Source organism: Populus nigra, chromosome 7 (assembly GCF_951802175.1).
Source record: "Populus nigra chromosome 7, ddPopNigr1.1, whole genome shotgun sequence".
Classification (NCBI taxonomy): Eukaryota; Viridiplantae; Streptophyta; class Magnoliopsida; order Malpighiales; family Salicaceae; genus Populus; species Populus nigra.
This window is the reverse complement of record NC_084858.1, coordinates 20,159,909-20,260,848: the sequence shown is the minus strand read 5'-3', so window position 1 is coordinate 20,260,848 and position 100,940 is coordinate 20,159,909. Positions and strand designations below refer to the sequence as shown.

The window sequence follows — 100,940 nt, the reverse complement described above, 5'->3', positions numbered from 1 at the left end:
AAAAAGAAAGAATTAAGAAAATATATTCTTAAATCTTGATAAAACTATTCCTATCACTTTTACTTTTACTGGGTTTAGAATAATTTTCTGTATGCTTCTTCTATTCGTTCCTGTCTTCATTAATTATACATTGATAATTAACATTGATATTATAGAATTTAAATGACTTCAAATAGTAGTATTATTGTATGTTTGATAACGTCAGTCATGTATGATACTTTTTAAAAAATATTTTTTTAATTTAAAATATATTAAAGTAATATATATTTTAGAATTATTTTTTTTATTTTTAACATTAACATTTCAAAAACATAAAAAAAAACACTCTAAAAAAATAAAAGCAAAAAAAATTTAAAAATATTTTAAAAAGTAGATGATACTACAATATCAAACAGGCACTTAGAGTTAACGTTTGACATTACAGGCCAAATGTCATTTGCTCAAAATTTAATTATTATTTTTTGGTTTAAAATATTTTTTTAGTTTTTTAAAATTGTTTTAGTATAATAGTATTAAATATAAATTTTAAAACATAAAAATAAAATATTATTTTAATATATTTCAAATTAAAAATACTTAAAAAAAACTATTACCTAGCTGCACACGAAAACTCACACAACATTTTGAGGAATGCGATTTAAAAGGGATGAAGCAGTAAATTTATCATGGGTAAGTCAAATCTCACCCCACTATAATTAGTTAAATAATAGATAGGAGTCATTTTCCAAATAATAATGTTTATACAGTGAATCATAAAAATGTTACAATCCATATATAGTGTTATTGCCGGCTATGACATAATTGATAGTTAATGTGCCTTGATGACAATAATTACAAGTTAATCACAAACGTAATCAAAATTTCTTTGACTCAAATAGTTTTAGATGTGGCATCTCGATCTTGACATGAGAGGTGCTAAACACTATCATTATGAACTTTGTTTTCTAAATAAAATTAGCATCACTAACCTTACATGTCATGTTACAAATTGTCATTTACCGCAATTAATTTCAGCTAATTATCTTGAAATCAACTATATATTATTAAACTTGGAACTCGAATATTATATGAACAAATTACTTAAATAATTAATTAATTCATGCTGACTATATATGGAATTTTAGACTTTGTTGGATAAGCTATGTAACATATCAAATTAACAAGAAAAGGTAAACAAATTATGACACCCTCAAAGTTTACCATCTTTTATCCTAAGCTTGACACGTGGATAAATTAAGGTTACAATTCAGCTTCTTGCCTGCTTTTCGACCCCACAGCCCAACAAAGCAAACACCTGCTGTTTCTATTCCAGCAAAAAACAAATTGACTCTAACCCACAATTTCTAACCTGGAAATTAACTTTCTAATCTGAAGAATTCTCGAAAAGAAAGACAAATCTAGGTCAACAAGGCCATGAGTTCTACGATAAATCTATTTATGATCATATTGAGGCCCCCCTTTTCCCATTTTCACATACATTTTATTTAGTGAAAGCTTCATCCTCAAAGCATTGAAACACATGCAAAACAAAGAAAATAAAACCACTGGCAAAGACATCAAAACACTTTCAAGAGTCTACTTTATTCAAAACCATTAAGGAGGGCTTTTTCTTTGGACGGTCGATCAAGAAAGTGAAATCTGTCTCTCCTAAGGTCGGTTTATAGTCAGATACATACAAGCAAAAAGTGTCATAAATTGTCCTGTATATATTTTCTTGACACGTCGAGACCTAAACTCTACACAAAATCAAGCATTTTGATGTATAAATGATGCAGAGCTTACGTACATACATGGGAGTTTGGGAGCTTTGACTTAGGGAGTCGGTAACTAGATGTGGATTGAGCTTCTAATCGTACGAGTAGTCGACTCTTGTATGATGTTGCTTGGCAATCAATATGGTGATCTTTTGACATTATGGTTTCCTGTGGTCCTAAGTGCTCTAAATATTCAGGGATTGACCATGCATGTATAGCTGAACAGAACTTTTCATCCATGTTTGAGGCTGCATTTGATCCAAAAAATTTGCTCTAAACCCTCCTTAATAAATTTCCCTCTATATACTTTCATTGTTTTAAACAACTACTGCTTGTAAATGATATAACACTTCAATTCCTACACAAAACATGAATTGGATTCAATTGATGTTGTTTTGGCTAGCTCATTGTGAGATCAACAAGTCTAAGAGCATAATGGTACTACTTTCAATGCTTAAAGTTTCACACTCTCTCCTAAGATTTGATCTTAGAATTCTCATTCTCTCTGAAATGTTTCCATGAATTAAACAAGTAAAGAAAAAGCGAAATGTTTTCTGTAATTTCTTGCACGTACAATTGAGTCTCAAGTTCAATTATGCAATTTGAGAAATAATCTCCCAGCTAATTTTTAATGTGGATGTGTAATGAATACGATGTTATCGTTTGTGGACACCCATGTAAATAAAAAAGGAAATCATTATCTGGGACCAGGACGCCAAGTTCTTCAATTTGGGGAAAATAATTATAAAAGTCAAATAAAGAAAAAGGTTCTGTCTCTCGTAAAGAAGGGAGCATGATCAATTTTCATTTAGGGTGGCCAATGTAAAATATTAAGAAAGAAATGGAAAATAATAATAATTAATATTTGGATCTTTGGGGTCAAGATTCCCAGCTGTCTCCTTTGACCCGTTCTCCTCGTAGAAAATCCTATAGGCTTCCTAGCAACTAGGTCGATTTATTTGAAACTCCACTTTCTTTTCATTTACGCGTAAGGAAGACCAAATATACTAATTAAACCTATGCCTCTACTTGATTTAATTTTCTATGTAAAATTATTAATTCAATTCAAAAAATTTAAATTGTTAAATGAGATTCTAAAATATAATTTATATTATTTTTTAAAGTACTTTTTTAAATGAAAATTTTTGACTTAAAACTTGTATTTACTTACATTACATTATGCTTATTTTTTATCAAATAAATAAGAATGGTGAGATTTGAATTTGTGATCATTTGGTCATTAAAATTTTAATACCATATTAAAAAATGAATTCAACTCAATAACTTAAATTATTAAATAAAATCTCAAGATATAATTTATATTATTTTGTAATAGTTTAAATATCTAAAAAAGTAGTAATTTGCTAGAGGTTTCATGTTCTCAATGATATAAAATATCACTTAACATGAACAACACCTACCTCAGGATGACACTTGGTTAGTGTTTAGTTAGAAAATCAAAATAAAAAATATGGAGTTCAAGTTTCCATGTTTTTCTTGTCTTAAAATAATAAAAAGTGTATTATAAAACTTTTCTAAAGATATATTTATTTATATATCTCTATTTTCATTCCTTTAACTAATACTTTTATAAATGTACTTTCTATATAAAAAATTAACAAATTAAACAAACTTTTATAAATAATGATAATGATAAATTAACAAATTAACAAACTTTTCACTTGAATTGTTGATAGAGGCAAGAAGGGAAGGAGACACCTTTTGCTCACTTCAAGAAACTATTCAAAGGTTATTCACTTGAGGTTAGAAATTGCCTTTCTGCCCTGCTGGCCTGCATCCTTGCCCTAAAGCTTGAACTGTTCCAACCTAATTGACCATGGATTTTAGGCATGTGCACGGAAAGACAAGAAAATACAATCCAGCTAGCCTGAGATTGTATTTTGTTTTCTAGTGATTGATTGCTTGACTTTATCATTAGGTGTCGTGAAAGAGGTTGCAATCAGAGAATGGTTTGAAAGAAATCTGATTAATCTTCCAAGCAATATACCGAACTTTGAACCAACCTGCACGCAGGAGTACTTTCGTTTACAGTCTGGGCAAGTGAGCATCGTAGTATGCTGCAAGCTTTACATGTAACAGATTATGTATAAATTATCTTTCTGTCAAGTTTTATGTTTTGATGTGAGATTCATCTCCTATAACCTATAATTTTGTAAATCAAGGTGTAGGTAAGAAATATGTTAGAGAATAATAATCTTAAGACCTTATAATTCATCAGAATTTTAATAATTAAATAGCCACGAGTTTGAATTTTATAATTTATTTTTATTTGATAAAAATTAAATATAAAGTAGTATAGGCTTATACAAGTTTTAAACGCAAAAATTTTTCACCTAAAGAGATGTGTTAGAAAATCATATAAATTATATCTTAAATTTCACCTAATAACTTAAATTTTTTAGTTGAATTAAATTTTTAACAAAATATAACTTTATGGTTTGAATTCTATTGTTTCTACGAATACATTTTCTCATGTCGTGATGAGATGTCTCCAATATTATTATAAAGTTTTGATATATAGTATTATTTTTCTTAAAGTTCTCAGTTTGTATATTTTTCTTGGTTTTTAATATCACAATTATGATGATTTTGATATATATCTACTGATATCTTTTATTTTATTTCTTCTGCTTATAAAAAAAAGTTGTATAACCCTCTAATTTTTGCTATTGAAAACAATAAAAGGCACGTTTTACTTTACATGACTCTTGACTCTTGAGACTTCACAATAGCTAGCTAGGCCTAGGCTTAACCATATTGAAGTTTTCTTCTTCAAAGTCAAAGAAACTAATATTGGAATTGGACGATATCTTGTTGTTGTCGGTTGGTCGAAAATTAAATTGCTCTAAACGGCCATGGAAACTTTGGAGGATCCTCGCTGATAGTTCTGCTCTTCTCTCCTTGGTGTCATATATATATTATTCTTGTTACTTTGGGTTTATCAATTAAAGTGTAGCCATATTGTTGATTAATAATTTATAAATTAAATTCACTTTTCAATAAACAGGGAGATAAAAATAAAAAATAATATTTTAACAAGAAAATTCTGACCGTATATAATTCTCTTTTTTAGTGTGTGTGTGTGTACATATGAAATCCTATATATATATATAAAGAAAAGCCTTAACCTTAGAAAAACGATAAAACCCTAATAGTTATTACCAGGTCAACCAGTAACTAAAACCAAGACCTAAATCAGTGGGACCCATTTCTCCTATAATTGAGTCCACATGTAAATGACGTCATTATAACAGCTCTGGTTTGAAGATAATAAAGAGACAAAAGCAGCACAAGAGGCAAGAGCCACGCCATGGTTTTCAATAAAGCAAGCCGTGGTCCCCACTTTCAAAAAACATAAGTCACCGCTAAAGCATTGACACGTGCACACTTTTATTCGTCAAAGCTTATATAATCCCCATGCATTTATGTAAATTACTACTTTAATAGTACGTGAAAGGGCAGTTAATCCTACAGGTGGCAGGGACACTTGTACACTTTACATGCTCCGGCTGTTACTCGCCGGAAAGTTCGCCGGATTTTGACTATTTTCGGGATCTTAGGAGCAGTATCTTACTTCCCTATGATTGCTTGATTGTACAATTTTGTGATCCTTCCTTTTGTTTTTAGTGGTCAGATTATTTTTTGGTTAATTTTACTCACACAAAACTTGTTTTTCTCGAGCTTGAGATAAGGCCATTTTTATTTTCGATTTATAGTGTATTAATTCACAAAAGAAATCTTACTACACAATCTCTGTTTGAATTTAATTCTGAAGTAATATTAATATGGAAACAAATTATTAACTTCAACTTGAAAACCAAAATCTCAAAAATGGTGTTTTCCTTTTTCATGTTCGATAAGACACAAGTATTAATTTAAAAATATAAATCTTTTTTTGTCGAATATCAAATATAAGTCTTATGTGTATAGAAATTCAATTATTAAAATTGTTATATTAATTAAGTAATGGGTACGTACGTACGTGCGTGATAGGAAGAGAGACAATATTTTCTTTTTATGATCATTAATAGAAGTAATTAAATCCAAGAAATGGTAATGTGATTGTAATAAGATGGCATGTTGATTAATGGGATAAAAGAAGTGAATGGAGTGATCAGCAATGGAAACTTCTACTTAATATGATCAGGAAAGAAAACATGGGTAGCTCGCTTAAATTAGTACTTAATTATTATTTGGATGGGAAAATTAAAAAAGAAAACTATTCTGATCAATTTCATTGATTTCCAATACATTACATTAGATTACATGAAGTTAATAGCATCCAAAATATCTGGGATTTCGAATTTCAAGATGTTGCTGCAGTAGCTTTCCCTCTCATCTTCAGCGCTGCTGCTATTGATGTAAGTTGAATTGGAGTTCAATGGCGTAGGACTTGAAGAAGGAGTTGATAAAACTGAAGCAAAACCAAAGTTCTGGTTGCTGCTGTTGGAGATAAAAGTCGAGGTCTCGGAAGAAGGGTCCATAAGGTCAGACCCATAGTAGCCGTTGCTGTTGTAACTTGATACAGCAGGCACATAATAATCTTCAGCTAAATTGGAGCCCATTCCATTGCTTTGCCACTGATCATGAGTACTGAACTGAGAATTTGGAGAGCTAAAGTTGGTAATGGTACTTGACTGGTATTGGTCCACATTAGGGTCCATAATTCGTGCTTCGTTAGAAAATGTAACACAAGGGCTGGTAGTCAATGTGGTGCAAGTAGGCATTTCTTGACCTGGGGTTTGAAACTGGATATTAGCTTGATGAATCATCGATTCGTATTGGCTTTGTTGGACTTGTGGATTGAGAAGATGGTTTTCTTCTTGACCATTTTGGATGACGAAGTTTTGGGTTTGGTCACGTTGAGAAGATAAGAGAGATGTGGCTAGCCTTAGAAGTCCTGGGTTCACTAAAGGTTGGACACCAAGCATTCTTGACATGTTCATATGATCAGAGGAGTTGTAAAGAGATGAGCTCAGGATTGAGGAGAGGTCAAGAAGATCAAGTCTTGGACTATGAGTCACCGGATCAATTCCCATTCTTAGAAGCCTCTTCCTAATGTGTGTGTTCCAGTAGTTCTTGATCTCGTTGTCTGTTCTTCCAGGTAATCGAGCAGCAATGGCAGACCACCTATAATCAATACACAAACAAAAAAAAAAGTAAGTTAGAATCAAAGTATCAAACTATGGAAAAACCAACCATGCATGTATGCTTGTGAATATATACAAGACTTACTTGTTTCCCAATATACTATGCAGCTGAATTATTGTCTCCTCTTCTTCGAAAGAAAACCGACCTCTCTTGATATCAGGCCTCAGATAGTTAGTCCAACGAAGACGACAACTCTTTCCACACCTTTGCAACCCTAAACAGAACAAGAAAAACCCATCAACACCAACTCCACAAAATCTGACAGTATCAAACCGATATACAAATAATTAACCAGTAATTAACATACCAGCATTCTTTGGAAGTGTCCTCCAGTTGCCATAGCCATGTTTTTGTATGTAATCAACCAGCTTCTGATCCTCTTCCGGGGTCCATGGCCCTTTCTTTAGCCCATTTTTGTCACAACAAGGTGCTCTACCCATGCTGCAGTAGTCTCAACGGCTAGGTATAGTAAGTAATTATAGAGAGCAACTACACGGAGGTAGAGAAGGAGAGATTTATCCTTTAGTTTTCGAACAAGGAAATCGAAGTAGCGTCCGTATGGGAATCATATACTTGAGTGTGTATACTATAAATAGTAATCCAAGCGAAGGGTAGGAAACAAAATGAAGTCAACAGGATTTGGTGCCGTCCTCTGCTTATCAATAATGCCACTTGTCCCTTCTCTTTGAAAACTAAAATAAAATATAAAGTCCAATCTTTCTCTCTACGTACGTACATAATAGTAATAATAATAAAATAATAATAATTTTGGTATGCAAGATCTTACTATATATATTAATAATGGGTCTCAAGTCTTATTCATAATAATATATATATCATTTTCAGGCTGAAAGTGCAATCCACGCTTTCTAGATTCATATTAGCTGTCACCAACGTGAAAAAGGCCACGTACTCCAATTTCTTCAACATTACCTTTGCTACAGGGTTTCTTCTCGATCTTCTTAATTCAATTCATGCATGGCTTCATTTTACAACTTAAGATGGCTGGCTTGAGCTTGTTCTATATATGTCCAGGAGCGCGCAGTCCAAGAATTTTAGCACATTTATGAATCATTTTTCTAGCATTTTTTTAGTTTGCTCAGGGACTGCCCTGATCAGGGGAACATACTTTCTCAAGGAAGAACTAGGAAAAAACATTATTGGGTTAATTATTCTTATTAAAATAATATTTTTTTTACAATAATTTTAATATGATTAAGTTTGAATTGGGTTAACTGGTCAATATAATTTCTCCAATTTAACTAAAAACATGGTTGAGATCATGCTTGAATTTCAAATTTTTTGGATTAACCCAGCTAGCTAGCATGACTGAATTTGGGCGTAATAAACGAAGGGAAGTGTATTTAATTCACTACGGCAATAATACAGTTAGGTTTTAATTTTCGCCGAAATACAGGAACATATATATATATAAAGGAGTTCTCCTCCATTCATTTTGCAGATAAGATTTTTATTTGAGTTTATATTTTTTTTTCTCTTTATCTGATGTTGATGAGAAAAACAAGTTTTATATACACGTGGCCTCCTTCACGTCAACGATATGCTTTTTTTCATTAAAAAAAAATGTCGTAACTTTTGTAAGGTCATTTCTAATACGTGAATTTGGCATACACATTACGGATTAATTCATGAAAGAAAATCTTTCTTTAGAGCTTGGAAAAGAGGGCTTAAAACCTGGACATTTCAAAGAGTTTTAGGCTTTTATAGCTCATTTATGGGTACATGGAATATTAATTTAATGACATAAGAAATGATTTTTAAATTTTCTATTATAAGATTGGAATGAAAGTAGATTTTTGTTCTTTTATAAAATTGTGAAATTTGTCAAAAAGGCTCAAGCTTGAAAAGCTTTATTCAGCATCACAGTTATGACACTCAATTCCGATCAAAATCTAGATCAAGGGTTGACCTGTATATATGAGATAATGAGTCAATCAAAAGCATAATTTTTTTAAAAAAATAAATAATATTTTTTATATATATTCATGTCTAGCAAAAAAAAAAAAAAAAGACCAACGAAAACAGGTTTGATTAGTGTGAATACAAAGGACTATAACAACTACGTAGCCTGACTGGCTTGGACGTAGGAATTATACTTAGTCCGCCCAACCTTTGATTTTTCGTGTTCATGTTTCAGCATTAATGCAAACGCACAAGAGCCAACTAATCAAAAGGAAGGATTTATCTAATTTTCATGCACTCATCGTCATCGTCGGCATCTTCTTCTTCTTCTCTTTCTTTTATGGAATAGATTTTTCCATTGCATGCCGATGGTTTTACACTAGTAGTGCTTATAATTTTGAAATGTGATTTTTTTTTTTATATATATATATATATATATATATATATATATAATCATTGAAAGTATATTGAAAAAATCATAAAACCAAAGACAAAAAAACAAAACAAAAAATATTTTAAATTGATTTTATTATGTGTTACTGAAAGAAATATTTAATTATCAACGTTATCACAACTTCCATTACTCTCTTTCTTCCTTACCCACAAGTACTAGAGTGTTTTCTGTCAAGCAAAAATGTCAAGAACTCAACTCCATTGACTTTCGACAAATTGATTGAGCAATTATTTTCAGGGATCATAGCTTCTCTTCATGAGTAGACTAAGAACAGCTAGCACCTCAGCAAATTAAATTAAAGAATTATAGACCTAGCTAGGAACACTTCCAATAAATTTTCTGGTTTCGTTTATGCACTACTTTCCAACAGTAGTTCATAAATCTGCTGTCTAGATTTATTATAACCATATATTTCATGATCGGTTCTTGCATGTGTGTGTGTATTTCTAGATTATCTCCACTTAAATTATATGGTATAATATGATAATAGCATGATTTGTTTATGTCACCAAAGGGATATATAAATTTCATGACTAACCCAATTATGAATATATATAAGAAGGTTCATCAAAAGTGTAATATAGCTTATCTTGAAGAGTGTAGCTTAATTGATTAGACCCAGAGTTTACTTTTTAGATGTTACCAGTTCGAGTATCATAAATCTTAGGATCACTAGAAGTTTATATAATCGTTAACTTCAGGGTCTCAGAAAATTAGCCAAGGCACGTGTAAACTGATAAAAAAAAAAAGATAATATTAACCTCCTCCTTTTTTGTTGCAGAATTCGAAACGAATATGAACACAGATTAGAATGGCATCTAACTGTAAGTAATTAACATCTTTAAAAAACAAAGTGAAAAAAACTGCAAAAAGATCATGTTAAAGGAAGCCGAAAAGAAAGAAAAGTTTGAAAAAGAAAAGTGTTTATTTGGGACTTATTAGCAGCTGGTCTAAGCTAAGACTAATGATGCCCAGCTTTTTAATATGGTCCTGCAACTTTCCACACTCAAATAGTGGTAAAACCTTTTTTATTCCTTTCTTTCTTTTCTCATCTCCCCACCTTTTTGTTCTTCTCAATAAAGTTATGAAAATAGTTGAGATTTATAGCACTAAATATATGGATTGATTTGAAATTGTGTCGACTTTTATGTGATCTGTCTCTCATTTTTCAATTTTTATGGCCATATATAATGTAATAATTGAAATTAAGAAAAAAGGTACTTCATTTAAAGCTTTCTTTAATCTGAAGTACTTGCCTCCAATTTTCATATGGTAGATGACAAAACTTGAAGTAAGAAAATATTTTTTTATTTATTTCATAGTCGAGGGATTTCTTTGGTTAGGTTTTTCGCATTTAGTTCGACCATAGACAAATCCTCTATAGTATAATTAAAAAATTCATTAAGAAAATTTCTCCGCACAAACAATGTAATTAGAGATTAGACACTTCATGACTAACAAAGAAGAAAGCATGTCTCTCGTTTATCATTATTTCACCAAGTCCCTGCGTGGAAATTAAATTATAAACAAAATGATTATCCAATATTCATCATATAAGCTATTGTTAATTTGGTATTGTGTTCCAAACATAAATTAGTTAAATCTTAAATTTTTTTATTTAAAATTAATTTTTATATATTTTTAAATCGTTTTGATGTGCTGATATTAAAAATAATTTTTTAAAAATAAAAAAAATATTTGTTTTAATATATTTCCAAATAAAATACATGCAAATTTAGTAAAAGCACTTTTTCCTTATTATATATATCCTAAAATCAAAAACTATAAAACATGGGGATAATCATCCAAATTAATATAATATTTGCATGAATGACGACGTCTTTGCATATAATATTATTAGTAGCCAGTAGTTTCTATAAATAGCTTTTGCATAATACTTTGTTCTAATAAAAAAAAATCTGCCGATTGATTAGCCTTAAACGTGTAATCATACAAGAAGCTTAATCACTCTCCAATGTTGAGGACCACGCACTGGAAACATAGGTTTCCAAGATCTAACCATCAATAGGCTGCCACGTTTTTATTTCCTGACGACTCATGTCTGGCGCCCTCGACAGCAACAAGTCTTTGCATCTTTTTTTTCCCTTGACATCAACGAATTATCTATGGATGCAATATTATATTTGGTTGATTATTGTAGCCAGTAGCCACCAACCATGCCATATCCTCTAGTGGGATAATCAAGCAGTGTATATATCTATATATATTCTATATATACAACAATACAAGGGTACTTTTGTGATTGTGAAGTATTTTGAATTAATAATTTAAGTAAAGTTTATTGTATGAACCGAGCATATATATTGGATAAAAACAGGATTAATTCCTCCCTCTTGAGTTCAATTTTCAACACCATATTGTACAATTATCATATATATATATATATATATATATATATATATATATATATATATATATATGATAAGTGTACGATAGCTAGCTTTCATGTGGAATTACTATTCTTCACCATTTGAAAATCGTGAAAAAGTGTCTTATTCACCTCCAGCTAGCCATCAATGTAAATTGATATGTAAATGGTCAAATATTATTATATCCATCGATCCTATATTATTGTTATATTTCTACCAAATTTTCTCTATAAAGCTTGACCCTATCCCTCATCCTCATTGGCTTGCTTGTTTGCCCTTCTAACCTTGATGTATCAATTATTAATCTCTATTCATTTGTTTAGAATTAACCCCTTCGCTTAGCTTCCCATAAAAAAACTCAAGCTAGGACAATAAAAATAATATTCATCTTCATAGAATGAAGGCACCACTATATATATATATATATAGTGAAGCTTTTAATTAACTAAAATATACTGATTAATTAAATTGATGAAGATTAACACGTCCGTCATCTCAGGCTTGCTCGATGTCTCCGTGCTTGTTGTCATGGAGACACCCCGTGTCAAAAAAACTAATTAAAATGGCCTAATCAGCATATTTGTGGATTAACAAGTAGAGATTAATGCTTAATCATTTAAAGCAACGTGATTACATCTCCTATACTTGATATGGTAATTACTTGTCCAATTTTCAGGGTTTGCTTTGTGCACGGGTTACCCAAAGAAGTTGCATACGTGTTACGCTGAGCTCCATCGTGATCGATCGATGTCCATAGCTGATTTATGTAGTTGTGAGCTGTTCAATCTCTCCAGCTATCGCTTAATATATGTATTCTCAACGACCATATAATTTATTTAGAGCTATTTTTAGATACGAGATCCAAAACATTTGTGGATCCTGTGCCACCTTGTTGCTATTTTAAGCTTAGCCATGAACTTAATTAAATATTTAGCACGTAGCTAGTCCCTATCTGGGTGGCTGAGCCTGAGCTTATTTTTAATTCTAATTATCTATCATATTCCTGGCGATGATCGAAGGTTTAGTGTTTTGTTAACAGAGAGAAGAACACATCTGGCCCTAGAGAAGTATCGAGAAATTTCCCGTGATTTTTGTGCTTTAATTGTCCGTCCAGCCCTGGTGTACGTACGTGGGGCAAATTAGCAGTGAACCATGATAATTTCTTGGAACGGTGATTGAGATTAGCCATGATTTCTGAGCTGAAATTAACGTGGCCAAAGACGATTGGTTTGAAACCAAAAGGTTCTTATGTACAACTTCACATGTTTGACTTTACATTTATTGGTACAACGAAACAACGATGTACGAGACACGCTTAGACATTTTAGTCGCGATATGTTATAGGCCGAGTTAAATTCTTTTAATATAAAAAATATTTAAATATTATTAATTTTTTTAATCAAAATAAATTTAAATCATGTAAGAATTGATTTGATGTAAGTACTAGGGATGATCATTTCCGGTTCGGTTCCCATTTTTATTTAAAAAAAGTAACGAAAATAAAATTATTTAAAAAAAAACCAAAACCGAATCGAAACAAGTTCAAATCAACCGGTTTTGGTTCGGTTCGGTTTTTTAGGACAAGAACCGGTTCAAACCGATTTGGCTTGGTTTTTTCCGGTTTGGCTTGGTTTGGTTCGGTTTTTTCAATTTCAGGTTTATAAAACCGAAACCAAATCAAATCGGTTGGTTTTTTCAAAATTTTAATTGGTTTAATCCGTTTTTTTCACGGTTCGGTTATTTTTTTTTCCGGTTTTCTCGGTTTAATCAGTTTTTTTATTTTTTTGTTCACCCCTAGATGTAACCCAGTTAATTTTACGGGTCTAAAAACAACTCATACAATTCAAAAAAACATAGTTTGACTAAAAAAAATTCAATATGACATCTTTTTTTAATATTAAGATAACAATATGTTAGATTGGCTTGGATTGACCCGAGTTAACATATCACATTCGTATTTCAGGTTATGAGATTATGATAACTCCATAGAAAGTAAATCAAAATAAATTATAAAGCATAATTCTTAAGCAATTCAATGTTGAAGGATGAAATTGAAAAAAAAACTAAAAAATACCTATAAAAGCAACCAAAGTTAACCTTTCAAACCCGTAACCCATGTTAGAAAACCAAGATAACCTCATAGAAAGCAAATCAAAACAAATTATAAATTTCAATCCCCAATCAGTCCAATATCGAAGAATAAAATTAAAAAAAAAGACTAATTAAACAAGAATATAAAAAATAAACCAAGTCAATCCGCCAAACCCATAATAACCTCATAAAAAGAAAATAAAAAAATAATCTAATTTAACTCGGGTTAACCTGCCAAATTCGTTACTTTGATTATGAAACTAAAATAACCTCATAGAGAGCAAATCAAAACAAATTATAAAACTCAATTCTCTATCACCCTTGTAGGATCTAATGTTGAACGGTAAAATTTGTAAAATATTTAATTAAAAAAATGACACAAAAATAAGCAAAATCAACTCGATTTAACCCATTAAGCATTATCATTCGGTCATGAGACCGTGATAACCTAATAAAAAGCAAATCAAAACAAACTATGAAGTTTAATTTTCAATCAAACACAATATTAAATGATGAATTTGGGGGGGGGGGGAATCAATTAAAAATAAGAAAAATATTGAGTCAATTGGATTAACCTAACAAACTCGAACCCCAAGTTATGAGATGAGGATAACCTAATAAAAAGCAAATCCATTGTTGAAGGACTAGTGACATGGATCATGAAATCAAGATAACATCTTAGAAATAAAAAATGACTCGATTTAACCGCGGTTAAAATATCAAAACTTGTGACCTTAATTGTGATATCAAAATATCCCCATAGAAAGTAAATCAAATCAGATTATAAAAGCTTAATTCTCAACCAATCTAACGTTGAATGATGAAATTGAAAAAAAAATCAATTAAAAAAAGACACAAAAAACAATTCAAGCCAACTCGGGTTAACTCATTAAGCATTATTTTCGAGTCATGAGACTGGAATAACATAACTAAAAGTAAATAAAATAAATTATGAAATCTAATTCTCAACCAACCTAATATTAAAGAATGAATTAGAAAAAAAAATTTAATTAAGAAAAAAAACCTTAGTTAACTGAGTTAACCCTCTAAACCTATGATTCGTGTTATGAAAGTGTGATAACTCAATAAAAAAAATAAATCTAATATTAAATGATAAAATTTTTAAAAAAAATGATCAAAAACAAAACGGGAAAAAAAGAAGAAAATAAAAGCACTATTCAAATGAATAACACTTTGTGAATAGGGTTACAATAAAGCCCCTCCTATTTTAGTTCATAGTTAACTAGTTATGTACCGGTGTTTTGCCATTAGCGGTTTTTTTTCAATAAAAAAATAAATATATAGGCTTTTTTGATGTATTTTTAGATATAAAAAACTTTTTATTCACAAATTGAAATATTTATATATACACACATCTAATTAATAAAATTGATATTTAACAAAGAGATAATTAGGATTAAAATATTTGATCTTGCAATGTCAAAAACCATGTACTTAGTTGCGTTTAACAACTATGCTTCTTATAATATTATTTTCATTGGTGAAACAATCATTTGCGGTAATAAAAGACAAAAAAAATCATAATTCAATGTTGAATGGTGAAATTGAAAAAAAATATTAATTAAAAAAAACTTGGATCAACCTGTATAGCAGCGCTAACCCCGCAACCATAAGTACATGATTGGGATAACCACAGAGAAAGAAAAGTGAGAAAAGAAATTGCCAAGACCAATTCTAAAAAAAATTAAATGTTAAGGATGAAATTAAAAAAAAAAAGATATTTGATCTCGCTACACGAGTGTTGTACTAAGTTGTGTTTAACAACTATGTTTCTTATAATGTTATTTTATATATATAATCAAATGATTATATGGGCAAATAAAAGGTAAAAAAAAATCACAGATGAAAGCGAACTGAAGTGAATTGAATCAAATCATGAAGTTTAACTATGAAACAACCTAATATTGAATATAAAAATTGAAAAAAAAACTAGGTCAACCATGTTAACTCGTGACTATAGACACATAATTGAGATACCTCCATAAAAAGAAAAGTAAAAAAAAAGCATAAAGATCAATTCATAAAAAATTAAATGTTGAAGGATGAAAAAAGAAAAAAGAAAAACTAAAAAGGACCAATGTCAATCCATGTTTATCTTTGAAACACCTAGTCATGATCATGAGACCAGGACTGAATGCGTAGAAGGAAAATAAAAAGAAATAACAAAAATAAATTCTCAATAAAAAAAAGTCGAGGCATGAAACTGTTTTAAAAATCATTCTAAAAAAACCAAGGAAAAAAAAGTTCTGAGTCAACCACGGTTAACTCGCTAACCTTGTGATCATGAGAACAAAATTGGAATAACTCCATAGAAAAAAAGTGAGAAAAAAAACAAACACCACCTCTTATATATATATTGGATGATGAAATTGAAAAAATAATTAAAAATGACGTAAAAAAAAAGTTAACAGTTTTAACTTCCAAGACTCGTGATCGTGGTCATAAGACTCGGTTTGACTATGTAGAAGACAAATCCAAAAAAACAACAAAGTAAAATTCTCAATAAAAAAAATGTTAAAGGCATGAAACTAAAAAATTAAAAAAAAAAGCAACAACAAAAAAATAAGTGAACTCGGGTTAACTCACCAACCACGTGATCATGAGCATTGGATTTGAATAATCCTATAGAAAGGATAGCAAAAAAAAAACACGATAAATATAAAATATTAAAGAATAAAATTGAAAAAAAAATATTAATTTTATAAAATGATCTAAAAAAAGACCAAAGTCAGTTCATGTTAACTTACGAAACTTGTGGCTCGATAAAAAAATCAAGGGATGAAATCTAAAAAAAAAATACAATTAAAAAGATTCAAAACAAAATAATCATTAGTAAAAAAAATGGAAGGACAAATTTGACATGAGAAAAAATTGAAATCAAATTATGAAGAATGAAATTGGAAAAGAAAATAATTAGTGGAAGGATTTAAAAATATCAAAACAATGAGGATTAAATTTGATATAAAAATCAAATAAAACCTAATGATTAGGGATGAAATCAAAGAAAAAAATCAATCAAAAGAAAATAAAAAAAATAATAATCAAAATATTAAGAACTACATTGGATATGAAATGTAAATGGTAGGATACTTTCATGCTTTGACCAACAACTTTTTTTTTTTATGAATATTTTGTATTTATGAAAGACTAAATTGTTACTAAGTCAACTTAATTATAAAAAAAAAACAAAAAGAGAAAAAAGCCCTTTTAAAAAGCTTTATTTTTGTCTCTTTTTGAGGCAAATAAATAATTTAAATATGCTTAGAAAGTTAAAATGTCTTTGGATGCAAGTTAATGTTGTTATTTTTATTTTTTTTGTTTATGAAACTAATTAAATCATTTAATTATTCATAATAGATGGGTAATATATTCAGGTGAAAAGATTGATTTACCTCTCATTTACTAGGTTAGTGTATATTTTTTAAGAGATTAAAGTGGAAAAAGAATTGTTCATTGCTACACTACATGGCTGAGTTTTTATTTAATTTAATTTAGTGGACCAACATATTTTGGACATTGTGCCATATGCATGGCATATGATAGCGAAAGCTAAGGTAGAGCTTAGAGGTTACTGGACCACGAAGGTACGAAATGAATGTAATCTCGAGATGTGTTAGCGTTACAGAAGTGCTTAACCCTATCATTTGAGATAAATTAGGCCGGTGTTTTTCTTTCAAAAAAAAGACGATTGTATGCGATTTAAAGCTTTAAGTCGGTAAGCCCTAAAAAATTCACTGCTAGCCCACCCTGGTTATTAAACCCAAGTCAGTCTAGTAAATCGATTGGAGAATCCAAAGCCTAACCTTATTCGAACCCCACCCTAAATCATGGGTTATTAAACCCAAAAATTAATTGGATAATCCAAAACCTAACCTTACTTGGATTTATTATTTATTTTGAACTGTATTTTATATTGAAAAAACCAAATTTGACATGGTAAATTGACCTCCAACTAAGTTATAACTCTGATGAAATTAAAACCAATAAGATTTTTTTTATAAAAAAATCAAAATAATAACATTTTAAATAAAATAATTAATTAAGTAAACCGAAGATTTGGTGGACAGTTTGTCCTATGATCGGAGATGAATGAGGCCGGTGTTTTGTCTTTAAAAAAAAAAAAAGACAACTGCATGCAATTGAGGGCTCTAAGGCGGTAAAAAAAAACCACTCCTGTCTATCAAGGCATGGCCCTCCCCATCCTTCAGAGACAATTGTCAGCGTGTGAAACTGTTGTAGCTGCCAATACAGAAGGAACTACAAAAACGAAATTCAACATTGGACAGAGAGAAGTAGCAGCCATCGCTAGAACGAGTTTTCACTTTCCAACCGGAAACAATAACTTCGTATTTTGCATGTGGTGACAATTAATATGAATTGACAATACTGTAGCCAAAAAAATAAAGTCTTTTTTGGATTTTGATGGAGATTATGATAGTGATAGATATTGTGATTTAAAATATTTTTTATTTAAAAATATATTAAAATAATTTTTTTATTTTTAAAAAATTATTTTTATATCAATACATCAAAATGATATGAAAACATTTAAAAAAAATTAATTTTAAACAATAAAAAACAAAATTTAAAAGAATACGATTTACACCGCATTCCTAAACAAGACCTTCATCCCTCAGCATATTGACCAAGAACAAAACATGTAGATGATGGGTTCAGTTCTGGCAAGTGTCTGAAGAATATCTTGTCAAATTTTAAAAATCAGCAATCCATAGTACCATGAACATTTGAAAGCTTGTGCAAGATTCAAACCAGTCACATGCATCCACAGATTATTCATCTTGGAACACTCTAGTATTAGCATGATGAATACAGTGACTCACACAACATTAATTAATGAATAGTAAAATGGGTTCCTTCCTCTTTTCCTAACCCTACAAATTAACACTCAATCATCACTTCACGAGACGTCATGCATTGCGTTGCTAGTTTAGAGAGAAGAAAAGACCAAAATCGACCACGACATGCTACCCACTGGACCACCGCGTACATGAAAACCACTAGTTCCTTAGACGTGCATTAATTTAGGTCTCCCTTTCACATGTACGTCAAGATGTCATGCTGCGTTACCAATCCTATAGGTCATTCACATATAAAAAATGACAAGGATTCATCCGCCTGGAAAAAATAGGAAATACAGCAGTGACTTCTGGTTCTCCATTTCATAATTTCTTGGAGTTTACTTCTAATGGCTGATAAACTCAGCCTAAGAAACTTTGAAGAAAATGCACTTTGAATGGTCTAGCATGATAATTCACATGTGCACTTTTGTGAACTGAGATTAAGATCATCTAAAGAATTGCAGGTTTGCAGAATGAACTGAAGTTCTAACCAGAATGATGGTATTCACCGTTAAAAAATCATGAAGTAGAAGAAATCATCTCCAGGATCCGGTTGTGTATAGTGCCATTACTCACAAGAACGCCCATTGAAGGGAATAAGATTCTTCTTTCAACTTGATCTGCAGCAAGATCAATATCACTGCCTTTCCAGTCAGTCACCTAATCAAACATAAGCATGTTGTTAGAATCAAGAAAAGTTATTATATAATAAATCACCAAAATTTTGTTCCAGCTCATTTATGCGAGATTTTGATTAATTTTTTTTTTATGAAATCAAACTAAAAATAAAAAAGATAAGACCAAGCTTGAACATGATCAGCAAATGGAGTCTTTTAGCTTATTGAGTCTACAAAGTGAACAGCCAGGCGTGGAAAAACTGAAGGTGAAAAGAAAGCAGATCCTCAATAAACAAGGATCAACATAGCAGTCTTTGATTGATCTGTGAAGAAAAAAGGACGGAAGAGGAAAATTTTCGGTTTGACAGATTTAGGAAACTTTAGGAATTAGTGTATCCAGCAGCTTGTTTATCTTTCAAAATAACAACCTAAATTAACTCATCAACAGACCAACAATACCAATAATTCAATCCAAAGATAAAGTCGCATGCACACAGACAAAAATCATGCAACTTCACAAGAGTTCAGTGAAGATGCTTTTACCTTCCCCCCTGCTTCATGGACACATATTATGCCAACAGCATGATCCCAAGCCTATAGCATAAATTTGTTGAAGAATTAGGTAATGCTACAGCAATTTTGGTATTCATTTCTCTTCAGATTAAGCAGCATTATACCTTGATAATTGTCTGAGCTCTTGCTCGAAGAATGAAGACTGATGCTCTACCTGAAGCCACCATCAAGTACTTGCACAAACTGCATAGAACATAACTTTTATCATGAAAATGACATGGAAAACGATCCGAAATTGATGTGATGGGCCTGAAAAATAACTTGAAAAATAAAAGGAAGGAGTTGGAAAGCAGAAATGTAGAGCTGAAGCACAAACAAAGGGTAAAGTATTGAAGCACAGATGCCTAAGTTAAAAATTAAATGCACAAAAGTAGGGGGCTGAAACACAAAGGTTGGGAGATGAAGAACTAAAGCATGAACTTAAACATCACATTGCTTTTTTTTAAAAAAAAAATCTCACCTACTATTCTAAAGGTGTTTTGACAGATGCTTCACAGTTAGTATTTCAAGAGCCAAAGTTGAGGACTGAATTGTATTAAATAAACAGAGAAAAGCTTCATTCATCACTAGAGATTATGTGATGAAAAAGTTTTTAAACAACTTTTCATGAAATGGAAAATATCTATAAAAGCGCAGAAAACTCATTGCCAAGAATTTTTAGCTTTGGAAAATATAGAATTGAAGAATGCTACGTATTATTCTATATGCTGGTTAAAGAGTAAAATTGAAGGATGCTGCCTATTATTCTAGATACTTTCACAACTAGATTTAAACCAAATACTTGATTTTGGAGATCTACTTTAGTAATTTGCATGGTTAACAATAAGAAACTTTGAGACTAGTGAGAGAAAGAGATAAAGGAGTTGAGGGATTGACCAGAACAAAAACAAGATTAAAATCTGAAACAAACTTGCCATGGAAAGAGGGATATGTAAATGGATGGAACGGAGCATAAGTGCAATATGATAGAGGTGCAAGAGTTTGTACAGAACACAACACATAAAAAGATGTGACCACTGATAAAATATAAGACATGCTCCAAACAGATAATAAAAAATAGAAGAACTCTTAAAATCAGTGAACTCTATATCACAACAACATGGCAATTAAACTAGGCATATATAAGTAGCATGATTGAGTTAACCAGCAGGTGAATAAGACCAAACCTTCCACAACATGTCGGCAAAAGGAGAATCTCTTTATCGCTCACACCGTCAGCATCACTTGTTGCGCTGAAAAATGCTGATAGTGGCACTGACTCCCATGTCTGACTATCTGAAATGCAAAAACGTGCTTTGGGTACTAAATGGCATCCATCAACAAAGCACCTAGTCCAACCATTAGGCACTTTGGCAGAAACACCCATCAGATCTGATAGCTGCCTTGCCCATGTTCCGCAGCCAATATGGGCCACCATTAAAATCCCTGATCTAGTGGGCACACTTTCAGATCCTTGAACATCAATGGTGGAATTGTAGGAACTAGCCTCCTTCCAGTTAGGGCAGCCCATGACACCTAATACAATGTCTCCTTCAACTACAAGAGCCAAACCTACCTGAAAAAATTGCAGTTTTCATTAGCCAAAGGAGACAGCTAAGGGGATAGCTCAAACAACAAAAGTGAATGTAGGGGAAAGAAATTTTATTTCAAGGAATATACCAAAGAAGCCGGAGAAGACACGTACATGCAACTTAAATTGTTTCCTTGGAAACCAGGGACTTGGCTTCAATTTTTTTGTTTCTGTTAAAGGCTCAATCCAGAAACTACAAATTACAATAGAATATACACATAGCACTTGGCGTTGTTCAATATAACAGGCCATATAAAGGGTAGTCACTTAGTGTAACTGGTTTTCCTTGAACAGAAAGCTTTATCTAGGAACTTTGAGGGTGGGCAATCATGTGAGGCTCATTTCATACAAGGATGGCAGCATCTAGATATTAAAATTATGAATTTGGATGACAGAAAAAGCCTACATACAGAACAATCATTGGAAGCTGTAAAACAATGTATCTTCCTACCCAATAAGATAATTCGTCCACAAGAGTAACAGCTCCAGCAACAGTAAAAGATTATGTGTGCATGCAGGAAACCTTCCAACAGGTTATGTGTGTCGCTTTAAGATGGAACTATAAATGTGTATTCCAATCAGCATGCCTTAATTCAAAATAAAGCATCATTCAGGTGTTTTAAATTACGTTTACTATAATTAGTCTCGACAATATATGATAGACCCCTCCATTGTCAACTGTATGCAGCCTACAACTGTAAGTTCCAACTAAATTATATCTTCCTTAGGAGATCAAATGCTTGGATGAACAGATATTCATCAGGAACCAGCTCTATCAGTATCTGAAGCCTTTACATTAACACCAGTCATTACTTTAAACATAGTGATAATAGGACCAAGATATTCCAGACTGTCAAATGTAGCAGCTAGAAACAAGCCTGTCTAATTTGTTAACAAGAAGGCACTTTTTGTAGTAGACATAAAATTATTATCATTGTCACACCTTCTGAATTTAACAATTGTTATCATACTGTGCTAAGCAATCCTTTCTAATTTCATAAAAGTTCAAAAAAAAAGACAGCAAACATAATGCTTACCACATACAAGGCCTCACTTCCTTTCAAAAACCCTTTGGTTCCATCAATTGGATCCAGTACCTGCATTGAGTTTAGATTAAGTGATAATCAAAGTGGTAAAGACCAGCTGCAAGCCTTGATGCAAACACAAGAGAAAACATATGATACTAAACACCAAGTAATAAGATGCTAGCAGCAGACCACTCCCACAACTATATTGTCGAAAAAGAGATATGCTCAACTTACTACATCTACTCTGTCCAAAAAATTACTAAAGACGTGCAAATAATTTGAATGATTAGATCCCACTATACAAATAATAAATAGCTTGACTGAAAATTTTCACTTTAGTAACTGGGCGCTTGCTTAGACTTACCCAGTATGTGGCTGGCCTGGTTCCATAGACAATAGCATTCTTTCCTCTATCAATTGCTTCCAAAACATCAACATTTGTCAAAGGCTTATCATTGGAGCTTGCTTTATCAGTAACCACACTCACAACAGAATCCACCAGATTATTAGAACGGACAAAATCAGAATCCTCTTCAGCCACCAATGGAATAGAAGGGAACACTTTACTCAATTCTTTCAACAAAAACACAAACCAAAAGTTCCAGTTAGCAAAAACAAAAATTATAAAGCATATCCATTGAGAATAACTACAATATGGCAATGGTTCTTTTCAGAAAGAAATTTTCTATCTAGGACTAGCCTCAAATTACTAGAAAACAATGTCAATCACCGAACCCCATGGAGAAACATAGCAAAATTACAAAGAGGTGCTACTTACACATGAAAATCCAACACGAAATGAAACACACACATGAATCACAGCCATTAAGTGATGCTACTGTCATGAGGCAACCCCCTAATTCAATGCCACCGATTTTTTATGTGATGCATTCATTCTTTTATTTTCAAGCAAAAAAGTCATTACCCTACTCAACATAAACCTGATGTTTTTACTGATGTTCAGTCAACTCAAACCAATTCTAGCTCTGCGTGACGTGACTGAATATCCAATCAGTCAAACCAGCATTGCACAATGCAAGAGCAAATGTTGGCAATACATTGAACCTACAGACATTTGATCAGTAATTATGAATAACTATTCCAGCACGACCTAATGTCAGCCCAATTTTGATGGAACGAGAGGAGACAGCAAATTTGCCGAATGTAATGAAAATAATACGAGAAATTATTTCTTAAACTTACAAAAATAAATTCTGCCAAAAAGGCATCATACTATTCCAACACTAAAGAAATCTAATCGAAAAATGATCCATAAGTAAGCGAATTTTAGTTAGTTTCTAACATAATTAACTAGCACGGTGCCTGCAATTTCATCATATAACATCAAATTGGATACAATTTAATCGAAATGAAATTTAAAATATAGTAAAATTACCCAAACTGACTAAAGCCTGCACTCCAAAATCAGCAACTGTAACAGGAGTGTTATCATTCTTCTCAACAATACGTCCTTCACTAGAATACAAAGACTTTTTCACCTGCATTATAAAATAATAAACATCAAATTTTCTTCTCCTCACTCTCACATTTTCTCGGAAACCAAACAGAATTTTTTTTAAAAAAAAAAGCAATTACGTCAACGCAGATACGACACGCTCTCTCTACAACATCCACTGCAGCTTCGAGTTCTCTATGGTACTTGGCGTTTTGATTTGTGAATGGAAGAAGACTCGACCTGAAGAAAAATAATTATTAACAATTAATTACGAATTTTTAAATTGGAAAGGGAATTTTGATTGGATGGAGTGGGAGGAGAGACCTCACAGGGAGGAATCGTGTGCGGAGAGGTGTGGGGGAAGAAGGATGGAGGTGAAGGAATCGGACGGTGGAAAACTGGGAGGATGATTGAAGGAGATTCATTGATGATAGATAGAGCTCAGCTACTGGAGCTCCAGTGGTTCATGTGGGTGGAAGCCGAAACTCCCGAGTTTGTGGAGATAATTCAGTTGCACTATCAAGCATAATTGTCAGAATCGAAACCGGGACTGACTCGGAAAAAAAAAATTTGGGTTCTTGGATCACTTATTGGATAAACCAATTTTATTACAATAACGTTTTTTGTTTTAGGTTTTATTTTTTATTTTTTTTCTTGATATTGGCCCGGTAAACGAGCTTGGCAAAATCAATCATCAAAAAAAGTTAAAAACTCATTGGGTTTAACGGGGTTTCAATTAGAAATGTCTTAGGTATGTTTGTTTTTATGCTTAAAAACAAAATTTGAAATTAATTTTTATAAATTAATTTTTTAATGATTTTTAAATTATTTTAATATGCTAATTTTTAAATTAAATTTTAAAAATAAAAATATTATTTTAATATATTTTCAAGTAAAAACATTTTAAAAAAACAATCGTTGCTATAATCTCAAGCATTGTTTGAGAGTATGGTATCAGTTGTCTTTCAAAGTGTTTTTTGCTCGGAAATACATCAAAATAATATTTTTTTAATTTTTTTAAAATTATTTTCGATATCAACACATTAAATTAATCGTCATGAAAACTCAATTGGGTTTAACTTGGTTTCAACTAGAAATGTGACTTAGAGTGTGTTTGTTTTTACGTTTAGAAAATATTTTTCGAATTTTTTTCTACAAATTAATTTTTTTAATGATATTAGATTGTTTTGGTATATCAATTTCAAAATTAAATTTTAAACATAAAAAATATTTTAATATTTTAATATATTTTCAAGCAAAAAACATTTTAAAAAGCAATCGCTACTATAATCTCAAGCATTGTCTGGGAGTGTGGTATCGGTTGATTTTTAAAGTGTTTTTCGCTCGAAAATGTATCAAAATAATATATATTTTTTAATTTTTTTTGATATCAACACATTAAAATAATTCAAACATATAAAAAATAGCTTTAAATTTTAAAAAAAAATTATAAAACACAGATTACACTCCAACCCCGACAGCTTCCAAGATACAAACATTTACATCTGGGGTTTGGAAGACAAAACATGTTCCATCTACCCGTCTTATCCCATTGGAACAAGGAACCGTTTGTTCACGGTTAACTTGTGTTTCCCTCGGGTAACAGGACTCCCTCCAATCTTTCAAGTTTAATTATAAAACTTAATGTGTATTTTTAATTATTCTTTTCTTTATTGGTTCTTTCCTTATTTTTTTCTCATAATGTAATAAATAGTGTTTCTCTTAAACAATGCTGTAAAAAAAAAATAAGAACTGAAATGATTTTTTATAAAGCTGAAAAAACTTTATCAAGAAATTTCAACTTTTCATATGGGCAAAGGTGTTAGGTGATGTATTTGAAAAGTGTTTTTGAAAAAATTTAAATTTTATTTTGTTTTTATTTTAAATTAATATATTTTTAATATTTTTAAATTATTCTAATTTGCTGTTCTTAAAAATAATTTTTTTAAAAAAAAAATTATTGATATATTTTTTGAATGAAAAATACTTTAAAAAATAATCATAACTATATTTTTAAATATTTTAAGAGATTTGAAGTTGGTATTTGAGCTCAACGTTTATGGATCCTTCAATATTTAATATTTAAGTGAGTAGAGAAACAATATGTAAGAAAATTAATAGAAAATGCTGGTTAAACAAAATAGTTATTCTTAATTTACCCGTTGACCAAGATATTTACAGGTCTTTTTCACATTGCTTGCCTTCGTTTGTACTTGTAGAGAGAATTTTCAAGGAGACGCGTGCATGCTGCATAAAGGTTCGTACTCGCCAAGAGGATCTATCAATAAAGCATCAGTCTGTGTGCAATGGGGCGACCGATGTGTGCGCCAATAGGAGCATGTGCTACTTGGTATCAATGAACGATTATTCAGAAACGTTCAATTGTATTTTTTTTCCAATAGTAATTGTTTTTTTAAAATAATATTTAATACATTAAAATAATATTTTTTTATTTTAAAAAAATTATTTTTAATATCACCTATTAAAATGATTGAAAAACACTAAAAATTATTATTTTAAAATAAAAATAAAAAAATCTTAATTTTCAAAAAATACTTTTAAAATAAAAAACAGAAAGTTTAAAAATACTAGAAATTTCCATGTACAGTGATGAAAGTTTCTACACATTATCATTGGCTTGGTGACAAAAACAGAAAAGATGAGCATGCAAACAAATAAGATCCACTTCCACTACAAAACGAATGAGGTTATTTTTCTAATAAACTCTAATTTTCTTTTCACATCATCTCCTGAAAGAAAATATCTTAATCGAATTAGATGAGAATTTTTTTTTTAACAAAAATTAAAAGATATATTTTTTTTGTATTTTTAGATTTGAATATTATAATTATTAATATAATAGTAATTAAAAATTTATATAATCATTAATTTTATGATTCATAAAATTAATTAAGATACATGCTAATAAAATACATTTTAATAAAAATAAATATCTTAATCGGAATCTGAATATCATAATCATAAATAAGATTTAATCAGCGAAAATAAAATATCCAAGCAACATAAGCTTTCGACATCCCGCGTGGACATTGCCGTGTCCTTATCTGCTTATCCAAATGTCCCTCTCGTAATACCGACACGTGTCTCCAGCCCACAGGTTCAGACCCCACGCCCGCAGTTTCCTTAGCAATCTCCGCTGAAATGTACCCGTCACAGCCGGTTGTTTTCCAGATTCTCGGTCTTAACCGCCCTTCTCTATAAAATACGTGACAAATCAAGAGCCTTGCATCTCTTTCACAGATCTCCATATTTATTAGCCTGAGCAAGCCTTAATTGTTTTTATTTATTCTGGGTATTCAAGAATTTGAGGTCTTGTTTCGTTATATACATGAGCTTGAGGTACGCGAGCAGGGTGTTGTTCCAATCAGGGGTGAGAGTGGTTCAAGGGATGAAAGACCAAGCATCAAAGTGTGATTCTAGTGCTATCAAGTCCTTGAGGGATTCTGCTTGCTCTTCTTCTTCAAAGCAGGCAAGGCGTTTCTCTGGTTCTGTTGATTCAAGCGCTTACATGAACGCCAAGAACGAGAAGTTCAAGCAGGCTGAGGAGTCTCTAAGGACAGTCATGTTCTTGAGCTGCTGGGGTCCTAATTGACCATCGTCAAGAAGCAGCCACCTCTAGATGTTTGTCGTCTTAGCTGTTAGGAAAATAGTTTAGTACTACCTGGAAGTCTAAGTGATTGATCAACTTTTGTACATGTGTAAACACAATATATGTGCACTCTTCGATGAATATTATGCTACTCTCTTCTGAATGGACAAATGGTCTGGTCACTGGTGTATATTCAATCGCGAAGTAATAATTTTGTATGGGTTACTCGGTGATTTTGATGTAGTATTTCGTCTTCCTTGCCATTAATCTCTTCTATTTTTTCTTGCTATGGTAACTTATTAAACCCCGCCTGATAATTCTATCTTATCCGATGCTTTGCAGATCCCGAGTTTAGTCGGGCTAGGTTTTATTTTCAACGGTTTAAAAAATTGATTTAGGGGGGTTTTCAAGATTTTAAATTAATTTGTTTTAGGATTATCTTAATATAAAAATAGTTGTTTAATCAATCTCAGAGGCTCGCCATCTCGAGACTCAAATCTTTGAGTTGGATTACGATGGATACTGGCTCTCATATTCTCACACTTACCTAGATGGGCAAGTTCACTTGGACTTGAACAGTTTCATGGAAGCCCAAAATCAAATTTGAATATGCACTTCTAGATTCCAAAATGGCCCAATTATGGGAGGAAGCAGGATGATTTTTTTTTCTAGGCAATAATCTAAGTTCCAATAATCCAATGTCTTTCTCCACCACATAAAAGAGAAGAGAACTGATAAGCTAGCTTGTTCTGTTTTCTTCTGCCTTTAGCTCCAAATTCTATTAGCCATCGCTCGGGAACTCTCAACTGAAAACTGAAAAACTATGAGTTCACTTAAACTTTATAGGAGTTATCATCAATCACCGTTTCTCCCAAACGTCCACAAAAAGATGGTAAAGCAAACCACTTTTGCTCCAAATAAGTTGGTTCGTAGAAGAAAGCTAGCAGTGAGAGGATGCAGTGGTCAAGAATCTGAGAAGAAGACAGGAAGCAGAAGTTTCTTGAGTCTTGAAGAAGCTGGTCTAGTTGAAATTTCCGGCTTAAGCACCCATGAAAGGTTCCTGTGCCGTTTAACGGTATTTCCTTCTCTCTAGACTTCGTTCAATATATACCACCATGCATGTGTTGAGATATTAATGAATAGTTTGCTCTTATTTTGTGTGTGCTTTCAGATATCATCATTAAACCTTTTAAGAGTTGTATCAGAGCAAGAAGGGTGTACAGTTGAGGAGCTGAACGCTGGGAGGGTATGCGACTGGTTTTTGAAGGATAAGCTGAAAAGAGAGCAGAATATAGAGTCTGCAGTGCTTCAATGGGATGATTCTGAACTCCAATTTTGAGATTTTGATCCTTCTCTCTTTATTTGATTAACAAAAGGCACGTTCAGGCCTATCTTGGGATTTAGTTACAGTATTGTTTAGGATCATACATGCTTCTTGCCTAATTATCTTCTCTGATAATGAGCATGCACCATGTTGGCCCACAAATCCTGTTTCTATTAGTGATTTCACATAAAAAATTGGAAGCAATTTAGACTAGCAATCCCAGAACCCCACATCATCCAACTAAAATCAAATCATAATTGTAATAGTGCCTTGCTTTGAACCCCCCCTCCTCTCGTAAAGTTAGGACTCAAGACACTAAAAAATTCCTAAAAAGGATAAAATTATGCGATATTATTCCTACTTTTTTGATTCATTTCATCAAAAATTCGTTCGGCACATAACCTTCCTGATCACAACGATCGACTCTCATGGGTATCCACTGATATATTCTCGAAAACCTTAGCATTCTTGACCAAATGTACTGGTGAGTTTATGAGCTCCCCAGAGTTACCAGGCACAGTGATCTTAACAGTCTTGAAATGTGACGCTGACCGAACACTGAAAATTTCTCAACGGAGGATTCCAATATTGCTTCTCATCTGGTGGGTGTTTCATCATCCATGTCTCTTGGAAAAGATAACATTAAATTTTCATGAAAGCAGTTTCTCCTCCCAAAACAATAAATTAATCAACAATTGTAGTAGATCTTTCATCATGCCCCTCAGGAGTTCATAAATGTCTTTCTGGTCAGGCGAGTTCCCCACTTTCTTTTTCTTTTTTTCGCCTCCGAAGCCTCTCCCAAAATAATTAGTCCCCATGGTCACTGGGCTGGGCCAGCGACCATGCAGACCTGGTCTGATCTATACCAAAACAAAAGCAGCCTACGTATGCTGGGCGGGCCAGCCCATATAATTTATAATATATTTAATTATAATAATATAATATTATATATTAAAAAAACAAAATGAAAAATGAATAATCCTTTAAAAAATAGTTGTGATTTTCTCACATGTTTTTCTACTAATTTTGTATAATATCATATTATATATTTACACTTTAAGATATAGATTCAATATTAAAATACTAAGTTTTCTCTAAAATATTTCTAAAACAAATTCAAAACTTAAATTAATTTCCCCATTCAAACAAAAAAACAAAACAATATTATGTCTTCGGTCAAATTCAAAAAAGTTGTACAAGCATATTTTCATTAAATAAAAAAAAGTATCATTCTCATGTTTTTGAAAAGTAAAAAATAAATATAGTAATCATTTTATGATTATTTATTAGGATTTGATTAAAATGTCAAAAAAATTTTACCAATTATTTTTTTAATTTCATATTAGGGTTTAGAAGTAGTCTTTAATACATGTGGAATGTAAAACTACATAATAGAGTACACCCTCATGTACTAAAAATACAAAGTGTAAAATAAATGCGATGCTAAAATTCAGATTTTAGAATGGTTAGGATTTAACTCGATAAAGTAGAGATTTTCTCGTGAAAAAAGATTTACTTTGAACCATAAATGGGACCAACGAAAAGAAACTTGACCTTAAAAAACAATCAAATAACAATGCAGCTTTTCTTAGGCAGGATGTTCTATGGACGATGCGTCTTTTCCTTATACAACCAATCAATTGCCTAAACTCTCACATACTATAGATTACTAGTAACCATAATATTAGATAACAACTTCTAAACCTTAACCATAATTTTATGATTACATCAAATACTTTTTTCTTCCCAACAATAATACCTCCTCAAGAGGCATAATAACTCATCGGCACCCAACATCGCCCCCGCAACAAGAGGCATATTCCACTTATTTTATCTAGCTAAAAGATGGAGAAATGACTAGCCATGATAAATTTAAGCCCACCCGAGGTCGGTTCTGGTTAGTATTAGACCTAACATCCTTTTATTGAGACTTGTTTGGTGCTGACGCGTGCCAGTCCAGCGCACCCGAGAATTTTAAAAATTTTATACCCATACATTTTTTTTATCTAATATTTATTGATAAAGATATGCCACTAAAATCATGTTTCATCAGCACTAAAATCATGTTTCATCAGATTTGCTTCCAAAACGTGAAATTTCTTCTTCCACACAAGCTCCGTAATCCACAAAGATTGGAGATTAGGTGCTGAAATTTCAAATTTTCTCTGCCTTAGTCCGGATAAGCATGCACGACCATTTTTTTTCCTTTCAAATTCCCATTAGCAAAATTCAACACACTGATTTGGAGAAGATTACAGAGTTTTGAAAATTCCAACAAAGGGCATCCCTCTATCATATCACCATCCAACCGAGTGCTCGCAATGAAAATCGAACCGATTGACAGACTTGACCACACGGAATTCCAAATTCAAGTTTTCTTAAGAGATTTTTGACTGGGATGCGCATCGACTAGTCTAAGAAAAAATAAGTAAGAGCTTCGACACGTTAAATGATTTTTTTAACAAAAAAAAAAAACAGTTTTTTAGATAACTGTTAGATGACAAAGCAATGAGCATATACAGTTGGAAGCAGGATTCAGGATGGCCGTGAATGGAAGCTAAAATCAGCAGCAGAGTTCAGGATGGCCCCGAGGGTGCAAGAATTCCTATTATTCAATGATTTTCAAAGCCCTGGATTTATTGTAATTCATAGCTTCATGATTTAGTTGATTCTCTTCCTCCCTAATAATAATAATAATAATAATAATACCAGTCACCAATTTTGCCTTGACCTGAGCCGTGATTGACTGGTCATATGAAAGGGAAAGAAACACTGATTCAATTATTCCAAGGAGACTCCAGGTCTCCACAATCCAATTATTGTTTCATCAACTTATGGGTAAAACAAACCATAACTATGGTTTCATTTCCAACTAGTTTTGATGTTCATCTAGTTAAAACAGAACTGACCAGGTTAAATTTTACCGATTTAATGGGTCAATTCCAATGGGTTTTATTTTTTTCCTGTTTAAAATAAAATAATGCTGCTTCAATTTTCTATCCAACATGACTTTGATTTAACTTGAGCCTTGTATTAATAATAATTATAATAAAAACCCATTTAAAAATAATTTTTTGTGATTATCTTAAGCTTATTAATTAATAATAAAATCAAATTGAAAATTTCAAACAAGATTCATCTGGTTAAATCCATATTAATCCAGTCAAATTCAATGATTTGTTTAGTTAACTATAAAAAATAAGTTTTTTTAATCTAAAATGATATTGTTTCAAAATCATAGCTAATAAATCTGTGGCTCGGAACTGTATCATATCGGATAAAGAGCGTGTTTGTCTACGTTGTTGCGTCTGCGTTTTGCTTAGAACGCAGATGCAACAACGTTTGGTTAAAAAAAAACACAAGTTTCTATTCATGGGTCCCACCAAGTTATGCGTTTGAAACGCATGGAAATCGAAAGCAGGTCCTACCTGCTTCTCGCGGCTGCACCATGCAGCATCCCTCCAACAGTGCGAGTGAATTTTAATTCACTCGCACTGTTCACTTAAACAGTTTTTTTTTTTTTTAAAAAAACCAGTGCAGTTAATTGATTTCACTAGCATTGTTCACGTGAATGTGATAGTAATTTTTATTTTTTTAAAAAAAAAATTAGTTTAAGTTGAATTAAATTTATTCGTACTGTCATCTCAATTTTATTCTTGATAATATTTTATCTAATTTTATTGCACGCTCTAAAATTTATCGAAACTGTAATTCTTGTCGGATGAATTTTATATGTAATAAAATTGTAAATAGTTTAATAGAACAATAAATTTTTTTTATATAAAGTATAATTTATTTCACGATGTAATAGCAATAGTTAAATCTACAATATTTAAATTAAAAACCATATATATATATATATATTTTAAATTATTTTATAACCTCAATTTGAAAAGTATTTTTTTAACAAAACACATTAAAACTATTTTTTCTTCAACCTCAATTTCAACCACAGTTTTAACCAAACACCTATTTTTTCAAACCAACCTCAACTAAAAGTACTTTTTATAAAACAACTTTTTTCAAACGACAACCATAACAGTTACCGCAATATCTAACACACTCAAAATCAGGGTAAGAACAGTGAAACCACTTGGGCACTTGAAAACAAAATCTCCCGCGTCCATCACCGATTAATAATAAAATCAAAGTTGAAAAGCATGGTGTTTAATCAACTATTCCCACCATCTAAAGTGAAAGAAAATTCCAAAGAAGCCAGAAAACACTCCGAAGATCCAACAACCTCACTTTTTCCAAAGTCAACATACAACGTCAACGCGAAGTTTACCGAAAAGCCAAGTTGTTCCCATCATCAATCAGTGAGTGGGCCAGGAAAATCGAAGTTACAGGGAAAGGAGTAAATAGAAAACACTCCATCAAGGAAGAGAGCTCCCATTCTTCGTGAATTTGCACTATTTTTCTTTTCTATCATTATTATTTTAATACACAAGCAATAGAAGTGGCGATCATGAAGAGATAGTTTTTTTAAAAATAAATAAATAAATTGTACTCCTATATTAACATTAGATTAATTTTCTTTGTTTTTGTTCTTTAATCGCAAGATTATTTAGTGTCTATTTATAAGTGTAGTTGTGGTTATTTTCTAAAGTGTTTTTTATTTATAAATATATCAAAATAATATTTTTTTATTTTAAAAAATTATTTTTGAATTCTGCGCGTCAAAATAATCTAAAAATACTAAAAAAATATTAATTTTAAAAACGTTTTTGAAATATAAAAACAAGCCAGAACTAAAAGGAAAAAATTAGACAGAATTGGTTTTATAAAAATCAAAAATTTGCTCACGAATAATAATTAGGATTCAGGATTTTTATTTTTCATAAAAGAATGTTGTACAAATCAATTATCAAGATCATGTTTATCAAAGGAATTGATGGGAGAAATAATTGATGGGATAAATGAAAGGATGAAAAAGAAATAATTATTAAATAATTTATTAAATAATTAAAATTATAAATATTCATGTTTACCAATATACATATAAGTTTAAGTAAAAACAATTTATTAAATAATTAAAATTATAAAAATACCTTTTTAAGGTATTGATTTGGACATGAACCCAAATAATAAAACCCGATTAAAGCCCCCCTCTAAATCCATTCCCCCATCCACCACCTTCCTCCACCTCTGTCTCTCTCTCTCTTCCCCCCATCCCACTTTACTCCCTTCACCACAGCTCTCCCTCCCTCCCTCCATTTTCCTTGGGAGAAACCACCAGCAAAACGACACCGTTCCACATGCTGTGATATGGCCATAGCGGACCAGAGATCACCAGCCGATAATACTCCCAGCAACAACAACAGTAAAGTGTGGGGATTCTTAAAGCTGCCGTTTTTAGGAGGAAGCAACACTAATACGACACCCTCTTCTTCTACTACTAACACTCCTACTTCAACGATGATGATGATGCAGCAGCAACAGCAGCAGCAGCACCACCACCATAATCACCAGGCCAACTCCCTAATCGAAGGATCCAATCCTCCTCTTGCTTCCAATTCTGTCTCTTCTGTAGCTAGATCGCTGTTGCCGACACGTCGTCGTCTTAAGCTCGATCCTTCTTCCAAGCTTTACTTTCCTTGTAAGTCTTAGTGTTTTCTTTTTTATGTGATCTGTTTGATTTTTTAGCTGGATTTTTTTTAATTTTAAATTTTTGGTGGAAAGTTGATTTCTGTAATTTTAGGATGATTTTTTGGATTAAGTTGTGTTTTTGTTGCTAATATTTTTGGTAATTTTGAAGAAAAATTAAAGATTTGAGATCATTAATGCTTATAATTTCTCCTTAAAGAGGAATTTGAAAATTCAAGTTCTTTTTATTTATTTGTATTGGTGGCTAGAAAATTGAAAATTTAAGTGTTAATAATTTGATAATGTTTAAGAAAAGAGAGATAAAGTGAATTGCATTAGCTAATCTGGGTAGCATCATCCTATTTACTTTTAAAAATCATCCAATCAAGTAATCAATGTCAAGAATCAATCAGCCTTTGGGATTAGTGATGATTACGATTAATTTGGTTATGGGGACTATTTTATTTTCGTAATTTCGTGCTTGGTACTGATTATGGATTTTGTTACTGATTTCTAATGGAATTAATTGATGTATTTATGTTCTGTATGCTATTTTTAGATGAACCTGGCAAGCAGGTTCGCAGTGCCATCAGGATTAAAAACACTTGCAAGTCACATGTAGCTTTTAAGGTACATTTCAATTTCTTCTTCATTGTTCTTTCTGTGGTTTCATAGAGTCCAGCCATGTAACCTATATACTCATTTTGGGTCACCCCATTTCTTGTTGTAATTGATATTTTTGTTTTTGTATCAAGTACATGACTGGATTTTTTTTTAAGTTGGTTGCCTTTTCTTTGTTTTTCTTGATTTAGTTTCAAACAACTGCACCGAAAAGCTGTTTCATGCGTCCTCCAGGGGCTATTCTTGCACCTGGGGAAAGTATCATAGCTACAGGTAATTAATTACTGTTGCATTTTCTGTTCATATTACTGTGCTTTTAGAAGGATTTAACTTAGCTATTTTATGTGTTTTTTTGACCCAATTAATACGAAATTATTTTCTTGATTTTGGACGTCAGTCTTCAAGTTTGTTGAACACCCAGAAAATAACGAGAAACCAATGGAGCAGAAGAGCAGGGTTAAATTTAAAATCATGAGCCTGAAGGTGAAAGGGGTCATGGACTATGTACCTGAGCTGGTGTGTAAAATGGTTCCTTTAACCTTTTCTTTTCATTAGTTTTAGTGTTTTAGTGTGAGCCTATGTTGGCCAACAACAGTCTGATAATAAATGATCTTGGTGCTATGCTTTTATTTTGATTTATTTGGGTCCGATACATATTCTACTTGGAATGAGCATCATGTCATATTTCGAATTCTTCAAATACAACAGACAAATATCTTGGTTAATGAGGAGGTCGATAGACACTATGAGACAGATATCCATCTTAGGCGTCCATATTACCATTAGTTTTGTTGTTTCTAAAGAATGCACAATCATTTCATTTAGTTTCATCTTTGTTAGGGGCTTTTTCTGGTATAATAGATGTTATTTTGCTATTGCCAGGCTGCTCACTGTAATGTAAAGCTAGCAAGCATAGGGGTGTTGTTTTATGATGTCAAAGTCTCTAGTGCACCGACACTTCTCACCCTTAATGCTGGATGCCAATGGTCATCTTACACTAGTTGGTTCTGGAGAATCTGTGCCTGTTTTTTTAATTTTTTTTGGCAGAATAATTATGATAGATTTTGGATTCAATTACATCTTGTGTTGGCTGGGTGCTTTTGTTTGATGGACGCTCCAGAATATCTTTACAAACTGCTTTGGTCTATTTGGGACTTTATTTCGGTGTTTTGAGTCTTCTGTTGCAACTTCATGAAGTGACTTTGTATGCTTTGTCCGTGCAGTTTGATGAGCAGAAAGATCAAGTAGCAGTAGAGCAAATATTGCGGGTTGTTTTTCTAGATCCAGAGCGTCCTAGTCCTGTAAGTATCAATAATGTCAATAATCATGGAATCAAATTTATATGTGCTTAGGATCGATCATTGTCTGTCTTCGCATATGGTACATGCATTTTCTTTTGTTTCACACGTATGCCATACAAGCTCATAGAGCTACGTGTGATGCTATTTTTACAGGCTATGGAAAAGTTGAAGCGCCAGTTGGCTGATGCTGATGCAGCTCTTGAGGCACGCAAGAAACCTCCAGAAGATGCAGGTCCGAGGATTATTGGTGAAGGACTAGTGATAGATGAATGGGTGAGTTATCAAGTGTTGCACTGCCCAACTTCTCCCTGTGAATATCTCTGTACGATGCCTAATCTTTGTGTATTCATTTTGTACAGAAAGAGCGAAGGGAAAGATACCTTGCTCGGCAGCAGGTTGAAGGAGTAGACTCGGTATAGAGGGGCAGTTGTCTTCAAGGTGCCTTTCTATGATGAATGGATACAATCTTCCATTCAGTAAATTCCTTCAACCTTTTCATGTAATGCAAAGGTTATTTTGTGTTCTGTGAATCATGTAGGAAACTTCAGCATGGTGTGTAAAAAGGAAAAAAATGTGAGATGAATTCTGTGATTTGAGGAATTGAAACTTTTTCGTTCAACAGCTTTCTGTAGATAATTGTGATTTTGTTTTCCCATTTCTGAAATAAACTGATCTTTACTCAAATGTAATGCGCATAATTTCAAGCTTAATGGGTGTTCTTATGAGGGAAAAACTTTCTTCAAGGCAGAAATCAGATCTCGATGCTTAATTTTCTCTCTGTTATTTCTCATGGCAGTCTTCCATGGTTGATCCATTGAGATACCATGGAATCTTCACTGCTGTTAGTCTGTGATGTGCATGATTAATCCTCATTGCCTGGAATTAGGTGGTCTCCCATTGATCACCATAGTTGAAACACACCCTGGCCCATGAACAGCCTGTGGTACCCACACCCTGGGCAGGACCCCGGAAGGACAGGAAAATCTTGTGGCCCGCAACTGGGTTTCTCTAAACTCTGAGCTGATTCCAAGCATTCTTCGCTTTTTGTGAATTTCCCCTTCCTTTCTCGGTGGTGATAGGGGACGCCGCACCCCTTGTATAAAAATAACCACGGTAAAAATTGACTTATTTCTCATAGTTTCTTTGTTCTTTTTCCAAAAGTGGGTGACAACAGGAAAGAAATTGCAAAACTGAAGTCTAGATCGTGAGGGTATTATAAAGGTATTGTACGTAGAGTTTCGAGTTAAAGACAGGTTTATCCACGCAACAAACTGTGTAGACAAGCCATAGTTTTTAAGCTTGTTCTGGCGATCCACCCGCAGAATGCCCGGATCATGGGTTTTAATTAGATAATTCAGGGTTGACCTTTAATTTTTTGTTATATAAAAATGATGTTTTTATAAAAATTAAATACAAAAAATAATTAATTAATAAGTTACAATCAAGTTTTTAAATAGATCATCGGGTTAATCTATGTTTTTGAACTGGTTATCTAGATTTTCATTTTTTTTTAAACCGGATGTAATTCCAAAAATCTTTGATTGATCTGTTGCTGAGTTTTAAAATTACGAGACGAACCACAATAGACAGTGTTTGGCAATGTGGTTGTGGGTGCTTTTCAAATAACTTTTCGTGCCAAAATATATGCCAATGATGTTTTTTTTTATTTTTTAAAAATTATTTTTGATATCAACACATCAAAACGATCTAAAATATACAAATTATATTAAATTTTTTAAAAAAAAATTTAAAATTTTTAAAAACACGGGTTAAACTGTGTTTTCAAACATTTTTAAAGAGTTGAGGGGGATGGTTGCTTCAATTTACTTGCGCTACTGGAATCTGTCGACTTTAGGCTGGAGGGTTGGCCCATGATTTAAGGAGAAATCCTTCCTACTCTCATAGCCTCCCAGTTCAGCTTCTTTTTCTTGTTTTTCTTTTTCTTTTTCTTTTTCTAATAAAAATGTGTTCTAATCTATAGTTATTTTTTTAAGGAGATAACTAATCTCATCCGACACTGATGTTGTTTGCATGCTTAAAGTACCTTACCTGGATTCATGGGCCCTATTACTTTCTGTTGGGCCCGTCTCACTACCTACATATAAGTTTTCGAGAAAGAGGTCCCATTCTGTACATTACATACGCAATTGGGCCAGAAACAAAGTCTTTGGATACTGAATTAGCTCGGATAGTTTTATTTTATTCCAAGAAAATATTAGAGATCCGTACGAGTTGAAAACAGAAGTCAAATATCTTATTATGTTTATTATTTTTATAAAATAAAAATTTACTTTAAATTTGTTCTTAAAACAAATTTATTTCATGTCTGCCTTTGTTTTTCCAACTAAATACGTTTTTGTCCCTTTATATTTATTTATTTTTATCTAGAAATATTAACTAAATGATAATTTTATCTGCGTACATTGCTCCAATATAAATGGTCAATCTTACATTATAATATTTGTCTCGACAGATCAAATCCCAGTTGATCTCTACGACACCATGAGTGCTGTAACTATACGACCAAAATGCTTGTCCTTGGCAGCAGCAGCTCATGGAAATGGCATGGAAGAGGTGGGTTACCCTCGTGAATGTCTCAAGAAGACATCCCAGCGAATTTGAAGATTGCTTGTAAATCTTGAGCTCAGTTCTTTTCAGATGATGAGTGGAATGGATATAACAGTTTAAATACGTAATGGGAAGTTCCAAAACTTGCTATAGAAGTCCTCTAATGGCTAATGGCTATCGAATTTTATGCAATTTCTCATCATTATTTTGAGTACTGAATAGGAATGGAAGCTAAGCACAGTAGATCGATAAGACACCAAAGCTTTGTTCCCCTTGTAATAAAATCAATAAAACAAGCACATATGGATCGCATCCAATGCCAAACACAGGTGTTCGTGGGGGACATATCCTTGGCAACTTGATCCTAGGCATAAATTTTTTGTTCTCGTGTTTCTTTTTTTAATTCAAAGTATCTGTATATCAAAACTAAATCTTGGGATAATACTAAATAGATATTCACATTAAGATTAACCATTGATGAGAAAATTTATCCCAATGATTTTTTCTTAAACTCGAATATGGAATACAATATAAAAAACAAATGTATTTATAAATATTGATCGGTAAACAAATCAATATAGTATATTTTGAATTGAAATCTAATTAATAAATGAAGTAAGGATTTTGAATAATTAGAGATTAATTAAAATTTCAATTCTATAATTGTTAATCAATTGTACTTTTATCTATTTCTTAATTAATTGTAATCATATATGTCATCGATAAACTTATCCAACACATGTAATAAGAACCAACATTGAGAAAAAGGAGGAGTATCATATGATTCCCAATTTCTTTATCTCTCTGAAATTGAGAGAGAGAGAGACAGAGAGGGCGTTAGAAGAACAAGTAACCAAGAAACAAATTCCTTATCCATTATCTATCTTATCCAAAAACTAACATATATATCCGTCGAGGGATATTAGAGAAGAGGCAAAAGTGCCTGAGTACAATTAAAGAACAGCTAGTCATGCGATTCTCCTTTCGTTTCATTGCAAGACCGTGACTAAATTCATTGTAACCTCTCCCTTTTCCTTGAAAGTTCTTGCTTGTGTTATCCATTTGGGGCATCATGCATTCAATTCACCATTACGTTTGTCACCGAAAGATGTTACAGTCTAGTGGTTAGTGAAGAGAAAAGGGGAGATGCTACTCATAAAGCATGTGAAACTTGATTCTCCACTTGCAGTAAAGCGGTGGGTTTTGGCAATATTTCATCCATTCATTTGTTGTGATATGCCACCTGTTAGATAATAATATAAATCATATCCTAGGACCTCACCTAACAGCTTAAGCTATTGGGTTGAGATGGTTCTTTGACATGGTATCAGAGCCTTGATGACCAAGTGGTCTCGAGTTCGAATCTCACCATCCCTATTTATTTGATAAAAATTAAGCATAAAGATAATGTGGGCCTATGCAAGTTTCAAGCCCAAAGGGCTTTCACTTGAGAGGGTGTGTTAGATAATAATATAAATCATATCCTAGGACCTCACCTAACAGCTTAAGCTATTGGGTTGAGATGGTTCTTTGACACCACCCACCTTATATATACATATATTGTAGTAATCATTGATAAATCCACATTTCTTTTGAAGTGGGTGAGAGGTTCGATAGTGGGCAGGCTCAAATTAGTTTAGAAACTATAACTCGAATCTCAATTGCAAGATTTCCCTAGTTTTTAATCTAGTGTCGAGGGCCTATAAAATGGTATCATTTTTATGCATAAATCAACAATTTGGATGAAAATGCATTAACAAATATGGATGGGCGAATCACTTACGGATTATATGAACTTTTAGAGAATTAATTGATTTAGAAATAAATTATTTGGGGGATTCAAGCGAGAATCCCTCTATAGCTAGTAGTTGTGTAGGTTGTGTTTGGTTAGAGTTTTTTTTCCTTAAAATAAAAATATAAAAGGAATAAAAATATATTTTGTTGGAGGAATGAAAAGATAAACAAGAAATAAAATTGTTTCTTAAATATTTATGAAATTAACTTTTATCATTTTAGAACATGAAAACATGAAGTACATATAGCTTTCAAATTTGTATTTAAAAAACTAGAGAGATTTTGGAGAAAAAGTAATCTCCGCTGCATTTGGACCCTTCTCTAGAGGTTGCTTAAAATACTATAGAAGTCAATATCCATCATGTGTATGTATCCATTGTTTAACTCAAAAAAATGGGTGACAATCTGTTTTCAAATTCATGGCGTTGACAAGCAACTAGGCAAGAGGACAAGCATCATGACATAAACTCAATTTGACTCTACATCAAGCACCCCCTTCCCGCCGGCCAATGTGGTTAATCTTGATGAAATTTCCAACTTGGAAATATAATCCTCTCAAATCTGCTCAAGTAGTACATAGACTGTGACGATATAAGGCTTAATTGTGAAGAATTTGTAGGGATTATGAGAAACTTTGGCCCTTCATGCCATGGACACTCTAAGGCATCAGTCATCTCCACGCATTGAACATTTGCTGTCTAGCTTAGAGTAACTATGAAGGTAGCATTGAATTTGCAAAATTCATGAGGATTGACGAGGACAACGAGAAGTGTGTCATCTATTAGAGTAGAAAACAACACATAATAATATAATAGAATTTATGATTTTTTTAGTAATTCTACCTTCCTCAATCACGGATGAAGCAAAAGAGAAGAAACAAATTGAAGGGGATCGCGGAAAGGAGGTTTATTATTTAAATTATAGGGTTGAAGATGCCCGCATGACATAGTTGAATAATTGATGCAAACAAGCAACAAATTGCGATGGAAGAAATTATTTTTGCATTGAAATCGGTTTAAATAAGGTTTTCCACACAATAGATTCTTGTCTATACATTAGGATTTTTGCTGACATAAAGATCAAGACCCTTTCAATTCGAGATAAATTTGAGAACAATTTCATATAATTCTTGACATTGAAATCAGTAGGGTATGTACTGCTACCAAAAATTAAAACAGCCGACTACCAAATCCAACCCAAGCAAGCCCAGCTACACATTCTTCGGACCTTGCCCTCCTTTGGTCATCTCATAGCCTCCTGCTTTGGGATAATCTTCATCGGTAACATACCTTGACCAGAACCAGTGAGTCTTCCATACTTGTCCCATCTCTTCGATTGGAATGCCCTTTGTCTCAGGCAAGAAGTAGTAGACAAAGATGGACATCAGCACCACAAAGAAGGCAAAGAAGAGGAATAGCCCAAACTTCAAGTGGCAAAGCATCGTGAGAAAAATCTGGGCAACTATGAAAGTGAAAAGCATGTTGACAGACACATTGATACTTTGTGCAGCTGATCGGATTTCCAGTGGGAAAATCTCACTTGGCACCAACCAACCAAGAGGGCCCCAGGACCAAGCAAATCCCGCAACGTAAATGCAAATGAAAAGCACCACAACAATAGCATACCACTTGGGCAATTCACCAGGGTTCCCGTTAACTCCAAACTTGGCACCAATAAAAGCTGCTACGACTGCCTGCACATACGCAAAAGTTGACCAAAAAAATGTATCAGAGATTCGTAGGTATAATAAGAGAAACAATACAAAGAGAGCTAATTTCTTCTGCAACCAAGAAAATTACCTGGCGTATCAACATCTGGAAACCACCCTCAAGGAAAAGAAACCTTCTCCCCCACTTGTCGACACCATAGATTGAAACCATGGTACCAACGACATTAAAAACACCAGTGATCACAGCAGACATGAGCGAAGCATTGCTACCAAAACCAATTGTGTTGAACAAAACAGGAGCGTAAAACATAACGGCATTAATGCCAGTAAGTTGCTGAAAGAATGGAATCATTACTGCCATGGTTATGTGAGGCCTGTACTTTCTTTGCAACAAATTTCTCCATGGATGTTCTACTTTCATTGAAGCTTCACTAGCAGCAACAAGGTCGTTAAACTCCTCATCAACATCATCTACACCACGAACTCTTCTCAATTTTTCTCTAGCCTCATCATGCTGGCCACGTTCGATCATAGAGTTTGGAGTATCAGGAAGGACTAGTGATCCAACTGTGATTATAAGAGCAGGAACCATAGCACCACCCAAACTCAATCTCCATCCCCAACCACCATGGATTTTAGCAAAGAAATAGTTTAACACGTTGGCAACAAGGATACCAATTGTGATTGATAATTGAAAACCAATGTTGAGTGCACCTCTGAACTTGTATGGAGCCATCTCAGAGAGGTAGAGTGGCACAGACTGTAATCACAAACAAAAATGAAAATATTTAAATCTCTAATCACCTTGGATTAAACCAATTAGTAAATAATCAAATCGGAGGTATTGAACAGAACTTTTGTCTTTCTTGGGACCATACATTCTTGTCTTGTTGTTCATGTTTCTTGGATTAAGAACAAATATTACTTTAAACACACAAATCAATCAGACAAATAAACAAAAAAGAGAGCAGAAAATGCAGTTTTCCATACTTAATTAAGTTTAATTAACAATTAAGCAGCTATCAACTTACAATTTTTCTATTCAAAGCTACCATCAACAAGTGAACTTTTTGTGGAAATAACAGGCGCCAGAGATGTCATGCTAAAGAAAAACAAGGCAACTATGACTTCCAAAAAATGATAAAATAATAAAGTACCTCCCTTTATCTTATTCCTAATCATTCAGTTGAATTCTTTGACTTGTCTTGCTATAGACTATAGCAGCGGAAAATTTGGATCACCTTTTTTTTTTCTTTTTCTCAGGAACCAAACACGACATTAAATCCTATTCAACTTTAAAGGACTAGGAGCTCATGTCCGGATCAGAAACAACTGGGTATAAGAAACGTGATTTTGTCATTTTCCAAGAAACCCACTTGTTCTCTCTCCAAGAAAATAACGAAGAGGGTGTCCCCCTTATCTGACCTAAAACTTAAAACCATCAAAGAAAAAGAATAGATCTACTAAGGTAATAAATAAATAAATCAATTTTTTATATCCAAGAAAACAAATTAAGATGAGATGCTTTGAAACTCAAAACCCAGAACGATTCCATTGAAAACTATGAAATTATGCACAGAGAGAATAAAAATTGAAGCACATTTTATTGTTTTTCTTCTATATACTTAAAATAGAAAAAGAATAATAAATAATCCCAAAATATACCCATCTCCAGATCCAAATAAAATAACCTCATACTCAAAAGCAACTAAAAATGAAAACAAGAATCATCAGAACAGAAAAAGTAATATTTAGTACCTGATTGGCAAAACCTATACCAAAACCAAGCAAGATTCTACCAAGAATCAACATCCATACAGCTTTAGCAACACCATTGATGATGGCACCAGCACAAAAGAGAACACCTCCAAACAACATGGAGAGTTTCCTTCCAAATTTACGAGTAACTGTGGATGCCACAAGTGATGCCAATAAAGCAGCCAAGTACAGAGAAGAAGTGAACATGGTTAGTGTTTGACTGTCATATTGGCAGTACTGGTTTGATGTGGCGTCTGCTTGCTGTTTACGGTAAACAGATGGAAAAAACTTCTTCAAGAATGATGGCATGGACGTAACTCCACCTGAAAAATCACAAATCCAATTAACAAAATCAATATTTGTATATATACAACAAAAGAAACATTCTTTAAAGTAATATTGGTAGAGAATGCATTCAAGAATGAATCAAGAAAAGAAAAGCATTCTTGAATGCTAGCTTTTCAAGAATGAATCAAGAAAAGAAAAGCATTCTTGAATGCTAGCTTCTACTGTATATTTGGTTTCTTCGAGAAAAAATAATAATCATGATATGACAAATCAAGATTTAAAGCATTAAACTTGATCTAAGACGAATTACCAGAAATCCCAATATCGTAACCAAAGATCAAACCACCCATGGCAGCAACAATACATGTTACAGTGACAAAAGGAGTAAGGTTGCCCGGATACTCCTTTTTGTTGTCACCGACAGCTATCCCTACTGCAGGCATTTTTGCTCGTTCTTTGCTTCAACTCACAAAGAAACTAATGATATAAAAAGATCAAGAACTAAATTATCAGAGTGACAGCAACAAGAAACCGAGAAATGGTAGCTAGTGTTTATAAGAAAGAAGAAAGGAGGCTTTGGACAAGCTTGGCCAGCTTATTTATAGAGGGAGATTGTCAAATTGTCTTTGATTAAGAAGAATTGTTGAGCTGTCAAAAACTAATTTCTTATTTATGAATCAAGTTTATTAATATTTTTTTCTGGTTTACATCTTGAAGATAAGATTATAAGTGGGAAATAGAGTAAGGTCTAAAAACATCAGCTAAATATATATTTTTTTCCACTTTGTTTTCAAGTCTTGTTAGCTATATCTTACGTTGCAGGTATGCTCGTTGATATGCAATTAAAATAATTTCTCTTAAATACATCAAACTAATGTATAGATATGTTCTTAAAATAGTTTTAAGAAAATTAATTTTAATTAACGAGTAAATAATTTAAAAATACACCGTTGTATCATATTTTTTTTTTTAAAAAAAAAACTATCTATCGTTGATTCTATGATCCTACAAAATTGATTTCACACGAATTTTAATATCCATTTAACTGGGGTGAGGTGGGGTGGGGACATTTTGTGGGGCCATATATAAAAAATTTCAAAATTATAATTATTATAACTTCTCATTAAATACAAAGAAACGGATACACAAGATCTATTGCCGATTCCACTTGTTTGTGTATAATACATGTAGGCTACATGTCCATGTTACATGGTACAAAAAAATAAAATCAAAATAGATGTTTTTCATGGCTCTTAATATTTGTTTTTTTTTTTAATTAATATAGTGTTTGGACAGCTTGCGTGTACATCGATTAATTTCACAGATTCTGAAGTTAATAATCATGTAAACCTCTAAAAACTCTAAAGTTTATGAAACTTGAATTGATAATCTTTAAAAAACTAAACACAACATGTAAATCATGTCTAAAAAAAATTACCCCATCAAAACTAGAAAGTCCATGAAATTTTTACTTTTTATAATCTTGGTGCCAAGAAGGGATGCATCCCTTACATGTCCAGATTGATGATAGTCTCTTGAAAAAAGAAATTGTTACTATTTTTATGACATTATTCACAGAAGTCGTCAAGAACAGAATGTAAGAAAAGAAATGGATGAAGGCTGGTCAGAAAAATTAACTTGCGCATCAGAAAAAATGGTCATTAAGCTGAGTCAACAAATTTTGCAAGTTCACCTAATTAACCTTATCAATATTTGGATAATGTTGTGGGTACACGTCGGCCAGACTTTCTCAACATTGTCAAATAGAAAGTGGAGAAAACGTTATTTTTAAGCAATTTACAGCAAAGTTTATACCCATCTATATCTTTTTTCTTTTTAAGTGAATCAAGTTACTAAAATTTTAATTAAATAAACTAAATTTTACTATGTTAATATTTTTTCTGATTCAAGTTAAAACTCAATCTAAATTAATGTCATTAATTTTTTAAGAGTATATTAGGTATTGTATAGCAATTGCTTTTTTAAATTATTTTTACTTGAAAATACATCGAAATAATTATTTTTTATTTTTTAAAATTTATTTTTAATATTATCATATCAAAGCAATTTGAAAATATATAAAAATAATATAACTAAAATAAATAAATAATTTTTTTCAAAAATGTTTTTGAAACTAAAAATAAACATGTTTAAAATGAAAACTACCGGAGACACTGTTTTAACAACAGTGGTTTTATGTGAAATGATGTCACTTGGTTTCCAAAAGAATTATGCTGTCAGATTTCCTGAAGTAAAGGGGCACAGTGATGACGGAAAGCAGCTTCTGAACTGAAAATCTTGCTTCTTGTTTTCTTTTTTTTTGTACTGTTCTACTGTGACCATACTATAAAACGACCCACTTTCAAGAAATGATTTTGATGCTTGTCCGTATCCTAGCTTGATCTTCATTAATTATCATATAATTAATTCTAATTTATAAATCTTATCGTAAAATCTTGAGAAAGAAATCTAAAGAGTTCATGCCCTATTGTTTTACCAATTACCAAGAACAATTCACTAGAGGAAATTGAGGAAACTTGCCCTACTCAATATATGTAGCTCTCATACTTTTTATCCTCGTCTCCCTTGGTGACTAATCATGGTGTATTGCTTTAATTTTTCCAAAAAAAATTAAAAAGTAATATAATTGCCTATGATGAGACCATGGATGCGACCGTTTCTAGTTACTCCTTTCCCTCAATTTTTTACCTTGGAATCATGTGGCATTTTCTTTGCTTTAACAAAAGGTAGGAGAAGCACTGTATTGTTCACTTTGGAACCTTCCTGTTGTCAAAAAGCTAAAAAAAAAAAGAAAACGAACTAACTCAAAGACGGAGAATAAAACAAATTAAAGGAAAAGAAAAGGAAAAAGAAAAAGGAGTGAATAAAATCATGATTTTTCACTTTTGATTTTTGATCTCATCTCGAAGTAACAAGGAACCATCCACGAATTTAGCTCTCCTCTTATTGAAAACCCTTTTTGCTTTCTGGTGGATTTGATTCTTACAGGTTAAAGAGTACTCTTTGGCTATAATTGTTCAATTAATTCTAACTCCATTGATTATGTCAATTACTCGTACTTTTTATTCATGATCATTTTCTATGTATCTGGCTTCAAAACTAGCCGTAGCATTGGTGACGTAAGCTTTTAAAACGATGAAGTTTTGTTTTTAAAATAGTGGTAAAAAATTAGAGATATTTAGTTGAATGAGAGGTTGAGATTATGTTTGTATTGAAATAATTAAAAGAAATACAAATATTTTAAGTCACACATGTAATTTATATAATAAAAAAATGTATTAAATATTCTGTACGTACATAATGTAAAAAGTTATTCGAATATTTGAGTTTCCAAGTGTAAAGTCATATGGGTCCCACTTCAAAATTTACAACAACCAAATAAAATTTTTGAAGAATTTGTTTTTATAGTTATTTTTTAAAATATTTTTTATTTAAAAATATATTAAAATAATATTTTTAAAATTTTTAAAAATAAATTTTGATATTAGTGCATTAAAATAATCTAAAAACACTAAAAAAAATATTAATTTGAAGTAAAAAAAATAAAAAAAAATTAAATTTTTTTTAAAATACTTTTAAAACGCAAAAAGAAATAGGATCGAAACTTAAAAAAACCCTCATGCAACTTTTAACCTCTATCCTTACTCACTAGTGAGTAAATTAACTGAATTATTTAAAATATTTATGAAAATTAATTCAATCAAAAAAATTTCTAATTGTTTTGGATAGTTTTAGTTAAAAGATTTTAAACACTCATTTGTTTGATTTGAATATTTGATACAAAATTTAAAAATTCATTTGGATTCTTATACAAATCAAACGGTTTCAATTAACGATCATTCCTAAACTTAACGGCTAGAAGATGTTAGTGTTAAAATAAATATTGTTTATAAATGAAAAAAATAAAAAATTGATTTAGAAGTATAAAAATATTATTTTTAAGATATTTATTTGTTTTACACAGAAATAACTAATTCCTCTAAATCTCCAAATAAATAATAATAAAAACAAATGTTACTAATTCTAGTATCCAGCCACCTTTAGACTTTTTTTTTTTTTTTTTGACGATCCTCCAAAGGGAACTAATATTTTCTTCGTGAGGGAGGCTTAGCCCTGTTTCTGTAACGTGTGTTAATTAGTGTTTGTTGTGGGGTTTTGCACCTTCACTCAATAAAAAGTCCTGCATTCTTTGGGATTTTCTTACTATTCTTTATAAGTTGAAACAGTAAGGAATTAATTAGCTATAAAATGTATTAAGAAATTTATTTCTTTTCAATCATTGTCGAACTTGCTTGGAATGACCGGCACCCATTGAAGTCATCATCGATTCGAGCCCGGGTTCAACATGATCACCCAACTACAAGTCTCAAACCCACACACGCACATAGCTCGACAAAGAAATAGCTAATATTTCCAAAACCAATAAAGACCCAATGAAGCATATATGTGAGAGGTCAGTGCCACTTGCGCTTGTATAAACACGATTAGTAAGATCAACTATGTGGCCCGCCGATTACCACACAAAACCTAAAAGGAGGATAACTTTTTGGATGTTCAAAATTGGTTGGCTACCTTGAGATGGACCATACATGACACAAGTGGCTTGACAGGATGGTCTGTACGTATGCCCCCCCATGCTCATGGGTTGACTATGCAAAGTCAAGCAAGGAAGAACGCACCCCCGGGCCACAGTGGGCTCCGAGGTGGTCATCTAGTCATCATGTACTAAGTCTGGTCTTTAACTTTATCAGATTGAGTGGGTCCATTTTAGCATGGAAGTGTGAACACGTGTGAAAACAAGGTAAAATTCACTCAAATACTTTGCGTGCCTGATCCCATGTACTACAGTGTTCTCAGTGATACAGTGCCATCGTAGACAACTCCATGCCGTCACACCTGCGTCTTAATTAGGTGCACATCAATTCTCATGCATGTACTTATTTATTAAGTGGTGATTAGAACACAACATGCCACCCCAAATCATTCAATTGTGTGTTTTACTCTGTTTTTTACGAGATCAATATGAGTTCTAGTTTGTTTCATGGAAATCTAAGCTTTCTAATGTGTAATACAGCTTCGAAAAATAGGTTAAAGGAAACCATTTTCTAGTCAGCTTTAAAAAATAAAGGCTATTGAAGGGAAAGTTTTTCCATTCTCATGATTGGAAAATACTTCCCACGAGGACTCTTCTTTATTGGATGAATTATATTTAGTCTCTCTATTTTTCGATAGTTTTATAAGTTAGTGCTCTTGTTTTTGAAAAGCATAATCTAATCCATGGACCAAAGTTGATTGTATTATTAAAAAAAAAAAACTCCTAATTCACCCTTTTTAAATGCATTTTTAGTTTTGACTATAGCATGTAAGATTGGAAATTTTGATTAAATTTAAATATTGATATACTAAGCAAATAAACAATTTAATTATGATTAAAAAATCAATAAAAAGATATTCAAGTTATGATCAAAAATATGAAAACATAAACTTAATATTAGGATTCTTAACTAATTATTTTATTATTTTTTACTAGTCTTCATATTTTTTGCAATAGTGTTTATATTTGATCTCCCAACAAAATTTTTTTGGAGGCACATGCCACAAGGTAAAGCATCATGTGTGATTGGGCCATGTTTGTTTTTGTGTTTTAAAAGTGTTTTAAAAAAAAATTAAAATTTTTTAATTTTTTCTTTGCTTCAAATTAATATTTTTTTTAGATCATTTTGATGTGCTGATGTCAAAATAATTTTTTAAAAATAAAAAAAATTATTTTGATACATTTCTGAGTAAAAAACACTTTAAAAAGTAACAAAAACCACATTTTTAAACACGCTTTTTAGACTGGTCAGGTGTGTGAAAGTAGATCCAGAATACCCTATGTTTTCAAACAACAAAAAAAAGCTTAAATGATATAAAATATGATTTATAATTGATGTACATATTTTAAAAGTTGATGAATATGACATAAACTCAATTAAATATTAGGCTAATTAACAGGTCAAAGTATAAAAGCTTACACCACTAATAAGTTTTTCTTTCAACTCATTTTCCAGCGCAACTAAATATTTGAAAACTAATTTACAATTCATTTTTATGATACAAACAGACATAAAATAATAATATATTTTTTTAGAATCCACTTTCACAATGGTGAATGTCAACCAACTTGGCAAGTCCAACGTTTTTTACTTCAACGATATTCTATACAGCTATTTTTAATTCTCAAGCATGCTTTATAATACGTTATTGATGAGAATCTATTATAATAATAATAAAAAAAAAACTTAGTAATTTTGGATTATGCTTATCCGAAGCCTAAAATTCAACACCTGATATACATCATGAAGTCAACTTCAATCTATGTGCCTTTATGGCCGGTGAACGCATCCTTAATTTCGGGTTTCTTCTTAACCTCTGGATAAACATAGACCTGTCTGTGATGGAGATGAACATCCAAAAAGCTTTTGCATTCCCACCATGCTAATTGTTTTTGATTCATCAGAATGCTTTGATTTTTATACTATATACAACTGCTAAATTCCAACCTGCTTGTGTTTCTTAAAGCTAATAATAAGGTGGGAATGGTGATGAAATGTGAATGCGTAGTGCCCTAGGTGAGGTAAAAAACAATGGATCCAATATTGGAATCCCCTTCCCTACATTCTGGTGAAAGTCTCTGAGGAGTCTCTTTGCCCATGCTTGTATAGGTAACAGAATGCCCATTTTAGCGATGAACACCTATATGAATTGCTGGCTGAACATTAATGATTCAAGGCAGAGATAAGCATCCATATATAGATTGTGGTGCATTAATGCAATAACTTCCTTCTCTTTCTCATTGAATTCAAAGAGTAAACATTAAATACTGCTGCAACAACGCGTAAATTGATAAGAACTACAAAAGGATAAGGAAGAAGAGGAGCCATGCCATATGTCTATGAGAATCAACAAGGCAACAAGCCAACAACAGAAAATTAATCCCAAATATACCAAAGTCAACCAAGTTTAACTTTTGCATTTTCACTGTCGTAACTCAATTTTTAACCATTTTATTTTAATTATTATTATTATTTTATTTACTGAAAAAATAAAAAAAATAATGATGAAAAAAATAATAATAATGATTATGGAAAAACAAGTAAAATGAAATAAATGAAGAATGAATTAAAATTTGGGTTAAGGGCAAAATGATTAAAAGTTTTGGGGTTTAATTAAACTTTGAAATTAATCTAATTAAGCTTAAAATTAATTTAATTAATCCAATTAAGGGTTTAATTGGATAATTGATAAATTTTTAGACTTAATTAAGCTTGAAATTAATTTAATTCATCCAATCAAGGGTTTAATCGGAGAATTGATAAGTTTTGATACTTAATTAAGCTTGGAATTAATTTAATTAATCCAATCAGGGGCTTAATTGGAGAATTGATAAGTTTTATACTTAATTAGACTTTGGATTTAATTAATAATTAAATCAGGGACTTAATTGAAGAAAATTAAAGTTTGGGGTCAAAATTACAAAATTAAAATACAAGGATCACATTGAAAATGACGCGCAAATACAGGGGGCCAATTACAGTTTAAACCAGGGGCTTAATTACAAAACTTTCAAAACCTCACAGGTCAAAACGCAAATGGCCACCTCATATCCCAAAACAGCGTCGTTTGTAAGAACGCTGTTCATCTTCTTCTTCTTTAACCAAAGACCGTTTCCAGCAGTAAAGGGTAGTAATCATCCGCTCACCTCAGTTATGAACATTTTAATGTTGTCGTCCCTCTGCATGCCATCCGTTAACACCGATCGGACTCTATAAAACAGAGGAACAACGAAGAAAAAGGGGCGAAAAAAATCCAGGAGACAAAAGGAGGAAGAAGAGCAGACTTGCATTCCTCTGTTTCTTCTCAAAGAAACAGAGGAGGCTAAAGAAAAAAGCCACGAACAGGGGGAAAAGGAGGAAGAAAAAGGCAGTGCCAAGGCTGAACAGGGAGAAAAACCGGGGGGGGGGGGAAGCTAAGCCCAGACACGAAAAACCAGGGAGAGACCGGAGAAAAAACTGCTGAAAAACCAAAGCAGAGAATACACGAAGAAAAGCCAGGGGAAGGAGACAGAGACAGAAACAGGGGAGGAGAACAAAAAGCCAACGTACCCCAGCTTCGCCTTCATCTTCAAGAACACAAACATAGTGAGCAGACGAAAAACCAGAGAAGAAAAACGCAAACAAAACCAGAGGAAGAAGCTTAAAAAAACAAAGAGAGGACCGACATCACCACCGACTGCCTCTTCTCCAGCACCAGCTTCCAAAACCAAAGGAAGAAGCTAAAAAGGAGAGAGGAACAAGCAGCTGACAGAAGGAATACACCGATAGAAAGGAAACGAACGAACACAGGGATCTTGAGGCAAGGATAGACGACCAAGAAAGACTGAAAAAAAATCTGGATCGCCATTTCCAGCTCCAGGTAAGTTGCGCTTTCCCTTCTTGCATTTTAATTACATGCTCCTATAGCAGGCGGGCGTGAACTGCTCACGCACGCCTGCTGGTAAAAAAAATGGCCAGCCAGGTCAAGCCTGTGACCCGGCTAGGCCTGCTGGGTCCAGCCCAGCTCCAAAAAATAAAAATAAAAAAAATAAAAAAATAAAAAAAAGTAGAAAAAATAAAAAAATATCTATGCATGAATAAAAATAATGTAAATTTATTGGTTTATTCACTGACGTCAGAGTCAGGAATAAAAATACCGGTTTAAATTTATATTAGTTTTATTCGTTGTATTTTATCTTATTTAGCTAGAAAAATAAAAAAAATATGTGCATGCGTAAAAATAAATTTATTTTTATTTATTTATTCACTGGTTCTAGAGTAAGGAATAAAAAATATTGATCTAATTTTTTTTCGTAGCTATGAATTTTTACCAACGCCAGAGTTGGAATTATTCGAGCTCGAATATTCACTGGCGCCAGAGTCAGGAATATTATAAACAAATCATCATAGCATAAGCGAATAAATGTTTAGCAATTTAAGACAAAACCAGCAATGCAGTCTGCCTCAGGCAGAACATTTAAGGGGTGATAATATCTTTCTTTTTACGTAACCAATCCCGAGCCATAGAATTTCTGTTGACCAGTTAGGGTTCCTAGTGATCATAATACTAGGTGGCGACTCCTTAAATAAGACTTTTTCCCCTAAAAGAACAAGATGCCAGAAATCTGTTCTTTCCATGTAAATATTTTTTAGGGCCGCTGCGATGTCGGGTGCGACAGAATGGCGACTCCACTGGGGACTTAGGATTAAGCTTTGTCTTTTGTCTTATTATTGCTATTTTGTTGTTGTGTTTATTTTTTTTTTATTTTTCTTGCATTTATTGTTTTAGCATGTATCCTTATTTATGTTGTCATGCATAACTTTGAGAGAACACTTTACATCCTAGGATAAGTGGGGAAGTAACGGTACCCCAATGGCTTTAGCCTGGGTAAGACTCGTCAAACCATCCAACTCTTGCTTGATTGTTTACTTAGAAGTGGTTGATATGCCAAACTGATATTACTCAAGGTCTCTATTTTCACACTACTTGTAAGCCTCATATCGACCTTTCATGGACGATCACTGAGCATGCGAGAGATCCTTTGAAACTAGATAATGACCAAGCCCTTGATGCACTTAATAATTAGGATCTTCCCACTAGGTTGTCACCCTGTAAAGGGCAAGTTTGCATTTCATAAGCATTTTTTTTTATCAACATTTTTGCATAAATTGCATGATTTACATTTAGCAGGTTGAAATATAGGTTCCCCATTAAAACCCATCTATAAAACTCGTTCGAGAAAAAGACAAATGGAAAACGAAGAAAGAGCCCAGTTGGAAGCCCAACATCAAAAAGAGGTGGATAATCTTAAAGAAGAAGTCGCAAGGCTTACTAGTCTACTCGAGCAGGCCTTGAGAGATAAATCCGGAAAAGCAATACTTATAGCTCAACCTAAAGATATGCATGTAACTCATTTCGATCCACAGAATCTGGGGGCAAATAGGGTGTCATCTGAATTTCAACAAGCTATGCATTTCCAGCTAGCATACCCCATGAGAATGCCGTTTACCATTGATTCTACCGAGAAAGAATCTCAAAAGGGCAAGATGGTGAAAGAAGAGGGTTTGGAAAAATGGACTGTCTTAGAAGAGAGGATAAGGGTAGTTGAGGGAAACTATTTGTGTGACCTAGTGAAAGCTGTCAATATGTGTTTGGTACCTAACATAGTCATTCCTAAGAAGTTTAGGGTGCCAAAATTCATTAAATATACAGGAACCCAACGCCCTGTAACTCATCTCAAGGCATACTGCAACAAAATGGCTGAGGTGGTTGACGATGATAAATAGTTGATTCATTTATTTCAAGACAGCTTAAGTGGCGCTCCCCTTACTTGGTATATGCGATTGGATAATACCAAGGTTAAAAAATGGAAGGATTTAGTTGATACCTTCATGAGGCAATATAAGTTCAATATAGACGTGGGCCCTGATTGGTTAAGATTGCAAGCTATGGAGAAGAATAACAAGGAGTCCATAAGAGAATACGCCCGAAGATGGAGTGAGGTAGCTGCACAAGTTAATCCTTCCATGTTGGAAAAAGAGATGATCAGTTTATTTTCCAACACCTTTAAAGCTCCATACTTTGAATTCTTGGTTAGAAGCTCTGCACAACATTTTACTAACCTGGTTATTATAGCTGAGAGGATTGAGCAAGCCATTGGGTTAGGCAAAATTGTTGATCCAACTGAAAAGAACGGTTTCACCGAAAAAGGAAAGGACAATGAAGAGGGTTGCCAAGGCACTTACCATTCCTATAGTTAATTTCTTTGCACCGACTCCCAGATATCAACTGTTTTGGAGATAAAGCTATGGTGATAGTAGGTCGAGAATGGTCTGCATGTGACTGCAACTAAGTGTTGAAAAGATGTCTTTGTCGAGGAGAATGAATGATTGAAAGATTCCAGAAATTCCAATCAATGATCACTAAATGTTTAGCCCTTTTTATGTGTTATCATGCCAGTATTCATGTTGGCATAAGTTCTTTGTTGTTTCTTTTCCAAAGCTTCAATGAAATAATGAGTTTCTCATTCAATCATGTTTACGACCAATCATTATTAAGAGAGTTTTGTTATAAGAACTCACGAATACACCTTTAAAGCCTTGCGTGATCTCATAGATGCAATTCATCTCTTGTAACAAAATCCATTTCCCTATTGGAGTTTTGAAAAAAATTGATCTGGTATTTTGATTTCAAAAATAATTTGATGTTCATTCAAAAATGATATTTTTCACATTCTAATTGTAGAATGACAAGTGAATCAAGCAACTCCATCATTGAGGTGATTAACTTATAAACCAAAAAAATATTGTGAAAAAAAAAGAAATAAACACCCTTACCCCATGACTCTTGAATCATGTGTTTTTAAATGTATGAATAATGGTATGTAATGAACTCGTTGCTCATAACCCATGAAATGCATCTTTGTAAAGACCAAACCAACACACTAGATAAGGTCAAAGTTTATTGATTTTAACTGCTTGCGCTTGAAATGAGGAAAGGTCATCTTTGTTATTCCTTTCACGTTCTGACATAAGTACATCCCTTGAGATCCCTTTTTGAGCTTGAATAATTTTTCTTTCATGAAAAAAAAATCTCGACTAGGATCACATCTCACACCGAGGGGGCAAGTGAAATTTCAATGATCAAGAAAGATGATAAAGCCGTGAGAAAGCCAAAAGGCAAAAGAGCTCAAGAAACTCAAATGCTAGGGGGCATGCCCAAATCACAAGAAAACGTGATAACCAAGATAAAGTGAGTATGCTCTTGCAAAGCAATGAAAAAGAAAAAAGAAAAAAAAAGAAAAAAGGGCAAATCAAAGAAGAGCGGCAAAAGAAAATATGAATGACATCAAGAGTCAAACTATTAATAGTGATCTTCAGTTTTTGAAACCCTGAAACACTCTTTGAGCCTTATGAATCCTTTTCTTTCATAACCAAGAACCACAGCCTACGTTACGTCCCTATATAAGTCCTTTCTAATCAAGCAAGCAAGCAACCTAGAACAATAAACAATGCTCTCAAAATGCAAAGAATACTTTTTCATAAGATTCATGACATCAAGAATAAACTACTCATTATTATTCATGTTGATAAAAATGAATGTTCAAAAAGAGACAAATTTTACTCATACAAAACCTCGAGCTTTCTCTCGAGCCCTTCACTTTGAAACAAAAGGTCACCTCATGATGTATTTTCACCGAAGACCTCATTGCCAAACACAAGAGCACATAATCTCTTTTACAAGAAAGAAAATAACCAAGTAGTTGCAAGATTTCAAAAGCAAATTGTTTTAGATTCACATCGAAATAATTTTTGTTTTCAAAATGCAAGATCAAGATTTCAAGATTCATTCTAGACCCATATTCCTTCACCAAACTGAAAATGAAGAAATGAGAGAATGGCCTTTTAAAACCATTATTTTTCTAAGTCGCTTGTCTCGGGTGCGCGACGTCGCGACGATCGTCCACCCTCAAATGGGTAGGGGGGATATATATATCTGGTAAATATAGGGAGACAAGGAATTCTTTGTCTCTTAGCAGTGAAAAAAATGGAATGGGAGTCGCCACCTAGTATTTTGGTCACTAGGAACCCTAACTGGTCTCAGAGATCGGGCACGGGGACTGATTGCGTAAAGGGAAGGTATTAGCACCCCAAATACGCCCTACCTAAGGTAAGCTGCATTGTTTATTTGTATGATAAAATTCAAGGTCTCGTTGTGTTTCCTAGTTGTTGGTCCGTCTATGATTCAAGAAAAGTCCTCCTCAATAAGGAGGTCCTTATCTTATCGGGTAAAACCTAACCATTCTAACGTCTATGTATGTTGGTCCGTCTATGGTTCAAGAAAAGTCCTCCTCAATAAGGAGGTCCTTATCTTATTGGGGAAAACCTAACCGTTCTAATGTCTATGTAAAAAAAAATTTTTAATATCAGGAATACATTTTATGTATAAATTCATAATCCCATATAATAAAATAAGACAAAAAGATTTTTTTAGAATTTTTGAAATATTGGCCTAGTTCTCATGGCTTGAATAAACTGGTTATTAAAGCCAAAATGCATGCTAATACATATATCGTTTTGAAATTTTCTTTGTTGTATGAAAAATATGATGTTGTAATGCTTATATATATATATATATATATATATATATATATATATATATATATATATATATATAATATTGGAGAGACTAGGCCGTATTTTAAAACAAAACATTTTTTAATTATGTATTTTTTTTATGTTTTGACGCAAAAAAGGGTATTTTAATACTGGGTTGGTATCCTTATGGTATAAAAATACAATCAAATATTAATCCACTTTGATAAAAATATGCAGAAAAATCAACAATATTTTTAAAGATATTTAGAAAATTTTTGAAAGCAAAAGACATTTTTTATTTTGAAAATCTTTGATGTTTTGATGAAAACCCGGTATTTTAATACCGGATTTGTATCTTTACAGTATAAAAATACAAATCGATATTAATCAAAATACAAAAATAAAATTACAGAAAATCACATATTTTTGAAATAATTTTTTGCAGAATTTTCTTAAATTTTTATATATATATATATATGAATAATACAAAACAATATAATATATAATATATAATATTAAATGGGCTGGGCTGGTCCGGCCCAACCAACTGGGCCGGACTCAGCCCAAAAGTGTTGGGCCAATCTCGGCCCAAAAAACTATTATTCTCTTCTGGGCCAGACCCGACCCAGAATACTGGGTTGGGCCAGGACCAGCCTGGCCCAGCAACAATGCTGGCGGGGGGAATTATTCCCCCCCACCCTTCCGCATGCATAACGTTATTCGTTCTGCATGCAGGAAACCACCCAAAATGTAGCAACGGAGGGGAAGAAGAATTACTTGGCGCGGAGGAGGCTGTGCGTTGCTGGTCTGTCGGCTTCGCTGGCGGTGTTGCGGTAGCTCCAGGCGGCGCTGCGGCTGTTCCGAACGTCCGGCAGTGTTACTGTTTTTTTTCCAGTTTTCTACCCGTTTCCAGCTTTTCCCTTCCTCTTCCTATGTTTCGGTCTTCTTCTTTTTTTCTTCCCTTCCCTCTCTTCTCTCGGTCTGTCTTTTCTTTCCTCTGTTTTTTTTCTTATGTTTTTCTCTCCTCTCGGTTTCTTTCTTCTTTCGGTTCTTCCTCTTTTTCTCCTCTGTTTTTTTCGTTTTCTCCTCTCCCTCCATCCTCTCCACTCCTCAGCGTTCTTGGGTTCTATTTATAGAGCCAAGGGTGTGACTTTTTTTCAGCTCTCATAGGGGGCAGCCGGCTGGTCGGCCATTGGGCGCGACTGCCAAGGTTCGGCCCCCCCAGGTTTTCTGGCAGGTGCGCGGCGGGTGGTCGACCATTGTGTTCGGTCGGTGGGCTCCAGGCGAGAGAGAGGGCCCCTGCAAAAATTCAAACAACAAAAAAGCTCATTTTCCTTCTTCCCCGCTGCATGTTCGGGGGGGAAGAAGAAAGGGGAACAGTGCCGTTCAAAACGGCACCGTTTGGTCTTCCTTTTATATATATATATATATGAAACGACGTCATTTTAGAGAAAACGCGCCGTTTCATTTAACTATGGCGCCAGACATGCGCCAATGTTCAAATCAGCCCTCAATCATCTTTTGTTCATTCAATTGCATCCCTGCCAATTTCGGTCTTCGCCCCTCTAGTTGGCCGCATGTTTCACTTTAGTCCTTGGCCTCTGATTTATGCAATTGAGCCCTTAATTGATCAATAAACTTCCAATTTCTTCAATTAGACCCCTGAATCAATTAATTCCAGCCCCTCCATTTACGCGCCTCTTCCAATTTGGTCCCTGGTTTCGGAATTCTTCAATTAAGTCCCTAATTGGCCCTTAAACTTCAATATTTATGCAATTAAGCCCCTGATTTGACCTAATAAATTCCTAAAAAATATATTTTGGCCCCAGAACTTAAATTTCTTCTAATTAAAGCCCAAATTGACTTAAAAATCAATTTTTCTTGCAATCAAATCCCCTATAAATTCATTTAAAAATCCAATTAAGTCCATAAACATCCAAATTTGGGCTTTTCTCCTTAAATTTCAAATTTTCCTTCTCAACAGGGCTCTCCTCCTTCAAGAATATACTGTCAAAAATCCAATCTTTGTATTTTTAACCTCATTGACAAATTTTTCGACTATTTTCTGAGTGCTTCTGCCTCCTGTTATTTTTCTTAACCTCCTTTGGCTATATATATATATATATATATATATATATATATATATTTTATGGGGGACCCAAAAATGGGTTACAACAGATGCCCCCTCTTTATAATGCTTACAAAGCAGGGTTTTTGCGCAGTCTGGTTGAAGCTTGATTGATCTGAAACTTGTCTTTTATAGCAATCTCAACTTGGAATCCCATCCAGCGATTCCATTTAACCAACATGAAATATGAGGTCCCGTCTGGCAACCTCCTTTAACCAATATCGAAATACGAGATCCTTTCTGGCAATCTCCTTTAACAAAAGATCTTAGAATCCCATCTGGCGATTCCTTGTAACCAATGTTGAAAAATGAGGTCCCTTCTGGCGACCTCCTTGGATGAATATCGAAATACGAGATCCCTTCTGGCGATCTCCTTTAATCAACTTGGAATCCCATCTGGCGATTCCCCTTTTTTCTTTTTTTCTTTTTTTCTTTTTACGAGGTCCCATCTGGCGACCTCCAAATAGCGAAACACGAGATCCCTTCTGGCGATCTCCTTCAATTTGGAATCCCATCTGGCGATTCCTTTTTATTCAAAAGAAAAATGGGGTCCCATCTGGCGACCTCCAACTAGCGAAATGCGAGATCCCTTCTGGCGATCTCCTTTATTCAACTTGGAATCCCATCTGACGATTCCTTCTTTTATTCAACATGTAATACGGGGTCCCATCTGGCGACCTCCAAATAACGAAACACGAGATCCCTTCTGGCGATCTCCTTTAACCAACTTGGAATCCCATCTGGCGATACCTTGTAACCAACATGAAATATGAGGTCCCATCTGGCGACCTCCTGTGATGAATATCGAAATACGAGATCCCTTCTGGCGATCTCCTTTAATCAACTTGGAATCCCATCTGGCGATTCCTTTTATTCAACATGTAATACGAGGTCCCATCTGGCGACCTCCGAATAGCGAAACATGAGATCCCTTCTGGCGATCTCCTTCAACTTGGAATCCCATCTGGCGATTCCTTTTATTCAAACGAAATACGAGGTCCCATCTGGCGACCTCCAAATGGCAAAACACGAGATCCCTTCTGGCGATCTTCTTCAATCTTGGAATCTCATCTGGCGATTCCTTTTATTCAAACAAAATATGAGGTCCCATCTGGCGACCTCCAAATAGCAAAATACGAGATCCCTTCTGGCGGCCTCCATCAACTTGGAATCCCATCTGGCGATTCCTTTTATTCAAAGCTGAAATACGAGGTCCCTTCTGGCGACCTCCTTTGACCAATATCGAAATACGAGATCCCTTCTGGCGATCCCAAACAACTTGGAATCCCATCTGGCGATTCCTTATTACTAAAGCTGATATCGATGTTGTTCTTCCTGATGGCAGGGTTCAAAACTTTTCATTTTCTCTCTATTTCTTGTTCTTCTCGTTGTTCCAGAATCCACTATGGTTCACAACTGTGATTCTTTCTTCGTCTCCAATCTTGTGGGAAGGCATTAAGAACTCCTCCTATAATGATCCAAAAAACATATATGCAATGATTTATGATTAGATGCCATGCATGCATTCGTACCTGGTTTTGAAACATAGGCCCCATCCTCTTCTTCTAGTTCATGGGACTCCTTCTTAACATGAGCTTGCTTTTGACATCGTATGCTGGATTCATCTCTCGTGTTGTCTCTGACTTTCTTCAAGTAGTCCTTTTCCAAAAATGTATGACTTGTCATTGCCTCTTTGTCATGCTTTTGTCAAATGCTTTAGCTTTGTTTTCAAATCTATAGGCTTCCGTACATTTTAAACACGTAAAACTTTTCATGAAAACATCTCTTATTGCCCCCAGTGTAGGGGTGTGATTCTAGTCTAGGCTTTTGTATAGAGAAGAAATTCGTTCAGCCGATGCTAAAGTTTTTAGGTGCGATAACAACAAGACATGCACTGTTGGGATTAATGCAAAAATGATTGTTGTGAGATCAATGCAAAAGAGAAAGAAGTCAATGGCCAAACTTTGCTTTATTGATTTATGAGCCTACATCAAGCATAATATCTTTTTACAGAGTCAGAATTCACGGGTCGAGCTAGGTCTTCTCCATCCATTCTAGCCAACTTCAGCGCTCCTCTTGAGAATGCCTTCTTTACTACGTAAGGACCCTCGTAATTCGATGCCCATTTGCTTTGATCGTCTCCGGGCAATGACAATATTTTCTTCAATACTAGATCCCCTTCTCGAAACAACCGAGGTCTAACTTTCTTATCATATGCCTTAGCCATTCGTTTCTGGTAAAGTTGGTGATGACATATTGCAGCTATCCTCTTTTCGCTGATCAAGTTCAGTTGCTCATATCTCACTTGGGCCCACTCGGCCTCCTCTAATTCAGAATCTATCAACTCTCTTAACGACGGGATTTCCACTTCCAAAGGCATAACTGCCTCCATACCGTACATTAGAGAATACGGGGTAGTCCCTGTCGAGGTCCTGACTGTAGTGCGGTATGCATGAAGAGCAAATGACAACATCCCATGCCAATCTCTATATGTGACTACCATTTTCTGAATAATCTTCTTGATGTTCTTGTTGGCGGCTTCTACTGCGCCATTCATCTTTGGTCGGTATGGTGAAGAATTCGAATGCTTGATTTTCCATTTAGTACACAACTCTGCTATCATTTTGCCATTGAAATTCTGTGCATTATCTGTCACTATCTTTTCCGGAGGACCATATCGGCAAATCAAGTCTTTTTCTACAAACTTTTTCACTACCTTCTGTGTTACATGGGCATATGAATTAGCTTCTACCCATTTTGTGAAGTAGTCAATAGCTACGAGGATGAATCTATGGCCATTGCTAGCTTTTGGGTTAACAGGTCCGATCACGTCGATTCCCCACATTGCAAACGGCCAAGGAGATATCAGATTAAATAGCGGAGCTGGCGGCATATTGACCTTGTCACTGTAAACTTGACATTTATGACATTTCCTGATATAGTCGATACAATCTTTCTCTAGTGTCATCCAAAAATAACCAGCCCTTTGGATTTTCCTCGCTATCATATGCCCGCTAGCATGGGTTGAGCAAATCCCCTCATGGACCTCCCGTAATGCCTTTCTAGCATCTGCCTCATTCAAACACCTTAGCAGGGTTCCATCAAATGATCTTTTGTACAAAATCTCTCCATCTAAATAGAAGTCTATAGCCAACCTTCTCAAGGTTTTCTTATCCGTTTTGGAAGCTCCCACCGGATATTCATGATTTTGCACAAGGTTCTTGATATCATAATACCAAGGTTGTCCGTCTATCTCTCCTTCAACTAAGCAACAGTGAGCTGGGTCATTTCTAATGTCAATGTGTACCGGTTGTACCTTGCACTTGAGATCAATGGTAGTCATAGCAGCTAACGTGGCCAAAGCATCCGCAAAATGGTTCCCCTCCCTTCCCAGATGGGTGAATCTAATTTCTTCAAATTCCTTTGCTAGTGTGGATATGTATTCCTGGTACGGCCTCAACCTTTCCTCCTTGGTCTGCCATTCTCCTTTAACCTGACAAATAATCAACATTGAATCTCCGTATACATCTAACTTCTTTATCTTCAACTCTAATGTCGCTTCTAAACCGAGGATACAAGCTTCATAATCAGCTGTATTGTTGGTGCACTCGAAATGCAGTTTAACCGAAACTGGATACTGTTTCTTATCAGGAGAGATTATTACCGCATCGGCCCCGTTACCATATACATTCACTGCACCGTCAAAAAACATCGTCCACCAATCTATCCTCTCTTCTTCTTTCTCTATTGACAATATATCTTCATCAGGGAAGTCAAAATCCAACGGTTCGTAATCTTCAACAGCATTATCGGCTAGATGGTCCGCGATTGCACTTCCTTTTATGGCTTTCCTTGTCATGTATACTATGTCATATTCTGCTAATAAAACTTGCCACCTTGCAATTCGACTTGAGAGAAAGGGCTTGTTACAAATATACCTCAGAGGATCCACTTTTAAAATTAACCAAGTGGTATAGTATAACATATAATGTCGCAACCTTTTTGCCGCCCACACCAACGCACAACAAAGCCTTTCTATCTCCGTGTATCTAGACTCACATTCAGTGAATTTCTTACTTAAGTAATAAATGGCTCTTTCCTTCCTTCCGGTTTCATCATGCTGTCCCAATACACATCCCATGGCTGCTTCAGTTACTGTGAGATATAATACTAGAGGCTTTCCTGATACCGGAGGAACCAGTAAAGGTGGATTTTGTAAATAATGCTTGATTTTATTGAATGCCTCCTCACACTCCTCATTCCAGGTTCCAGGATTCTTTTTCCTTAGTAGTCGGAATATAGGTTCATACTTCTTTCTCCGTCTTGGGGGATGACATAACTTGGATGGCCCTTACTTTATCTGGATCCACTTCTATACCTCTATCACTTACCACAAATCCTAACAGCTTGCCCGATTTAACTCCGAATAAACATTTTGCAGGATTAAGCCTTAGTTCATATTTCCTCAACCTCTCAAATAACTTCCTCAAAACTTCAACATGATCCTCTCCCCTTTTAGACTTGGCAATCATGTCGTCTACATACACCTCAATTTCCTTGTGCATCATGTCGTGGAACAAAGTCACCATTGCTCTTTGATAGGTTGCTCTTGCATTCTTCAATCCAAATGGCATAACCTTGTAACAGAACGTCCCCCAAGGTGTGACAAAAGTTGTTTTCGCCTTATCCTCTGGAGCCATTTTTATCTGGTTGTATCCTGAAAAACCATCCATAAAGGAATATGTGGAACTCCGGGCAGCGTTGTCCACTAAAACATCTATGTGTGGCAGAGGAAAATCATCCTTAGGACTAGCTTTATTCAAATTCCGAAAATCCACGCACACTCTAATCTTCCCCTCTTTCTTAGGCACCACAACAATGTTAGATACCCATTGTGGATACCTAACTACTTCTAGAAAGCCAGCATCCCATTGCTTCTCGAGTTCTGTCTTGACCTTCATCTAGACATCTGGGTGGGCCCTCCTCAGCTTCTGTTTGACTGGCTTACAACCTTCTTCCAACGGTATCTTGTGTACTACAATATTTGTATCCAAACCAGGCATATCTTCATAAGACCAAGCAAAGACATCTGAATATTCTTGTAATAGGGTGATCATTTTTATCCTTTGCTCAGAAGTAATTAAGGTACCTATTTTCAACTCCTTCTTGAACTGATCACTGCCTACATTGATGGTTTCGAGTTCCTCTGCGGCAGGTTTCCAAGTCTGTTCCTGTTGTTCTACTAGCCTGGTGAATTCACTGATATTGCTTTCATCCCACTCTTCTTCTTCCATAGTTATCACATGTTCATTCAAGTTTGGCCATTTATTCTTGATGCTGAATGTATGTAATGTTGTAGGAGATCCGCTTTCAGGATTCCTGAAAGCGGGAAGTGTTTGGTGTAAATGCATAAAAAAAAGAAGGCAATTTGTGAAAAGTGCATGATCTCACAATTTATTTAAAGAAAAGGTGGGCTCTATGACAAACATAAAATCTAGCTGACATCATGAACCTTGATTGTCAACTAGCGGAAATAAAAACAAACATAAGCAATGAAAAAAGCATGTTAAGGCAAACAAAATTGGTTTACATTTTGAAAACCACCGGAGCTTCTTGGGTCACCCAGTTCTGAAACTTCTCGTCCTGAGCCAACTTGCGCACAAAGGTCTTGGCGGAGACTTCTTCTATGGTGTAGACTGTCAGTTGTGGGAGTGCTTCATCTCCCTTTTTTGCTACTGTCTTCATGTCATCTTCTTCCATCTTGTTTTCCCCCAAGGTATTTATGCCCATGTTTGACAGCTCTTGATCAAGGCTTTCAGCTTCTTTATCATGTTGTATTATGTATGCAGCTTTTGGGAATGACACGCTAAGAGGAGGGATTTCTAGCTTTTCTTCCTCAGGCTCTCTTCCTTTAATTCTGACCATCATTCTTGCCCTTCTTCGACCAGCAGCCCACCGATAATCCTCTTGGTTAGGTTGATACCCTAACCCAAATCTTTGAGCAGCACTTTTCATCCTTGCCGGATTAACCCCTCCTAGTATCCCGATAATGAGGTTATACTGAAATGGGATCCCGCGGTCCAAAAAGCATAGACTTGCCATCCTTGCTGCTTCTGAGATCCTTCGCCTTCTTAGCACTATGTTCTCCGGCACCCAGTCAGTGTTCACAATCTCAAAGGCATGGATATTGTTATCCTTGCAATCATCTGCTTTGATAAAAGGTACAGCCACATTCTTTATCATGGATACTGTCTCCTCGGCCTTGACAGTTACCAACATCCCATTCATGATATACTTCAGGCATTGGTGCAATGACGAAGCTACTGCCCCCGCTGCATGAATCCAAGGTCTTCCTAACAACATACTATAGGAAGGGTGGATATTCATAACCTGAAGGGTTACTAGGAACATTTGTGGTCCCACATATAGCTCCACTTCTAAAGTCCCAATTATTGGTCTAGGCGAGCCATCATACGTTCTGGCCATCATAGTACTCGGCTTTATATGTGATTCATCGATCGGCATTTCTTCCAGAATGTGCTTTGGCAACACGTTAAGGGCCGAGCCATTATCAATGAGTACTTTTCCTATGAGGCAGTCCTTGCATCTCACCGTAATGTATAAGGGCTTATTATGTCCGGTACCTTCAACATCCAGCTCATCAGCCGTGAAGTACAGGTAATTAGTTGCATGGATCCTCCCCACTAGATGCTTCATGGTTTTATGTTTAATGTCTTGGGGTACATATGCCTCATTCAGTACCTTCTGCAAGGCGTTTTGATGCGGCTCAGAGCTGAGTATCAAGGACATCAGGGAGATCCTAGCTGGAGTCTTCTTTAGTTGATCTACTATGCAATATTCACTATGCTTGATCAACTTCAAGAATTCATTCGACTCCTCTTCTGTTACCGGCTTATTAACTTCTAGTGCTTTGTCCAGATCTACCACTTCTTTACCCTTTTCCTTCCTCAACTCCTCAGGCGTAAAGCAACGACCACTCCTGGTCAAACCACTTATCTCAGTTTGGAACAAAGGAAGAGGAGCTCGAACGTTGGAGGTATAACCATAATTATAAGGCATGGCATTGTGATTCCCTTTTGTGTAGGATGGATTAACCAAGATTAGCCTTGGGGGCCCATTAGCTGTTTGTTGGATCCTACATACTCCTGCCATCTCATCCTGACCTTCCATCATACTCACCTCACCCCTGCTCTTCATGGGTTCAATTCTCAATTGCCCCATTTTTAACATTTTTTCAATCATTTCACAAAACTCGATACAATCTTCAATATGGTGTCCATCTCTTCCATGGAACTCACAATAATCACCTCCCGCCGGATGGCTTTTCACATTTGCCTCTAGAAATCCTGATCGTACTAACATGTCGTACATCTTTTCCATAGACACCTTCAACACCTTGCATTGATTTCCAACTTCTATCATGCCTATTCCACTACTACTTGAGGCATGTTTAGGCAACGGGTTTGAATTAATGTTGGGCTTGTCTTCAAAGGATACCCATCCTATCTTAATAAGCTCCAACAATCTTTTCTTGAAAGCGTAACAGGTTTCAATCCCATGCCCGGGATTACCCGCATGGTACTCACAAGTCAACTCGGGCTTGTACCAAATTGGGAATGGTGGTTGTAATGGTAGTGTAGGGATAGGAGCGATGTGCCCAATGCTCAGTAGTTTGGCATACATATCCTTCAAAGGCATGGGTAGTGGCGGTAATTGTTCTGAAGGGTATCTTATATAGAGTCTTTGGTAGTGATTTTGGTTGTTTGACTGGTTATTTGTTCGATTAAGGGAAAAAGGTTGGTTAAAGTTCATGTGTGAGAATTGAGAGGTAGGTACTTGTGGATTGTGGGAATCTACTTTCTTGCCCTTATACCCGCCTTCCAAGTTGTTAATATCGCCTTCTCTCTTTCTTCCAATAAAACCCTTCTTTTCCACTGGCATCGCTATTCGCCCAGCTTTAATCCCTTGTTCTATCCTCTCAGCTATGCGTACCGCTTCATAAAAATGTTGAGAGGAGCTACCCATTAGGTGCTCATAATAAGGTGCTTTGAAGGTATTGGCAAACAAGCTCACCATTTCTGTTTCTATCAAAGGGGGTTGGACATGCATTGCCTCATCCCTCCATCTTTGCGCATAAGCCCTTACTGACTCCGGGCTCTTTTTCTCCATTGCCATTAGACTTGTTCGATCAGGAGCGATTTCCATGTTAAACTTGTACTGTTTGAGGAAAGCCTCCACCAAGTCTCTCCAGCTCTTGATCCTGATGTTGTCTAACCTCATGTACCAGCTTAAAGCGGATCTTGCTAGGCTATCTTGAAAGAAATAGATTAGCAATTTATCATCCCGGATTACTTCCGCCATTTTGTTGCAGTAGGATCGAAGGTGAGTGTTTGGGCATTCCAAACCGGTATACTTAGTAAATTCTGGTATTCAAAAATCTTTTGGCACCACGATGTTTGGTACCAAACATACTTCAGCTGCTCACATAGGGTCAAACCAATCATTACCCTCAACTGCCCTTAATCTTTCTTCTAGAGCAAATAGCTTGTCTTGGTCCATCAAACTGGGATACCTATTATCCGGGACTCCCTCCATTGTTAAGTCCATAGTGATTGGAGCGTGAGTTGGCTGGATAGGGGTGATAGGCACAAAATGTTGTTCATTGGCCGAGTTTGCCCCCTGGTTTTGAGATGCTTGAGGGATGTGAGCTGCTGGCGCTCCTTCAAGCTGTTGTGCTGATGTTCCCTCCCCATTCTTGGCTCTTAGAAGCTGCTCTAGTAAGTCGGTTAGCCGAGAAAATTCATTCTTTACGGACTCCAATTCGGTCTGATAATGTGACTCTAAGTGAGCTCTCTCTTCGTTCTCCATTCTTGCTCGAGACCGGGTGTTGTGGATTTTGGATGTGGGACCTATGTTTCACGGTCTGGGATGCATGGAGAAATGTAAATGAATGTATGATAAAGAAACAATGTATAAATGCATATGTAATATGAGTTTTTTTCAAAAAAAACGATCGATGGCCAACATTCCTCTTGTGTAATGGGCATGGACTCTTTTTGTCACGTTCCTTATCAGGAGTAGTTTCTGCTCAAGCTGCTGCTTTGGTAGGCTTATATATTTTTTACAAAAGATGGGTCAAAGCCCCTTTTCATTAATATTGGCTAATACATCTCTTGAAAAGAGGGTACAAAATAATAAAAAGAAAAATACATCAATCTTCCTCTTCATTCATATCTCTAGCCACTGGTAGGAAAGCGAGGCCTCGATTCTCAATTTTCTCTAAGAAGGCATCCGTCTCAGTCAAGCTTTGTCGATAAAGAAAGATGTCCCTTCCCACCCTTCGACCATTGGCTCTAATAATCCGTGCGTGAATGGCAGCTTCATCCATTTGCTTATCTACTTTGGCCATCTTCTCTATAAGCAACATGTTGTTACGATTCAAGGTATGGTTGTTGGTGTCAATATGTTCTTTATGTTTTTCTGAAACTTCCAACTTTTTGGTCAACAGTTTCACCTTTTCTCGTTCTTTGTCACACTTCACCTTCAGCGTCCTAATTTCAATTTTCTTAGCTGCCAAATCTGCCTTCAAAACCTCCTCTTCATTCCCCTTTCTTTCGAACTCTTGTAATTCAGCTAGGCGACTTTCTCTCATCATGTACTTCTTGTTTAACTCATCATACTTCTCAATTCGAGCCAACAACTCTGCTTGAACATGCAAGAATTTGTCCTCGACATTCTCTTGATAGCCGTTGAAGTCGGCTTTCAATGCTTCCAATTCAGAGCTGCTTTGCATCCAATCCAAAATCAGTCTTCCTCTTTCTTTCTCAGATTCTTCTATTACGGCCTTTCCTTTGCTCAATTGTAGCTCCAACACCCCTATTTTCGCATCTCTGGATTCGAGCTGTTCGTTTAGAAACACTCTGCTTTTATCTCCTTCCATCATCATCCTTTCTAATGTTGCTTTATCTCCCTTACTCTTTCCCAATTCTATTTGGAGCCTTTCTAATTGCTCCATAAGGTCTTCCTCATTACTGACCTTTTTTTCTTTTCAATGACCCTTCTTCAATTCGTGAAGGCCCATCTTCAGGACATGGTTTTTTCGGAGCGGCAATCGGGGTCAAATTCCTCCACTTTTCATATCCTTCACTTGAGCTTGGGTCTCTCAAACTTTCTGACTCCTTTTGAATTACAGTCAAATGGCACCAATCTTGTTTAATGGTTTCAAGAACTTCTCTCGCGGATTGATCCTTGAAAAACCCGAAAAATTCAGCAAGTCCCACAATTCTGGGGATGTGTTGTATGCCACCTAATTGTCTTATCACCGGAGCCGGAGCATAGCTGACATAACCTATGATCCCAATTAAAGGTACCCAACATTTTTGTCCACAACTTACTATGACATCAACTGATTTAACCCAAGGGGCCTTCCAACTAAAGCTGCTACTAGGTAACTCTTGCAGTTTTTTCATCCAACCCTGATCACCCAGGATTCCCCATTCTTCTTCCTCCACTATCCTCAAGGGTTTTTGGTTAAACCACCAAAAATTATTAAAGATCGGCTTCTTGGTTTCAACATGGCTTACCATCCAGATGTATAATAACTGAGTACAACATCTTACTGCGCCTTTCCCCGTCTTTCTGAAATGGTTGAGGGTCAGCAAAGTCTCAGCTAATATGGCAGTTGTAAGGTTGACATGAGTATTTTCATATTCCACGAATGCAGCAGCAGCTTCTAGACTTATAACCCCTTTTAAGCTTGGAAATAACACGAGACCATAGATCCCCAGAGCGATTAATCTGTCTCTTTCCAGCACAGAGATGTATTGCTCTTTTTTCCTTTCTAATTCAACTTCCAGAAATTTCCACCTTAAACCGCTGCCATTCTTCTCTAAAAATCTGCTCAGATGTGGAATCTTCAATAATTTCGACAACTCAGGAATCACCTTGTCATTTCTCAAAGGAAAATAAACCCGGTGTAGGTGTTTGGGAAACTTCATCAACATTCCATACTCCTCTATAGTGGGACACAAATCCACATTTCCAAAGGAAAAGCATCTGTAATCGGGATCCCAAAAAATTAATCAAGGCTTTGATTGCTGGGTTCAATACTTCTATCTTTGCAATTTCTAACAATCGCCCATACTTCCCGAAAAATGCTGCCTCATCAATGTTCTGACTATGGCCCAATATTTTCTTCATCTCATATGCTACGCAATTCAGGTCTTTGACTGCTGGAAGCTTCCTTGCATCATATCTAGAGCAGTCTCCCTCTGATAGTTATGACAATTCAGAATTCTGCCCATATTCCACAGTAGAAAATTTAGTAATGATGGCCATCTTATCGTTTCAAAAGACCTGAAAACCAAATGCTTTATGGTTTAGATTGTTTTATGCAAAATGCATTTTGTGGAGCATACACCCTATAGCCAGTTCTAAATCTTTTATGCTTGACGAGGGTAGGTTGGCTATTCAGTCTCTAAAAAGGGTCTCTTGCTATCCCAGTGATTGCCCTCGTGGAGGCAATATGAGGGCTTGTAGGCAATGAGATGGCACATGTACCAATTATTGCCAGTCTAAGCACTCAGCGAAGAGTTGGGGTTTACACAAACTTAAACCTTGACTAAAAGTCGTAAGGTAAGCTGCTAGTCCCCTACTTAACTTAAAGTTTGTGTGTGCTCTCAATAATCAAAATATGTGATGCATGTGACAGTTCTATAAGATGTATGAGACAGTTCTATACAAATGCATGAACAATATGTAAAAATATTTAAAGCATATAAGCAGATAACAAAAGGAAAGACATATTAACAATAAACACACGAAAACAAAAACAAATCAGACAAAAACAAAGCTTAGTCCACAAGGTCCCCAGTGGAGTCGCCATTCTGTCGCGGGTGCGCGACGTCGCAGCGATCGTCCACCCTCAAATGGGTATGGGGGATATATATATCTGGTAAATATAGGGAGACAAGGAATTCTTTGTCTCTTAGCAGTGAAAAAAATGGAATGGGAGTCGCCACCTAGTATTTTGGTCACCAGGAACCCTAACTGGTCTCAAAGATCGGGCACGGGGACTGGTTGCGTAAAGGGAAGGTATTAGCACCCCAAATACGCCCTACCTAAGGTAAGCTGCATTGTTTATTTGTATGATAAAATTCAAGGTCTCGTTGTGTTTCCTAGTTGTTGGTCCGTCTATGGTTCAAGAAAAGTCCTCCTCAATAAGGAGGTCCTTATCTTATCGGGTAAAACCTAACCATTCTAACGTCTATGTATGTTGGTCCGTCTATGGTTCAAGAAAAGTCCTCCTCAATAAGAAGGTCCTTATCTTATCGGGGAAAACCTAACCGTTCTAATGTCTATGTAAAAAAAAAAATTTTAATATCAGGAATACGTTTTATGTATAAATTCATAATCCCATATAATAAAATAAGACAAAATGATTTTTTTAGAATTTTTGAAATATTGGCCTAGTTCTCATGGCTTGAATAAACTGGTTATTAAAGCCAAAATGCATGCTAATACATATATCGTTTTGAAATTTTCTTTGTTGTATGAAAAATATGATGTTGTAATATTTATATATATATATATTGGAGAGACTAGGCCGTATTTTAAAACAAAACATTTTTTAATTATGTATTTTTTTTTTATGTTTTGACGCAAAAAAGGGTATTTTAATACTGGGTTGGTATCCTTACGGTATAAAAATACAATCAAATATTAATCCACTTTGATAAAAATATGCAGAAAAATCAACAACATTTTTAAAGATATTTAGAAAATTTTTGAAAGCAAAAGACATTTTTTATTTTGAAAATCTTTGATGTTTTGATGAAAACCGGGTATTTTAATACCGGATTTGTATCTTTACAGTATAAAAATACAAACCGATATTAATCAAAATACAAAAATAAAATTACAGAAAATCACATATTTTTGAAATAATTTTTTGCAGAATTTTCTTAAATTTATATATATATATATATATATATGAATAATACAAAACAATATAATATATAATATATAATATATAATATATAATATTTAATATTAAATGGGCTGGGCTGGTCCGGCCCAACCAACTGGGCCGGACTCAGTCCAAAAGTGTTGGGCCGACCTCGGCCCAAAATGGATTGGGCCGATCTCGACCCAAAAAACTATTATTCTCTTCTGGGCCAGACCCGGCCCAGAATACTGGGTTGGGCCAGGACCAGCCTGGCCCAGCAACAATGCTGGCGGGGGATATTATTCCCCCCCCACCCTTCTTCATGCAGAACGTTATTCGTTCTGCATGCAGGAAACCACCCAAAATGCAGTAACGGAGGGGAAGAAGAATTACTTGGCGCGGAGGAGGCTGTGCGTTGCTGGTCTATCAGCTTCGCTGGCGGTGCTGCGGTGGCTCCAGGCGGAGCTGCGGCTGTTCAGAACGTCCGGCGGTGTTACTGTTTTTTTTCCAGTTTTCTACCCGTTTCCAGCTTTTCCCTTCCTCTTCCTATGTTTCGGTCTTCTTTTTTTTTTCTTCCTTTCCCTCTCTTCTCTCGGTCTGTCTTTTCTTTCCTCTGTTTTTTTTCTTATGTTTTTTTCTCCTCTCGATTTCTTTCTTCTTTCGGTTCTTCCTCTTTTTCTCCTCTTTTTCTCCTCTGTTTTTTTCGTTTTCTCCTCTCCCTCCGTCCTCTCCACTCCTCAGCGTTCTTGGGTTCTATTTATAGAGCCAAGGGTGTGACTTTTTTTCAGCTCTCATGGGGGGCAGCCGACTGGTCGGCCATTGGGCGCGACTGCCAAGGTTCCCCCCCCCCGGTTTTCTGGCAGGTGCGCGGCGGGTGGTCGGCCATTGTGTTCGGTCGGTGGGCTCCAGGCGAGAGAGAGGGCCCCTGCAAAAATTCAAACAACAAAAAAGCTCATTTTCCTTCTTCCCCGCTGCATGTTCGGGGGGGAAGAAGAAAGGGGAACAGTGCCGTTCAAAACGGCACCGTTTGGTCTTCCTTTTTATATATATATATATATATATATATATGAAACGACGTCGTTTTAGAGAAAACGCTTTGTTTCATTTAACTGTGGCGCCAGACATGCGCCAATGTTCAAATCAGCCCTCGATCATCTTTTGTTCATTCAATTGCATCCCTGCCAATTTCGGTCTTCGCCCCTCTAGTTGGCTGCATGTTTCACTTTAGTCCTTGGCCTTTGATTTATGCAATTGAGCCCTTAATTGATCAATAAACTTCCAATTTCTTCAATTAGACCCCTGAATCAATTAATTCCAGCCCCTCCATTTACGCGCCTCTTCCAATTTGGTCCCTGGTTTCGGATTTCTTCAATTAAGTCCCTAATTGGCCCTTAAACTTCAATATTTATGCAATTAAGCCCCTGATTTGACCTAATAAATTCCTAAAAAATATATTTTGGCCCCAGAACTTAAATTTCTTCTAATTAAAGCCCAAATTGACTTAAAAATGAATTTTTCTTGCAATTAAATCCCCTATAAATTCATTTAAAAATCCAATCAAGTCCATAAACATCCAAATTTGGGCTTTTCTCCTTAAATTTCAAATTTTCCTTCTCAACAGGGCTCTCCTCCTTCAAGAATATACTGTAAAAAATCCAATCTTTGTATTTTTAACCTCATTGACCAATTTTCCGACTATTTTCTGAGCGCTTCTGCCTCCTGTTATTTTTCTTAACCTCCTTTGGCTATATATATATATATATATATTTTATATATATATATATATATTTTGTGGGGGACCCAAAAATGGGTTACAACATCGCTGACAAAGCACACTTAGGGGCAATGATCAATGCAAGGGGGCAACATTGTGTTTAGAAGAAAAAAATTCTAGAAAAAGAGATGGTAATTTCCTTCAACCAGACAAGGGGGCATTTTGGTTTACAAAAGACAGTTTGATCCTTTCAGCAAGTGACACCGAATGTTTCTAGCAGTGAAACGAGGAGTAATGAGTGGTCCTCTCAAATTATTTGACGAGTCAGAAATTCTTTAGCAAGAAAGTGGGTCACGATGGGCACTACAAAGGTTGAGTTGTGCAAACAAATCTGGAAATAGACTTACATGGGTCAACCCGAGTGGGCTAGAAGCCAAGCGACAAAGAGGACCCAAATCAGAGATAGCAAGTCCTCATCAGTTAAGCAACAAGAAGACTAAGAAAAAATAGGGGCCTATATTTCAAAACAGGTAAAGATGCATGCATATCATCTAAACTTTGAGACATTGGACTATGAGTTTTGCAAATTTCAGATGAGAAAATTCCAACGGAATCCATCAAGTGGAAGGCCAACTTGAAATGGCCAAAGATCGAAATTGGTGTTGAAAATTTTTCATTTTTTGAGAATTTTTTAATCTGGGCAGGCCGCCCATGAGAAATAAGCCATCTGAAAAATCTCTATGTTTTTCCACCTCTTTTGAATGCGCCTTCGAGCCTTTGATCATCATTTTTAGAGCGCTTTCAAGCCCTTATCTCCCTTCAAGTGTGTCTTCGAGCCCTTGACCATCCAAAGTATTGCATTTCCTAACCCTACCTCCCTTTTTGAGAACACCTTCGAGCCTTACCTCCCTTCAAATGCGCCCTCGAGCTTTTAATCATCATTTTTAGGGTGCTTTCAAGCCCTTATTTCTTTTGGAGCGCCTTTGAGCCCTTGCTTCTCTTCGAGTGTCTTTGAGCTCTTGCTTTCCTCTTCGAGTGCCTTTGAGCACTTGCTTTTCTCTTGGAGAGCGCCTTTGAGCCCTCGCTTCCTTCCTCGAGTGCCTTTGAGCACTCGCATTTCTCTTCGAGTGTTCCTTTGAGCCCTCGCTTTCCTCTTCAAGTGCCTTTGAGCACTTGCTTTTCTCTTCGAGTGCCTTTGAGCACTCGCTTTCCTCTTCGAGCGCCTTTGAGCACTCGTTTTCCTCTTTGAGCACTCGCTTTCCTCTTCGAGCGCGCCTTTGAGCCCTCGCTTTCCTCTTCGAGTGCCTTTGAGCACTTGCTTTTCTCTTCGAGCGCGCCTTTGAGCCCTCGCTTTCCTTCGAGCGCGCCTTTGAGCACTCGTTTTCATCTTCGAGCGCCTTTGAGCACTGGTTTTTCTCTTCGAGCGCGCCTTTGAGCCCTCGCTTTCCTCTTCGAGCGCCTTTGAGCCCTCGCTTCTCTTCGAGCGCGCCTTTGAGCTCTCGCTTCTCTTCGAGCGCGCCTTTGAGCTCTCGCTTTCCTCTTCGAGTGCCTTTGAGCACTCGCTTTCCTCTTCGAGCGCGCCTTTGAGCCCTTGCTTTCCTCTTCGAGCGCGCCTTTGAGCCCTCGCTTTCCTCTTCGAGTGCCTTTGAGCACTTGCTTTCCTCTTCGAGTGCCTTTGAGCACTTGCTTTTCTCTTTGAGCGCGCCTTTGAGCCCTCGCTTCTCTTCGAGTGCCTTTGAGCACTTGCTTTTCTCTTCGAACGTGCCTTTGAGCACTTGCTTGCCTCTTCGAGTGCCTTTAAGCACTCGCTTTCTTCTTGCATTCTTTTAAGTGCGCCTTTGAGCCTCTCATTTTCCTTTTTTTATATACTTGGGTAGGTCACTCATCACAATGAGACCACTAAAAACAAAAAAAACAAAAAAACAAAAACAAAAAAAACAAGACAAAAAACAAAAATATATATATAAAAACAAATGGGTCGTCTTCCAAATGATTTGTTTCTTGATTTCTACATCTCTCTGTAAAGGTCGTGTGTCAATCTAATGCTTTCAAAGTTTTCAAGACTAATAAAAAAAAAGCAAAAACTCTGTCTGTATCTATTTTTCTTTATAAATTTACTACACAAAGCTAAAGGAAAATGAAATTTTCCAATATCTTTGCATAGTAAATATTATAAAGAGGGGGCAACTGTCATAACCCAATTTTTGACCATTTTATTTTAATTATTATTATTATTTTATTTACTGAAAAAAAAATAATGATGAAAAAAATAATAATAATGATGATGGAAAAACAAGTAAAATGAAATAAATGAAGAATGAGTTAAAATTTGGGTTAAGGGCAAAATGATTGAAAGTTTTGGGGTTTAATTAAACTTTGAAATTAATCTAATTAAGCTTAAAATTAATTTAATTAATCCAATTAAGGGTTTAATTGGATAATTGATAAATTTTTAGACTTAATTAAGCTTGAAATTAATTTAATTCATCCAATCAAGGGTTTAATTGGAGAATTGATAAGTTTTGAAACTTAATTATTCGAGCTCGAATATTCACTGGCGCCAGAGTCAGGAATATTATAAACAAATCATCATAGCATAAGCGAATAATTTTTTAGCAATTTAAGACAAAACCAGCAATGCAGTCTGCCTCAGGCAGAACGTTTAAGGGGTGATAATATCTTTCTTTTTACGTAACCAATCTCGAGTCATAGAATTTCTGTTGACTAGTTAGGGTTTCTAGTGATCATAATACTAGGTGGCGATCATAATATTATGTTTATTATTTTTAAAAAATAAAAATTTACTTTAAATTTGTTCTTAAAACAAATTTATTTCATGTCTGCCTTTGTTTTTCCAACTAAATACGTTTTTTTCCCTTTATATTTATTTATTTTTATCTAGAAATATTAACTAAATGAGAATTTTATCTGCGTACATTGCTCCATTATAAATGGTCAATCTTACATTATAATATTTGTCTCGACAGATCAAATCCCAGTTGATCTCTACGACACCATGAGTGCTGTAACTATACGACCAAAATGGTTGTCCTTGGCAGCAGCCGCTCATGGAAACGGCATGGAAGAGGTGGGTTACCCTCGTGAATGTCTCAAGAAGACATCCCAGCGAATTTGAAGATTGCTTGTAAATCTTGAGCTCAGTTCTTTTCAGATGATGAGTGGAATGGATATAACAGTTTAAATACGTAATAGGAAGTTCCAAAACTTGCTATAGAAGTCCTCTAATGGCTAATGGCTATCGAATTTTATGCAATTTCTCATCATTATTTTGAGTACTGAATAGGAATGGAAGCTAAGCACAGTAGATCGATAAGACACCAAAGCTTTGTTCCCCTTGTAATAAAATCAATAAAACAAGCACATATGGATCGCATCCAATGCCAAACACAGGTGTTCGTGGGGGACATATCCTTGGCAACTTGATCCTAGGCATAAATTTTTTGTTCTCGTGTTTCTTTTTTTAATTCAAAGTATCTGTATATCAAAACTAAATCTTGGGATAATACTAAATAGATATTCACATTAAGATTAACCATTGATGAGAAAATTTATCCCAATGATTTTTTCTTAAACTCGAATATGGAATACAATATAAAAAACAAATGTATTTATAAATATTGATCGGTAAACAAATCAATATAGTATATTTTGAATTGAAATCTAATTAATAAATGAAGTAAGGATTTTGAATAATTAGAGATTAATTAAAATTTCAATTCTATAATTGTTAATCAATTGTACTTTTATCTATTTCTTAATTAATTGTAATCATATATGTCATCGATAAACTTATCCAACACATGTAATAAGAACCAACATTGAGAAAAAGGAGGAGTATCATATGATTCCCAATTTCTTTATCTCTCTGAAATTGAGAGAGAGAGAGACAGAGAGGGCGTTAGAAGAACAAGTAACCAAGAAACAAATTCCTTATCCATTATCTATCTTATCCAAAAACTAACATATATATCCGTCGAGGGATATTAGAGAAGAGGCAAAAGTGCCTGAGTACAATTAAAGAACAGCTAGTCATGCGATTCTCCTTTCGTTTCATTGCAAGACCGTGACTAAATTCATTGTAACCTCTCCCTTTTCCTTGAAAGTTCTTGCTTGTGTTATCCATTTGGGGCATCATGCATTCAATTCACCATTACGTTTGTCACCGAAAGATGTTACAGTCTAGTGGTTAGTGAAGAGAAAAGGGGAGATGCTACTCATAAAGCATGTGAAACTTGATTCTCCACTTGCAGTAAAGCGGTGGGTTTTGGCAATATTTCATCCATTCATTTGTTGTGATATGCCACCTGTTAGATAATAATATAAATCATATCCTAGGATCTCACCTAACAGCTTAAGCTATTGGGTTGAGATGGTTCTTTGACATGGTATCAGAGCCTTGATGACCAAGTGGTCTCGAGTTCGAATCTCACCATCCCTATTTATTTGATAAAAATTAAGCATAAAGATAATGTGGGCCTATGCAAGTTTCAAGCCCAAAGGGCTTTCACTTGAGAGGGTGTGTTAGATAATAATATAAATCATATCCTAGGACCTCACCTAACAGATTAAGCTATTGGGTTGAGATGGTTCTTTGACACCACCCACCTTATATATACATATATTGTAGTAATCATTGATAAATCCACATTTCTTTTGAAGTGGGTGAGAGGTTCGATAGTGGGCAGGCTCAAATTAGTTTAGAAACTATAACTCGAATCTCAATTGCAAGATTTCCCTAGTTTTTAATCTAGTGTCGAGGGCCTATAAAATGGTATCATTTTTATGCATAAATCAACAATTTGGATGAAAATGCATTAACAAATATGGATGGGCGAATCACTTACGGATTATATGAACTTTTAGAGAATTAATTGATTTAGAAATAAATTATTTGGGGGATTCAAGCGAGAATCCCTCTATAGCTAGTAGTTGTGTAGGTTGTGTTTGGTTAGAGTTTTTTTTCCTTAAAATAAAAATATAAAAGGAATAAAAATATATTTTGTTGGAGGAATGAAAAGATAAACAAGAAATAAAATTGTTTCTTAAATATTTATGAAATTAACTTTTATCATTTTAGAACATGAAAACATGAAGTACATATAGCTTTCAAATTTGTATTTAAAAAACTAGAGAGATTTTGGAGAAAAAGTAATCTCCGCTGCATTTGGACCCTTCTCTAGAGGTTGCTTAAAATACTATAGAAGTCAATATCCATCATGTGTATGTATCCATTGTTTAACTCAAAAAAATGGGTGACAATCTGTTTTCAAATTCATGGCGTTGACAAGCAACTAGGCAAGAGGACAAGCATCATGACATAAACTCAATTTGACTCTACATCAATCACCCCCTTCCCGCCGGCCAATGTGGTTAATCTTGATGAAATTTCCAACTTGGAAATATAATCCTCTCAAATCTGCTCAAGTAGTACATAGACTGTGACGATATAAGGCTTAATTGTGAAGAATTTGTAGGGATTATGAGAAACTTTGGCCCTTCATGCCATGGACACTCTAAGGCATCAGTCATCTCCACGCATTGAACATTTGCTGTCTAGCTTAGAGTAACTATGAAGGTAGCATTGAATTTGCAAAATTCATGAGGATTGACGAGGACAACGAGAAGTGTGTCATCTATTAGAGTAGAAAACAACACATAATAATATAATAGAATTTATGATTTTTTTAGTAATTCTACCTTCCTCAATCACGGATGAAGCAAAAGAGAAGAAACAAATTGAAGGGGATCGCGGAAAGGAGGTTTATTATTTAAATTATAGGGTTGAAGATGCCCGCATGACATAGTTGAATAATTGATGCAAACAAGCAACAAATTGCGATGGAAGAAATTATTTTTGCATTGATTAAATAAGGTTTTCCACACAATAGATTCTTGTCTATACATTAGGATTTTTGCTGACATAAAGATCAAGACCCTTTCAATTCGAGATAAATATGAGAACAATTTCATATAATTCTTGACATTGAAATCAGTAGGGTATGTACTGCTACCAAAAATCAAAAGAGCCGACTACCAAATCCAACCCAAGCAAGCCCAGCTACACATTCTTCGGACCTTGCCCTCCTTTGGTCATCTCATAGCCTCCTGCTTTGGGATAATCTTCATCGGTAACATACCTTGACCAGAACCAGTGAGTCTTCCATACTCGTCCCATCTCTTCGATTGGAATGCCCTTTGTCTCAGGCAAGAAGTAGTAGACAAAGATGGACATCAGCACCACAAAGAAGGCAAAGAAGAGGAATAGCCCAAACTTCAAGTGGCAAAGCATCGTGAGAAAAATCTGGGCAACTATGAAAGTGAAAAGCATGTTGACAGACACATTGATACTTTGTGCAGCTGATCGGATTTCCAGTGGGAAAATCTCACTTGGCACCAACCAACCAAGAGGGCCCCAGGACCAAGCAAATCCCGCAACGTAAATGCAAATGAAAAGCACCACAACAATAGCATACCACTTGGGCAATTCACCAGGGTTCCCGTTAACTCCAAACTTGGCACCAATACAAGCTGCTACGACTGCCTGCACATACGCAAAAGTTGACCCAAAAAAATGTATCAGAGATTCATAGGTATAATAAGAGAAACAATACAAAGAGAGCTAATTTCTTCTGCAACCAAGAAAATTACCTGGCATATCAACATCTGAAAACCACCCTCAAGGAAAAGAAACCTTCTCCCCCACTTGTCGACACCATAGATTGAAACCATGGTAGCAACGACATTAACAACACCAGTGATCACAGCAGACATGAGCGAAGCATTGCTACCAAAACCAATTGTGTTGAACAAAACAGGAGCGTAAAACATAATGACATTAATGCCAGTAAGTTGCTGAAAGAATGGAATCATTACTGCCATGGTTATGTGAGGCCTGTACTTTCTTTGCAACAAATTTCTCCATGGATGTTCTACTTTCATTGAAGCTTCGCTAGCAGCAACAAGGTCGTTAAACTCCTCATCAACATCATCTACACCACGAACTCTTCTCAATTTTTCTCTAGCCTCGTCATGCTGGCCACGTTCGATCATAGAGTTTGGAGTATCAGGAAGGACTAGTGATCCAACTGTGATTATAAGGGCAGGAACCATAGCACCACCCAAACTCAATCTCCATCCCCAACCACCATGGATTTTAGCAAAGAAATAGTTTAACACATTGGCAACAAGGATACCAATTGTGATTGATAATTGAAAACCAATGTTGAGTGCACCTCTGAACTTGTATGGAGCCATCTCAGAGAGGTAGAGTGGCACAGACTGTAATCACAAACAAAAATGAAAATAATTAAATCTCTAATCACCTTGGATTAAACCAATTAGTAAATAATCAAATCGGAGGTATTGAACAGAACTTTTGTCTTTCTTGGGACCATACATTCTTGTCTTGTTGTTCATGTTTCTTGGATTAAGAACAAATACTACTTTAAACACACAAATCAATCAAACAAATAAACAAAAAAGAGAGCAGAAAATGCAGTTTTCCATACTTAATTAAGTTTAATTAACAATTAAGCAGCTATCAACTTACAATTTTTCTATTCAAAGCTACCATCAACAAGTGAACTTTTTGTGGAAATAACAGGCGCCAGAGATGTCATGCTAAAGAAAAACAAGGCAACTATGACTTCCAAAAAATGATAAAATAATAAAGTACCTCCCTTTATCTTATTCCTAATCATTCAGTTGAATTCTTTGACTTGACTTGCTATAGACTATAGCAGCGGAAAATTTGGTTCACCTTTTTTTTTTCTTTTTCTCAGGAACCAAACACGACATTAAATCCTATTCAACTTTAAAGGACTAGGAGCTCATGTCCGGATCAGAAACAACTGGGTATAAGAAACGTGATTTTGTCATTTTCCAAGAAACCCACTTGTTCTCTCTCCAAGAAAATAACGAAAAGGGTGTCCCCCTTATCTGACCTAAAACTTAAAACCATCAAAGAAAAAGAATAGATCTACTAAGGTAAAAAATAAATAAATCAATTTTTTATATCCAAGAAAACAAATTAAGATGAGATGCTTTGAAACTCAAAACCCAGAACGATTCCATTGAAAACTATGAAATTATGCACAGAGAGAATAAAAATTGAAGCACATTTTATTGTTTTTCTTCTTTATATACTTAAAATAGAAAAAGAATAATAAATAATCCCAAAATATACCCATCTCCAGATCCAAATAAAATAACCTCATACTCAAAAGCAACTAAAAATGAAAACAAGAATCATCAGAACAGAAAAGGAAATATTTAGTACCTGATTGGCAAAACCTATACCAAAACCAAGCAAGATTCTACCAAGAATCAACATCCATACAGCTTTAGCAACACCATTGATGATGGCACCAGCACAAAAGAGAACACCTCCAAACAACATGGAGAGTTTCCTTCCAAATTTACGAGTAACTATGGATGCCACAAGTGATGCCAATAAAGCAGCCAAGTACAGAGAAGAAGTGAACATGGTTAGTGTTTGACTGTCATATTGGCAGTACTGGTTTGATGTGGCGTCTGCTTGCTGTTTACGGTAAACAGATGGAAAAAACTTCTTCAAGAATGATGGCATGGACGTAACTCCACCTGAAAAATCACAAATCCAATTAACAAAATCAATATTTGTATATATACAACAAAAGAAACATTCTTTAAAGTAATATTGGTAGAGAATGCATTCAAGAATGAATCAAGAAAAGAAAAGCATTCTTGAATGCTAGCTTCTACTGTATATTTGGTTTCTTCGAGAAAAAATAATAATCATGATATGACAAATCAAGATTTAAAGCATTAAACTTGATCTAAGAAGAATTACCAGAAATCCCAATATCGTAACCAAAGATCAAACCACCCATGGCAGCAACAATACATGTTACAGTGACAAAAGGAGTAAGGTTGCCCGGATACTCCTTTTTGTTGTCACCGACAGCTATCCCTACTGCAGGCATTTTTGCTCGTTCTTTGCTTCAACTCACAAAGAAACTAATGATATAACAAAGATCAAGAACTAAATTATCAGAGTGACAGCAACAAGAAACCAAGAAATGGTAGCTAGTGTTAATAAGAAAGAAGATAGGAGGCTTTGGACAAGCTTGGCCAGCTTATTTATAGAGGGAGATTGTCAAATTGCCTTTGATTAAGAAGAATTGTTGAGCTGTCAAAAACTAATTTCTTATTTATGAATCAAGTTTATTAATATTTTTTTCTGGTTTACATCTTGAAGATAAGATTATAAGTGGGAAATAGAGTAAGGTCTAAAAACATCAGCTAAATATATATTTTTTTCCACTTTGTTTTCAAGTCTTGTTAGCTATATCTTACGTTGCAGGTATGCTCGTTGATATGCAATTAAAACAATTTATCTTAAATACATCAAACTAATGTATAGATATGTTCTTAAAATAGTTTTAAGAAAATTAATTTTAATTAACGAGTAAATAATTTAAAAATACACCGTTGTATCATTTTTTTTAAAAAAAAAAAAAACTATCTATCGTTGATTCTATGATCCTACAAAATTGATTTCACACGAATTTTAATATCCATTTAACTGGGGTGAGGTGGGGTGGGGACATTTTGTGGGGCCATATATATAAAATTTCAAAATTATAATTATTATAACTTCTCATTAAATACAAAGAAACGGATACACAAGATCTATTGCCGATTCCACTTGTTTGTCTATAATACATGTAGGCTACATGTCCATGTTACATGGTACAAAAAATAAAATCAAAATAGATGTTTTTCATGGCTCTTAATATTTGTTTGGTTTTTTTTAATTAATATAGTATTTGAATCAGTTTGCGTGTAACTCGATTAATTTTACGAATCCTAAAGTTAATAACCATGTAAATCTCTAATAACCCCAAGATTTATAAAATTCAAATTGATGATTTCTAAAGAACCAAACACAATATGCAAATCATATCTAAAAAAAATTACCCCATCAAAACTAGAAAATCTATGAAATTTTTACTTTTTATAATCTTGGTGCCAAGAAGGGATGCATCCCTTACATGTCCAGATTCGTGATAGTCTCTTGAAAAAAGAAATTGTTACTATTTTTATGACATTATTCACAGAAGTCGTCAAGAACAGTATGTAAGAGCAGAAATGGGTGAAGGCTGGTCAGAAAAATTAACTTGCGCATCAGAAAAAATGGTCATTAAGCTGAGTCAACAAATTTTGCAAGTTCACCTAATTAACCTTATCAAAATTTGGATAATGTGGTGGGTACACGTCGGCCAGACTTTCTTAACATTGTCAAATAGAAAGTGGAGAAAACGTTATTTTTAAGCAATTTACAGCAAAGTTTATACCCATGTATATCTTTTTTCTTTTTAAATTCTTTAGAGTTCATCTAGTTAGATTTATATAGGATTTTATCGAGTCAATCAAGTCATTAAAAATTTAGCTAGATGAACTAAATCTTACTAGTTTAATATTTTTTCTAGTTCAAGTTAAAACTCAATTTAAGTTAAATTATGTATTGTCAGTTCTCTAAGAGTCTGTTAGGTATTTTATAGCTATTGTTTTTATTTGAAAATACATCAAAATAATTATTTTTTATTTTTTAAAATTTATTTTTAATATTATCATATCAAAACAATTTGAAAATACATAAAAATAATATAACTAAAATAAATAAATAATTTTTTTCAAAAACTTTTTTGAAACTAAAAATAAACATGTTTAAAATGAAAACTACCGGAGACACTGTTTTAACAACTGTGGTTTTATGTGAAATGATGTCACTTGGTTTCCAAAAGAATTATGCTGTCAGATTTCCTGAAGTAAAGGATCGCAGTGATGACGGAAAGCAGCTCCTGAACTGAAAATCTTGCTTGTTTTCTTTTTCTGTTTTTTCTCCTGACAACACCATCTTCTCTTCTTCATAAACTAATTATTGATTTCCAATTTCACAGCCAAGCTTCTCTCTGTAGCCCATCAGGCATGAAATGATCCTATTTCCTATCAATTTCAAATCTTATTATAGGAATGATGATCTGCAGTTCAGCACCTTTCTGATTCTACATGGAAATAAAAAAATTATCCCTAATTCTTAATTTCGAATCTTGTACCAGCTAGGATAGCTCCAACTAACTCCATATTATAATGTTAACCAACCATGTGAAGGTTTTAACGTTAGAGTTGTCATTGCTGGTGAGGAGTTCAATGACAGGAAAATGGGTTTGTAAATTGATATATAATTATCAGTTTTTTCAAAAAATATATTTATAGCTCGTTGGTATCTTTACATATCATATTTAATTTATTAAACTCGATCGGGCTGAGGATGTTTTTTTGTTTTCATATGGAATATTTTAAGAATCCATGTTAGAGTCCAATTTTTGTACTGTTCCACTGTGACCATACGAGGGATACAAGAGTTCAGATACTATAAAACGACCCACTTTCAAGAAATGATTTTGATGCTTGTCCGTATCCTAGCTTGATCTTCATTAATTATCATATAATTAATTCTAATTTATAAATCTTATCGTAAAATCTTGAGAAAGAAATCTAAAGAGTTCATGCCCTATTGTTTTTGTACTACCCCATGGCTTTTATGCCATGTTTTCCCGATTATAGAACTCACACCTTTTTAGTCCTGTAATTTCTTCCTCTCTTTTTTTAATTTAATGCATGATAAAAAAATTACACTAATTTCTTTTTAACCTCACCTCTTTATGCGACCCAAATACACAACATAATCTTTCTATTAAATTATTGATTAATTCATGTGGAGATGAATTCCAAAGAAAGAACATTCTCACCCGGCAACTTCTCCAAAAACCTCGAATTCCACTCAATTGAAACATGTGATCTCTAAAAATGTGCTCTGTAAATTCACATGGAAACAGCGAGTTTCATTAAATGGTAGTTCAATTTCCATGGCCAAGGAAGTGTTTGCGTGGCCGGGCACATAATGACACAAAAATACACAGCTAGCTTAACGATGGCTGCCTCTCTACTTCTTCAAATTTAGCAGGCTTTGTGCTGCCTAAAATTATATATAAGATACAAAAGGCCTAGTCTACTAAATTAGGGATTTGGGTTTTGTTTCAGTAAGGAAATAGTAATTTCCATGTGATTCGAACCACATTCCATCATGGAATGTTTGACGAGAATTATCTATCTACTAATTACCAAGAACAATTCACTAGAGGAAATTGAGGAAACTTGCCCTACTCAATATATGCAGCTCTCATACTTTTTATCCTCGTCTCCCTTGGTGACTAATCATGGTGTATTGCTTTAATTTATTTTTCCAAAAAACATTAAAAAGTAATATAATTGCCTATGATGAGACCATGGATGCGACCGTTTCTAGTTACTCCTTTCCCTCAATTTTTTACCTTGGAATCATGTGGCATTTTCTTTGCTTTAACAAAAGGTAGGAGAAGCACTGTATTGTTCACTTTGGAACCTTCCTGTTGTCAAAAAGCTAAAAAAAAAAGAAAACGAACTAACTCAAAGACGGAGAATAAAACAAATTAAAGGAAAAGAAAAGGAAAAAGAAAAAGGAGTGAATAAAATCATGATTTTTCACTTTTGATTTTTGATCTCATCTCGAAGTAACAAGGAACCATCCACGAATTTAGCTCTCCTCTTATTGAAAACCCTTTTTGCTTTCTGGTGGATTTGATTCTTACAGGTTAAAGAGTACTCTTTGGCTATAATTGTTCAATTAATTCTAACTCCATTGATTATGTCAATTACTCGTACTTTTTATTCATGATCATTTTCTATGTATCTGGCTTCAAAACTAGCCGTAGCATTGGTGACGTAAGCTTTTAAAACGATGAAGTTTTGTTTTTAAAATAGTGGTAAAAAATTAGAGATATTTAGTTGAATGAGAGGTTGAGATTATGTTTGTATTGAAATAATTAAAAGAAATACAAATATTTTAAGTCACACATGTAATTTATATAATAAAAAAATGTATTAAATATTCTGTACGTACATAATGTAAAAAGTTATTCGAATATTTGAGTTTCCAAGTGTAAAGTCATATGGGTCCCACTTCAAAATTTACAACAACCAAATAAAATTTTTGAAGAATTTGTTTTTATAGTTATTTTTTAAAATATTTTTTATTTAAAAATATATTAAAATAATATTTTTAAAATTTTTAAAAATAAATTTTGATATTAGTGCATTAAAATAATCTAAAAACACTAAAAAAAATATTAATTTGAAGTAAAAAAAATAAAAAAAAATTAAATTTTTTTTAAAATACTTTTAAAACGCAAAAAGAAATAGGATCGAAACTTAAAAAAACCCTCATGCAACTTTTAACCTCTATCCTTACTCACTAGTGAGTAAATTAACTGAATTATTTAAAATATTTATGAAAATTAATTCAATCAAAAAAATTTCTAATTGTTTTGGATAGTTTTAGTTAAAAGATTTTAAACACTCATTTGTTTGATTTGAATATTTGATACAAAATTTAAAAATTCATTTGGATTCTTATACAAATCAAACGGTTTCAATTAACGATCATTCCTAAACTTAACGGCTAGAAGATGTTAGTGTTAAAATAAATATTGTTTATAAATGAAAAAAATAAAAAATTGATTTAGAAGTATAAAAATATTATTTTTAAGATATTTATTTGTTTTACACAGAAATAACTAATTCCTCTAAATCTCCAAATAAATAATAATAAAAAAACAAATGTTACTAATTCTAGTATCCAACCACCTTTAAGACTTTTTTTTTTTTTTTTTGACGATCCTCCAAAGGGGATTTATATTTTCCTCGTGAGGGAGGCTTAGCCCTGTTTCTATAACGTGTGTTAATTGGTGTTTGTTGTGGGGTTTGGCACCTTCACTCAATAAAAAGTCCTGCATGCTTTGGGATTTTCTTACTATTCTTTATAAGTTAAAACAGTAAGGAATTAATTAGCTATAAAATGTATTAAGAAATTTATTTCTTTTCAATTATTGTCGAACTTGCTTGGAATGACCGGCACCCATTGAAGTCATCATCGATTCGAGCCCGGGTTCAACATGATCACCCAACTACAAGTCTCAAACCCACACACGCACATAGCTCGACAAAGAAATAGCTAATATTTCCAAAACCAATAAAGACCCAGTGAAGCATATATGTGAGAGGTCAGTGCCACTTGCGCTTGTATAAACACGATTAGTAAGATCAACTATGTGGCCCCCCGATTACCACACAAAACCTAAAAGGAGGATAACTTTTTGGGATGTTCAAAATTGGTTGGCTAGCTTGAGATGGACCATACATGACACAATTGGCTTGACAGGATGGTCTGTACGTATGCCCCCCCATGCTCATGGGTTGACTATTCAAAGTCAAGCAAGGAAGAACGCACCCCCGGGCCACAGTGGGCTCCGAGGTGGTCATCTAGTCATCATCTACTTGGTCTGGTCTTCAACTTTGTCAGATTGAGGGGATCCATTTTAGCATGGAAGTGTGAACACGTGTGAAAACAAGGTAAAATTCACTCAAATACTTTGCGTGCCTGATCCCATGTACTACAGTGTTCTCAGTGATACAGTGCCATTGTAGACAACTCCATGCCGTCACACCTGCGTCTTAATTAGGTGCACATCAATTCTCATGCATATAATTATTTATTAAGTGGTGATTAGAACACAACATGCCACCCCAAATCATTCAATTGTGTGTTTTACTCTGTTTTAAACTCTTATAATACACTCGTTTTGAAGAGAAATTGAAAAGAGGGATGGAATTCATCATTCGATTCGTTAATGAGAAGGGCAATTTGGCCAAATCTTGCAAAATATTCAAGTCCTAACTCAATTGGAAAACCCTAGTTCTAATTTGATCATGTCCCATTGTTTAATTTTAACTGTATCTACATAACAAGTGGATTTCTAAATTAATCTCAAATCCATGTGGGAATGGGATAAATTGAACATACTTTATATAATTTTAATTCTCCTTGCCGTTGCTCCTACTAGTTTTTATTTTTTTACGAGACCAATATGAGTTCTTGTTTGTTTCATGGAAATCTAAGCTTTCTAATGTGTAATACAGCTTAGAAAAATAGGTTAAAGGAAACCATTTTCTAGTCAGCTTTAAAAAATAAAGGCTATTAATGAAGGGAAAGTTTTTCCATTCTCATGATTGGAAAATACTTCCCATGAGGACTCTTCTTTATTGGATGAATTATATTTAGTCTCTCTATTTTTCGATAGTTTTATAAGTTAGTGCTCTTGTTTTTGAAAAGCATAATCTAATCCATGGACCAAAGTTGATTGTATTATTAAAAAAAAAACTCCTAATTCACCCTTTTTAAATGCATTTTTAGTTTTGACTATAGCATGTAAGATTGGAAATTTTAATTAAATTTAAATATTGATATACTAAGCAAATAAACAATTTAATTATGATTAAAAAATCAATAAAAAGATATTCAAGTTATGATAAAAAATATGAAAACATAAACTTAATATTAGGATTCTTAACTAATTATTTTATTATTTTATACTAGTCTTCATATTTTTTGCAATAGTGTTTATATTTGATCTCCCAACAAAAATTTTTTGGAGGCACATGCCACAAGGTAAAGCATTATGTGTGATTGGGTCATGTTTGTTTTTGTGTTTTAAAAGTGTTTTTGAAAAAAATTAAAATTTTTTAATTTTTTTTTGCTTCAAATTAATATTTTTTTAGATCATTTTGATGTGCTGATGTCAAAATAATTTTTTAAAAATAAAAAAAATATTTTGATACATTTCTAAGTAAAAAACATTTTAAAAAATAACAACAACCACATTTTTAAACACGCTTTTTAGACTGGTCTGGTGTGTGAAAGTAAATCTAGAATACCCTATATTTTCAAACCAGAAAAAAAAACTTAAATGATATAAAATATGATTTATAATTTATGTACATATTTTAAAAGTTTCAAAGTATAAAAGCTTACACCACTAATAAGTTTTTCTTTCAACTCATTTTCCAGAGCAACTAAATATTTGAAAACTAATTTACAATTCATTTTTATGATACAAACAGACATAAAATAATAATATATTTTTTTAGAATCCACTTTCACAATGGTGAATGTCAACCAACTTGGCAAGTCCAACGTTTTTTACTTCAACGATATTCTATACAGCTATTTTTAATTCTCAAGCATGCTTTATAATACGTTATTGATGAGAATCTATTATAATAATAATAAAAAAAAAACTTAGTAATTTTGGATTATGCTTATCCGAAGCCTAAAATTCAACACCTGATATACATCATGAAGTCAACTTCAATCTATGTGCCTTTATGGCCGGTGAACGCATCCTTAATTTCGGGTTTCTTCTTAACCTCTGGATAAACATAGATCTATCTGTGATGAAGATAAACATACAAAAAGCTTTTGCATTCCCACCATGCAAATTGTTTTTGATTCATCAGAATGCTTTGATTTAATTTTAAACATTATACAACTGCTAAATTCTAACCTGCTTGTGCTCCTTAAGGCTAAAAATAAGGTGGGAATGGTGAAGAAATTAATGTGAATGCATAGTGCTCTAGGTGAGGTCAAAAACAATGGATCCAATATTGGAATCCCTTTCCCTACATTCCGGTGGCCATTCTCTATGGTCAAATTAAAAAGTCTCTGAGAAGTCTCTTTGCCCATGCTTGTATAGGTAACAGAATGCCCATTTTGGCGATGAACACCTATATGAATTGCTGGCTGAACATTAATGAGTCAAGGCAGAGATATGCATCCATAGATTGTGGTGCATTAATGCAATATCTTCCTTCTCTTTCTCTTTGAATTCAAAGAGAAAACATTAAATACTGCTGCAACAACGCGTAAATTGATAAGAACTACAAAAGGATAAGGAAGAAGAGGAGCCATGCCATATGTCTATGAGAATCAACAAGGCAACAAGCCAACAACAGAAAATTAATCCCAAATATACCAAAGTCAACCCAAGTTTAATAAATTAAAGTTCCTAACGTTACCTGTCTGTCTGCTCCCATGTTTCTTGGCACAGACCATGGCTAGGATCCATGACGAGGATGAGGATTTACAACGAAGCAGGGTTTTGCAAACATCACCTCTCAAGTCATAGGGCACATCCCCGACAACATATAAAGAATCATTTGTGTACGTGCACCACCCAACCCAACTGACACATTACCTAGAACCCTAAGGCAAATTCAGGAGCTGTTGCAACAGCACTGGTTAATCTTGCATGTCTTTAATTTTTTAAATACAAACGTCTTTAATTAATTCACAGGAGATCATAAGAGGGTTTTTCTTTTTTCTTTTTTTCAGTGAAGTCATGCACGGCACTCCAATTTAAGTACTAAAATCCAAGATCAGAATATATGTAAATTGATCCCAGAATAACTAATTAAGTTTAATCTTTTGATATTGGGTTAATAAAATATGATGTCAGAAGAAATTCAATTTCAACATATGTAAATTGGTTCAAGAGGGGTTAAAGGATATATATATATAGAGAGAGAGAGTCCAGAACACGATGAACTTTGTCTTAATACATTTTGCAATGTGATTCGGGAAGATAAAATTATATTTTGGAATTCCCTATCAGGATTTTGCCTTTCAAATTGATAATTGAGTACTGCCTCATCTCTTATTTTGCTCTATGCATGCTTGCATGTCTTCTCTGATCATACATAATATGTGGGCAAGTAATTTATACTGTGCATTAGGAAGTAGAAAATGTTCTGAGTCTAACATAAATTGACCTGGCTATGAACACAAGAATGTTTATCTATTATATATCGTTGAAAATCTATCTACATATATGTATTAATTACTTAGTTGATGGCGTAGAGGGATAAGCAGGAATCATCACAAATAAGATAGACTTTGCTTGACTTTTGGCATTCATTTCCTGATCACATGATGTCAGCTGTCATATATTGCATTGTAAATTTATAAATCCTAATTAATTTCATGACTTTGCGATGTTCATGCATGATTTTCTCTAGGCTTTTCAAAATGTTAATTATATGACCGTTATGGTTGGATTTAATGTCAAAATAATCACATGATATACCATATATCTCGTGAATAGAATACAAAGAAACAGATTATACCGCACGATAATATTTCTTCCTTTTCTTCTAAATTAATTATTCTGCTTTAATACATATAACGTATAGTTTCTGTATAATTCAACATTTGAAGATACAATTATATATATATATATATATATATATATATATATATACATACATATATATAGTTATAGTTATATAGTTATCCTTTGTTAATTAATTAAACCATGGAAAATTTGAATTCTTCACTAAGATTTTGAACGTTTGAACCGTTGAGCGTGACGAACGAATTTCATTTGTTTATTACAGTCAACATTTTCTTTGTTTATTTTACTAGCATGCATGATTGGTTGTTTCTATATTGATTAACAATTCTTTACTTCGATTATAACCAACATATTGTTTATCTTTATTCTAAGTTTTTGGTTCCAGCAATGAACTTTGTTGTTTAGTGATTTATTATTGATGGATATATGAGCATAGCTTTTATTTTTTTATGCAAAAATTAATAAGCAACAACATGGGTTGATCTTTTCTCTAATACAAAGTCGGGTTTGATCTGTTTCTCTGCTATACATGTTTTTTTGTTAACATGTTTTTGTTTGATATCACCCACAAGACAACTAAACATTTTAAAAAAAAAGTTTAATTAATCATCCATCCATGCTCCATAACGATTAACCAATAAATAATATAAATTATATTTTAAAAATTCATTTAATAATTTAAATTTTTGAATTAAATTAATTTTTTAATATGGTACTATAGTTTTGTTAATCAAACAATTACGAGTTCAAATCTTATTATTTCTATTTTATTTAATAAAATTAATAGCACAAAATAACTTTTTACTTGAAGGGATGAGTATATTAAAAAATAATATAATAAAAAATAACATAAATTATATTTTAAAAATCACTTAAGATTTTAGATGGAGATTGTTCTAAATAATTATTTAAGTTATATTCCATGACATCAATTTCAAAGGAAGAAGACAACCAAAACATGTTCTACACATTTTACATGGTTAATTATATTTTCTTTAGAGAATTGCTATCTCTTGCTGCATTGAAATTCTCTTAACAAATTTGGAGTCTGACTACAAAAACTGAATACAGCAAATGTATAAGTACAGCATGGTTGTTGGCACTCAAAGTTGGGATTAAAAATTGACCTGTGACCAAACTATGCAGCAAGTTTCGAGAGAGGAGGCTCATGTAGAAGACATCAATCTTATTCTTTTATCAAGTGTTGGACCACATCTTGAAAACTCGAACCCAAAATGTTAAATAAGCAGCTTCCTAGAGCACCAAGTTGTTGTGTGGTTTTTATTTTAGTTTTTTTTTTCAAATATCTTTTTTATTTTACTTCAAGTTGCTTCTTGGATGGTAGATAGCAAGTTGTAAAGATTCTGCATTAAACTACCAAGTTGGCAAGACCTCGATAATGTTAAATTTTGAATCAATCTTGACGAATAAAACATCTGTATGATCTTTTGATCTGCCATGAACAACATAATTAAGAACTAATGAGAATAACCCTACAGGCTACAGATATTCATGGATTAATCACTAATATGAAAAGTTAAAGAGAGCTTAAAAAAGGAAAAAGACGAGAGGGATCACTACCTGGAAACCTAACTAGAGCTCATTAATTAAAGAAACAAAGACCAACTTAATACAAGTGGATCAGAGAGCTGTGGTGATGAAGAGGACAGCTTAAAATTTTTTTTAAAAGTGCTTGACTTAACCATGGATGGCATCCCAACTATCAGACAGAAAACGATCTATCATTTTCATGCTCATATATACACCATCACATGTTCTAGGCGTTGGTGGGTCTATTAATGCCTCTGGTCCATTTTTTAATGGACTAGCAACTTGTATTACCAGTTCTACAATCCTTGGATAGGTAATACACTGAAGTTTCCAGTTTCTGCCACATTAAAGGCTTGTCATGATCAAACTTTTTTCTTCTCTCTGGATCTTTTTTTCCCGAGGGCTTGTGAGTTGTGATGTTCATAAACAGTTGGCATAAGTGCATGTGTTTGAACAAATCTTGTGCATCCTCCTAGTCCAGGTGTGTATCTCAGTACCAGGTAAAGTTATCAGGTTTGCAATTTGCACTATATGTGGTCCCCTTATTAGGTTCACCGCCAAATACTAATAAATTATAAATCTAATAAGAAAACCCAATTTATTTTTTTTTCAAATAGGTTTAATATTCAACCATTCATTGAAATAAGATTAAATATTACAAGTGTACCTATCAAAATGGTTATGAGATGCCCTTGAGTTGCTGTCTTGCTGATACCCAAACCCAGAAGTCATGGTGCAATTTGCAGTATAGAAAGCTAAAAAGAAGCATTTTCTATAGCTTGATAATGTTCTATTATTATTTAATGATATTATACAGTGTATATGACAAAACAAGGCAGCCAAAGCTTAGACAAGGAGGGGGAAAGGGAGTGAATGACAAGGAATACTTTTAAAACACATTATATGGCGAGAGTCCATGAACGTGGAACCAATATTATTAATACAAACAGCAAACTAGATTAGCAGATGATGAGATAGCTAATCAATAATCATACAGAAAAAAAAAACAAGAATGATGAGGAAGAAATTTTATACTCTTAATTGCAAGAGAAGATGATGAGTAAACAGCACCACATTTTGAGGAATGAACTTCAACTCCAAGATTTTGTAGTTTTTTCTTCTTCTTTCCTCTCCCTCTCTCTCTTTTTGGGGATATCTGCAAAGATTTTAGAAACCTTATGTAATGAAGCACCATGGAGATTAGTGAGTGTTTGTTTTTGTGGTTTAAATTATTTTTTAATATTTTTTTAACATGTTTTTTTTGTATAAAATATATTAAAATTGATGTTTTTTAAGTGTTTTTATTATAATTATAATATATAAAAATTCAAAATTTAAAAAAATTTAATTCATTTTTAATTTAAAAAAACTTTGAAAAAAAATACTATGTACCGTATTATCATGCATGATAAGTTATATGCCACATTAATGTAATGGCTTCATAAAATGATTTATGTTCTGAGAGTTTATCCAATGGCCTTTTGTTTTTAATGGACTTGCCCTGAAATATATATATATATATATATATATATATATATATATATATATATATATATATATATATATATATGAAACAAAAGCCCAACCTTAAAATGTTTGGTTTTAGGGCCGATTTTCAATGGGTTTCGGGATTAAGTCATTTTCACCTTTTAGTGGGCTTGTAATCTTAGGTTATTAGATTGAATGAGTCAAGGCTCAATATTCAATAAATGAATAATCATATAAAAACTACAAAAAAAAAAAAAAATTAAAGATTTACAATGGCAAACATTATTTTCTTTTCGCCTCCAAATTGTTTCAATAGTCATAAAAAACATGTTATTAAAAATTAATTGTTTTTTAATTAGCTATATCCTAACTGGTATTAATATTTTTTTTGTTTAAAAAAATATTAAATAATATCTTTAAAATATTATAAAAATACAAAATAATTATAACAAACTACTTGAAAAAATAATTTAAGAGATCAAAGAGAGAGGGTATTAATTAAAATTTAAATAAAAAATTAATACAAAGTAAAATTATATAAAATATAAGGAGGCTATCAAGCAATTTTTTTAAAAAAATAATTAAAATAAAATAAAATAAAAAGGACCACAAGTTGATACGCTAGCGGTGCATGCCATACCTTAATAAAAATAACCTAGGTAGGCCTAGGCTTTAATATTATTATTTTTTTATTAGGATCCTGTTTTTCTTAAAAAAAAAACAAGCAACCTATCGTTTCTTTATATTTTGAAGATGATTGGAAAATCAAGGTTCATATTTTATACCCAAAAACATAATATTTAGCTTGTTTTTATTTAAAAATACCTCCAAAACACCATATAAACCTAAAACAACACTTAACCACCCCTAAATCATTCTAAAATCACTCTAGAAAACAAAAATTAATTGAATCAAAATAAACCAAATGGAATTGAATCTATTTTTTCAGCTATGTTTAGAGAAAGAAACCATATTTATTGAACTTCTCTCCTCATAAAGATCCTTATTGTTTGTGGTCGAAATGTGTCCAATCGACAACTTCTTTTTTTTTTTTGATGTTTTTCTACCGGTAAGTTTTTCTCTTCTCTTTTAAAATCAGGAACTGAAAAATAAACAAAATGAGTTTTTAGACCAAAATAAAAATTATAAAAACTTTGAGTTTGGTCGTGGATTTTTTTTTGTGTTCTACAAAGTGGTCCTCTCTCTTTTATATTTGTCTTAATATCTACTATAATTTAAAATTTATTTCATGGAATTAGGTGGAAAAAAAACAATATATATATATATATAAAAGGAAATGTAATTCACTGTTCATAACCATCAAAACCCCCCAAATTTTGTAGTGTTTTAGTTAATAATAATTAATTAATTATCCAACATTGCTAATGAATTTTTATTTCTTAAAAATGCCTCAAACATACATCGAACATGATCCCAAATAACAAGAGAAAAAAAAGAACCTCCCCTTTTAGCGTAGCATTACCTTCCTGAATAATATGATTCATAAATTCCAATTCAAGAATGAAATAACGTTGTTCTAGGAAAGTGCTCTACCAAGAAATTGGAAATCAATTAGTCCATAGGAATTTGTTTGTTTCTTTCAAAAATTTGCAAGTGATCTCCATAGTCTACAACCTGGCATTTAGAGACCTGGACAGTGAATATTGAATCCGAGTATTAATTAATTGGAGAATTAAGACCAAATTTAACGATTTATTCTCTCTTTTTGGAGAGGATTTAAAGATTAGTGGTCCATTTACCTTAATTGAGAATTTTAATATTTAGAAAGGAAAAAAAAAAAGAACAATTCAACTTTGCAATCTAATCTCATCTATCATTCTTAAAACAGCAGCATGACAGGAATATATTCCCAAGTATTAATGTGATTATATATGACCATGAATATTGTTCTCCAAGATTTTATAGCTCTTTTGCTCCTCCATTTGACCTAAAAATGCAGCGTTCTCCATTTGTTTTCGTTATCACTTTGTTTATGACCATTTTTCTGGGTGTCTCTCAAGCTGTAAATTGTACACCAGGAACAGGTGGGTCAAAAGTTGCAAGGACCATAGTTGTTGATCCGTCCGGAAAAGGGAATTTCAAAACAATTCAAGGTGCCATTGACTCCATTCCAGAAAATAACAACAATTGGATCAAAGTTCAAGTCAATGCAGGCATCTACATGTAATATATTCTCTCCCATTACTATGCTCTTAACTTTGTGAATTTTTCTACTGGAAGAATAGGTCACGGATTATGATACTGATGTGCAGAGAGCAAGTGAACATTCCGATCGAGAAACCATGTATTTTTCTCGAAGGAAACGGTCGCGGCCAAACCACAGTTACTTACAACGCCCACCAAGACACTGCTGATAGCGCTACATTTACCTCATTGCCAAGCAATATTGTAGTCAAGGGGATAACCTTCGAGGTAAGAATTTTGCTTCCTGTTCCTCTTTTTTCCGTTGTTTTTGGGCTGATCATATCCATTTTTTTTTCTTTAAAACATTCAGAGGTTATGTCTTGAATTTTACTTTAAAACATTATAGTCATTTTTATTTTTATTTTAAAAAAAAAACTCTCAATTAGGATTTACTCAATTGAACTGTTTTAGGAGGTAAGAAAAGGGATGAATTAAGAAATCTCGGTTTCATTTCCCTTCACTTAACTATATTATAAACAAGAAATTAGACAATAACTTTTTTTTCCATGGATTTCTCTCCTCCATCCATAGTTGTATATCATGAAATAGTATTTCACAATCGAATATCAATCATCGAGGCTTTTTAATTAATAAGGTGAGAAATTATCCATTATAATAACTATAGTTTATAAGATGCATGCAATTTATATGACTACACAATAATTAAATTCATTTCAAAGCATCATTAACACGCATTTATATATATATATATATATATTTTAACTCTTGAGGCCATTCAAATAAAAAGGTTCTTATTGCATGCCATTAAATTTTCAATCTTTTTTTATAAGATCATATCTTTTTTTTTAATTATATTAGAAAGTATTTTTTTTGGGCAACACTTCTTGTTTTATAAAATTTTATTCAATTGCAAAAAAAAAAGGGTGTTATTCGATCAAATATCATTTGATTTTTTTTATTCTTTTGAAGAAAGTCATCAATGCAATAGATCCACAGTGCCCACACTCTCCCACCTGCCATTCAAGCCCTGCGAACATGCCCATTGTTATAGGTCTCTTTATCAAGCCCCGAATCACTTTTTCTCTAAATTCATACAAATAAAATAACTACATTTATTTTCAAGTTTGTTTTTGAATAAGATCATTACTTTTTCTTTTTTTCTATATTAGCAGGCCCACTTTTGTTATGCCGGTAACATTTCTGGGTAGTTCTTGGTACATGTGGTTTTTATTTATTAAACATATGTATCATATTTTCGATTTTACAATTACAATTTTTCTTAATGGTGTAAAAAACTTTGTCAATGCATTTATTTTTTCTAAGTTGAAAAAATATAAATAAATTTTGTCCAAGCCACGGCGGAGTGCGGGGACGACGCTAGTATGATCTATGTCCGCAACAATATTATGTTCTTTAAATAGCTAAACTCCATATTGTTTTTAATAATGCAGAATTCATTTAATCGCCGGTTGATACAAAATACCTACAATGGAATCAAATCACCTGGTGTACTACCAGCACTTTCAGCACGAATTTATGGTGATAAGTCTGCTTTCTATGATTGTGCTTTTTTGAGTGTTCAAGATACATTGTGGGATGTCAATGGCCGTCATCACTTCTCCAATTGCTACATTGAAGGATCAGTAGATTTTATATATGGTGCTGGCCAATCGTTTTATGAGGTAATTAAGACTCGTCATGTATTAATATTTTTACAATAAATTATGCATGAAAATCATTTTGCAACTTTAAGGCCCTCACCTTTTTTCATTATTAGATGGATGGATGTGCATATCATGTCACTAGACTACTACACTACAATGGGTTAATCGGTTGTGCACTGAAACCTTACCATACACACACACACACACTTACGTAGGACTTCTTTTTTTGTAATCGTGGGTGTCTACACTAACTTACACACACCTCGACTAATTTCTTGATGCCTTGAAATTAATGATCATATAAACTTTCAATGACTCTGAGGTTTGTGGTACTCGAGCTGGTAAGTTCTGGAGAACAAACTCAAAGTCTAACTAATTGAACTACATTCCTCGTGGTTACTATTTTTAATTTGTTGTGAAATTATGTTATGGTTGATGCAGGGTTGTATAATAAATGTTACCGGTGGAGGTTTTATAACAGCTCAAGGCAAGGAGTTTCCTAATGATACCAATGGTTTTGTATTTTCTCGTTGCTATGTTACTGGAGTTAAGGGTGCTAAAGCTTACCTTGGGAGGGCTTATAGAGGATATTCAACAGTAATATATAACAATGCATATTTATCTGATGTTGTTCAGCCTGAAGGGTGGTTTGCTTGGGATTATGTGGGGCATGAGTAAGTTAAGCAGAACTCCAGATCTATATATCCATCGTTTCCTATTTTATATTAATATGTATTGATTTTCATTTTCATTTTTATTTTCATGTTTTCAAGGGGTAATATAACCTATGTGGAGGCTAATTGTAAAGGACCAGGAGCAAACACTTTGAATCGTGTGAAATGGGAAAAGAAGCTTACGATACAACAGCTTAGTCGATTCTCAAAGTCATCTTTCATTGATCAAGATGGTTGGCTTGCCAAACTACCTCTTTGATATTCTTCATGGCAATTTCCTTTGTACTTAGTGAAGAATAACATATGTTCATAAACAGTGTTGAAAAAACAAATTAAAGTAGTATACTTTGAATTATAATCCAATCAATATAGTTATCAATTATGAAGAAAATTAGTGACATCCCTTTTAACTCTACCAACAAAGAAATCAACATATGTTCATGTCATAACAACTCCTTATTCAGAAGAAACGATGGTTTAACATTCCTGTTAACTCTACCAACAAAAAAATCATTCTTGTTCTTTCTGTACTTGTGATCTGTTAGCAAGAATCCAATCAATATAGTTATCAATTATGAAGAAAATTAGTGACATCCCTTTTAACTCTATCAACAAAGAAATCAACATATGTTCATGTCATAACAACTCCTCATTCAGAAGAAACGATGGTGTAACATTCCTGTTAACTCTATCAATAAAAAAATCATTCTTGTTCTTTCTGTACTTGTGATCTGTTGGCAAGAATCGTCGGTAGCAGTAAAAAAGATGGTTTACTGTTGTTTGTTAACGTGAATGCCTTGTTACTTTTCATACAGTATGGATATGGTAGTTTTTCAT

The 100,940-nt window shown here is 33.8% G+C and overlaps 7 protein-coding genes and 1 long non-coding RNA gene across 13 annotated transcripts; 4 read left to right on the top strand and 4 right to left on the bottom strand.

The window, feature by feature from the left end:
• Positions 1-5,981: 5,981 nt before the first annotated feature.
• LOC133698999 (transcription factor MYB102-like) lies at positions 5,982-7,585 on the bottom strand. Its single transcript, XM_062122122.1, has 3 exons — positions 7,234-7,585; positions 7,011-7,140; positions 5,982-6,905 (listed from the first exon to the last, which is right to left on the bottom strand). Exons 1-3 carry the CDS (start codon positions 7,364-7,366, stop codon positions 6,038-6,040), a joined length of 1,131 nt encoding a protein of 376 aa, XP_061978106.1. The 5' UTR covers positions 7,367-7,585; the 3' UTR covers positions 5,982-6,037.
• Positions 7,586-18,916: 11,331 nt separating this feature from the next.
• Positions 18,917-24,478, bottom strand: LOC133698255 (putative PAP-specific phosphatase, mitochondrial). 6 transcript variants are annotated; one of them, XM_062121122.1, is made up of 9 exons: positions 24,233-24,477; positions 24,049-24,148; positions 23,849-23,951; positions 22,817-23,025; positions 22,462-22,521; positions 21,021-21,409; positions 19,959-20,103; positions 19,825-19,875; positions 18,917-19,324 (listed from the first exon to the last, which is right to left on the bottom strand). In XM_062121122.1, the coding sequence occupies exons 1-9, from the start codon at positions 24,331-24,333 to the stop codon at positions 19,184-19,186; spliced, it is 1,299 nt and encodes a 432-aa protein (XP_061977106.1). In that variant the 5' UTR covers positions 24,334-24,477; the 3' UTR covers positions 18,917-19,183. The 6 variants fall into 6 exon arrangements, 4 of the variants coding, with proteins under 4 accessions (XP_061977106.1, XP_061977108.1, XP_061977107.1 ...); XM_062121124.1 differs by having other exon boundaries at positions 19,959-20,037; positions 24,233-24,476; XR_009843047.1 differs by having other exon boundaries at positions 19,149-19,324; positions 19,959-20,114.
• A 3,750-nt stretch (positions 24,479-28,228) lies between these two features.
• On the top strand, positions 28,229-29,004 carry LOC133699098 (uncharacterized). Its single transcript, XM_062122236.1, has 2 exons — positions 28,229-28,593; positions 28,690-29,004. Exons 1-2 carry the CDS (start codon positions 28,342-28,344, stop codon positions 28,855-28,857), a joined length of 420 nt encoding a protein of 139 aa, XP_061978220.1. The 5' UTR covers positions 28,229-28,341; the 3' UTR covers positions 28,858-29,004.
• A 4,947-nt stretch (positions 29,005-33,951) lies between these two features.
• LOC133698594 (vesicle-associated protein 4-2-like) lies at positions 33,952-37,034 on the top strand. Its single transcript, XM_062121570.1, has 7 exons — positions 33,952-34,441; positions 34,988-35,058; positions 35,241-35,322; positions 35,447-35,565; positions 36,273-36,350; positions 36,504-36,623; positions 36,710-37,034. Exons 1-7 carry the CDS (start codon positions 34,111-34,113, stop codon positions 36,767-36,769), a joined length of 861 nt encoding a protein of 286 aa, XP_061977554.1. The 5' UTR covers positions 33,952-34,110; the 3' UTR covers positions 36,770-37,034.
• Positions 37,035-41,696: 4,662 nt separating this feature from the next.
• On the bottom strand, positions 41,697-45,013 carry LOC133699706 (sugar carrier protein C-like). Its single transcript, XM_062123090.1, has 4 exons — positions 44,738-45,013; positions 44,140-44,462; positions 42,512-43,141; positions 41,697-42,405 (listed from the first exon to the last, which is right to left on the bottom strand). The coding sequence occupies exons 1-4, from the start codon at positions 44,868-44,870 to the stop codon at positions 41,923-41,925; spliced, it is 1,569 nt and encodes a 522-aa protein (XP_061979074.1). The 5' UTR covers positions 44,871-45,013; the 3' UTR covers positions 41,697-41,922.
• A 7,080-nt stretch (positions 45,014-52,093) lies between these two features.
• LOC133698396 (uncharacterized) lies at positions 52,094-77,914 on the top strand. Its single transcript, XR_009843116.1, has 2 exons — positions 52,094-52,902; positions 77,417-77,914. It is a non-coding gene; the product is annotated as an uncharacterized LOC133698396 (long non-coding RNA).
• Positions 77,915-80,289: 2,375 nt separating this feature from the next.
• LOC133699208 (sugar carrier protein C) lies at positions 80,290-83,591 on the bottom strand. The gene is made up of 4 exons (XM_062122366.1): positions 83,281-83,591; positions 82,729-83,051; positions 81,099-81,728; positions 80,290-80,991 (listed from the first exon to the last, which is right to left on the bottom strand). Exons 1-4 carry the CDS (start codon positions 83,411-83,413, stop codon positions 80,509-80,511), a joined length of 1,569 nt encoding a protein of 522 aa, XP_061978350.1. The 5' UTR covers positions 83,414-83,591; the 3' UTR covers positions 80,290-80,508.
• Positions 83,592-97,553: 13,962 nt separating this feature from the next.
• LOC133700155 (probable pectinesterase 55) lies at positions 97,554-100,362 on the top strand. Its single transcript, XM_062123702.1, has 5 exons — positions 97,554-97,783; positions 97,873-98,032; positions 99,217-99,447; positions 99,871-100,103; positions 100,203-100,362. The coding sequence occupies exons 1-5, from the start codon at positions 97,554-97,556 to the stop codon at positions 100,360-100,362; spliced, it is 1,014 nt and encodes a 337-aa protein (XP_061979686.1).
• The last annotated feature ends 578 nt before the right edge of the window (positions 100,363-100,940 follow it).

Excerpts from the sequence above, each read along its gene's own strand:
- LOC133698999 (XM_062122122.1), bottom strand. The coding sequence starts at position 7,366 with ATGGGTAGAGCACCTTGTTGTGACAAAAATGGGCTAAAGAAAGGGCCA. Across the intron at positions 7,141-7,233 it reads GACACTTCCAAAGAATGCTG|GGTTGCAAAGGTGTGGAAAG; the intron begins GTATGTTAATTA and ends TGTTCTGTTTAG. Across the intron at positions 6,906-7,010 it reads CATAGTATATTGGGAAACAA|GTGGTCTGCCATTGCTGCTC; the intron begins GTAAGTCTTGTA and ends TATTGATTATAG.
- LOC133698255 (XM_062121122.1), bottom strand. The coding sequence starts at position 24,333 with ATGAATCTCCTTCAATCATCCTCCCAGTTTTCCACCGTCCGATTCCTT. Across the intron at positions 23,952-24,048 it reads CGTGTCGTATCTGCGTTGAC|GTGAAAAAGTCTTTGTATTC; the intron begins GTAATTGCTTTT and ends TTTATAATGCAG. Across the intron at positions 20,104-21,020 it reads TTGCCGACATGTTGTGGAAG|GCCCATCACATCAATTTCGG; the intron begins GTTTGGTCTTAT and ends GTTATTTTTCAG.
- LOC133699098 (XM_062122236.1), top strand. The coding sequence starts at position 28,342 with ATGAGTTCACTTAAACTTTATAGGAGTTATCATCAATCACCGTTTCTC. Across the intron at positions 28,594-28,689 it reads GGTTCCTGTGCCGTTTAACG|ATATCATCATTAAACCTTTT; the intron begins GTATTTCCTTCT and ends GTGTGCTTTCAG.
- LOC133698594 (XM_062121570.1), top strand. The coding sequence starts at position 34,111 with ATGGCCATAGCGGACCAGAGATCACCAGCCGATAATACTCCCAGCAAC. Across the intron at positions 35,059-35,240 it reads AGTCACATGTAGCTTTTAAG|TTTCAAACAACTGCACCGAA; the intron begins GTACATTTCAAT and ends TTCTTGATTTAG. Across the intron at positions 36,624-36,709 it reads GACTAGTGATAGATGAATGG|AAAGAGCGAAGGGAAAGATA; the intron begins GTGAGTTATCAA and ends CATTTTGTACAG.
- LOC133699706 (XM_062123090.1), bottom strand. The coding sequence starts at position 44,870 with ATGCCTGCAGTAGGGATAGCTGTCGGTGACAACAAAAAGGAGTATCCG. Across the intron at positions 43,142-44,139 it reads GTATAGGTTTTGCCAATCAG|TCTGTGCCACTCTACCTCTC; the intron begins GTACTAAATATT and ends TTGTGATTACAG. Across the intron at positions 42,406-42,511 it reads TCCAGATGTTGATACGCCAG|GCAGTCGTAGCAGCTTTTAT; the intron begins GTAATTTTCTTG and ends GCGTATGTGCAG.
- LOC133699208 (XM_062122366.1), bottom strand. The coding sequence starts at position 83,413 with ATGCCTGCAGTAGGGATAGCTGTCGGTGACAACAAAAAGGAGTATCCG. Across the intron at positions 83,052-83,280 it reads TTACGATATTGGGATTTCTG|GTGGAGTTACGTCCATGCCA; the intron begins GTAATTCTTCTT and ends GTGATTTTTCAG. Across the intron at positions 81,729-82,728 it reads GTATAGGTTTTGCCAATCAG|TCTGTGCCACTCTACCTCTC; the intron begins GTACTAAATATT and ends TTGTGATTACAG.
- LOC133700155 (XM_062123702.1), top strand. The coding sequence starts at position 97,554 with ATGCAGCGTTCTCCATTTGTTTTCGTTATCACTTTGTTTATGACCATT. Across the intron at positions 98,033-99,216 it reads TCAAGGGGATAACCTTCGAG|AATTCATTTAATCGCCGGTT; the intron begins GTAAGAATTTTG and ends TTAATAATGCAG. Across the intron at positions 100,104-100,202 it reads TGGGATTATGTGGGGCATGA|GGGTAATATAACCTATGTGG; the intron begins GTAAGTTAAGCA and ends CATGTTTTCAAG.